The following is a 144179-nucleotide window of genomic DNA, read 5'->3' on the forward strand; positions in this document are numbered from 1 at the left end:
TGCGACATCAGACATGACCTGACATACAGTAAGAATTATTTTATTTAGCTAATTATCTTTCTCAATTAAGGCAATTTCAGTTTGACTGGATGCATTGATTTAGCTATTGATTCAGCTATTATTATTATTATTATTATTATTATTATTATTATTATTATTATTATTATTATTATTATTATTATTATTATTATTATTATTATTATTATTATTATTATTATTATTATTATTATTATTATTATTATTATTATTATTATTATTATTATTATTATTATTATTATTATTATAATTCATATAATATATATTGAACACTTGGCAACAACATTGAAAACCTTATACAGTACACTTTGAATAATAATAAATAGGATGCCGTACAAATCAGGGAACTTCAGAAACAGGACATCTCAATTTATTTATAGGCAAATCACACATTCCACAATTAAGTGCGGTAGAGCAATATTAACTTTGGGCAAGATGTTATGACTGAATAATTCCTAGGAAGGCTACTGTGATAGAGACCGTGTAAGAGAGAGTCAACTCCATAGTTAACACCTCCAGCTAAGCCTATGGCTACCGGGAGATGAACGATGGACTTACCTCAATATCCTGCTGAACCTCTTGGGACGTACTGCTGCCCGGTCTGATATTCGAGTGCTGCCTCCCTGGTCTACACGCTAATAAATCCTTCCTGGAATGCCAATGATTCTGCACTAAGCTCCGTCGCTCTCAGTCGCAGTGCCTGCCAAGCATGGGGGACTGCCTTTTTGTTTTTGGCTGAAACGGCAACTCCAGGCAAGGGGAGGGGAGAAAAAGTGGGGAAAGCTTCCCTGAGGTGATATCCATGTCGTTATCACTGTGGTAGCCATGTTGACAAACACGCATTTTGTTGTGGCTTTAGGTTCACAAATAATCTATACACAAACTCCCTCAGGAGATACATGGGGAATGTGCCACTAAATTTTATAATTCACACCATATTAATCTAAAGGCTAAGACAGTTTGTCAGTATTGTCAATATGGACAACCTTCCCACAACTAGAAATCAGAGAACAAAAACATCTCATATGTTAAAGAGATGTACAGCCCACAGCTGCTCCATAAGACACTGAGATGGAGACCGATTATGGGCTCAATGTTTACCTCCAATACCTTTTTATATCAGTTCCAAACAAAAGAAAGAAAAGTGCTCTGATCGTCACATAGTCATCCTGGATACTGTCTCTATCATCATTCCTGTCATAAAGAAGTATTACTATAGCCTACACATAGCAATGCACGACTGGGCAGGAACATTATGTGAGCTATGTACACTTATGTATACCACATACTGTAGATGCATGGATAAATACTGTCCATGCTAAATGTAATATTTATTAATATGGAATAAGCATAATGGGCTCTCAGCACAATATTGACTTTGAAACATGAAGAATAGAGACCTTTCATGGAATGTTTATAATTCCCATTTCTCCATGTTGTAAGAGACAACACTTGCTATGCACAAAACAACAGATGCTGTAATAGTAAGATGTACTAGTTTGGTGTCTTATTACTGGATCATGTAAACAAGTTGCTGTGGAACAGTACCATTATTCTCCAGTGTCTTACCTACTCTACCACTGCAAAGAAACTAAAGTGGTTAGGCATCCATGTTGGAAGAAAGACAACTACAAACTAATTATGTGCAAGGCCTCTATTAGTCTCTATTATGTGGCAACCAAGTATGCTCTTAATTACTTTAAAGATACGAATGGAAAAAAATATATTTTGTATAATTGATGGAGCAAAAAAAGATAAAATGTTTAATTTCATCTATGAGCAGGATGGGAGAGTATACCTGATTTCAGCTTTGTACCCACTGACTGCTCTGCCTATAATCCTATCTTGTTGTTGGGGTAAGGGGAAGAGGACTATAAGTGAAGCCACTGAACACCCTGCCACGTGATTTGTACTGCATCTGTGGTGTAACATTCCAGATTAAGGAGTGAGCTCAACTCAGCAGGACATTGCGTGACTGGATTATAACACATTCATAACCCCTGTACCAGCATTCATACCAGCACTGTAACACATATGAACACTGATTAAGTTTTACGGTCAGTTTTCTTTAACTGTTCATATAGTACTCAGCATAGCATTGAAATGATTGGTTGCGCATCGTAAGCCTAATGGAGCTTTCCTGTGTGCGTAGTGCTCATGCTGAAATAATTGTACCTGGTATATCTCTGCATAATATGCTAAAATGGCACATCCATGGTTCCTTGCACGAAACCTGGGGCCAGCAGGGTGGAAAAGCAAGATGCTTTGCCCATCATCATATAACTAGGTTTACAATGCGGAACCATTTATATTTCTTGCAGGCTTTACATCTTGCTTTGCCTATTGAACCTAGGCGAAGCAGTGCAGGGCCCTCATAAATGTACCCCCTGCTGTGCCAAACAAATGCCTAACTGTTCCAATGGGAGGCAGATAGGGTATGGCCAGAAACCAAAGTAGGTCAAATGATATCGTCATAGGCTGAAAAAACGTGCTCCCCTGTGCTGGGGGTGATGAAAGGAGAGACCATGAGTGCGAGAAGGTTACACATTTTTACGGGGGTCAAGGGAGGGGTCTCTGCTTTCCAATGTGTAAAAACACATGTTCCGTTAAGATAGAGCACACTTTAAAAAAAATTGGCCATATTATTTTTACAGTATGCTGAGATACACATGCATTGAAAGAGTGGAGCTTGGACCAGACTGGTTCAACAATAGAAACATTCTGGATCCACAAACTAAAAACACTGCAGCCCCATGGGGTGAACTTGGACTTTATATACTTTTTTGTACTGATTGATGATAGTGAGTAAGGATGACAGTTACTCATTTACTCATTTACTACAGTAGGCAACTTCCATAGGTTTTAAGCCAAATACAAAAATATATATAATAATAATGATACAAAATATTTCCCAGCCTGGCAGGTGTTTTTTGCCCATTGTGTGCACTTTTTGAGGAGAAACGCAATGGTGGTCTTAGTGTTTTCTGATGTGATCCCGGGAACACCACCTGGCAGCGTCTATGCCTTCTACAACGCTGTTCGGTTTCCGGGTTCCTCTGATTGGCCACTAAGCCCACGTGACCCTACGCTAGCACGCCCCCCTTATCGCCGCCAGTTATCGCGTACGCCTGCGCATGAGCCGCGACAAGCGCCTTCAATGACAGAGCTCTCATATTTGCGAATGCATAAACTATATCTTAAATTATGGCTATGTGTCTAATATGGCCGTCGCTTATCAATGACTTGTTTTGTTTACATCAGGGTGAACGCTGTTGCATTCGGAAATATGAGAGCCAGCAATACGCAGCTCCAGTTAACCTAATTTATACCGTAATGAATCATTAAAAAAATATACCGTTAACTGGAATATGTTGTTTCTTTACACATATGTTGGATTATGTAATTGGTTTGTCATGACAAACCAATAAAAAATCGCTACTTTACATCAGGGTGAACGCTGTTACGCTGCCACCACCCACTTCAATGACAGAGCTCTCATATTTGCGAATGTATAAACTATATCTTAAATTATGGCTATGTGTCTAATATGGCCGTCGCTTATCAATGACTAGTTTTGTTTACATCAGGGTGAGCGCTGTTGCATTCGCAAATATGAGAGCTCTGTCAATTGATAAGCGACGGCCATATTAGACACAGCCATAATTTAAGATATAGTTTATGCATTCGCAAATATGAGAGCTCTGTCATTGAAGTGGGTGGTGGCGCGCAACAGCGTTCACCCCGATGTCTCAAATGGCCCTGAAAGCAAATTTCTTGTCGTAAGTCCGTTGGAGAATGAGACCCAATGTGCCTAGAATGGAAGAAGGATATTCTTAGGGACGAAGGTGGGGTTAGGTCTTAGCCTGGCACCGCTGCTGTACCCGTTAATCACCAGGCACCCTGATTGGATGAATACGCTTTTAAGAGTTGTACTGAACTTGGTAAGTCTGCTTTTAGCTTCTGTGCTCCTGACACATACAACATACAACAAACCCTAAAACACAATATTTTGGTATCCTTTGGTCTGTTTAAATCGTACGGTTATGTATATAACCATAGTTATATGAGTATAGTGACGCTCAGCGTCATATTGCAATACTCTCCACTTCAGTACTTGCGCACTGAATAAAAACTCACAATGTACCTTTACATACCAACATCTGTCTGACCACACCCCCATCCGCTACCTACATAAGCAGGGGTGTGGCCATGCCCTCATCTCCTTCCCAATCTTTCACCACAAGGCAAGATCAAGGGGTCCTCAGGGGAGTCCTGACGCTGAGCGTCACTATACTCATATAACTATGGTTATATACATAACCGTACGTTATATTATCGTATAGCTCTGCTCAGCGTCATATTGCAACACAGGAGCTGAGCAGAGCTTAAGCTCGACAAATGTACCCCGCTGAGGCCCCCCACAACCATCAGAACCGGGGAGGACCCGAGCCCCCCCGACCCTCCCTAGTGGAGGACGGAAGGGAGACGGATCCGACTGCGCGAAGAGGAGCTTGAGCAACTCAACGCACAGGGTGAGCAGACCGTGGGGCGTACCCACGACTACACAAACGCACAACCCGCATGCCACTAGGGAACGAACGGAAAAAGGAACAAACCCCCGTTACCACCCCTAAAAACACGGGGTCAAGAGCAAAGCCCAACCCCGTGGCAAGGCCGTAGCAGCGGAGCGCGAAGGAGGACCCAGACCCAGAAGGGACAGGACCCCCCAGGAAAAAGGGGGGCCTGGAGAGGCCAATGATGCCACAGCATCGAGACCTCACCAGGCGGTCACTAGTGACACCGCCCCCCACATCACCAGCGTATTCGGACAGGGCCCATCCAAGAGCAGGCCCTTCCCCCCAATAGCACGCCGCCTGACTCACTGACCCTGGTATACTCAGGCAGTCACCCATCCAAGCACAACCCAGGCCTGAACATATACCGCCTCCGAAATCAAACGAGATCGGGCGTGTTCAGGGTGGCATGGCTACACCTACAGCGGGAGCAGGCAGCGCACCGGGGAGACGACCTCCAGAAGAGGTCGATCCCTCAATCCAGGCATCAGGCACTTGACCTGAGCCTGGAGCACTGCGGACTAGACAGGCGCCAAAGGGGTCTGCCGAAACAGCACCCCGGCGGAAGGGGCGTATGCTGGTATTGTTGCGCACCATGTCACAGCCGCCACAAAACCCCCCGACTCTCTAGAGGGGTCGAGGCAGAGAAGGCTGACACGATTGGCAGACGTCATGAAACGTGCGGGGGCACACTCAAGCGGTTAACCCGAGAGTTGACTCCGCTACCAACACACCAGGGAACCAACCACCAAACATGAGGCGGTTGTTCCTATAACCCCGCAAGAAAAAACTCCAAAACACAACTGTGGGTATACACTGGCTATACCGCAGTACAAGTGTTTCAGTTTTCAAACAGGGGTTATCCCAGGTGTACGGGTCGACGAAACAATTTCGGACCGGGCCCGGCGGACCGGAACGTACACAGGGATGCCAGAGGAGTCCCATAAGAATCACCTCAACAGCCCCCTCCCGGCCATGCATAATCAGGAGAAGAGAGGGGTGAAAAGAATGGAGAAGGACCAGGCCCCCTTAGCGCAGCGCAAGGTACAACACAACATGGACCAAGCAACAGTGAGGGGTAACACGTAGTAACACAACCACGAACATCTCCATAACGTCAAAACCCTGTGACACCCGGGCCGACCCGGCATTTTCCCCCCCGAAAAAAGCACAAGTCCCTCAGGGTACCAGAACAGCAGATCTGCGTCCCCGGCGGACAACGGGTTAACTGACCTGGACCGGCGCGACCAGAACCAGTCCCGTGCCCTAATCACGCTGACATCCCCAACACTAGGAGGGGCGTAGGTACGCGTGTCGATCCAAAACATTATAGAGGGCGCCACCCAGACGGTCCCTTATGTACCGCGCTCGGTGGCCCACCCCAAGGGCGTGAGACCCCTCTACCTATGCTTTGATCTATTCCGTTAACATCCCCCAGATATGAACGAGAATTCATTGAGACAACACTGGCGCTCGGAAGAGACAAACTCCATCCCAGTCGCCCCATAAAAACGCTGTTTTAATGATGAGCAACCAAGGCGCGCCAGCCCATGCCTGATTCTTATGAGAAGCACCCAGGGCCAGCACTATGTACACGTCGAGACCCAAAACACATCAATGGATAGACTAACAAGACACCAGACATTGTTCCTCCAAGCCGCCTGGGAGAACGACAAGAAGCCGTTGTTCTTTATTTCCTCTTTTCTATAAAAAAGAGAAAAAAGAAGACGGACATGTGACGCGGCTGAGGGAAAAAAACAATACCCTGTCAACCTACTCCACAAGGAGGGGACGGGAACCCCCAGAGAGACTTCCCACGTGAGCAACAACTTGAAAAGTCAATGTAACATTGAGCCATGTGACCAAAAGGCTCAAGTTACACATATATCGAGCGTAGCAGAACACCAAGTCCCTACGCTCCGCCACAACAACTTGACAATAACAGAGAACCACACATGGGGCCTGTAAAGAACTCACGGAAGTCAGCGACCAATAGAAACGTGCCCAGTGACGTATTCTATGACGGGGGAATCCCATGACTCAACCGACCGTGATAGGTGAGGAGTCAGGGAATTCCTCCCCCCCCCGTGCCTTACTGACCAATCAGCATGGCAGGACCGAATGAAAAGAGGGTCAAACCCCCCGACCAATCAGAAAAGAGGGAAGGAGGGGTTTATCCGGTTACCCCCTCGCGAACCCAACCCTCGTATACGACAATAATAAACAGCCACGATGATACCTTAAGTAGCCAGCATGCTAAATGAACAGCGTATATCCATAGGATGAGCTAACCCAACGCACGCTAGCCACAGACGACAACGTCTGTGAACAGGGTTTATAACAAAGCCAAGGTTTATGTGTGAACACGACACCCGTGTTTTATGTTTCAAGAAACACAGAAGATTGCTAGAGAGAGAGAGCGGTCTGAAAGACCATGGTACAACTACACACACACAAGCAATTCTGTAGGCCAACACCACAGTGTTGTGGCTCAATACCACTGTTTTAAAGTAACAGAACACACAACTAACCTCTACCTTTATAGGAATAACATAAGTCTCCAGGCCGAGGAAGAAAAAACCCTTTCAACTGAGTGTTAGCTACAGGCCTTGCTAAGCACACATATATATATGTAGCGACCAACCAAAGACTAAAAAAGTCTAGCTCTCCTATTAACCCCACACTAGGCGAGGATCTACACATCGTATCCTCATCATATGTAGTGAATAAACACACAGTTTGTAACAAAATACAGTCCCTGCTAGGAGGGACTTTTTATTATATAACAAAACATAGATGGGCCGGGGAAGGGAACAGGGGTAACAGGAGGGGAAGTCACATCAGCGGCGCCTGCCACGAGCCGCTCGTGGCTTGCCACCCCGGGGAGCTTTCGCCCCGGAGGGACGGTACTGGGGTGCCTGGTCTCGACGATCCCTACCGTCACCTCCGGGCGTGGGTGGGCCGGCTGCGGTGGTCGAGGCGCCCTCTCTCCTCCTGGCCTTCTTCACCGAAGGGCCAGCAGGGACGGTGGTAGTGGCGGTGGCATCGGTCGCGGGTCCCCGACGACGAGGTCTCCGTCTGACTCCACCGGCGACATCAGGCGGGGGGAAATGGGGCTGGAGCACTGCCCGCTCCTCCTCCATATCCCTGCAGGCTGCGGTCATGAGCTGCAATCGCCGACCCGAAGAGCCCAGCATCGGAGAGGGGTGCCGTAAGCAGCGGAAGCCTCTTCCTGTCCGGCACTCTCGCCTGCTCCAGCCAAAGATGGCGCTGGGATAGAGTGGCCAGGGTGCGTACCTTCCCGGCGGCTATGGCCTGCAGCTGGATCAGATGCAGGATGGCTCCAGCCGCCTGGGCGTGCTGAACATGTTGTTGTTCGGTCAGCATCGTACCGCCCGTCATCATCCCGGACATAAACCGCGCTAGCTGCGCAATGTTGGATGTAGCAGCCAGGGTTTGAGTTCCGGCGATGAGCGACTTTCATTCCAGTTGGCCAACCGCCTCGCCGATTTCCCGCTGGGAACCGGCTTCCGCAACGGCTCCCACACCACCTCAGGACAAAGGAGAGACGCCATCGGTCTATCAAGCCAAGGCACCCCTTCCTTTATCCCCTCGACCAGACCCACCACCCTCGTGACTTGCACGTAGGCGGGGGTGAGGCCAGTGATGTGGGAGACCACCTGTCCCTGACGTACGTAGGCCTCCATTGAGGGGAAAAATGGGCAGACAACACCCGTCTCCCTCACAGGACGACGTTGCCATAGATGACCTATTAAATCATCGGGGACAGGAGCAGGCAGTGGCTGCGGCAGCGGCACGCCGTTTGCGACTGCTGCTGCCGCCATGAGCTCCGGGAACAAGGCACGTAGTTCCCCATGCGCACCTTCCTCCACTGAGCCCGCGTCCCTCACATACGAGAGGCTACTGCCCATTGCAGAGCCACCATCCGATGTGGCTGATAGCAGGGCATCTCGTCGCTGAGTCGGAGGTTCTAACCCAACACCAGAATACGAGGAACCCCAAGGAGACATATCACCCCCTGCCACATCCTGAAAGGGAAAGTGATGTGTCTCCACCGGAGCGTCAAACAAGAATGCATCTGCCTCCACCATGTAATCCTCCGTTTCCATCGGCCACGGAGAAGCAGACGCACCCTCATCCGGCTCCAGCAGCTCACTGAAACCAGGCCGTTCGCCCCTGCAAGCTACCCTCCTACGATGGGAGCGAGCAGAAGCGAAAAGTTTGCATCTCAAATCCTCCGCCACGAGAGGAGCCGACTGCCCATCGGCAGACGGCCCCCCGGCGGCGGAAGAACCAGAGCAGGAACCAGGCCATCTCACAGGAGATGCCGCTGGTGCACCAGCTCCTTGGAGAGGCAAGCTACCCACCGGACGCTGATCGGGCGCGAGTGACTTCCACGACCGCGGAGTCAAACCCGCCCCAAGATGCACGATGGAGGAGGCAACGGAGAACCGCTGGTGAAGGGCGACGTTGCTAGCGCGACCCCCCGAGGTAAACATTATAACTTAGTTATTTTCTATTGAAAATTATGAGAGAAAGAAAATAACAAGAAATAATGTGAACGCTGTCTCAACTTTCTTCAGACCTTTAACAACCTAGCTCAAGTGTTTGGTATACAGGCACTTCCTTGTGGTGAAAGTGAAGAAGGAGATGAGGGCATGGCCACACCCCTGCTTATGTAGGTAGCTGATGGGGGTGTGGTCAGACAGATGTTGGTATGTAAAGGTACATTGTGAGTTTTTATTCAGTGCGCAAGTACTGAAGTGGAGAGTATTGCAATATGACGCTGAGCAGAGCTATACGATAATATAACCTTGATCACCAACCATTTTCACCATAATCTGTAATTGTTTTAATTCATTGTAAACATTTTATTATGATTGCACTTTTTGTATATTGTATTGTTTGTTTGTATTATTTATTATTATTATTATTATTATTATTATTATTATTATTATTATTATTATTATTATTATTATTATTATTATTATTATTATTATTATTATTATTATTATTATTATTATTATTATTATTATTATTATGGTTGTATGCTTGACGCCATTGGAAATGAGGTCAGGTAGGCCTGTGGATACCCCACATTATAACCCGAAAGGTTATTGTTGTAAAGCTCAAGGTTGCAAGTTCATTGTAATTGTATTTAAGATTTAACAACCACATGGCAATCTTTTGTGGTATTTATTAGCCCATGTGACTGGACATGCCATCAGATCTTTGTTGTTTAATACAGGCCTGGAAAAATGTTGTAATAAATATATAGGACATAAATAAGTTTATGGCTCATATTAGTTACAAGCATAGCACATGCTGCAACAACAGTGTTGTTATATCTTTTGTCATGGGGGATTGATTCCAGTTGAGGACAGGCATGTTGCAGTGAGCAACAATAGCACAAGGTATGGGTGGTGGTATAATCAAAAGCTGCATACATTAGACGGGCCTCATGTCATCCGCCCTGCTTGTGATGGCCACGCCTCTTTCTGTGTAAAACTACTTTAAGTAAACAGGGTTTAGGCAACGTATGCTCACAAACTCCAACTTTAGGACAAAACAAATAGATATTAATTATGCCGAAGACTATCAAGTCCCAGAAATAGTCCCTGAATGGGGAAATACCACAAAGAGAGACTGAAGGGGATTGCCTGAAAACAGATCAAAGGTAAATATCCTGCAGCTGGGTAAATACCATAGAGAAGACTGGAGGGGCATGCATGAAAACGGATCAAACCTTTTAAAATAGCATGAATGCTCAATGGCGGCTAATGGCGGAAAGCAATTGCTTGACTTAACTTGATGAACAAAACAAATTATTCAAACAAAGCAAGCGTTCTGCCAACAGTTTTTATACAGGCCAATTACAATAGCGATAGGAACTGTGTTTTCCACCTGGATGTTCCGGTCTGATGTATAACAATATTAAATAAATGCAGCCAGATACAAATGTAATGATGACTGTAGCACTGTGGGAAACATATAGTTCTTCAAAAGAAAACCTGCTTGATTAACTTTGTTAATCCAAATTATATTCTTTAAGACAACCCCCCCCCCCCCCCCCCTCCCCCCATATCGAGGAAGGGGAGGATCACATGGGGCACAGCGAAGTGGAAACACATGTAATGAGCCTTTGCAATCTGCTAGATGTGCATTTTCCTTTGCACTTCTGTAGCCTCTTTATTCCATTATTGATGGTCTGGCATTGTCCAGATGGGCCAGTTCTGTGCTCCATCCAGGTGTTGGTTAATCAAGCCACTTTCTGTGCAGCACTTCTGCAAATCCTGTCTAAATGAAAACACTGGAACAGGCATCATTTGTGATTTCTGACTGGCCTATTCCCAGCTATGGTGTTGTTTTGTTATCCAAACTGATAATTAACCAGAGACACTATATTGGACAATATCTAAGAAATTATAGAGGCAACTGTTAGACTCAGTTATATATATCTGCTCAAATATATTGGCAGTGGAAGGTGCTTATTTGGTAGAGCTACATGTCATAAAGAAATTACAATGATGGAGTTTCCTGAGGTGTTATTTGAAGTAGCAGTAGTAGGTGCAGTTGGTGTACATTGGCGCATGGACAACATCCTTGTTTGAGCCCAAGGTCTGCTGTGCATAATCACCCTTCTATCTTGCATCTTGTCTTGAATTCACTTCTGGAGATGAGTGGATCCATTTTCTGATGTATAGATACATAGTCTACAACCACATGCATGCACATGCCCTCCGTCAGTAGCATAAAGTACTACTCCCATTATTTGGGTTATACAGTATTCCAGTATGTGAAGATACAGTACGTATCATCATCATGTGCTCTCCTGTCCAGTACTGTCCCGACAGTTGCTAACTTGGTCCATTATTTACCCAGCGTAATACAGGCACAATGGGAATCACATTCCAATCTAGAACCAAAGTGATAGATGTACCTGTTCAAATGTGATTTATTGAGTGACAGGAACAAGCCATTGTATGCCGTGAGCTGTCCAAATAATGACAAAAATAACAGAGTCCTGATTCGGTATGGTCCAATTTGGTATTCATTCATTTTACCATTAGGTTGTCAACTTTGCAGACATGTAATCCTTCATGGTCGCTCAGGCACACAGCTCTTCCATTGCCCCACTTTATAGATCTTTATCTTGTTATATCGTGATATTTTTCTCATTATAACGAGATATTTTTCTCATTATAACGAGATATTTATTTCGTCATATTGAGATCTTGTCTCATTATAACGAGATATTTTCTCATCATATCGAGAAACCAGGCTGGATTTATTTTTACGAATAAGTGAAATATGCTTAAAGTTAATGCTACATTAAATATGTAATCTTCTGAAACTAGAGACATGAGGAATCTAGAGGTACCAACCTGACCTCGCTGGCTTCTCTCTACATTAGTGGTATCTCATTATGGGCTCTTGTGGTCTCTACATTAGTGCTACACTGCATAATAGATATCTGAAAGCTATGGGTGCCAGCCTTACATCCCTACCTTAGCGGGAAAGGAGATACATTTTACTCCAAATCTTAAGCCAAAAAAACCAACCGGTTGACATTATGGTCTTTCTGAGTCTGTTGCGGTCTCAAAGGTAATGCTATAGTGAAGATACAGACATCATCCGAACCTAAGGATATTGCGGAATGTAGAGATACTAGGCAGTCTATGCTAACTTACAGGGAAAGAAATTCATTTATTTTTCAGTTTTCATTATATTGTATTGTCGATCAGAGGGGTGTAGTCTGGAATCTCACCTAGGGCACCAAATATAACAGGGCCAGCCCTGCCTGAAATTTAAAACCATGACACATGGTTATTGTAGTCTTAGCCATGACACAGTTATGCTCAGTCTGAGCACGAATGACTGTGTGTTTGTGGATATTTCAGGCTATGCAATAAAAGCTGATGCTTGACACTGGAATTTCTACTGCAAACCGGCAAGGGAAGCTGATCTGAGAAGCTTGATGTTCTTGAAGGCATTTATTGCAAGGGTCAGCAAAGTCAAGAGCTATGAATATTGCCACGCCAAACAATACTGAACAAGTTGACAACACAACCGGATACTACTCTATACTTCTTACCTCGATTTGTTACAACCTCTACAATAGAGAGATACCAACAGGTTTTTAATTTGTCATATTGAAGTAGGAAATAGTTAACCTAATATAATATATAATATACAAGATTTTTTTCTTTACGTCTGTTATTACTGCAAAACAGGCACACTGGAAAGGAAGTACATTACATGCTTGTGAATGTCAAAGCCTAGTCCATAAATGTCACATAAAAGTCAAGATAGTGATAATATTAGTATTGCCTGAAACTTTACATGAGAAGATGGACAAATGTGTATAAGGTTGAACACGGTCATGCCCATGAATGTTCATATTTCTGAGGACAACAGCAGAGAGGGTAGGATCTTTTAACTGAATACTGTGTACATCATTTTGAAGTGTGTGACTAAATTGTGTTGTGGAAATTGTTTGTAATTAGTTTCACCCAGCTGACAGAAACTGGAGGTGTGGCCTTTGTGCATGTAGTTAAGTGGGCACTTGTGACAGTTTTTCTGCTTAAATACCAGCTTTTTCTCTGTTGGATTCATTCTGAGGACAACAGCAGAGAGGGTAGGATCTTTTAACTGAATACTGTGTACATCATTTTGAAGTGTGTGACTAAATTGTGTTGTGGAAATTGTTTGTAATTAGTTTCACCCAGCTGACAGAAACTGGAGGTGTGGCCTTTGTGCATGTAGTTAAGTGGGCACTTGTGACAGTTTTTCTGCTTAAATACCAGCTTTTTCTCTGTTGGATTCATTCTGAGGACAACAGCAGAGAGGGTAGGCTCTTTTAACTGAATACTGTGTACATCATTTTGAAGTGTGTGACTAAATTGTGTTGTGGAAATTGTTTGTAATTAGTTTCACCCAGCTGACAGAAACTGGAGGTGTGGCCTTTGTGCATGTAGTTAAGTGGGCACTTGTGACAGTTTTTCTGCTTAAATACCAGCTTTTTCTCTGTTGGATTCATTCTGAGGACAACAGCAGAGAGGGTAGGATCTTTTAACTGAATACTGTGTACATCATTTTGAAGTGTGTGACTAAATTGTGTTGTGGAAATTGTTTGTAATTAGTTTCACCCAGCTGACAGAAACTGGAGGTGTGGCCTTTTGCTGCAGGTGTCACTCATCAGTAATTAGTGATAGTGATTTAAAGACTTGCTGGCATAGCGTCAGCGAAGCGTCGAGAAACGAAGAGGGACAAAGAGGAGGAGTTTTCCTGGAGTTCACCGCAGAGGGATCCACCGATCCACCCAGTGCTAAGTACACCATAATCCCATATTCCTGTCCCACTCTGCTATTTCCCTACTATCTCGCTTCCTCCCTAGCCCCTTCAACCTCCTCCTACCACTCTTGACACCACAATGTGCCTCATACCTATATCCACAATCTGCTCCTCAAGAACAGAATCAACCCATCCATGCCAGTTTGCTAGCAACCCGGCTAATCTCTCCTACCCTCCTACAGCCACTAATACACCTGTCACAGTACAGGGAGGCTTATGGAATTGTCAATCAGCAGTCAAGAAAGCTGACTTCATTACTGCCTACGCCCATAGTCTAAATCTGCAGCTCCTGGCTCTAACTGAGACCTGGATAACCCCCAATAACTCGTCAACACCTGCAGCATTATCTACAAACTATAACTTCACTCACACACCTCGACCCTCCAGACGGGGTGGAGGCACTGGCCTCATGACATCTCCTTCATGGGCTACAAACCTAACGCAACTCCCAGAACTGTCACTCTCCTCCCTCGAATATCATGCAGTATCTGTCTCTAATCCTTTCAATCTCACCATTGTTACACTCTATCGCCCTCCAGGTCCCCTCGATCACTTCACAGATGAGCTGGACATGCTTCTAAGCTCCTTACCGGAAGATGGTACCCCGCTCCTTCTATTGGGCGACTTCAACCTGCCTGACTCATCTCAGTCGGTCCCAGTGGTCTCCCTCCTACAACAATTTGACCTGACTCCCACTGCCATGCCTCCCACCCACAAAGCAGGCAACTCCTTGGATCTCATATTTTCCCGTAACTCCAGCATCATTAACACCACGGTAACTCCCCTACATGTATCTGACCATTCCTTCATATCCTTCTCACTAACTCTCATGCTTAACCGAAAAGTCTTCACCCCAACTCAAACCGTCTCACTCAGACGCAACCTGCCCTCCCTATCCCCCTCCACCCTCTCCTCTGACATAATATCCGCTCTACCTTTGAGTGACACCTTCTCTGCTCTCCCCACAGAGATGGCAACCTCCACCCTCCTCTCAGCCCTTGCAACCTCCTTCGACAAGCTCTGTCCCCTCGTTGAGAAACCTGCCCGCCGTTCCCCACCCAGTCCATGGCTGACGGATGCAGTGAGAGAACAAAGACAGGTCCTGAGAGCGGCTGAGAGGAAGTATAGAAAGTCACGCCTCACTGCTGACATCGACACATATCACAACCTCTTGTTAACATTCTCCAAAACCATTACTAATGCCAAAGCTTCTTTCTTTCACCATAGGATCGAGGCCTCTGCCAAGAATCTTCGCAAACTGCATGCTACCATGTCCTCCCTCCTCACTCCCCCCCCACCTCCTCCTCCCTCATCTTTTTCTGCCGAAGACTTTGCGATCTTCTTTGAGGAAAAAGTGGAGAACATCCGCAGCTCCTTCTCCCAACCCCCACCCATTCCAAACGCTGAATCGAGAACCTCATCCTTCACTCTGTCATCTTTCTCTCCCATTACAGAAGCCGAGACCCTGACACTGGTAACGTCGAACCGTCCGACTACATGCCAGCTGGACCAGCTACCCTCCCCACTCCTCCAGACCATAGCACCGGACATCCTCCCATTCCTAACTGCAACCATCAACTCCTCACTCAACTCGGGGGTGGTCCCCACCTCCCTAAAACAAGCCAGAGTCACGCCCCTCATAAAAAAACCAACCCTGAACCCCACCGTCATAGCCAACTATCGCCCTGTCTCTCTTCTCTCCTTCCTTTCTAAAACACTTGAACGTGCTGTATCCAACCAACTTACTGCTTATCTCTTACAGAATGACCTCCTAGACCCCAATCAGTCTGGCTTCCGGACTGGCCACTCCACAGAAACGGCCCTCATTGCGGTCACAGAGGCACTTCACTTAGCAAAAGCGAAAGGCCTCTCCTCTGTCCTGATTCTCCTAGATCTATCTGCAGCCTTCGACACAGTCAACCATCAGATCCTCCTCGCGGCCCTCGCAGGAATGTGAGTGGCTGGATCTGCGCTGACATGGCTGACATCATACCTCAATGACCGCTCCTACCAAGTGTCATGGAGAGGGACTCTGTCGGCCACCCGCCCCCTCCGGACGGGTGTCCCCCAGGGCTCGGTCCTAGGACCCCTTCTCTTCTCCCTCTACACTAAATCACTGGGTAACATTATCACATCTCATGGCTTCTCATATCATTGTTATGCCGATGATACTCAACTCTTCCTCTCCTTCCCTCCCTCAGATATCCACGTCTCTGAGCGGATCTCGGCCTGTCTGTCCGACATCTCCGCCTGGATGACGACCAACCACCTCAAACTGAACCTAAGCAAAACAGAATTGCTCCACCTGCCGGCCAAATCCTCCCCCCTGACCGACCTCTCCATCACAGTCGAGAATGCAGCTGTGACCGCGTCGCCGAACGCCAAGAACCTTGGTGTTGTCCTCGACGACCAGTTGAACTTCTCTGCTCACATCGCAGCGACAACCAGAACCTGCAGATTCCTCCTGAGCAACGTCAGAAGGATACGCCCCTTCCTGACAAAAGAAGCCACCCAACTCCTCGTCCAATCAACAGTCATCTCCCGCCTCGACTACTGCAACGCACTGCTAGCTGGCCTCCCGGCCACTGCCACCAAGCCTCTTCAACTCATTCAAAATGCAGCGGCCCGCCTGATCTCAAACCTACCGAAGTCAGCCCATGTCACCCCACTTCTTAGGGACCTGCACTGGCTCCCCATTGCTGCACGTATCCGCTTCAAGGCCCTCGACCTAGCATACCGTGCGGCAAAGGGAACCGCTCCCGCCTACCTCCGGTCAATGGTCTCTAACTACACACCCTCAAGACCCCTACGCTCTGCGTCTTCTGGCCGCCTCAGATCTACTCCTATCCAAGCTCCCGGAGGGTCATCAAAGAGAAGCCGCCTATTCTCAGTCCTTGCCCCACAATGGTGGAATGAACTACCCATCCCAGTTAGGACAGCCGAATCCCGTCCAATCTTTCGCGGTCGACTAAAGACTCACTTCTTCAACCATTATCTGAAATGATAAAAAAAAAAAAAAAAAAAATCTAACCCCGACTAACCTTAATGTCATGCACTTGTCCTAATAAACTAACCTACACTGTAACACGCAACACTTTGATGAACATTGTTACTCAGCTGATAGAGTTATACCCTTCTTGCTGTCTTGTCGCACAGAACTTGTAAGTCGCTTTGGATAAAAGCGTCAGCTAAATGACTAAATGTAAATGTAAATGTAAATTTATGACTTTCCATTATTAACTTGCAATATCCCCTGAACAACTGCATGCTTGTAGTAAAGGAGAAATGTGAAGCCTTGTGACAGTTTCCTAAACGAGAGCAGAGGTGTGTGACCACAGTATGGTCTAGGCAGGCACTGGGAATACCTTAGAGGGTAGAATTACTGCACATAGCGAATTGAATGTGCTAGCATACTTTATTGTCAAACAGCTTAAATATAACCAAATATATTCCATAGTGTATTTGTAGTGATATTATTAGGCCAAGTTGCTGGGCAGGAATGGAGGATTAATTTTGAGATTAGGCCAACATACTGTACAGTAACTGCAGAAATAGAGCAGTATGTACAGTATGTAATGACATTGGAGTGTTTATTTGAATGATAAATTATTTACATTGTCTGACATGATAATTATAGACTGTTTCAAAGTGACAACAATAGCATTCTAAAAAGACCCAAGTGTATTTCCTGTTACAATGTTTGCTAATGCAATAACTGACAGGAAATACATTTGGGTCCAACCTGTTCCCTAGCAACATAATTCCACTGAAACCGTCAATGCAGTACACACTCACAAATACACTCTTGACTAAAAGCATATTGTTATTCAATTTCCCATCATTATAGTAATTGCAGTGAGATCAACTCATTTTCAATCCTATTCAAAAAACCATCAGAAACTAACAAAAGTAATCACAGCGCAGTCAAATTATCAATAAGACATGTGGATGCTAATTCAAAGATGTGGATATAAATTAAGATATGTGGATGCTAATTAAAAGATGTGGATATAAATTAAGAGCAAAATTGGGAAAGGCACATCACCAAGCTTGAATTGCAAATGCCCCTAATAGAGAACACCTATGCAATTTGTTCAGGTTTCAAAAATACAATAGATAAAAAAAGAAAAAAGAAAAAAGAATCTTTTAGTATCCTACTGGACAGACCAACTCACTTGTTAAGATCCTACTGTATATTGGATTTCCCCAAGGGGATCAATAAAGGAATAAAGAAATATCTTATCATTCAGATAAGTGCTTATCTGATAAGGGTTAAAGGGGAACTATTTGACTATTTCTTTCACTATTTGGGCACTTTTATACAATTCCTGTGAGTCTATGGAACACCACTGTAAGTTTTTTTTTTTTTTTAAATGCATTGTTTTGTATTTCTAATCAAGTACTCAAAAACAGCATTTTTCTACCTCAAGATCTTAAGCCGTTTTGAGGCTGGGCTCCAACCACTGTGTGGCCTGGTGCCAACTGCCACATCAACTGCCACATTATGCAGCTGAGAAATCTCTGACATCACAGATATGCACATTTTCAGATGACTCAGTTCAGTGAGGGTGAATATTGTGAGAGGAGAATTGGAAGAATGCGCCAATATGAGAATTAGAGACATAGATCCTATTAATATAAGTCCACATAGCTAGGAAACAATGCTAAACACTGAAAAAGGCCATTTATAAGATAGTTCCCCTTTAAGGGTTTTAGGAAAATCCTGTGGGACTTCTGATTCTTATTGGACTGTGCAATAGGATCCTAAAGGATACTGATTTAATACTGTGATTTTATATCATAATTTGGAGACAATCCAGTAGGATTTTCTTATTTGATTCACAAGTGACTTTTTGATAAGGGTACACACAGTACATCACACTTGAATGTACTGAAGTTGAACTGGTGTCTTTGAGAAGGCCCATACCACCACATCACTCTGAAAGAGAAAGAAAAAGAGGGAAAGGAAAGCTAAACATTTAGCTTACACAGAAACAACATGTAAACGCAACTTCATATGATTTACATTTTGAATAAATTTTGTTTAGATATCTTTGTCACACTGCATCAGACACTACACCAGTATTTTACCTTGAACAGTGAGTTTAGTCGTACACTCCACTCTGCCCAGAGCGCTATCGGCAATGACTGTGTAGTCCCCGTTATCCTTGGGTCCAACCTTCAGTATAACCATGGAGCAGACCCCACAGGTATTAGTGATGTAGTAGTTGGTGTTGGTGTTGAGGCTGATGTTGTTGCGGTACCAGGTAACATGGGGCTTTGGGTTTCCGGTCACGGCGCAGCTCATGTAGCACTCATAAGTCTCAGGAATGGAATGCATCTTCAGTGGAACTGAGAATGCTGGTGGTGAGTCAAAACTACAGCCTTTGGAGGTGGGTAAAATCAGCGAGAACTTTTCTGGATGGAGCAGAGAGAACGGAGAGAGAAGTCACAACCAGTGTATTTTTACTTGATATACTATGCCCTCCCTTTTGATTTCCCTCTCCGATGCTATGAATGCGTCCACTCAAATGTTCTCAGCATACGCGTTATGGGTATCTCAGCAAGCAGCATAAAAACTCAATATTTCCCCAGTGTTTCACAGTTATTAACACACTCAATGAACTGTTTAAACATGCCTTTCTTCCTGTTCACTTCCCACATTGGTGAGTCGGAGGCTTCGGAGACGCCCATGTCATTTTTGGCGTAGACCCGGAAGTTATACTGCCTTCCGGGCATGATATTTATGGCCGTGAACTTGTTGTTGAAGAGGCGGTCGCCCACAGTTTGCCAAGTGCGCTTTACAGAATCACGCCTGGCGACGACATAGTGCAGCCTGTCGTCTTTCTTTTCATCCGGGGAGGGAGTCCAGGCGACGGTCACGGTTCCAGGAACATTCTCCTCCAGTTCCACTGGGCCAGGGGGCTTAGGGTCATCTGGAAAAACAGGTAAAATCACATCCTGAAGGCTCAGTCTGTAGTCGTTGAATGCTCAACATTTAGAACGACGTGATGCGCGACAGGCTGCAACTCTCTTCTATTATGAAAAGATAGAGGCCATTTTGAGGCCTTATGGACATGGAGTTATTATGTGAACACCGAACATTATGGTCTTGTCAACGGTTTGGGTGTTAGTCGTATCACTGTACCGGTGACTCTTATCTCAACGCTGACGGTCTCCTGTCCAACAAGGTTTTTTACGATGATAGTGTAGATCCCAGTATCGGTACGCTCTGCCACAGGGATGAGGAGCTGTGACATTATATCTCCATTGCTCACAGTCACATGCTTGGCCACAGGCATTCCATCCTTTAGCCATGAAATGCTTGGCATCGGAGAGGCCTGCCAGAAAGGAGTATAGCAGTGGGGGGTGGGGGGGGGGGGGGGGGGGGGTGGGGTGTAATACATGTGTTTAAAGTGTGATATGTTATGTGGTTGTATATCCATCAGTTGCATGTGTGCTAATTAATTCATGAATAAATGCATTAAGTTGCCAGAATAAAGTAGAATTTGCATTGGTATTGCACTGCAGTTGTAACATTCCACTACCAGGCTATGGACTGCCCTGCCCTGCCCTGCCCCCCCCCTCTCTCTCTCTCTCTCTCTCTCTCTCTCTCTCTCTCTCTCTCTCTCTCTCTCTCTCTCTCTCTCTCTCTCTCTCTCTCTCTCTCTCTCTCCCCCCTGTTCCTGGTTTAGTCTGTAGTTATGTATTATGTTTCTCTTGTCTAGGTCTAGTATTTTAGTCCTTGTATTATTCTTGTTTGCCCCTGTGCTTTGTATTTGGCTCCTTAGCTGTATTTCCTTGTTTAGTGTCCTTTAGTTCTTTGTTGGTCTGTTTCCCCTCCCAGGTTTCTCCAGTTGTAATTAGTCCAGTTGTGTCTCGCTTGTAATTTGCTCCCCATGTATTTGAGTTCCTTGTTTCCTGTTCTCTGTGCTTGTCCATTGTGCGCTGTGACATATGTCTTTTGTGATAGCCACAGAGTTACTAATCTCCTGAGTTTGTTTGCTAAAGCTCTGCCAGTGTGTGCTTTTCTGAGCATACTTAATTCTGTATATTTTTTGTTCTCCTGTGTTTACGGTGTGTGTTTTTCTACTATTTCCTATTAAACAGGCTCAGACCCTTCTTCTGCCTCGTTCTGTCATCACCCCGCATTGTAACAGCAGTTCCACACATGCAGTGTAATACACTTGAATAGCTTAGAGTTGCAGAATTAGCCTTTTAAGATTGGACATTCCAATGAATACAATTATTAGGCAATATACATTCATGTTTCTGCATCATTTACATTTTACATTTAGCTGACACTTTTATCCAAAGTAACTGTTCTGTACAACAAGTTGGCAGGAAGGGTACAACTCTGGCAGCTAAGGGTAAGTGTCAAACTTGAGAGATACACTCTTGAGTGCATAGTAGTATAGACATAATAGGTAGTAATATAGGGGCAGTAGATTACTTAGTAACAAAGTGCATAATAGTACAATTGAATGTTGAATGTTTATTATACTGAACCTGAAAGTTGATGTTGACTCGTGCAGAGTTCCCGGCTCTCACTACTACGAAGCTCTTCATTTTGAGGTCAGTGAATTTTGGCCTCACTGTAAGAATATGGAATTTTGTTTACATTGATGACAAAAAAATTAAGTCATTCACCATACGATTCTTTTGATTGTTGACTGTAAAGCACTGATGATTTGTATTCACTGACCTGGAGGAGGCATTGCAATAATGTAGTTGTCCAACTCTTTGGGCTCACCATCTCCACCCTCATTGGTGGCAACTACTCTTACCCAGTACATGGACATAAACTTCAGCCCCATAATGGAATAGGAGTTCATAATGATATAAGTAGAGTTGCAACGACCCCACTCAGGGTCCTCTGCTGGTCTGAGCTCCACAAAGTATCCCTTGGCTTCATCTTGAACCCCTTCCTCCTCTGTGGGTTTGGACCAAGACAGAGACAAGGTGGTGTTGCTGGAGCCTGTCACCTTCAGGTCAATGACTTTACCAGGTGGCTCTAAGAGGGTAAACAAAACATGAAAGCATAGCCCAATGTGTGTAGGTTATAATATCTATTGTACAATGATCACATGGAGATATCTTAAAAGATATGATCTGTATTTAAAGGAAGGACTTACTCTTAGGATCTCTTGCAATGACAAATTCTGAGGGTGTGCTTGTCTCTCCGGCACCAGATATGTTGATACAGGCAACACGGAACTCATACTCTATTCCCTCAACAACATCTTTCACTGCATGGATTTTGGCTGTTGGCATGACAACAAAATGTAATTATAATATAAGGACAACTTTTTTCTTAGCTTTTCTGTAGTATAAGAAAGTACAAAGATAATATCTCAAGTAATTAAAGCGGTTTAATTTGCTTGTAGCATCCTATTTAATATGAGAATAGGGTATCATACCAAGTTGCACAATACACTAGATACTCAATAAAGACTCAATATTTAACCAATATCGCACCCCTTATTGGCTCCTCTGGTGGGTTGACCTGGCCCCACAGATTGCTGCCTTTCTTGCGCTTCTCCATGTTGTATCCCAGAATGTCAGTTCCTCCAGTATTAACGGGAGGAGTCCATTTCAGGTTGATGCAGTCTTTGAAGGCACTGACCACGACGAGTGCTGTTGGAGGTCCTGGGTACGCTAGAGGACAACAAAACAAAAACATATATATTTGTAAACCTCAATCTTATCTGTTGTGAGGAGGATGTGATAATCGGACATAACATTTACCAACGTGTTCTTTGTCTCAACAAAAACATTTATTTAAAGATTTTCTTTTATCTCGTTTAGTTTGGTTTTAGAGTGTATTGGAGATGTTTGATGAAGAAAGTCGTGGCAAGCCTTACCCTTTGTGCCAGCTTGAATATCATCTGTCTCCATCATTTCACTGATGCCTTCCTCCGTCTCGGCTCTGATATGGTAACAATACTTTCTGCCGTGATCCACATCAGTGTCTTTGTATATAGGCTCTGGACCCATCTTGCCCAGTTTCTTCCAGCTGTTTCGTCCAATTTGCTGGCGCTCCATAATGTAGTCGGTTATAGGAGAACCACCATTGTCTTTTGGAGGCCTCCACTTGAACTCGATGCACTTTGCAGAACTTTCAATGATTTCCACGGGGGACTGTGGAATTGTAGGTCTATCTGTGACCAAACACAGGAATCATTATGATGGGATACAGGTTCAGGTTGTGCTCTATAATTACTGTAAATTATACTTTGCTAACTTAATGAAAAATTAAGGTACCACTACCAGGACATGCTGTGGCAAATCATTTCACATACCTAATACAATTAGCTGGGTGCGGGCTTCAATAGTTCCATATTCATTTTTTATCTTAATTTTGATTTCTCCCGTGGCTTTGCGTGGTAACTTGGTGAGTCGCAGGCCGCTGTATGTGGAGGCCCTGTCAATCTTGGTGTGGGAGTCATCAAACAGCTCCTCCCCCTCATTGTACCATTGGATCTTCATGGGCTCCCGACCCACGAAGGGCAACTCGAAGGCAGCATTTTGCCCTACTTTTATTATGACAGGCTTTTCGAACTCGCTTAGTTCATCAGGGCTGAGTCTGGGTGGATCTGGAATAAACAAGCAGTATCTCATGTAACGTTTAATGTTTAATAGGCATATTCTAAAAGGTGACTTGTTTTTCCCCACAGTGGCTTCACTTCAGGTCTTGCTTGTGTGCTGTGAGCATCTGTACCTGTGTACCCCAACCTGTACCGGTGTACCCCAACCTGTACCTTTGTACCCCAACCTGTACCGGTGTACCCCAACCTGTACCTTTGTACCCCAACCTGTACCGGTGTACCCCAACCTGTACTGGTGTACCCCAACCTGTACCTGTGTACCCCAACCTGTACCGGTGTACCCCAACCTGTACCTGTGTACCCCAACCTGTACCGGTGTACCCCAACCTGTACCTGTGTAACCCAACCTGTACCGGTGTACCCCAACCTGTACCGGTGTACCCCAACTCAACCTTGATGTCATTACCTTCAACAGTCAATGTGGCTTCTGTTTTACGTCCGTCAGCTTCAAATTTGTACTTTCCAGTATCTTCCTCTTTACAGTTTTTGATCAATAGTTTGTGAAAGGTCCCGTCTTTAACAATAGAGATATCATCTGTTGCTTCTGCCTAAAAACACATACACATAAGCGCAAACACACACACACACACACACACACACACACACACACACACACACGCACACGCACACGCACACACACACACACACACACACACACACACACACACACACACACACACACATTTAAACCTCTTATTCAATTGCCATTTAATTACAATACACCATTTTTTTCTTTTTTAAACAATACACAATCAATACTATATTTTCTGCATTCTTCCTCACCTCTTCCCCATCTTTGTACCAGACTCCATCACATTCCCTGCTCAGCTTGCAGACAAGTTCCGCCGCAGTACCAATGACAGCATGGACATCTGACATTCCACAGGTAAAGTGCACTCCTGGATCTGAAGGTCACACAGCATGCATACTTGTTATTCGGGAACAGGACTTTCATAGCAGCACTTAACAACATTAATTTCCCATCTGCAATGTATCTCACCAACGACTGTTTCAGGAATCAGTGGGCCTGTTCTCACTCTTTTCTTCTTTTCTCCGGCAGGATCCTCCTCCCCCTCCGCCTCTGCGGTCTCCCCCAGTGGAGGTTCCTCAACTGGCTGTTCCCCATCCTCTGCAGCCTTAGGCTCTTCGGGTGTCGACTCTGGCGCTGCAGGCTCGGTTTCTGTCTCGGTTCCCGTCTCAGGCTCCACTGGCAGTGTGATACCGGCAGCGGCTGCGGCAGCGGCTGCAGCTGCGGCTGCTTCGGCTGCAGCTGCGGCCGCCTCGGCTGCAGCTTCTGCAGCGGCTGCAGCCATGAGTTCCGCATTCGCCTTTGCCCTTGCCATCATCTCATCTCTCTCCTGCTGTAGCTTAGCCGCCTGCTCCTGAGCTATCTTCATCAGGTCTGTACCACCGCCAGCTAGAGTCGTCTTGCGTTCTTTCTTCTTTCCACTTTTGTCAACTAGCAGGAAAATGCCATTTTAACACATTTTACATTTATATTTACAACATTTTATTTAGATGAATGATTCCATTATTAATTTTTTTTTTTTATTTCAACATACCTTCCACTAGAAGCCAGTTACTGCAGGATGTCATTCCAGCGACTGCTGTATAAATGCCTTTGTCCTGATTCTGCACGTCCTTGATCACCAGTGTATGAATGAGCATGTCCTCTGACACAGTGATGTCATATTTGTCCCCTTGCTCCAATGGTACAGTCTTCCCCTCCCACTTAATCTTGCTCATGGGGGCTGAGAGGCAACACTGAAAGGCAGCATCCTCTCTCTCCTCTGCCTTCACCTCTTGAATCTTGACCAAGAAATCCACCTTGGGAACTACATAAAAAAAGAGGTACAGTACATTTCCCTTCATCATCGCATTCGCTAGTGTATTTTAGTATTGTTTGCCGGAAATCAAAGTACACAATGATAAACTGGGATGTTGTCTTACGTTTGAAGTCAGTTGAGAAGATCTTGACTCCATCTACTTCAACACTGTACAATCCAGCATCATCTCCATCCACGCCATTGATGCTGAAAACAAACTTCTTTCCTATTTTCTTCAGTCCATGTTTCACATCTGTCTCAGGATCAAAAGCAACCATAATTCCATCCTGTTAAGAAATATAAGAAATATGCATGGTTATAGCCTACATCATACATATTGTAGGCAAAATGGTGTGTGTGTGTGTGTGTGTGTGTGTGTGTGTGTGTGTGTGTGTGTGTGTGTGTGTGTGTGTGTGTGTGTGTGTGTGTGTGTGTGTGTGTGTGTGTGTGTGTGTGTGTGTGTGTGTGTGTGTGTGTGTGTGTGTGTGTGTGTGTGTGTGTGTGTGTGTGTGTGTGTGTGTGTGTGTGTGTGTGTGTGTGTGTGTGTGTGCGCGTGCGTGCGTGTGCATGTGCGTGTGATGAATCACTGCCCCCATAACTGTAACACAACTTAGAATACTTGGGAATATGATTATTCACAGTCACCTCACCTTGTACAGGAAGACTTGGCTTGCAGGGTTTTTGAGTGACATATCAAGTTCAAACTCTGCAGCCCCGTTGGGTTTGAGTTCAATGGGTTTTAGGTTACATACTTTTTCAACAACCTAATTGGAATCAGAGTTTTTAAGGGAGAAAAAGTATAGTTCAGGTGACAAATTAGAAGTAGAAAAAACACTGCATGTTTGTTTTATATTTTCTATAATTTACTTTACACTGTGTTGGTGTTGAGTTGATAGCTGCAACAAACCTTTGCCGTCTCCTCCTCTCTTACTTTCTTCTTTTCATTAAGGTGCTTCAGCATCCAACGGAAATCTGTTACTCCAAATTGCGAACAGATGCTCTCATAGTCTTTCTTGTCTGCACTCATCAGGAGGTCCCAAAATCCTTCATCAATTTCTCCATCCTTTTTCGCTGCTTTAGCCTCAACTTCAACCCTATGAAACAGAGAAGCTATGGGATTATTTTGTACATAATTACAGTAAATTATGTATATTTACCCACAATGTTACTGTCTATTTTAGTTTATTTTGTTTGTTTGTTTGTTTGTTTGTTTGTTTGTTTGTTTGTTTGTTTGTTTGTAAGCTTACACTTTCAAGCCCTTTTTTAAATCCTCTGGAATCTCTCGAACAGCTATGATGACAACAACAACAACAACAACAACAACAACAACAACAACAGAGTGGCTATAATCTGCATTTCAATGACTGATTCAGACAGTACTATTGCAAGCTCAATGTAAGTTACATACCAGTCCTCGATTCTTGCATGGCCTTGCTCTTTTTAAAGCCAACTAAAAGGAAAAAGAAGGGCTTCAATATCAAATGTTAATGATTCTGAAACACTAACACATTAAAACATTAAAACATAATTTCATCACCTTCAATAATGTTGAGGGTAGCGGTGACAATAGCTTTTCCAAATTCATTTTCTGCATAGCATTTGTAGGTGTCAGCTTGATCCACACATACATCTGGCATCTATTGAAATATAAAGCAGTATCATTATGGTTTGGAAGACCAACCTTTCATTTGGTAATTTCATTTGATTTACTGTATTGGTCCCCCCCAGCTTTGATGAGTAAGAGACTCATTCTTGAAATGTGAAATGTATGGATGCATATGCAAATGGCCTCACCTGTAACTGGTATTCACCAGAAACTGGCTCAAATACGATTTTGTATCTCTCTGGATCTGTGGTTTCTCCATTGTTTCTTGCCCAAGTCACAGTTGGTGTTGGCTCTCCAGTAATTATTGATTTGAAAATAGCCAATTTCCCTATATAGAAGAATGTAAAAGTGTGCAATTGTGTTAATGATTAGCATTAGAACAATTTCAGCATTGTCACTTATCCTAATGTGTACACAAATTATAATAGAAAATAACAGTCATATTTCTTACGTATGCCTTTACAACTGAACCTACCCTCTTGAATAGTCAGAGCAATTGGTTTCCGGGTGAAATCTGGAGTGGTTTTTCCTTCAGGCATTTGTTCCACAAATTGGGTAATCATAACCCCAGGAATCTTTGACTTCTTCTTAATCCTCACTGTTGTGAAGTGAGAAAATGATGGCTGACACATTAGAAGTTGACATCATGTCATGTAAAGCAATATGGTATGTACTGTATGTTAGTTACAGCATAGGCTATTTTGAATAATGCATTTTTATATAATAAATAATGCATATTTAAAGTTTGAATGCCGTAATGATCTTCACTCACCCTGCCCCGGAGCAGTTGGCTCCTCATCCTTAGTTCTCCGAATCTTAAACATTTTGGTCTAGAAACAGAGGATCTGTTAATAAAAGAACATCATCATGTACACCTTCTGAAAAAACAACTGAGATCTTGTATTCATTATTAAATCTCAGTGAATGACCACTGTAAAGTATACAATTTGTTCATATGCAAGGAACTAAATGGGGTTGCCATTTTCTGGGGCCCCCTCTCCACATAGATACAAATTTACATATCATGTGGGGGCGTTCTTGCCAGTAAACTGTGGCAAAAGATTGGCTTCTTGTATAGTAATAGAGCCAGCTTCCCTATGATTAGCAGTAAAATAGTCGTTGACGCAGTTTTCTTGTCTGTGTTGGACCACAGAGATGTAATTTATATGTGGCGGCTTCCATTCTTAGGTCCTTAGACTCCGTATATCATTCAACTATTAGATTTATCACTGGTGATGGTTGTGGTTTTTTTCACCTTTGTGACCTGTCTAGTATAGAGTTTGATGGTCCTCCCGAGCAGAGAGGCGAGAGCTGCATTGGCATCTATTTCTATATAAAGCCATACTTGGAGATTGCCCAATTTATCTCACTTCTCTGTTGGAGTGGACATCTGGACCCTATGGTACATAATAATTAAATTGTCTTATGCTTAAAGCACCTAGAGTTTGTACTGAACTTGGAAAGTCTTCTTTTAGCTTCTGTGCTCCTGTTACGCAGAACATCATACAGTACAACAAACTCTAAAACTCAATACTTTGGTATCCTTTGGTCAGTTTAAATCCTTACTCACCAACCATTCCACCATAATCTGCAGTTGTTTTAATTGATTGTATAAACTCTATGATTGCATGTATTGTATAATGTATTGTGTATTGTATATTTATTGTATTTATCATGTAGTCATTAAGTTTGTATGCTTAACATCATTGAAAATGAAGGCTTGCCCGCAATCTTTATGTAATGGGGTGCTGCTGCTATTCGGGATTGCTTTTAGTAACCGGGAGAAACCCCATCTGTCTGCCCAAATCAGCCATCGGTGTCACTTACCCTTGCTCTAACCACTGGTTTTAGGCTATATGTCTCCCATTGGAATGTCATGTTGACAAATTTTGAGTAAACCCTGTTCTTAGTGAAGTCTTTATTATACTGTTTGAGGAATGGGTCCAAGAGATTCATTCATTATGTCCTGCTGTTTGACGTGGGAGTCCAAGTACCTAAAAGTATTTAAATAATGTCCAAGGGTTATACCATTATCTCTATGGTAGCCTACAAAACACTTTCTTAGATAGTATATCTATATAATATTGTTACACTTTTGGTCCTATTGTATTTACCATGACCAGAGCAAGATTCAGTATGTTTGTGCATCAATAATAATATAATAAAGTCTTGCTGCCTTTTTGGTTAAACAGATCAACTATAATTAAGGTCAGAACTGCTGACAAACAACACAAGGGATTATACATTTGAACCAAACTGCATTAGGGGATCAGCCCTTGTTTTTCCTTTTAAATATCAACTTTAACTGCAAGCGGCAAATGGTGTACACCGCTTGTCAGATCATGATATGTTCCCTGAGTTAGTAATACAAGCTGGATTGTAAATGTAAGAATTCCTGTGGTCACAGAATGCTTAGCATGCTCTAACTGGGTTGCAGCATGTGACCTGCCTCATTTTGCTTGCATAGGTCACATACCTCATAAAACTATGTATCATGAACCAAGAAGTGACGCAAGTGGCTGACGGCAAATGTGGCAGACCAGATGAGCTCACTTCCACTCATGGCCATTATCCTCATTTGTATGTAGCCCTGAGTTTATATGATGAAGAAATACAAGTCATCATTTGGTGCCACAGACAAAAATTTGGTTATCAATGTAAATTCTGTTTTGCTTCTAGAATTTACACAATTGTGTTACAATTAAAATCAACAGAATCTAAGAGGTACCGGTAATTTTGTGTATGATCACTTTGTCAACATGTTTATGAAGCAAGCCATCTTCAATGGCCAATTTCTCAAAATGACATAACATATCTTTTAAACAAGATTACCCCATGGGATGTCTTCTAATATTAGTATTATTATTTATTTTTTTATGTTTACTTCACTGGGAAAAATATGTTTAGTAAACATAAACATAAAATAAACATAAACATAAATGTTTTTTAGTAAACATAAAAAAGTGTTAAATTTTTATGCAGGCCTACTTGGAGCAGTACTACCATATTTGTCCGGGATGAAAAATAGCCATGCATAGCAACTGGGCACTTGGACTGATTTATGAATCAGGGTGTGTCAGGGCCACAGCAGGTCCTGAGACTCCCAGACATTCGTCTAGTGGCAGTGTGGTCGTACTCCCTCAGTATTAACATGACCACCCTGTATCTTCAACATTAGTGTACATGACTCCACTGGATGGGGACTGTGTGATTGTTTTGGATCAAATATGACACTTTCAATTGATGATTTAGACTAGTATGATTGCTCAACATCAATGTATCTTGCAGCTGTGCACTAATTAGCTTTAACATCCATCAATATTTATATATATATGTATATTACATTTTTTTTTTTTTTTTTTTTTTACAGATTCATGACCCCCTTTCAGCCTGCTCTATATTTTGCTAACCAGTACTGATTAAATATAACCATCAGTTACATCATTACTGTTCATAGTCAAATTAAATGGTAGAGAAAGAGGGACTACAGAGACCGTATAGTAAACACACACACACACACACACACACACACAGCACTTTTGAATCTTGCCCACTTGATGGAGCAGATGTTACCAGTATTTAAACCATTATGGTGTGGTCCCACAATGGACTCAATATCAGACCAGGTGTTCCTAAACAGCCTTGTGCCCCAATGCCCAGTGATTACACTTACTTGTTATCTGGGATACTGCTCTCCTCTCACCTCCTTCCAGCCAAGTTGCTGCTGATACTTGAGTGTGGGCTCTTCTTTTTGAGAGGCAATAAAAGCCTTTTTGAGATGCTCAGTGCAAGCTGGCCTTGCACCCTGTGGCTGCGAGGGATAGGTTTACTGTCATGCACTTTGGCCCTATACTAATAGGTTCTTGAAAAGGAGGTACTGAAGGCAATGAACTCCTCCCTCAAAACCAAGGTTCCAGCTTGAATATGTTGCTATGATTCTTTTGAAAAAAAGGAGTCATTGAAGTTCCATGGGCTGAACTACCTTGCCACCGATTTTGTTCTATAACGGAGACTAGAATAACGACATTCTACAAGTCAAGAGGTAAGCTTCAGTTAAATTCTGTCTCTTTTCGTTTTCTTGATTACAATAGTGTGTGAGAAAAACAAACGCCATTAATGTATTGACTAACAGTCTCACATGTTTGCAAGTGAATGTAAGATGTTTTTCATGAATGCTCACACTGAACACAATACTGTATTGGACAAAAAGCAACAAAAGTTACTACAATAGTCTGTCTTATAGGGGAAAATGGATTGATTTGAGCCACTCTTGCATTCTTGAGTTTTATTTGGGAGAGGGAAATGCTTCATTGTCACTATCAAAATTGTAGTTTACAATCGTGTTCATAGAAACACTATCATTTCCTGTGGATGCTGCCATTTCAAAATGATGAACAAACAGACATTGGTACTTTGGCAAAAATGTCCCCATGGTATGAGAAAGTTGAACCAGTGTTAAAAGTAAGTTGAGCCACCAGTATTGTAGGATGCCTTAAACACTTCATGCAATACTTGATCACTAAATTATATATTAATAGCAAGTCATAACTCATATCTCTCACAGTCTAGCAAATACTTACAAGGGGCATATTATGTGTCTTGTCAACAATTGTATACAACTTTGAATCTGTGGATTTGATTGTTAATTTGTTTTTAGTAAAGAAACTAGTCTAAATCTTATTTAAATTAATTTTCTTCTTCCCTTGTACTGAACATGCACACCACATTTAAAATGTATTATTTCATTCCCTGCCTGGATACTTGACAGGCTTGATTAATTCAAGCTATTCATTGCTTGTGGTCCCGTTGTGACATAACAAACAAGTATGATTCAGAACAGCTTGTTAAAGCGCCTAAATAATATTTAGCATAACTATGTCCCCTTTAACTTGCTCCACACCGAAAAAGTAAATTTTTCCAACAGACAATGATTTTGACAAATATATGTCACCAAAGGAATCCTATTTGGGTTTGAATTGTAGTTATTGTGTGGACCCAAACTACTGAAGCATGATGCAGTATATTAGGAATTGACATTTTCATTGCAGACCAGGACGATCACACTGAAGGACATTTTTGTTGACTTTAAAAACAAGATTCCTGTTATTCTACGTTTACTGATCCTCAGACTACTGCTGTGACTGTAGCTATAACTGCTTTAACTTGCAGTATATTTTATATACAAATATTTTATTTTGTATTTCAAATATCTAAAAACTGCTTCACCCCCCCCCCCCCCACGCCCAGGCCCAACATACCCCAGTCTCCCCTACATCTGTGAGAAGCATGTTTTTTTTCAGCTTTGTCTGTCAAATTGAACACTATAACTGTATAACTGTATTTAGTAGTGTTTAATTTAGCGTGAGTAATCAATACTCTTCATTGAAATTGAGAACTGTCATTCTGTCTTCTTCAGTGTCTCTAAACTTGGACTAATATCTGACCCCACAAAACAACCTCTAGAGGTAATACAAGCAGACTGAACATAAATCACACACATAAAGGTCCAATGGCTTCATATGCAGGTTCCACAATGAACATTAAAACTCCCACATCATTATGAGCTTGACATATTTATTTACACTAATCCTCATAACACTTTGTAAATGGTTACGTTTACTTTACATCACGATACAAATATCTACACTTTAAAACATAGATATGTTATGCTTGCTTTCTTGATTTTCAATTAGTAAAATGAATAGGTTATTTTGTAACATTCATTAAAAATTGGGGGGAGTAGGGGTGACAACCAGTACAACAAAACAATCACTATACATTAGAATAGATAGACTTGACCACTAGCTTCTTTTCTCATGTCAAACGAAAACCAGCTGATCAGCATAACTCAAAACCATAAACAGCAGGCAAAAACAAATTTTCCAAAGTACGCAATTAAAGAACCATAGCCACATATTTGCAATTCTGTCCTTTGAATGTTTATGCTGCTGAACATGCAAATTATTACACTTGGACGGCTTTCTTTCTAGTGTTAATTTTCAACATTGCACATGCCTAAGTCAAATTAACACCACTCGTCCCTTTATTGAGAATGCACTTTTGAAATCAAAACTCTTTCCTTCATTGTATGCATAAGACTATGTTAGTTAGAACAATTTCCTTCCCTCAAACCAAAAATAATTGATGCATCACATCGTAAACAATCAGAGCCTTAAAACGCAATGCATCACAACAGAATATTAAATCATATCACATCACATACAACTCCGGGAAGACTTGGCTTGAAAGATAATGCATTATTTGTGCATGAAATGAGGCAACTTGATCTCTATTGTTCTTTAAAAAGTGTGCAACCATCTTCATCGTGACATTGATTTAATCTGGGGGGGGGGGGGGGGGGGGAGAAGAAAGGTAAAAGCAGTGGTTAGTTTTAAATGATCCTTCATCACTCTGACATACAGTACAGTATATCATCTCCATTGATCCATGATTTACCTCTGACTATCAGTTTGGTGGAGCACTCTGCTCTGCCCAGACCGTTCTCTGCGACAATCTTGTACTCCCCCATGTCCTTGGGACCGACGTTCAGGATGAGCATGGAGCAGACTCCACAGGTGTTGGAGATGTAGTAGTTGGTGTTGGTGTTCAGGCTGATGTTGTTGCGGTACCAGGTAACATGTGGCGCCGGGTCCCCTCTTATAGCACAGCTCATGTAGCACTCATAGCCTTGTGGAGCGGTGTGCAGTTTCAGTGGGACAAGAAACCTGGGAGGGCGCTCCAGGTCGCAGGTTTTAGTCTCTGTCATTTTCAACACGAACTTCTCTGGAAAAAGTTAATTATACATGTTAGTTTCAAATTGTGTTTCATTTTCACCGTTGCAATCAGGTCTCCAGTTCCACATGCATCTTTGGTGTAGAAACATTAATGGTGCGACTGGGTGTTCTGCTACTATACTGTACATCATCAGGCTACCATTACTAGGGTTGTTTGTTTGTTTATTTCTTATTAAAATGTAATTAAGATAAGATATTACTTTATTGATCCCCTTGGGGGAAATTTGGGCATCACAGCAGCATGGGGGAGGGGAGGGGAGGTACATGTATGGGCAATAGCAGAAATACATAAAGAATAGATAATACAATGTTATCTGAATGTATAGAAATATATGAAAAAAACTAAACAAATAAATAAACAGTGTAAACAATATAATTAACTGAATATAAAAATATGAGAAAAGTAAACTCTAATCAGAGATGCAGATGAGGGTCTGTATGTCCTATCAGTTATATTATATGTTAAAATAAATATGGACAATAAATAATTAGAATCTGAATATATACTACAGTATGAACAAGAGTAACAGGTATAGGTACACAAGGTACCCTAACTGGCATGATATACGTCATAAGTTGTAGTCCGTGCAGGTTTGGTGGTTAAGAGTCAGACACACTTTAGTGGTGAGACATTCCCAGTGGTTCTCGAGTTTTCTGCTCTATTGATTTAAGTCATTGAAATGCATAGACCTTTACCGATGAGTACCTTTTTTGGCGGAGATGGACCACTTTGGTGATGCGGATGGTTTGGAGGCGCCCATGTCATTCTTGGCAAAGACACGGAATTGGTACTCTCTGCCTGGCATTATGTTGCAGGCTGTGAATTTGTTGTTGAAGATGTGGTCTGCTACTGTATGCCATTGTCTTTTGGTGGAGTCACGCTTGGTCACCACGTAGTACAGCCTGTCATCACGTTTCTCGTCTGGAGATGCTACCCATGAGATGGTCACCGTGCCGGGCACGTTTTCATCAATCTCCACGGGACCCGGTGGCTTGGGCTCGTCTAGAGTTCACAAAGGAAGAAACTAGTTAGGTTTCATGTAGCATTAACATTTGACAATTTGTCAACCCTACTAAGGAAAAATGCAGTGGTGGAACGTAAATACCGGTAAGCATTTTCACTCAAGTACTGTACTTAAGTATTTTGAGGTACTTGAGTGTTTTCATTTTAGGGAACTTTTACATTTCAAAGGAAATATTGTACTTTTTACTCCATTACATTTGTCTGAACCCATCAGTTACTATTTACTTTGAAGAAAACATGGCATAAATGTATGAAGATAATGTTTTTTCAAATCTGAAGCCTGCCAACTTCAAGAGGACGTAATCAGAGCAGCAGAATTGGACCACATACCACTTTAACACAACCATTAGAGGTCACAGGCCAGCAAGACCGATGGCTTCTCAGTTACAGTGGGTGACAATATTGTCACAAGGAAAGATGAAATTACATACCTGGGTTCCATCCTAGAGGCAAATCTTTCCTGTGACAAAATGGCATCCAATATAATAAAAAAAAAGTCAACCAACGAACCAGATTCTTGTACCAGATCTCCTCTCTGGTAAACAAGAATACCCTGAAGACTCTGGCAGGAGCACTCATTCAAGGGTACTACGGCTATGCTTGCACCTCATGGTACCAAAGCACCTCAAAGGCGCTAAAAACAATATTACAAACATCACAAAACACTACTACTTGACCTTACTCCTAAAACCCACCTCACCCCTGCCCACTTTGACTACCTAGGATGGCTTAGAGACAGTAGATGACAGAGTACAGCAACTTGCAATGGGCCTGGTCTACAAGATACACTACACCACACAGGTACCCATGTACATGTCGAAATACTTCCCAAAGGTCAGTGAATACCACGACCACAACACCAGAGGGAGTTCCACAAATCATGTGCAACCCAGATTCGGCACAAACAAGGGACTAAACACGTTTCGCAATTATGCCACAACAATGTGGAACGCCCTACCCAAAGCTGTAAAAAATCATTTGAATCCCTACCCACATTCAAAACCACTCTTAAAGAGCAATTAGAAACTGGCCACCGTAAATGTCCAAACCCCCCCTCCCCCACCCCCTCCTAATGTACAGTCTCCTCCCCATCATATGTATATATTTTCTGTTAGGATCTCTGGGTAACAGTACTGTATATTTGCAGATCGTATATGTCACAAATGTAACAGTACTATGTCATGTATGTTGTGTATGTCATAAATGTCACTATGAATTGAAAATGGGGGACCCTGATCTAAACAAGACAAACGTTTTTCTCTGGTCTGCATTCCCTTAACAATTGTGTGTATTGAGCCATACTGTATTGTACCCATTCTGCAATCTGTTAAATAAAGTTGTCATTCATTCATTCATTCATTCATTCATTCATTCATTCATTCATTCATTCATTCATTCATTCATTCATTCATTCATTCAATGGCTTGAGGATTGAATGATTCCAAGGACTTGCATACACAAAATCACGTAGAATGCACAATTTGACTTTAGATACATACATTCAATGTTGAATACTTCTCTACTTAACCCTTAAGTAGAATTTTGAATGGAGGACTTTTACTTTTACCAAGTACTATTTTATCTGGGTATTTCTACTTTTACTTAAGTAAAGGAACTTTGTATTTCTTCCACCCCTGGACAAATGCAGTAACCTGATATTTTGCCAAACATTTGTTATTGTCATGTTTTATCATCACAATAAATATTGCATCTCTTCTCTATTATGTTGTGATAGAAAAAACTAAAACTACAATAAAAATAGATTTTTCTCAGTTTCACCCTGAGCGGTTTCTACCTTTTTCCTTTCTACGGCATCATTGATAATTTGCACATTTGACTCATCTCACCTGTGACTCTAATCTCAATGCTGTATGTCTCCTGGCCCACAATGTTCTTGACAACAATTGTGTAGATTCCTGTATCTGAACGCTCTGAAGTGGGAAGCAAAAGTTGGGATGCAGTCTCAGCATTGCTGATAGTCACCCTTTTGGACACAGGCACTCCGTCTTTCAGCCAAATGACATCAGGCCAAGGGGACGCCTGCGGAGAATATGACAAACTATTAAGTCCATATAAATGTAAATGAAAAGGCATGTCCATAGTATCTGTTTTACTATAGGTATAGGCTTAATTCTTTTTCAAATTACCTCATAATTAATGTTGAATCGTGCAGAATTCCCCGCTCTCACCACCAATAAACTCTTGATTTTGATATCAGTGAAACGTGGCCTCACTGGATGAGGGGGAGAATGAGGGATGAAATGAATAATTAGCAGGAAAAGGCATGCAGGTACTGTATGTAGTTAGAACTTAAAGGTGCTGTAAGTGGCATGTTCCTTGTTAAAATAATGTGTTCATTTGAAGTCCCTCCTTTCTGCATTAAACACAAAATACATTTTATGATATCCCTTCCCACTTTATCCAATCAGGATTGAGAACCCTATATTTGTACTTATTTCAAGAAATCTTGCCAAGCAAAATTAGCTGGTAGATTATTTGAGTGTTTCAGGCACATATTTGCTTAGTTTTTATTTATTTTTTGGAGTTCTTTGGGAGCGGGATACCAGAACAATTATTTTATTTATTACTGTTAGAGAGAAGGGACTGGGAGACCCATGTTACTGACCAAAACACTATACTGTATATCAGTGATGGCTGTCGGAATGTAGAGCTATTGTTTCAACATGTAGACTACTTATTTTAACAAACAAACAAATACCACTTACAGCACCCTTAACCCTTTCACTACCACACTACCAAAGGGTTAACCCTTTCACTGCAACAATACATAATGTTAACCCTTTCACTGCCATATGACAAAGGGTTAACCCCTTCACTACCATCTGTAGTGTGGTAGTGAAAGGGTTAAATGTATCCAACACAGTTTTCTTGTAAGCAGCTCAGTATATTCACACTTCCACCCAAATAGACAGTTTTCTAGTGTTGTTTTACAGTCTACAAGCTGAATAGATTTCCTACCTTATAACCTTTGCTAAATACATTTTCACTGTCTTATTTGCTCTCGCAATGCATCCTTGTTAAGTTTCACTTTCGATTTTGGCAAAGTTGCAATGAGTCTGAACTCCTTTGATTGACAGATTTCGAAGAAGATCTTGTAAATGAATCAATTTGAAGCACAAGGGCATGTTTACATGATTCCAGTGCAAGCGTGTTTGTGGAATAACATGTAATACATTCCATTGGATACCTTTAATGGGGATCTTAGGCCTTGTACATGCTTGAACCTTTTTAAGGGTTTTGTTTTGAAAACGCTTTTGCTTAGAACAATAGAATGCTGATTATTGGAATTTTCATAATCCTGCCATTGGCAATAAAGCCATAGCAAAGTTGTCAATGAGGCAAACCTGAACTGAGAGTTGTCATCAATGTGACAACACAATTTCCTCACTCTTTACCAAATTGAAAACTTCACACACATTTCCTGAAATGTAGCAAAGTGATTCGACAGTATAGATAAATAAACTAAATTAGCCATATTAATTTATTTTGAGACTCTTACCAGGAGGAGGCATTGCTAGGACGTAGTTGTCCAATTCCTGTGGCTCTCCATGTCCTCCATCATTGGTGGCAACGACTCTCACCCAGTACATTGCCATGGACTTCATGCCTTTCACTGTGAACGTGTTCATGATGATAGCATTGGTGTTGCAACGACTCCACTCAGGGTCCTCTGCTGGTCTGATCTCCACAAAGTATCCCTTGGCTTCATCTTGAACCCCTTTTTCCTCCTTGGGTTTGGTCCAAGACAGAGACAAGGTGGTGTAGGTGGAATCTGTTGCCTTCAGGTCAATGACTTTACCTGGTGGCTCTGCAAAATATCGTTCATATTCAGACCTTGTATATTATCAATGTTGAAAGATGATCATTATCATAATGACATAAATCATGATAGATTAAAATGTGACCTACTTTTGGGGTCCCTGGCAAACACAAAATCAGACGGGGTACTGAATTCACCCGCGCCAGAGTCATTGACGGCTGACACACGGAATTCATACTCCATGCCCTCAACCACATCTTTGACACCATATTCTTTTAAGCAGGTAAAGTGAAACATAAGAAAAGAAGAGAAAATAAATCACAGGCCATAATAAGGAATGACATTAAAGAATAACTGCTCATTTGGAAACAGTGCTACACAAGTAACAACACAATCCCTGCGCAATGTTGCACTAGTAAGTAACTTGCGTTAATACTAATGGAAATGCTTGGCTACCCAAAATGATTGTGTTGTTTCCAAATCCGTAACTTTAACTAGAAATACTGTATCACTGTTGTATACTTCCAACAACCAGTAGCCAATGGGGGCATACGAGTAGGAGGAGGGGCAAACATAGACCAATGTAAGCAGATGACCTTGCAGAGTTCAACAGCACCACCCACGAGTCTCTATGACAAACTTCACGATATATGAAAAGGACAGGGCTTAAGTATAGTGGGTGGGGCAAACAGACTTGTGTAACTGGATGTCCCTGCTGAGTGTAATGACACCTCCCATACGTCTCTACGACACATTTTCCATGATATGTGAAAGGGGTGGGTCTTAAAGGGGAACTCCAACATTTTGGGAAATTAGCTTATTTAACATCTTCCCTGGAGTTAGACAAGAAGATACATACCTTTTTTGTCTCTGTGCGTGCATTTTAGCTTTGGGAATAGACGCTCCGTTAGCATAGCTTAGCTTCATCACTGGAAGTGAGGCAGGACAGTAGCCTTACAGTGCCTTACAGTGTATTGCAAGGTCTGACATTGACCAAACTTGATATGCATGACCTTGGTGGGCTCTAGGTCAACTCCTGAAAAGGGGGTCAATGTCAGACTTTGCAATCAAAAGTTAGGGGGCTAATAACCCTTGCCATAATTTCAGTGCGCCCCCTAACTTTTGATTGCAAGGTCTGACATTGACCCCCTTTTCAGGAGTTGACCTAGAGCCCACCAAGGTCATGCATATCAAATTTGGTCAATGTCAGACCTTGCAATACACTGTAAGGCACTGTAAGGCTACTGTCCTGCCTCACTTCCAGTGATGAAGCTAAGCTATGCTAACGGAGCGTCTATTCCCAAAGCTAAAATGCACGCACAGAGACAAAAAAGGTATGTATCTTCTTGTCTAACTCCAGGGAAGATGTTAAATAAGCTAATTTCCCAAAATGTTGGAGTTCCCCTTTAAGCATGGGGGTGTGGTTAACCAATGAAATGTTAGACCAATAGTAGTCTCTACTGAGTGGACGTTTGTGCCAAATTTGGATAAATTCCTTCAAGGTGTTCCTGAGATATCGCGTTCACAAGAGAATGGGACAGATGTGAGGTCACAGTGACCTGTCATCACCAAAATCGAATAATCCTTGAGTTCAAGTGGATGTTTGTGCCAAATTTGAAGAAATTCCCTCCAGGCATTCCTTTTTCTTTTATCCACTTTTTCTCCTCCTATTTTCTGTATTTTTTCTCCCATCCCAATTTAGTTGCTCATGCCAATTCCCCCCTCCCCTTCCTGGTCGTTGCGCACATGTGCCCCCCACTGGTCGGTCTAGGGAGCCCTGAAGTCTCACATGCTTCCTCCGATACATAGGAGACAGCCAGCAGCCTCTTTTCACCTGGCAGCGAGGACTCTCATTGGTGAAGTGTAACGCGTGGGAGGTCACACTACCTTCACCATTCCCCCCCCTCGCTGTGCAGGCGCCCTGACCGACCTGTAGGAGTCGCTGTTTACAACGACCAGATTACCACCCACCGGCTTCCCTCCCGCTGACACTGCCAATTGTGCCAGTATGACGACCGGCCAAGCCGGAGGCACCGCTGACAGCCGGATTCGATACCAGTGTCTCTGCGGTGGTAGACAGACGCTTAGTCCGCTGTGCTACCCGGCCGCCCTCCATCCAGGCATTCCTGATACATCACGTTTCACAAGGGAATGGGAAGGACATGAGGTCACAGTGACCTTGACCTTTGACCACCAAAATGTTTTCATTTCATCCCTGAGTCCATGTGGATGTTTGTGCCAAATTTGAAGAAATTCCCTCAAGGCGTTCCTGAGATATTGCGTTCATGAAAAAGGGGGGAGGACGGACAACAACACCTCCGGCCACAGCTGTGCCACGTGGATGCAGTGTATCATGATTTGAGGGAAATTGTCTTGAAGAAATGTTTAGCATAGAAACCTGATTTGACCAGATGTTCCATTGAGTTGACTAGTCCCCACAGATTGCTGCCCTTCCTGCGCTTCTCTATGAGGTATCCCATGATGTTGGTTCCTCCAGTCTTAGAAGGAGCAGCCCAAGTCAGATTGATGCAGTCTTTGAAGGCACTGCTCACCTTGGGAATAGGAGGGGGTCCGGGGTATGCTATGTAGACACACACACACACACACACCCACACACACACACACACACACACACACACACATACACACACACACACACACACACACACAAACACACACACACACACACACACACACACACACACACACACATACACACACACACACACACACACACACACACACACACACACACACACACACACACACACACACACACACACACACACACACACACACACACACACACACACAGATCAGTTTCTTCACGTTTTAATGGGTTTAGAAAAGCAATTGCATTTTCCCCCACATTTCATTTGCCTTGCTTTTTAAGAAGTATCTCTGTTATCTCTGTATTATTTGAATTATTTTATTTCCATTTTACATCATCCAAAGAATTTGCCATTACAGGGTGACTATACTTTATATGGCTGTGTGATTCTTAATCACATCAAGTCATATGAAACCATTTAGTTATGTTCATTTAATCTATTTCAACAGGAAAAAGCACCATACAAAGTCATTACAACATCTTTGGGCCCTACTCAGCAAAGAGCATGCTGCTTTTCAGAGGATTCCTGTCCTGCAGCAAAATAAAAAGCAGAGGAGGTTAAAGAAGAGGGCAATTAAAGTGATAGATATTTAGAAGAAGGAGATATGGAATTAAGAGGGGAGAGGAAAGGCAGAATAAGTAAACATATTATTATTATTAATTATTTTTTTGGTTATCTTTTTCCCCCTCCTTTTTACGATTTTTCTCCCATCCCACTGTTAGTCGTTATGCCAATTCCCAACCCCCTTCCTGGTTGTTGCGCACTTTCCCCTACTGTTGGTGCGAGAGGCCGGAGACTGTCACATGCTTTCCTCCGACGCATGTGCAGCCAGCCGGCAGCCAGCCTGGCCACGCAGATTCTCACCGGGAGAGTGTAACGTGTGGAAGGTCGCACTACCTCTCACCAGATCCTACCTTCGCTGAGCAGGCGCCCCGACCGAACTGTAGGGGTCGCTGTCCACAACGCCCAGGATCCACCCACGGCTCCCCTCCCCCTAACTCAGCCAAACGAGTTAGTATAGCGATCAGCCCGAGCCAAGGCAATGCTGACTCTCCGGGAGTCGAGACCGCAGCCTCTTGCATTGGTGACGAGCACAATCTCCGCTACGCTACCTGACCGCCCAAGTAAACATATTTAATTAGTTTGGCTCTTAGTCCTGTAGCAGCCCAAGTATTGCCTTATCATTTCAGTGACTGCAGACCTGCCCGCCCAATAGAAGGTTATTATTCATAAGTTTAAAGCCAACAAAAGATGAATTACTGTGGTAAGAGTAGGGAGATCTCATTCCACTGGGGTCTGGGCTATTTTCGAATTCTGACACCCCCCCTGTGTGGGGCCTTTCTCGGGATTTTAAATATATATATATATTTTTTTTACATACTGTAATATGAAAGTACAGGTTCATACCTTCAAAATAAGGCATCACTTGTACAAATCGAGCTGATACTTTTCAATCAATGTCCTATGAAACATGCTGCTAACACTCTAACCAAATCTGAGATTCAGGGCTTTGAAAGAATCAAAGACATTTCTCAGCCATTTGATGAAAGACTACATTCCCAGAAGGCAACACATTCCCTTTTTGTTAGTCAATTTCAAGTCAAAGTCAAGTACCGGCTCTCACCCCCCCCCCCCTCTCTCTAACACTATAAAAGAAAAATCTGTATCCATAGCTATTTTTTATATCTTGGCAGAGGATTTTCACAGTTAGTGATTCACGACTGTCTTGTAGTTGTAAACCTGGGAAGAAGAATACTTATGAGGGATGGTGTAAGATGGTTTTGAATATTGATGTGACAGAATTCACCATATAATTATATATTCTTGAGCCATATGATTAGGGGTAGTCTACTCTATAAACACACTTAAAGAGTTGTGGGTGAGGGAGAAAATGTGTGACATGTGTTCATCAAGGAGGTGTATGAAGAGAAGGGCATTACAAGGGTTAGGTTTCGGAGATAACAGCTGCGGTCATTTAGACCAGACACACTCTTTACACTGAGAAAGGAATTTCAATGACATTTTGGTATTGTGATTTATCTAGGTCTCACCTCGACCATTTCTATGAGGGCAATTAATTCCACATGCATATAAGATGAAATTGGTGAATACGGGGGTAGTCACATAACAAAGGTTCTTAAACTTTAATTCTGGTGGTTATGGTTAGACAAACCTAGCAAGGGATTAGCAGCTGGGTGGGGGTGGGGATACATTGGGGTCTCTGGCCATGACCCTCTATGGTCAGTTTTATGGACGTGCAGTAGGAGGGGCAAGACGAACTCATAAAACTTAAAGCTGGTTCAGAACTAGGGAGACGAGATGACCATGGTATGTGGGGCCAGGTCATATCGGGTGAAACTTTGTCAAATAGGCCACGTAATAGTGAATTGGGTATCAATTAATTCAGTATCTCAATACAATAATTCTCTTGTCATCATATTTAAAACTACAGTACGTGTCAATAATCATTCATTTGTTGGTGTTATATGATAACGTAATAACATTATTATTGTAACATTTTCATAAAATATGAAATTATTCAAATGGAATTTCAATATGATAATTGAAAGAAGTAGTTTGTGTAATCTATTTTATACGCAATAAATCTGATCATATATTTTCATTGAAGTACATTTTAAAGAAATGTCCATCTTTTCTTTTAGTTTTGACTCATTGATGCTTCTAGCACCTTAGCAAAGGTTGATCGGTGGTCATCCTGCATTATCTACATTGGTGCTATACAAATAAAGTTTATTATTATTATTATTATTATTATTATTATTATTATTATTATTATTATTATTATTATTATTATTATTATTATTATTATTATTATTATTATTATTATTATTATTATTGTTTATGCATTCTAGCAGCCTCTATACCCCTCTGTTTCAGTCCTGTTCTCAACTGGCTGTTTCTGTGCCTGTAATGAGCGAGATGCTTTTATCGTATACATTTTTTGTCAAAAACATATTGGCTCAACTTTAGGTAGAAAAGATAAGATTTACGAGTGAGCCGCCTTGTTATTAACTAAGACGATTGTGGCTGCATTTCTGAATGGCACATTTCAAGAGGGAGGGATCTTGTCACAGCTGAACTACAGAAAAGCCACAATGCACATATTGCACATTTTCTCAATGATAGGACAACCCCTCATTCTGTAAAAAAGTTCACAATATGACCCCTTTAAAATAAGTAAAACTTAACGCAATGGCTCTTTAGAGTGCATGGCAGTTGTGTGAGCAATATGATAAACTGACACAGATCTTGTAGGGTATCATAAGTATCATTAGTTGTCAAACACCAAATTGGTAAGCAGTATGAGATGTTTGAAAGTATGATTTTGATACATGTGGGCAAGATTCTGAGAGATATGGACACATTCCTTTGGTAGACAAATCATCTTTGTTTAATTTGTTTTCATATGAATGTTCCACTAAGGGCTCATTGTTTATTTGTTTAGGTTGATATAGACTGGTAACCTTTTCTGTGGGAAATTACCAGAGGCTGAAGCCATAAAAGCAGGTTAGATGGAGGAGAGGTCATGGCCATTGTACCCATGCAATGCAGCAGCACAGCACTACTCCACCAGGGCAGTACTTGTTGCATTGTGCATGTGTCATACACCAATCCCCCCATTGGTTTACTCAGCCCCCAATCTATTAGCGAAGTACAGACTATACACACTGTGTAAATACTGAGCATATTGGATTTATGTCAACTGAATATGAAATAGTTTAAATAGTAGAGGGGAAGTTTGAATTAGCAACATACTGTACATTTTGGTGGATCTGAAATGATAGAGATGAGCAAAATATATCAATAACACATATGCGTAAGCCATTAAACAATGATAAATGTTCACCTTTTGTACCAGCTTGAACATCCTCGGTCTCCATCAACTCACTGATACCCATTTCGGTCTCAACCTTAATGCGATAGCAGTATTTTCTGCCATGGTCCACATTAGTGTCCCTGTACTTGGCCTCCGGACCGATTGGACCCAGCTTGTTCCAGGTGTTGCGGCCCACTTGTTGACGTTCAAGGACGTAATTGTCTATCTTGCAGCCACCGCTATCCTTTGATGGCCTCCACTTGATTTCAATTGCAGAGGAGGTAGCCTCGACTATCTCTAGGGGTCCCAGAGGAGGAGTGGGCTTATCTGTATATATATATATATATATATATATATATATATAGAGAGAGAGAGAGAGAGAGAGAGAGAGAGAGAGAGAGAGAGAGAGAGAGAGAGAGAGAGAGAGAGAGAGAGAGAGAGAGAGAGAGAGAAAATATATAAAATCATATTACTCCGTGCTGAAAACACAAGACATGATCATTTGGAAAGTTTATACATTTGTGAATTTATACTAAAGATAAAAAAGTCCTAGTTTGAGAAGGTTTCACTTTTTCATGGAGTATTGATACATACCAAGTACATTTAGCTGAGTAATGAGCTCCTTAGTACCAAACTCGTTTTTGATTTTGATCTTGATTTCACCAGTGTCCTTGCGCTGTAGCTTGTTGAACAGCAGACGACTGTATCCCTCCGAGCGCTCTATCTTGATCTTATCGTCATCTGAAAGCTCTTCACCGTCAAGGTACCACTGAATCTTGATAGGTTCCCGTCCAATAAAAGCCATTGTGAAGGTGGCTTTCTGACCCTTTTTCACCGTTACTGGAACTATAAATGCATCCAGCTCCTCTTTGTCAAATCTAGGCGGATCTATAAAGAAAGTAACACATTTATTTTTATTTTCTACTTGACATAATTATAGCTACTCTACTTGTGTTGAGGATACATTTTTATAATGATATGATATAGAATGCTGTATGAAGAAGACTCTCAGGGGCTCATACAGAACCAAGAATTTCACTGTAAAGTACATGTATTTTTATATGTGACAAATAATAAACAAACTTGAAAACTTGAAACTTGATATAGTGCAGCTTCACTTATTACTAAAAGTCAGACATTTTTATCATAATGCATTATTCTATGAAATAATTTCCATTACCTATAGTTTATAGGAAAGTTATATCTATAGTACCTTCAACCGAGATATCAGCCTCTGTCTTGCGGCCATCTGCCTCAAAGCGATATGTCCCAGCACATTCTTCTGTGACTTTGTGGATTTTCAGTCTGTGGAAAGTTCCATCTTTAGTGATGGTTATGCCATCAGATGTCTTAATCTATAAAGAGAGACATACACACACAGTATGTCAATATAACACAATAAATATAATATCAATTGTAGATTAAGACAGATCAAACACTGCAACATACAGTGTACATCACAAATGGAAAAAAACTCTCAACAATAAAAGTCCCAGGCCTAAATTCCAAATGAAGATTAAACTAAGCACATTGCACACTCACCTCTTCCCCATCCTTGTACCAGAGTCCTTCACAATCCTCCCTGCTCAGTTTACACTCTATCTGTGATTCTTCTCCCATAATAGCTTTGCAGTCGGAAAGGCCAGCATGAAAGTGAACACCTGGGTCTGAGGAATGAAGTAGCCAAAGTCAGTTGATGCACACTTACAGTACAGTACGCCTGTACAGTCTGTCACTTTGTTTTCAAATGGCTGTCCTTTTTTACACTGTAATTGTGATAGCACAATTGCACTAAGTCAGTGTGTGAACGTACGTCGAAAGATGGCATACATGCATTTGTGTAATGCCAGTGTACAAACTTACCTCATGCATTGATCCTGACAAACATCACTATTTACATTTAGTCATTGATCTCATGTATTTTATTGTAGCATTTCAACATAAAATACATGTTTATTGTGGCATTTCAATATAAAATACATGCTCAAATGTAAACTGTGATGTTTGAATGCAGTGTTAAAGAGATAGGCTTGATTTAAAGGAATGTGCAAAATTGATGTGTGTGACATCATGTGCAAACTAAATCAGCATTGTTTTTTGGTGAAGTGCCTCTTTAAAGCTGAATTAACTGCTTTTGAAATGAGGACCATGTAGACGCAACCGCACACACATTGTTCAATAAGAAGAATGTCATTTATTTTTGTTGGTCCAGCAAAGTGAGGACCATTTAGACTCAACCGTTGAATTACGGTCTTGTTGAATATAATTTGTATGTGGTTGAGTCTATTGTCCTCATTTCAAAAGCAGACCAGCTCAAACATCTCACCTCAAAAACGTCCTTGAAACACCTCCTGTCGCACTTAATTGGTTGTTTTTTCTTGACTTTTATGGTTAAATGAACATTATGGGTTAGTTTTATAAAAAAATTTAGGTTCTCCCATTCTCTCCCAATTTAGTCGATCTACCAATTCCTCATGTGTATCATGATCCTGGTCGTTGCATACCCTCTGTTGATCTGGGGAGGGTATAGACTCCTCCGATACATGTGGAGTCCCTAGCCGCTTCTTGTTACCTCATCATATCTCCCCAGATCCCCTCCCAGAGTTCCCGCTGAACAGGCTAGTAGGAGTCGCTAATGCAATGCAATGAGCAGGACTCATATCCTCACCGGCTTCCCATCCACAAACACTGCCAATAGGGAGGTGTAGTGGTTACGTCATTGCTGTTTCCCGCGCGGTCCACCCCTCTTGAAATCGCAATGTAAATCCAATGGACGCATTTCTAAATTGTCTCGTTTAAAACAAATAAAGCATGAACATTGGCATGGTGTACCTTTCTGTGTGTATTCATCTACAATCTATAGCTCAACATGAACAAATTTGCAATTAATCGTAAAGGTAGCAAAATAACAACGTTTATGTTTTCATTCACTGAGGAACTACACAATGGCCGTGACTTGTATTAGGCGACATGGACCGCGGAACCGGTATGGCCAGTAGGGCCGTGGCCCTACCAACTTTTGGGGTGTAACAATTTTTTTTTTTTTTTTTTTTTTTTTTTTTTTTGCTCTGTGCAGTTTTGGCGCCCTCCTCTACAGTTTTGGCGCCCTCCTCTATATCTGCAACCATTATTTTTACATAAAAAAAATTCTAACATAAGGGAAAATTAGCCAAAAATCTAAAACGGTCGGTCGGTCTGAGCCTCAGCTTTAGGTGTTCACAGTCTTTCTTTCTTCTTAATTTTCTTTGAAAGCAAATTTGCACATTCTTTTATTGTTTGTTATTGTTGTTATTATTATTATTATTATTATTATTATTATTATTATTATTATTATTATTATTATTATTATTATTATTATTATTATTATTATTATTATTATTATTATTATTATTATTATTATTATTTAATAATAATAATAATAATAATAATAATAATAATAATAATAATAATAATAATTATTATTATTATTATTATTATTATTATTATTATTATTATTATTATTATTATTATTATTATTATTATTATTATTATTATTATTATTATTATTATTATTATTATTATTATTATTATTATTATTATTATTGTTAGAATTTTTTTTATGTACAAATAATGGTTGCAGATATAGAGGAGGGTGCCAAAACTGCGCAGAGCACAAATAATTTTTTTTTTTTACACCCCAAAAGTTGGCCCTACCTATTCCAAATGCGTTCCGCGGTCCATGTTAGGCGACACCACTGAACAACAGGCGTTCTGCTGGTAAGTGTAGTTCTTTTTTAATGACAAATTAAACAACCTTATAACTAACTTTATTTCAACCAAAAATGCTTAAACAATAATGTTAGTGATAGAAGGGAACTCATTTTGTGCAAAAATGAAAAGCTTGACAATGTTCATGAGGCAGAATTATTACAATAGCCGATAATACATTTCCCCAATGATAAATCCCTATACGGGTGGACCGCGTGGGAAACTAAAGTGACGTCAGACTACACCTCCCTATTGTGCTTGTGGGAACGTCTAACCAAACCGGAAGTACCACTGCCAGGGACTGAACTCGGTCTCTGCGTTTTTTTTTTTACCTCGACACTACCCAGACGACTGTATATCCAGTGTCATCCACCAAAGGCAGCTTGAATTGTTCCATCTTCATGTTACACAAGCATACAAGAGGTCTTCTCATAAGGCGTTCTTGTAGATTTCTGTCATCTTATATGCATTTCTTTCTTCAGTCATCTTCAAAGGCTTACGTCATCTTCACACATCAAATACAAGTGTCGTCTTAGGTTTATCAGGAACGTGGAGCAGCTCTTCAGTTGGTTTTTTTATTCATTCAAATGCAACAAGATTAGAAGAAATAAACAAACAACATCAAGCAACATCAAGCAGGCATGTTAAGACAAGGCACTTGTAACAAGGCACATACAGTAGCACATAATTCTATTAATTTCTATTCTAGTCATCGGTTGGTCTGCTTGAGCCATCCAGAGAGGTGTATGGTAAATAAGGCACAAGATAAACACAAGAGTGCCAAGTGATTGCAGAATCCATAGTGGTGGAGGATGGTGATTTTGTGTTAGAAATAAGCAAACCTTTAGCCTGCATGTTGTGGTGTGTAAAACCTTTTGGTTTTGTGACTCTGTTTGCTTTTAGCTCATCACTCGGAACCCAGACAGAACTCCCACCATGGGACTATCCATTTATGTACAATATATCTGGCTGTAAATGCTATTTAGAGCATTAGGGTTTAATGTGTAATGTATTTTTTTAAATACAGCATGATAATGGTACAATAAAATAATGCATTTTTAAAACATCTCTCAGATGAATGCATTAATCTAAGGACTTGAAGATAAAACTACAAGCTGGACAAAAATAATCCCTAAAAGCTCTTGTTAGCCACTTAGAGGATCAAATGTAATGTTAGCGTTTGTCTGAGTGGTCACAGGCTTGTTCTTTGAAGCCTCAAGCCACTGGAAAAGTAATCTGTTCATCAGCAGTTGTCTATGTTATTGGTTAAGTCCTTTAACCACCAGAGGGCATAAACCCCACCATGAATTAATCACGGCATACTGAAGATGATGACGTAAAGACAAACATGTCCGTAAACAAAAAGGCATGCATGTTGTATAAAGCACACATATAGAGCATATTTATATTTGAAAAGGTAAAGGAATACCATTATATAAAATATACATGTCTAGATTATTTACTTAGATTTTAGAGGTTATGGCAATACCTTTAAAGTTCTATTGCAGGTTTGTGAAAACTACACTGTGCTACTCCTGTCATAAAATGACTGACCAGAAGGTGGCCTTACAACTCCTTTAGTTCAGCTAATCTGTCTCTACCAACTGCTATGATATTTAAATGCAGTAGAAACAGGTTGGTATGATTTTTCTTTCAACCACATGATTGAAATTCCCTTTCAACATGTTTTATTATCCCCAGCAATGTTGCCTTTAATATAGCTTCAAAATAGAATGCATTTACCATGGCCATATTTGTATACCCATATTACTATTTTGTATATGCATGATACACATTATATCCTTTAACTTCAGTCTTTGCTGTTCGAGTCTGCTGTTCCAGAGTGATACTCACTGCCCGTATCTGCAGTTCAACTGGACTAGGTGGAAATGTAAGCTGATGTCTATGTTAGGATTACTTAATAGTTAATAGTTAATACATTTCTACAGCGTAATCTATGAAAAGTGGCGGGAAGTAATGTTTTTCCCCAGACAGAAAAACATGTCCACATGCAGAAATCCAATCTTTGCGATCTCTTACCAACAACGATCGCTTCCTCGACCAGTGCACCTTCCTTCTTCCGACGCCTTTCCTTTTTATCAGATTCTCCACCTTCAATCAGATCTCCACCTTCAATCAGATCTCCACCTTCAATCAGATCTCCACCTTCAATCAGATCTCCACCTTCTTTTTTATCATCACCTATTGATGACCATCAATACCAAATTTATTCCAAACGATATTCAAAGAGTGTACTGCACTTTGTCAGTGACCCAACAGATGTGCAGTACCACTATGTTGAGTATTATCTCAGCATAATTGTACAGTCGTGAAAATAATGCTCTTCTCCCTACTTCTGTTAATGCCAAAAAATTTGTAATTTCAAGATTCAAGATTCAAGATTCAAGAATGAACAACAGCGATAATAACAATAAAAATAGATTGAAAACACATGTAGCCTGAAGCAACAAAAAACAGCAACACACAAATCAACACGGAAGCAATTCTTGTAGTTTTCTAGTGATACGAAGAAGATGTGTTGTTTTGTTCATTAAGAAAAAGTAAAGTATTTATTCACTATTATCTAAAGAGGAATCACAAGGAATCTGGACTGACCGCCCATCATTTGATACTGGTCAAAAGTCACAGTGGAATGAGAGAGGTTGCTAAACACTATGCCATGTGGGACTTGAGTTGGTGTAGCTTAGATTAGATGACACTTTGATCAATCCAAAATTGCAGCTTTGAATTCCAATAAAATTACACTTAAACCCCCCAAAAAAGATGGACCCTTTTTTGGCTAATGTTATCTTGTAGGCATAAATTTGCCTCCGAAACCCAAGAGTGATCTTTTTGGGAAGAGACCCCAGGGATTGGAAGCGTGGTTTGATTTCGGAAGCAGAGTTTCGACTACATACGTCATCATTAAAGAATCCATGTTAGTCACTGAAATCCTATTTTCTTGTCCACGGAAAGCAACAGTTGTGATTGGAGGATTAGGAAAAGAGGGCATAGTTTTGAGATAGGTCAATAGGATTGATATCTGACATGAAAATAATATAAAACATATGCCATGGTGATCTCAGCCACTAGATCACCCGCCTGGAGTGGCAGCACCATCGACAAGATCATGGATTTTCTCTGAGAAAAGAGATGTCACATTTATTGAGAAAAGAGATGTCACATCCCACATCCCTCCAATAGGATTTCAGACACTTCCAGATAGTGTCTCTTTCTTACTTCTTTACCGTGGACTGTGTGAAGAAGTAGGCAACTCTCACTAGCCTTTTCAAACCAGTCAGACCCTAGCAGGCCAAAGTCATTTTGGAGAATCAATAGATGGATGTAGGTCATGGATTATCAAAGGACACAGCCAAAGACCCTAGAAGTAACATTATGAAGCAGGGAGAATGATGCATTGTACTGAAACAGCATGGCTACTTTGTGGGATATTAGGGGGGGGGGGGGGGGGAGAAAGGTATTTGCACACGTTTTTTATTGCCATAATTCTCTGTGTAGTGTTGCTGAATGAAGGGGGGAATGCAACACCCACAAATAGATACACTGTATGCTGGCAAGTGGTTTAAAATTAATGCATACGTTTTAGTGTCTAAATATTTTTGGCATATTAATGTGAGCCCCACAGCTAGTGGGCATTTGTGATGTGTGGTGAAATTATTACGGCCATTGTAAGTCTGATTGTTGTGGGAATAATAGTGCATGTGTAGCCTAGGCACCATTGTTACATCAGAAGATGCAACAATATATTTATATTGGTGTGCTGCACATAGTGTTGTTTATTATGACAGTCTTGTTTAGTTTCAGCAGCACCTGTGTTGTCTGTGCGCTTGGCACTAAGGTTTTGATTTTATCTTTCCCCCTTACCTGCCGGACCGGGACCTCCTGGTTTACAAATTAAACACTGGCCACTCAATTCCACACAATGTTTAGTGGGAATCAAGTGAATGACCTAGGATGAGTAATGTGTTTTTGAGAAATCCTACTGTAAATTACCATATAAGAACCCTATTTTATGTTTCATATTTATGACAATGGCAGGATATACATGACAGAGTAACAGCACGTTTCAAAATGATTGGACAAGCTGTTGAGTAGTTAACTCTTTTTGTGGGAATAGTGCCACCATTTTGTGAAATTTATTAAAACTGCACAGGCCTTCTTGGTGTCATAGGACAGACAGCCTTTTTGTCAAGTGAGGTGCAAATTGGACAAAGTAATTTTATTGAATCATATGGAGTAGTTCACATTTTTAGTTTTTTGAGAATAGCTCCACCATAAAGCCAAATGACTCAAACTTGACAGGCCTCCTCACTATTGTAGGACAAACTTATTTTTTCAAATCGGACAAGAGTACACTTCCTATTTGCCATGTGTTTTTCTGGCATTTATTTGGCCAAATTATATATATTTTTAAAACCTATATTTGAAGACATTGGTCTTCTCAGCAAATTTGCAAATATTTGAATAAAAACTATTCCAGTCATCACAATTACATCAAGGATCTGCAGTGGGCGCAGTAGCAGTCGGGGTGAATCCATAATCTCGTTTTGGGGAAATAATCTTGAGTCTAATGGTCCTCACTTGAATATGAGAAGTTCAAATGAGTGATTGTGAATGACTTTGTGTTGTTAACTATTTCTTCTGGGGAATCTACAAATGGAATTTGGGGAATTTTAGCCAGTAGTGGGCCATTTCAATAACAGCTGTCATGGATAACATCATTTTTGGTGGCAATCCATACGACCTGTACACCCCCCCCCCCCACCCCACCCACCCAACCACCTCTAATGTACAGTCCCCCCCCCCCCCCACCGCACCTACCCAACCCACCCCACCTACCCAACCTCCTCCAATGTACAGTTTCTACGTGAAATGTATATACTCTCTTTTTAGACGCTTTTTTGTATCACAAACAGTACTGTATTTGTAAATCTGGTATGTCATAAATGTATAGAGCATAACAATAAAGAAACATACCAAAACAGTAGCAGTACTGTCTATCTGTATGTCATGTATGTCATATATGTTATGATGAATTGAAAATGGGGGACCCTGATGTAAACAAGATGAAAGTCTTTCTCTGGTCTGCATCCCCTTAACAATTGTGTGTATTGAGCTGTACTGTATTGTACCCATTCTGCAATCTGTTAATAACATTTTCAATCAATCAATCAATCAATATGTGACAGAAATTCTCAAGGTCCAACATTGCTTAAATTTTCCTTTGAAGATAAATGATTACTACACCCTAATAAACATCCAGATGTTCCCATTCTTACTACTGGAACAGAAGTCATCCTGAATTTTGGAAGAAATGTTGTCATGTCAAATTTATCAAGATAATGATGAATGAACTTCTCACCTATCACGGTGTCTGGCACAAGTGGTCCATCTCTTGCACGTTTCTTTCGCTTTACTCCATCCTCTCCTACTTCTTCGTCGTCTCCATCTCCTCCACCACCATCTCCTCCATCTCCTCCGTCACCACCTCCCCCATCTCCGCCTCCAGCTCCGCCTCCTGCCCCAGCTCCGCTTCCAGCACCATCTACCCCTCCATCCTCTCCTCCGGCTCCACCTCCAGCCCCTCCTCCGGCTCCACCTCCAGCCCCTCCAGCCTCTCCTCCAACTCCATCTCCAGCCCCTCCTCCAGCTCCACCACCAGCACCACCATCAGCTGTATCAGCATCTACAGCACCGGCTCCTCTACCTCTAGCCTTCGCCTTAGCAGCGGCCCTGGCTGCAGCTTTGGCTTTAGCTGCTTCTGATGCTCCTGCCATTAACTCAGCCAGAGCTGCCTCCTCAGCAGCCTCTCTCTCAGCCTCATGCTTCTTGGCAAGGTCGTTCTTCTCTATCATTTCTTTTATATATCTATCCTGCTGTTCTTTAGCTATTTTTGCTAGCTCCTCATCAGAACTCCCCCCCCCAGCCATTGTAGTTTTGCGAGCTCCCTTCTTCCCCTTTTTTGCAGGATCAGTCTCAACTAGAGGAGATCAAGAAGAGAAAAACATGACAGGTATTATTAGGTTGGTTTAATATTCAGAATTAAATCCCCAACCTGTATTTTTTGTATCATATAAATGTGGGTTATATACATTCACATACATTCTTGAAGAATTTGATCTGTAAATGGAAATTAAGCTTTTAGGAATTTCCCTAAGGCATCATTCATCCGAATATAGATCTATTTTACTCCAATGTTTACAAACATTAGTAAGGTAGTGTAAACAAACATTTTACAGCCACAGAATACAGCAAATAGAATTTAAACTGTTTTCTTTAGCAATTAGAAAGTATCTGATTATAAAAAAAAATTGCTCTGGAAATAATTTAAAGGAACTAGCTGAATATATTGTATGAAATTTATGATTTTTGGCAATCGACGAGATGAAAGCATAGTATTGTACGTAGATGGAGTTGATATTGAGAGAGTTACTGAATTAATTTGTCTTGGTGTAATCTCACATAGCACATGTTAAAAAAAAGACGTCCAAGAGTATTTTTGTTATGAATAAAGTAAAGGATGTGTTAGAGAGTATGAGGCAATGAGAACACTCTACTGTTCACACTCATCTCACCTTATCTTAGTTATTGTGTTGAAGTATGGGGGAATACTTATGGGACTAATATAAAACCATTATATATACTACAGAAGAGGACTGCAAGAATCACACATAAAGTGAATTATCGAGAACACAAACATTATTTATCAAATCTAGAATAATTAAACTTGAAGACATGGTTAAGTTTCAAACAGTGTTAATTATGTTTAGGGCAAGAAATAAGATACTGCCAGAAAAGTTACAAAATATTTTTCATTTAGAAAGTGAGTTTAAACGGCTAAGTGGCGCAGTGGGCAAGGCGCTCGCCACTAACGCAGGAGATGCTGGGTTCGAGCCCAGCTCTCGGCGTTGCTTCCGGCTTGGCTGGTCGTTCATACTAATACAATTGGCAGTATTAGGGGGTGGGAAAGCCGGTGGGTGGGGATCGGACGTTGTGGACAGCGACTCCTACAGGTCGGTTGGTGCGCCTGTACAGCAGAATCAGGAAGTATCGGGGGCAGCATGAGCCTCCCACACGTTACTCCTCGCCACTGAGAGATCGCGCTGTACAGGTGAAAAGATGCGACGGCTGCCTCCTCGTGTACCGGAGGGGACACGTGATGCAAGGCTTCGTCCACATTGCAGCCGACCAGTGGGAGGCATGGTCTAACAACGTTTGAGACAGGGGAGGGTAGAATTGGATAATACGAAATTGGGATTAAAAAAAATAAATAAATGAGTTTAGTAGGAGGAAATTACATTTTAGTTGGGCATGTACCACACTTAAACAGATGTGTCCTTCAGTTATTGGTGTACAGTTGTGGAATTCTCTCCATAGTGAGCTTAAGGGAAGTACCGGTAATAGTGTTTGTCAATTCAAAAATAATTATAAAAAAAAATTATTTTAGTCAGTATGAGATTCAAATGTGAATCTGAATATTTATATATTTTCTCTTCTTCTTTATTATTATTTTAGTTTAATCGTGGATTGTTTGTTTCTTTGTATATGGTATGAATTATTATTTTGTGTAAATTAGGTTGTACGCCAACCACCAAGTGATACTTGTTTAGTTTAGGAATAGGGGGCAGGTAATCATAAGATTTATTCTTCTTCCTGCTCCTTTTGCCCTGTATGATAGTATTGCTTCCATGTGGCAAATAAAACTCTGAATCTGAATCTCCATTGCTATATTTTATTTGTGGTGGTGGGGCCACCCATTTGTTAAATTTGTTTGGATTACAGTATTGGGCCTTTAAACAATCATACAGATCGAAACATGCGTTAGATGTGTTGCATTCATCATTACAATCCTGCAAGATGTCAAAACAAATGAGAATGTATAAATAAATCTCACCTTCTACCACAAGCCAGGCATTGCTGGTTTTGATTCCTGCCACAGCTGCATAGATCCCAGCATCCAAAGGCATGCAGTCTCTCACAATCAATTTGTGGATGAGCTTATCGTCAGATACGCTGATTTCATGTTTGTCACTATGTGTCAGTGGAGCATTCTTGCAATGCCATTTGATCTCATTCATAGGTGCAGTTAAGACACATTGAAAGAGGGCATCCTCTCTTTCCTCTGCCTTAACTTCCATAATTTTTACAGCAAAATCCACTGGAGGCACTGCAAGGTGGAGAGAGAGAGAGACAGAGAGAGAGAAAGAGAAAGACAGTTAACTACTGTTGTATCTATGTAATTTAACAATTAACAAGTTTGTAATTGTAAGTAAATAAGTAGAGCAATGAAACAGTAATAGCTAATTACAATACCTACTGTACATAGAGTTAATGGTAGATATGAATGTATCTTGAGCTATAGCGCAGAGCTTCCCCAGCCATTTACTCTACTCCAAATTGTATACAATGAGTGGCACAGAAATATTTGTTATAATCTCACACCCCAAGGGTATATAATGCCACATATTACCAACCATCTTTGGTTCACTTCTTTCAGCAAACACAAATATGCTAGCACTGTGGGTATCTAGTGCAATGAAGTAAAGTCCGAAAGAGTACACCCAGCTGAATCTAATCATATGCCACACAAGCGGTGGGCTGGGCAAGACTCGATCTGCTTAACAGAAATAAGTTCCCTAACAAAACCCCATCCGGTCCCTGCAGTGAGTACAGACCATAATTGCTCCCTAGGGACCTCACTTCCCCCTAGATGACACGTTCTGTAGGGAAAACCATGATGTCGTCTCGACACTCATCCCCGCGTTCAGTGCCACTGACTCAGAGGTCACTCGAGTCGAATAAGGTCTGAAAGACTGCGGAGAGGTTAGACCCACACTGGAATAAGCCTGACGAATGGCATCTGAACTCCAGCATGCTAGCCTCTGTTTTGAGACAGTGAGAATGTCTTGGCTGGCTCCCCTGTAACAGAACAGCAGCTTATCCATCTTGCGAACACTCCACGCGCGTTGCACGTAGCAAAAATGTGCTTGGACCGGATGTAGCGAACGCATCCTTCTATCCTCCTCATTCTGACAAGAAGGATATCGTGGACAATAACCCTGTAAGAACTGTTGATGTTCTTGGGCCTCAAAGGCCGGGATGGGTTCAACTTTCAACACCACGCCGCTTGCTTAAGACATCCCTGATAACGGTACCAGCAGCGGATACTGATATCATGCATAAGTCATTCACTCTCATAGCCGAAATAATGACTAGGAGAAGCACTAACTTCAAAGATAGTACTAAAAACACTTCTTCAATCAATATCTGAATTAATATACTGTCTTTTACTACTATGTACTATGCTACTAGTACTATACCATACTACTACCTACTATGCTAATATCTAATATGTCTATACTACTTACATAGGGTGAAGATACCCTCTCCTTAAGTTTGACTCTTGTTCATATTTCTCTGCATATCTTTTTCTGTATATGTATTCCCTTTATGTGCCCTGGGGTATGTCACTTTAAAAGCAGTGTGTATGACGTCACTTGCCTTCGACCCACCTGGGACTGATGACAAAAACAGAAGACAAAACAGCTGTTTGAATGTTGCAACAACAGGCTTTAGCCAGCATCCCGTTATGGGCTGGTTCCTAGGTTAGCAAATCAGTTTGTAACATGCTATGCACTCAGTGTAGCACTCAAGTTCGACACTGCTAGACGAACAATACCACTTACCCTTAGCCGCCAGAGGTGTGCCCCTCCTGCTGACTTGTTGTAAGTGGCTTTTGATAAAAAGCGCAGCTAAATGACTAAATGTAAACAGCGCCTTTAGGGGTATTTCCTCTAGTCTACAGGTTCAATGAGAGCTCCTTTCAGCACTCCTGCCTGGCAGGATGACAAAACCCTCGTCGCCGGAGCTGCTCTTCAATAGATGCATCTTTCTTGGGGGCAGAAGTCAGCTCAGGAACCTTGACCATCACCACGGAAGAAGCACATCTCTTCATCTGCGTACAGTAGTGTACAGTAGCACCGCAGGATGTTGTAGCGGATGGCTTTCATCTGCTATAACAGCTTGGCACAGTCCTCGCAGGGGTTGGGATCTTCATGGCAGGTGCACATACATTATCCACGTGTTGAAGCGTAGACATTGGGGCGTCAGTGAAAAAGGTTTCCTCCGGGCAACATGCCGAAGTGCTCTTGAGCAAAACACTAAACCCCTAACTGCTTCCCATGGGCAGGTTGGCACCTTGCATCGTTGCCTCTGCCATCGGTGCGTGGATGTGTGAGTGGATGGGTGAATGTGAGGCATAAGTTGTAAAGTGTTTCAGATAAAAGTTATATAAATGGAGTCCATTTACAATTTACATTGTTTCACTTTGCTGAACAAAGATGAACTAGCGAGGGTTGGTAATTGTGGGACTGCCAGAAGTGCAGGATGAGCTGGATTTTCACCTGGGCACAGCTAGCAATGTGTTGAATCCCTTGAGTAATATAACCAAAATACACTTACAGTTGGAAGAAATACAGTACTGGTGGCTTACCTTGGAAATCAGTTGAGAATACATTGACACCCTCAACATCCACAGAGTAGAGTCCAGCATCTTCTGGACTGAGACCCTTAATAGTGAATACAAATTTCTTGCCAACTCTTTTCAAGCTGTGCTTCAAGCTGTCCCCCAGTTCTTTGGTGTATGGAACCATGACACCATCCTGCAGAAGTTATGATGAAACAATGTCAGGATTTATACATGTAAAGACATTGCAATAATTACAGTATGTCACAAAGTATAAAAGTAAAACAGAGCAAAAATTTACTCTGGTAAAACCTCACCTTGAAGAGGAAAATTCGACTATTGGGATCATTAAGGTCCATGTCAAGCTCAATTGTTGCTTCATCTTCAGCACTGACCGTAATAGGTTTCAACTCATGGATTTTGGAAATAAACTAGCACAAGTGGAGGGAAAGGAGACAGGTATTATCAACAGTGTACAACAATGAGCAATTATGCCGGTGTATCATATAACACCAGCAAGTGGCATATCACTGACAAAAATGCGTTTGAAACAATGCCACAAGACACTAGTAGATATACCCACATACCTGTGCAACCTCTTTCTCTCTCTCTATTTTCATTTCTTGGAGTTTCTTAAGCATTCCACGGAAATCTGTGATCCCATACTCAGCACAGATGCGCTCATAGTCTTTCTTTTCCGCACTAAGCAGAAGCTCCCAGACTTTCTCCTGAGGCTCCATTAGCTTGTCTTCACGTGTTCCATCAGGGTTACTGCATTCATTAATTCATTGAATCTTTATTTAGACTCAAAATTACATTGAAGGGCAGCCCCCCTCATTTTCAATGTCGTTGCGTATTTACAATCACATAATCATCATCAATACATTTTACAAAGTACAAATAAATAGCACTGTACTAATACATTGAACAATAGAATCCTTTAAAACACTCAAACACTAATTTAAAAACAATTATTGTGGTGAACTGCTTGGTCACCAGTGCTCTAAATTGACCCATGGACCTAATTTCAATGTACTGTACCACAATTCAGGAGCACAGAAGCAGAAGAAGGCAGATATACCAAGTTCAGTATAGTCTCTATATGCACTTTAAGTGTAAGCCAATCATTTGTTTGTGTACCATGCATTCATTATTATCATGCAAAAATCTGAAAATTGTTACGGTGTATGTTGGTAATGTTTTTCTTACCGTTTTTTAAGAAGGGTTTTGTACTCTATGGGTTCACCTTTAAGAAAAATATGAAATGTGAGAATGTGAGTAAATGATATGTCCTAACTCACAGTGTCTTGATTTTATTTCAGCATTGACAGTGGATAACTAATTGTAACACTTTCTAATCTTAATAGGGCTGGGTGTCAAAAGAAATATGAACTTACACTTTAGTGTTTGTAGTTTGGGTTTTGTTGCACATTAATAAAAAGCTATGTATTAAGTCTTAATAAAGGAGAATAGCTATTATTGTGGTAGTACCATCTTATAAGGCCCATACTGAGCAAAGCATACTAAGGGCTAAATCCACAAAGAATGGATTGCACGGAGCAAGTTGCACCCTTACTTCAAATTCATTATGAATTGAAAATGGGGGACCCTGATGTAAACAAGACGAAAGTCTTTCTCTGGTCTGCATCCCCTTAACAATTGTGTGTATTGAGCCATACTGTATTGTACCCATTCTGCAATCGGTTAATAAAATGTTCAATCAATCTGCACAGTGATTGATTGAATGAAAATTGTAGAATATGGTAATGCAAAAATTTGGTTATAATAAGTGCTTTTGAATGACTAATAAAAAAAACAATATACTACTAATATACATGGTAATAAGCAACACGTTAATCAATTAAAATAAAGTGCAACTGATTCATATTTGTTTCATTGCTTTTGAAGTTTATAATCAAGTGAAACATGTAAGAATGTAAGAAATGTATATAGAGGTGAAGTGCCTACCCTTCTGCTGTCCCCCATGGGACATTATTTCAGAAAGAATATGCGTGGTAGTCAACGGTGAGAGTCAAATATTTTTTTGATTCCGTTTTAATTGTGCCATGCATTACATATGATGTTTGTCAATTTAAAGGTGTAATTGTCAGCTAGCTACAGTACCATTATGTTATTAATTGATTGGTCAAAACATAATGTTTAGAACTGTACCTTCATCGACTTGTGACTTCTGAAGTTCCTTCTGACTATGGAATCCAACTGTAAGGGGGATTTTTTTTTTCATAATCATTACATATTCATACAGGCAATGTAATAAAATGGACAAAATTGGCAAAACTAAGGTGATATAATGTCATATTGGCTCATTTAATGGAATCGTTCAGATTTTTACAACCCTAGCCCTATTCACTACTTACCAATGATTGGTAGAGTCCTTTCTCAGCATAATCCATGATTATTATTATGATTATTCTCAGCACAAGCTCCTGCCTGTACAACTGAAGACTGAAATCTACTTTGTGTGCACTATGGAGTAGATTTCAGTTGTCTTCAGTCAGCTTGTACAGTCAGGGAAAGCATGAATTATGCTGTGAAAGGACTCTACCGATCAACAACATCATTGTTTAGTAGCAAATAGGGCTAGGGTTCCAACAATCTGAACTATCCCTTTAAGTGTTTACAAAGACAGAGAGTGTGATTGAAAGAGTGATTAGTGCCCTACCCGCAATGACGTTCAAGACGACTGTGCAAATAGCCCTTCCATATTCATTTGTTGCAAAAATTTTGTAGGTATCTGCATCTTCTGGAGAAATCTTAGGGAACTAAGCATATTGAAAGAAATACTTCAGGGCAGTGTTAATTATATTAAAACACATTTTAAAGCATTAGGGCCATTTGGCAAATTTTCAACCAAAATAATACATAACGTGAATCCTGTTATCGTTTCATCCTGTTCCCACCTCGGGGAACTACGCACTTTTTACTCTGGGTGAAAGATCTATTGGTGTAGATTTAGGAATAAAAGGTTCTCCATTTAGAATCCACCCGGTTTTGCGCAATTATAATTTTAAAGTCGGGACTAGATCTTTCCTCGCAAACGGATACTTGGTCATTGCGCAGTTATATTTGGTGTAATTGGTGCAAGTTCTGTCACGTGTCTTGCATTCGACCAATAGCAGCCTCTGTAGTTGCCAGGATACGGTCCTCGGACGACAACAAATATGACATCCACGGAGTAACGTTACATCTCGACGAGTACAGAAGAGGACGAAAATGGACAAAAAACACCTTCTAAAGTTCGCAAAAACATTTCTAAACAATGTTTTATGCATCTCACGTCCGTTCAGAAAGAACGCGTACAAGATTTTACACAGAAACTCAAATGTTTTCAGTTGGCTAAGACTTTTCTCAGTTAAGGCAACGCAAATATGTTCTGTTACTGTGACTTACAGTTCTCAGTTAAGGCAACTCAAATATGTTCAGTTACTGTGACTTACAGTTCTCAGTTAAAGCAACTCAAATATGTTCGGTTACTGTGACTTACAGTTCTCAGTTAAGGCAACTCAAATGTGAGACAGGAAGATGTTCCTGTGTGTCTGCAAAACTGCCATGTACAGATATTTGTCAATGCCAAAACTATGCAAATGTTTCTAAGGAAACTGAGGATAGGGCTACATGGGATGATGACTCAGATGATAGTGGTGAGGATGATTAACATCAGTGTTGCCTGGGAAGTGTGGTGGTGGATGAGGGTGTGGACTGGGGTTGGGATGTATAGGATGAGGGGATTAGGGTTATACAGTAGGTAGTGTGATTTGTTTGTATTTTTGTACCTGCATTCTATGTTGTTTTTAAATGGAAATTAAAAGGTTAACACATTGGGCGCCAGCCATTACCCTTATCCTTGTAGCTAATGCGCCAGGTTTCCATAGCCTACTTCCACTGTGCGTCACTATGTTTGGAGAGCTATATCTATATTCTATATTATAGCTATGGAGACAATACTATGGTCATTTGACAGGCACTTTCTTCCGTCGAACATGCAAAAAAGAGATAATCTTTTCATGTATACGTCCGCGCGGTATCCCGTGGTGAATATTATATAGTTTAGGAGTGATCCGGGTTAATTCCTGAAAAGTTATAGTAATCTTTATTCTAGTCATCTTATTTTATTCTAAGCTAAAATTATCGTATTGCACTGCACACTTTTTAGAACTGTATATAGTAATCTTTAATTTAGTCATCTTATTTTTTTCTATGCTAAATTTATTGTATTTTATTATTGGAAGCTGCTATGGTCGAGGGACCACAATAAATAGATTTCCACTCTTCTTTCTGTAAAGTACTAAAAGTGATAATAAAGGGATCTGAATCAGACATTTTTACCAGCAGCTTTAATATTGCAGGGAATCACAAGGTAAAGTGTTTTTGATACAAATTTGGCAAACTAGTTGCTAGTTATGTAAACTATAAAAACACAGCTAAACTGTCTCTCAGCACAGCATAACATAGTGTACCCACATCTTGAGCTGCAGAACATTGTGGCCTGTTTCTCAGCTGTATCCAGGCGCTTTTTGTTGATAAAACGCAAGTAGCGTGAAAACCAGCATCTCCAGGAATATTGGCCAAATCGATCTCTAAACAATGTTTGTATGTCTCCGCAATGGTATGGTTCTCGCCTGGTAGGTTAAGCCACCGTTCAACACAGTTTCTATATCTATCCCACCGTGTCTGTGTAAAATCTTGTACACGTTCTTTCTGAACGGACGTGAGATGCATATAACATTGTTTAGAAACCTTTTTGCAAACTTTAGAAGGTGTTTTTTGTCCATTTTCATCCTCTTCTGTACTCGTCGAGATGTAACGCTACTCCGTGGAAGTCATATTTGCTGTCGTCAGACTGCCGTATCCTGGCAACACAGAGGCTGCTATTGGTTGAGCGCAAGACACGTGACAGAACTCGCACCAATTACAACAAATATAACTGCGCGATGACCAAATATCCGTTCGCGAGGAAAGATCTAGTCCCAACTTTAAAATTATAATTGTGCAAAACCGGGTGGATTCTAAATGGAGAACTTTTTATTCCTAAATCTACACCAATAGATCTTTCATCCAGAATGAAAATTGTGTAGTCCCCCGAGGTGGGAACGAGACTAATTTTCTAGCCACTTCTCAGGCTTCTGTGAGTCTCCATTGATTTCCTTGTTGAGCCGCCTGGCGTGATTCCTTTGATGATGCTCTCCCAACAGGGCTTTCAAATGTGTTCTCAGTGTAGCGTTTCCAGATCGGTAAGCATTGCCAACAAACGCCTAATTGTTCTCTTGGTTATGACTTGCATAATGATGGTTTCGCTCATAATTTTAAGTACCTGGTAAGATACTTTAACATTTCCCATCTGGGCAGGCATGAGTATATTGCAGGTAGTACAAATGGCAGTTTCAACATGGAACAGTTTCAACACAGACCAGTTTCACGTTTTCAACATTTAAATGATAACATGTTTCGGGTATTGTTTTACTGTAAGTTGTGATTAGCTAAAACACAATTAAAGAAATTTACTGGAATGGTGATTAGCAGGCGTTTAGGTAATCAAGGTGATGATCAAGATGAGGCAAAGACTTTATAACACTGGTGTTGTCCTTCAATGTTGTTAAAAAGTAAGTAATAATTGCCTTTTTAACCCTGTATTCCTTTCAGTCCTATTACTTACCTCAAGCCTATGTTCATGAGAGTCTGGATCATACTTTTGCTCACATGTTGCAGGGTGAAAAAGGATTTCTCCACTTGCTCTGCTCCATGTCACAGTAGGCGCTGGAGTGCCCACCAGTATGGCTTTAAAGACACCAAATTTACCTGAAATGGGATAGAATAGGAATTCCTGCATGAGTGGCATTCATCTTTCATTGGTTTGATTTAAAGATGTTATGTGTATACTGTAAATATGTTGCAAACATGATTGCAAGATAGTTACAGAATACAGGAGAGTTGTATTGCAAGAGAGTGATTGATTGATTGACAATCTTGGCAGCAAACTAGCAAAACAGAATAGAACCACCTTCTGTGATGATCAGCAAAAAGAGGGTAATTGAAGCAGTTTTTCTATCTGTCTTGGATTATGGATATGTGATTCATACACATGCTGCTTCCACTCTTAAGCCCTTGGATTCTGTATACTCGTTTATGTATCACTGGTGATAGTTATAGTACTCACTACTCACCATTGTATCCTGTACAATAAGGTAGGGTGGTCCTTACATGATTTGCACTGGCATCTATTTCTATATAAAGCCATTGTTGGAGATATTCCCCCTTATATCATGCGATTATTGGACTGGACCTTATCATACTCACTCCAATGATTGGCTTACACTTCAAACCCCCAGAGTTTGCACTGAACATGGGAAATCTGGTTTTAGCTTCTGTGTCCTCGACACGTGGAATGTCTCACAATGTAAATTAAAATGCAATACATTAGTATCCTTTTAATCATGACCAATCATTTCACCTTAGCCTGCAATTGTTTTTGTTTTATTGTTGACTTTATTGTTTTTATTTTATATTTATTGTGCTGTATTTTTATCTACATCATTGTAAATGCAAGTTTACTCTCAATGATCCTTCGAGAATAAATATAGATTGAAGTTGAATGAATGAATTGTAATACTTTACAATAAGGATGTATTCATTAATCTTAGTTAACTCATTCAACGCCAGACCCGATGATAGTTGCGTTAACTCGCCGACCATTCAGCACCAATCACGAGTATAGTCTGGTTTTAATTAGGGATGCTCGATATTGGCTTTTTTACCGATACCGATATTCCGATATTGTCCAACTCTTAATTTCCGATACCGATATCAACCGATATCAACCGATACCGATATATGCAGGGTTTCCCCGTCCAAAAAACTGAATAATTTCATGTAACTAATAATTTCACTGGATATATATATAACAAATATTGTTATTGTTTTTTTTTGTTTTTAAACCGATACCGATATTTTCCGATATCACATTTTACTGCCGATATCGGCCGATAATATCGGTCGGCCGATAATATCGGACATCCCTAGTTTTAATCGCTATTTCTTTTATTAGCGATATCCATTCATTTTCATCCATCCAGCCTGATGTTATCATTGGGAATGGGTCTGAGCTCGCAAAAGGGCAAATACCGCCGCCTACGCCTTCCAGCTTGTATTGCATTCCATTGGGAATGGTGTAGTTTCTTTTCTGGGACGATCCGAGCCGTGCGGGCGGGGTTTAAATACTCAGGCAAGGTAGGCCTCAACAACGATGGCATGGAACAGTAACCCCGCCCGCCCGTTCATATGTAACGGTCGGTAATGTGGGACGGACCTCCGCGACCAGTATTTGGAATGGCGATCAGATAATTGGATTATTTCTTTTGCATTACATCAGATACAAGGTAAGAACACTATATATCCATTTGATCGTTGATCTGATATTTATTTCTACCCCGATCGATGCTGTCTCTGTGTGTGTGTGTGGCTGTGTGCTGTTGGGTGCAGGAGGGGGGCGCCGCAGTCTAGTGTTGATTTCAGGAAGATTCGATAATCAGGCGAAAAATGACAACGTGTTTAGTGTATTCCACTAAAGGGCTATTATCGCGTCTTTTCCTGGAATTACTAAGAATCACCAAAACTATACTCATATTCAAAACGGTATAAAACGGAAATGTACAGATGGAAAACAATCCGTTTTGTACATGTTGACTGGAAGCAACTCTCTGATAATCGATCATTGGAAAGCCACACTCATTGGCTACAACCCTGTGCAAATATTTTCAAGATCGCCAAATGATTGACGGAGCTAGAGCCCTGGGAGTCGGGGGTGGTAATGTGTACTTTTGCGTACTTTGGGGCACGCCTCACATATCGGCGTATGACTCGAGAACCGCTGAACGGATTTTGTCACCTGAAAGGGAAATCGACAGGCAACAAATATCTATATATTGTATTAAAAGAAATGCACAATGCACACCCGAGCCACTCGAGGTCGGCAAAGTGGCATTAGCCAAGAGTAAAGACCATAACCCTATCAAAAACAGTAGTCAAAATGTATATTTTCATTTGTACTGATGTTTTATACGATTTATCGGAAATACGAATTTATCGAGAACATGCAAATTATCGTAAAACCGCAAGGAAATGACTAAATCCAGATTCAACCCTGCCATTGGAAAGAGGAGCATTTTCCCTATCCATAGATGTATGATTTAGCCATAATAAGGTCAAGGTCAAGTTCAAGGTCAAATATGAATTCATAATTATCGATTATCATTTATTACTGTATCTACAAATCCTTCTGTTTAATCATCTTCCCTTTATTCATTTGCTTCAATCCTTTTTACACTTGATCTTGAAGAAACAAAATATGATGGTAAAAAACTATGGAGTACTCTGAATCAAATCATGGGTAGAGACAAAATGGGTAAAATACCATCATTTATTGAATCGGGGGATGGTTTCATCACTAAGCCCTTGGATATTGCAAATTATTGCAATGACTATTTCACAAATAAAGTAAATACTATAAGAGACAACATGCCACCTGTAAAGGGTAATTTATCAGATTAAATTATAAAAAGTCAGATCATGAAGGACAAAGAATGTGAATTTGAATTTTTGGTCACAAATCTTTCAGAAATTGAAAAGTTATTGTCTGAATTGAAATGTGACAAACCCTCTGGTCACGACAATCTGGACAGTAGACTTGTGAAGCTATCAGCTGGAAGTATTGCTGGTCCGATATGTCATATATTCAATTTGAGTCTTAAGGAAGGAATTTATCCGCAAATATGGAAGGTAGCTAAGGTCACTCCTCTACCAAAAAATAGAAAAGAATCATTCACTGGACCAAATAGTAGGCCAATCAGTATTTTACCTGTTTTAGGTATACTTATGGAAAGAATTGCATTCAAACAAATTCAAAATTACTTCTCCCTTAATAACATACATTCTGACTTTCAACATGCTTACAAACCAGGCTATTCAACATGCACAGCACTTACACAATTGGCTGATGATTGGCTAAGAAATATTGACTGTAAATTATTAGTTGGTACAGTACTGTTAGATTTTAGCGCAGCTTTTGATCTCATTGATCATGAACTGCTGCTTACAAAACTAGCTGATTATGGTTTCAAACACTCAGCTACTAACTGGATGAAAAGTTATTTATTCATGAGACAACAATGTGTCCTGTTTAATGGGACTTTATCAAGCTTTAAAACGCTACAATGTGGCATTCCTCAAGGAAGTTGCCTTGGACCATTATTATATTCAATATTTGTAAATTATATGCCACAAAGTTTAAGAAATGCAAGCAGTTCCATTTATGCAGATGACACTACAATATATGCTTCGGCAAGCAATGCCAAATACCTTGATTGATTGATTGAAAACTTTATTAACAGATTGCAGAATGGGTACAATACAGTACAGCTCAATACACACAATTGTTAAGGGGATGCAGACCAGAGAAAGACTTTCGTCTTGTTTACATCAGGGTCCCCCATTTTCAATTCATCAGGACATATATGACATACATGACATACAGATAGTCAGTACTGCTACATCTATACATTTATGACATACCAGATTTGCAAATACAGTACTGTTTGTGATACAGAAGGAGTCAAGAAAAGGGAGTATATACATTTGACGTAGAAACTGTACATTGGAGGAGGTTGGGTGGGGGGGGTTGGGTCTTCTTCAAAGCGAGTTAATGCAGATTTCTGAATGGGTCACGGTAAATAAGCTGAAACTAAATGCATCCAAAACAAAATGTCTAATTATTTGTTCAAAGCATGCTCAGAGAGAGAATCACAGATTAAATATTTATTTGCAGGGTGCAGATATTGAGCAAGTTAAGGAGGCCAGATTGCTTGGAGTTATAATAGATGAAACACTCTCTTGGTCAACTCACATTAACAATATTGTAACAAAAATGAGCAGAAGTATTTCAATTATTAGACGGAATGCCTATTTTTTAACAGACACAGCTACCAAGCAAGTCATACAATCACTAGTTTTGTCACATCTGGACTACTGTCCAGCAATCTGGTCAAATGCATCCAAACAAAATTTAAATAAAATACAGCTTACTCAAAATAGAGCTGCAAGACTTGCATTGCATAGCTCAATTAGAAACAGTGTTGAGAAAATGCACAAGGAATTGTCATGGATGAGAGTCAATGAGAGACTAGTGTGTAGTCTTATTTTGTTTATGAGAAATATTTATACTTTGCATAAACCTGTGTGCCTCTTTTTGCAGCTGGTGCTTATTAGTGATGGTCATGGCTATGGCACTAGACAAGCCTTGAAGGGTCCGTTTGCCCTGCCGAGACCCAGAACTGCAGCCTTAAAGAAAACTGTAATGTACAGGGCAATGTCCTACTGGAATAGACTTCCACAATATTTGGTTTCAATTACCAGTAAGGTGGGATTCAAGAGGAGACTACGAGTGGCTGTAATGCAGAAAGAGGTTGATTTTGGTTGGGTCTAATCTGTGTCTAATGAATGGGTTCTTGTGTTGGGTTATGTGTTGTTTTGGAATGTGTTTGTCTAGTGGTTATGAAGAGTATTAGAGTATGAGTGTATGGAATGTTGTGCTGTTTTTGAGCACATTTTAGTTTGCTCTGAGATGTCTTTGTTGTTTTATTGATATTTGTTGTTTTATTGATATTTGTTATTGTTGTCTTTGTTGTATTGATATTTGTTGTTTTATTGATATTTGTTTTTGTTCTATATTAGAAAATTTGGCATACATATTTGGTTGTATGTCTGATTTTAATTGGTTTAATGTTCTATAATTGTTTGTATATTTTATTGGTGTTTTATTGACATTTGTTTTGTTTTTATGTTGTTTATTGATTATTCTTGTTTAATTGTATATGTTTGGATCCAGACCCCAGGAAGAATAGTTGCTGCTGAGGCAGTGACTAATGGGGATCTGAAATAAAGAAATAAAGAAATCTCAATAAGGTGGTGAATGAGCTCAGTGAGCGGCCTCGGTTACGGCACAATTGTAACATGGTGTTATTCACCGGCACAGATGCAAAAATAAATCATAATTTATATTCTCCTTTTCTTCATTACAATTTACTCAAGCCTAGTAACAGACACAATATTTCTGACACTGGAAATAAATACCCCCAGGTCCCTAGATGTTCCTAGATACCAAGAACATGCTAATTGACCTTGCAGAAGTGGAGCAATCTACCATTTACTTAGGCATGTACCTTTAGGCGAAATAGGGCTACAGCTTAAACGGTTAAGATATATTTTAAGCACTCGCAAATCTCACAGTCCCCCCATTGATTAAAGCGGTGGTGTTCTAGCGCCCTCTCGCGCATTAAGTGATGGCGCAGAATGAGTTAATGCATTCATTAATGGCGAAAAAATACTTAACTAAGGCATAAATAAATATCTTCATGTTAACTAAGTACTTACTTCATTCACATCTTACATGTTATGTGTGCATGTTTATATGTTAATAAAATTGCATTTATCTATAGTCCTAATACTGTCTGTTGTGAAGGATCAGATTAAACCGAATATATATATTTATTTATGGATATATATTTAATAGTATTTGTATATCGTTTGATATCCCTTGTATATTCCTTGTACATATACACTGAATATCCCTTTAGTCTACTAACAGCCCATAATAGTTTCATTCTCTCATTGGACAAGAACTTGGCGCCAGCAGCCAAGCCCCTTGGTTCAAGTTCAATCGTGCCGACGAACATGTCGTTACTAGCCCCGGTTCCGCATAGGAATACGTCTGCCGAAATACGAATGGTACTATTTGTTCACAGCGCATATATATATGGCGCAAGTAAAGTAGAACTTTCTTTTAGTCCCTTAGCCCTTAGTTCTTTACCCTCCAACCTAGTGGCAAGACGTTAAGCCTCACCCACGATACATGTGTGGTGCAGTATGGTCAACTTGGCCTCAGAATGGCATTGAGACATCGTGTGGATTAATAGTTGAATTGTCATAGTTTGGCACTATACCGTCGAGTGGGACGTATTTCTATTAAGTTAATAATAGTCTATTATGTATGGTGCATCGTTCGGTTAGAGTTATAAAGTGAGCAGTACCCCCATCGTTCCTGGCGTTATCTAGAGTCTTAACCAGGCTGGGCAGACCACGTGTGGTGCTTTCATCCGAGGAGTTCTGGGCCAGGACGAGTGGACCTGCACATTGGATTACCTTACCCGGACGACGGCGAGCCCTACACGGCTTGGATTATCTACTTGCTTTGGGTGCTTTGATTTATGCCATGGATAACAGCCAACACTGCTGAGTGTTGGAACTACCCCCCGAGAGGAGTCCAGGTGAGACAGCGCTCTACCCCGAGTGAGGTCGCCTCACGTCTCTTCGTTGTGGACCGGCAGCTACCGTCTACAAGAGGGCCCAGCTGTATTCATCTGTGGACCGAGGTTCTGTGGGCACCGTGTTCAGCACTCTGAATTCTCCCAAGAAATCGTTGGCCAGATGGGATATCGCCAGCGGCTCTCCTAACCCCCCCCCCCCCCCTACTGACTTACAACCAGCGGGACCCCCTTTTAGTGTATCCAGCTATAATCATTTAAGTACCATCGCTATAGTTCCCTAAAGAACCAGGTTGTACACTTGCTTCCTGCGTAACCAGAGATTGGACATTCAATGTTGATTTGCCTACGAATACTCATTTGCCTTACAAGTGCATTCAAATCATAAATGTCATTAAGTGAACGTTGTATATACCCTTTGCTATATAAAATATTCGATTTATACATTTGTGTGGACTTCGTTTCATGGTGGGAAAGTGTTCATCATATCTATATCATGTACTGTGTGGCCAGTAGTTAAAGTACATAATCGGTAGTGATTTAATGATACCATACTTATCAATACAGTCAGGGAATTGTACCCCTCAGTTACAATTGGTCCTTCGAGCCGGAGGGTAACTAGTGTAATATTAATATAGTGTTATTAATATTGAAATGGCCTATGATGAACACTCCACGAAACGGTCCTCCTAACGTAGAACGCCCGCGGCGCAGACGACAGACACCTCAGTACTTAGAGGATTACGCTGTCAGTCAACTACCTAGCCTTCGACAAACGGTAAACGCGGTAAAAGTAGAAAGTAAAATTATGTCTGACCTTAACGACCAGGTTACCCCGACCACAGAGGCCCTAGTGGGTTCTAATGTAACTGACCAAGCTCACGGTGGGGACCAGGAGGGAGCTGACATGCCTTTACCCCCCGCCAATACCGAAGAAGTAGTCCCCGACCAGCCCCGGGAGGAAGACAACCCTACAGAGAGAGAACTCTGCACGGAAGAAGAAGAGGAGAGCGCCGAGGAGATAGAGCTCCAGGACTCCCCAACGAGTACAGCCAGGAGCGGCTCACCTCTACAACCGTCTTCCCCCAGCGAAGCGGAGAGGATGCTATCACAGGCGTTCCTCGTCAGCCTGACAGCCTCTACCGAACGCGATCGACTCCAAGGTGAACGCGATCGACTTCAGGGTGAACGCGATCGACTCCAGACACAGCAACGGAGCGAAGAAGAGCGCATACGCCTGGAGATGAGACGCCTTCAGACGGAAGAGAATATGGCAAGAGACCGAGCAGACACCCAGCGTGCCGCTGCCGGTGCCCAAAGAGAAACAGAGCGCGACCTCGCTCTCATCCAGCGCGAAACCGAGCGCGACAGACTACAGGGCGAGCGCGACAGACTACAAGCCGAGCGCGACAAGTTACAAGCGCAGCTAATGGAGCAGCTGATCCTCAAGGCAACACCCTCTCCCTCCGCCAGGGGTTCAAGGAACTCGTCGAGACAACAGTCAAGGGCAGCGTCTCCTAACCGAGCAAGCGACCCTGAACTTGACCAACAGACCAAGCCTATACCCCCCGCAGACCCCCTTCCCAGACCGGTCCAAGCGAGACCCAGCTACAAGGAAGGAGCGGCATACACTGCGGAGAAGCTAAATAAACGACTACAGGATCTAGAGGACCTGATAGAAGAAGAAGAGGGAGAGGAGGAGAACCAAGCCCGACGACAGCACAGTACTCCACTGGACCAGGAGGTCCAGTACAGCCCAGGCTATACCCCCGCGGCGCTGCGCTACAGACCCCCGACCCTATTCACGGGTGAGCACGACGCACGACCAGCCCCGAGGAATAGCACCTGGACCAGCGGGCCATGGTACCCTGCCGGTACCAGCCCACAGAGAGGCGCAAGAGGAGACTCGCCTAGGAGGTCTCTCCCCCAACGCTCGCCGATGTATCAGCCATCCACGGCGTCATACATTGCCACACCGACGTTTCCAGACTTCACCTATGAGAATCGAGCACAGTACACGGAGCTCCGGATGTGCTTAGAGACAATGATGGTGGATGTCGCTGATGAACGCCACAAGTATGCAATATTACTGAAGCACCTGAAAGTACCGCGAGCGCACAATATAGCGCTAGCCTATGCCACCTCTACGACCCCATACACCGCGGCTCTAGCAGCGCTGGACCAGAGATATGGACGTATATGGGATTACGTAATCCAAGAGATAAGGCATATTGACCGCCTACCCCCAGCAACAGACAATCGCTCATTAGACGACCTGTCTATAAAAGTGCAGTCCCTGGTAGGGATGCTGGGAGCGCAACGGGAAAAGGGTATGCACGAGCTATACGCCAACTCTAACGTCGAGAGGATTTTAGAGAAGCTGCCACCCGCCAGACAAGAGCGCTTCAGGCGGCAGAGAGACCACCGTGATCCTAACGGTCCCGAACCATCCCTCCTCGATCTAGCCGACTTCCTGGCGAGAGAAGTCAGCAGCTTACGACTGGATACGTTCGTGCGGAGCACACCAAGCTCCAGAGAGGGACCCAGGAGAATAAACGATGGAAGAAGATCGGTGACTGTCATGCACCAATCAGAATCAGTACCGAGCAGTAAGAACCACAGTACCCCCTCGAGAAAAGAGAAGTGGAAGATGGTGTGCCCGTACTGCGAGAAGGAACACTGGCTGTCGCAATGTGACCTGTTCACAAAGATGAATGCAGAAGAAGTGAGTCAATGGATAAAGTCCAACAGGCGCTGTTACCGATGTGCGCGCAGTCACATGGCAGCCGAGTGCCGCCTAAAGAAGAGGTGCAGTCGGTGTGACGGAGCACACCTAGATGTCCTACACGACAGTAACAGAAGAAAGCCTGCACCTGCACCATCGAGCAGCACCAAGGCAAGTGTCATGTACATTGACCCCGCCAGCAGCAGCGGCGCCCAAGTGCTCTTAAAGGTAGTCCGTGTAACATTGAGCTACCAAGATAAAGTCATGGACACTTACGCCGTCCTTGATGACGGGTCAGAGAAGACCCTTCAGCTCGCGTCCGCTGCGGCCCAGCTGGGACTGCGGGGGAGCGAGAACCAAATAACGACGGTATAGGATTACAAATGCTTTCACCAGCCAAGAAATAGGACTATCACAGTACACCTACCCCATCGCCAAGCTGATGGATAAATATGTGCACCTGCGTCAACTACCTATCCCGCTCATAGACGGCGCCACCCCGACCCTGCTGATAGGCTCCGACCATGCAGACCTCATAGTCCCGATAGACCGGGTCCATACAGGACCCTGAGGCTGTCCTGCAGCAGTCGAGACCCGCCTAGGATGGACACTACAAGGCCCCCTCGCTAAATCTCTCAACCGAACAGCAGCCACTAGCTGCCTCCACTCCAGAGCGACAGAAGAAGACACCACTCTCCTGCAGCATGTCGAGAGGCTATGGACACTAGAGACAATGCCCTTTAAGAACGAAAAGAAAGACATTCGTTCTAAAGAAGACATTTACGCCATAAACCTCCTCGAGCAAGGGACAAGGAGAGTCACAGTCGGCGGAGTGATGAGATACGCAACTCCACTCCTGAGGCGAGAGGGAATGCCCACCTTTCACGCAAAGAAAGACGCTACGGAGCGGTATCTATTGAACACAGAGCGGCGCCTAGCCAAAGACCCCGCTCAAGAGAGTGTGTACCGCGCTGAGATTGAGAAGCTAATCACAGCGGGACACGTAAAGAAGATTGACTGGCGACGCCGTGCGCTGCTCCGCGCCTCTCTGATCAAAGGCGGCTTTGATCTCAGGCAGTGGGCCAGCAGCGACCTGCACGTATTGCGCAGCCTCTCCCCCGCGGACAAGGCTGCCAGCAGCGAGACCTGGATGGCGACAATCCCAGGAGAAGCCCAAGAAATGACACTAGGACTAGTCTGGCACTTCAAAACAGACTCGCTCCACTATAGACACAAACCCCTGACCACGGAGCAGGGAAGGTCGACGGCGATACCGACCACCAGACGGAGTGTGTACAGAACACTCGCCAGACAATATGACCCGTTGGGATGTATTCTACCTTACACCACCAGGGCAAAGATGATTGTACGAGCACTATGGGACAAGGACCAGGGCTGGGACGACCCAATACCCGCACACCTTGCCTCCACATGGAGAGAGTGGGAGACGGAGCTCCGCTCACTCCCAGGCGTCAATATACGCCGCAGCTACTTCCCACCCACAGTGAGGCCAGAGACATGCAAGATGGATCTACACGTCTTCAGTGACGCCTCCGAAGTAGCCTATGGATCGGTGGCCTACTTGCGTGCCCAAGAGAAGGGAGGAGAGATACACACTGCTTTCATCCTGGCTCGCTCAAGAATAGCCCCACGAAAGCAACAATCTATCCCGCGTCTAGAGCTCTGCGCAGCCCTAGCAGGAGCGCATCTAGCCACGTTAATCCAACGTGAACTCACCATTCCGGTGCACAGAACAATCTTGTGGTCAGATTCCACGACAGTACTCACATGGATCAAGTCTGATTCATGCAGATACAAAGTCTTCGTGGGAGTCAGAGTCACCGAGATTCAAGAGTTAACAGAAGCAGCGAGCTGGCGGTATGTGGACACCAAACACAACCCAGCTGACGTCATCACCCGGGGAATGTCCCTAGATGACCTCACCCGTCGCAACATCTACAGTGACGGACCAGAGTTCCTCAAGCTCCCGGAAGAAGAGTGGCCTACGCCCACCCCACGGGAAGCGAGTAAAGAGGAGGCTGAGAACAAGAAACCTATGTTCTGTGGACTGAGCACAGTCGCCTCCACAGACCCCAACATAGATGATTGCATTACCCTACAGAGTGCGCAGCTAAAGACATTCCTGTGGCACCACCCAGAGATTCAGTCCACTGCCGACATTTCAGCAGCTGACTACGAAGAAGTAGAACTTCTTCTACTACAACGAGCCCAGAGAGACTCGTTCCCCGATGAGCTAGACTGTTTACAGGGAGGAAAGCCCGTCCCATCAGACAGCAGATTGCTCCACCTGGCACCCGAGAGCGACGCCCATAATCTCATCAGAGTGGGTGGTCGTCTGCGGAGAGCCCCCGATCTACCGGATGACGTTAAGTACCCGATAGTCTTGAACAGCCGACACAAGGTCACAGAGCTGATCATAAAGAAATACGACGAGGATGTACACCACGCAGGAGCAGAGAGAGTCTTCGCGGAGATCAGACGTCGCTATTGGATACTTCAAGGAAGAGAAGCAGTGCGACGCTTCCAGCGAACCTGTCTAGACTGCCGAAAGTGGCGCGCGCAGCCCAGCATACCCCGGATGGCTGACCTACCTCCCTGTCGCCTCCGACTCGGCGACAAGCCATTCCACTCCACAGGCATGGACTGTTTTGGCCCGTTGTATATAAAGAAAGGAAGAGGAACCGAGAAGCGGTGGGGTATTGTATTCAAATGCATGACCACCAGAGCGATACATATCGAACTCCTTCCGACCATGAGCACAGACTCATTCCTTATGGCCTTCCGAAGATTCACATCGCGGAAAGGAAAACCGTCTACATTGTTGTCTGATCACGGGACAAACTTCAAAGGCGGAGAAAGAGAGCTGAGAGAGAGCTTCCAAGCTATGGGCCCAGAACTTAAGACCCACCTCGCTCCATCCCAGATTGACTTCCAGTTTAATCCCCCGAACGCACCCCACTTCGGTGGAACCTGGGAACGAGAAGTACGTTCTATAAAGACAGCCCTGTACGCCGTGCTTGGGGCCCAGACTGTAGCGGAAGAAGTCCTAATGACAGTCCTCACGGAGATCGAGGGAGTATTGAACTCAAAGCCCCTCGGTTACGTCTCAAGTGATGTAGCAGATGTCGACCCAGTCACCCCCAACACACTCTTGATGGGGCGGCTGGACCCCGCGCTAACCCAGACAATGTACAGGCCTGAAGAAGCGAACGGCCGAAGAATGTGGAGGTACAGTCAAGTACTAGCTGACAAGTTTTGGAACAGCTTTCTACTCCACTACCTACCGTCTCTACAGACCCGCCAGAAGTGGGTAAAAGAGAGAGACAATTTGACAGAAGGAACAGTCGTCATGATTATCGACCAGTCACTACCCAGAGCTATGTGGCCGGCTGGCCGCGTAAGCAAAGTGATCACCGGCGCCGATGGCAAGGTCCGAGCAGCTGAGGTGCTCGTCCAAGGGTGAACTTACACACGACCCGTGGCGAGGCTAATAGAACTGCCCAGACTCCCAGACACTATCGATGACGACCATGACCCCATGACTTTGTGAGTTGACTGACCCTTACAGCGGACCTTGAGTGGTAGACAGTGCGGTTAATCTGTCTCTGCTTAGCTAATTAGGTGGGACTAATTAGGGGGCGGCTGTTGTGAAGGATCAGATTAAACCGAATATATATATTTATTTATGGATATATATTTAATAGTATTTGTATATCGTTTGATATCCCTTGTATATTCCTTGTACATATACACTGAATATCCCTTTAGTCTACTAACAGCCCATAATAGTTTCATTCTCTCATTGGACAAGAACTTGGCGCCAGCAGCCAAGCCCCTTGGTTCAAGTTCAATCGTGCCGACGAACATGTCGTTACTAGCCCCGGTTCCGCGTAGGAATACGTCTGCCGAAATACGAATGGTACTATTTGTTCACAGCGCATATATATATGGCGCAAGTAAAGTAGAACTTTCTTTTAGTCCCTTAGCCCTTAGTTCTTTACCCTCCAACCTAGTGGCAAGACGTTAAGCCTCACCCACGATACACGTGTGGTGCAGTATGGTCAACTTGGCCTCAGAATGGCATTGAGACATCGTGTGGATTAATAGTTGAATTGTCATAGTTTGGCACTATACCGTCGAGTGGGACGTATATCTATTAAGTTAATAATAGTCTATTATGTATGGTGCATCGTTCGGTTAGAGTTATAAAGGGAGCAGTACCCCCATCGTTTCTGGCGTTATCTAGAGTCTTAACCAGGCTGGGCAGACCACGTGTGGTGCTTTCATCCGAGGAGTTCTGGGCCAGGACGAGTGGACCTGCACATTGGATTACCTTACCCGGACGACGGCGAGCCCTACACGGCTTGGATTATCTACTTGCTTTGGGTGCTTTGATTTATGCCATGGATAACAGCCAACACTGCTGAGTGTTGGAACTACCCCCCGAGAGGAGTCCAGGTGAGACGGCGCTCTACCCCGAGTGAGGTCGCCTCACGTCTCTTCGTTGTGGACCGGCAGCTACCGTCTACAAGAGGGCCCAGCTGTATTCATCTGTGGACCGAGGTTCTGTGGGCACCGTGTTCAGCACTCTGAATTCTCCCAAGAAATCGTTGGCCAGATGGGATATCGCCAGCGGCTCTCCTAACCCCCCCCCCCCTACTGACTTACAACCAGCGGGACCCCCTTTTAGTGTATCCAGCTATAATCATTTAAGTACCATCGCTATAGTTCCCTAAAGAACCAGGTTGTACACTTGCTTCCTGCGTAACCAGAGATTGGACATTCAATGTTGATTTGCCTATGAATACTCATTTGCCTTACAAGTGCATTCAAATCATAAATGTCATTAAGTGAACGTTGTATATACCCTTTGCTATATAAAATATTCGATTTATACATTTGTGTGGACTTCGTTTCATGGTGGGAAAGTGTTCATCATATCTATATCATGTACTGTGTGGCCAGTAGTTAAAGTACATAATCGGTAGTGGTTTAATGATACCATACTTATCAATACAGTCAGGGAATTGTACCCCTCAGTTACACTGTCACTGTTTGATGTCACAAAAAAGGGTGGGTCCGAAAGCTGTCTACATTTGTAACAGGTGATGAAAAAGTCAACAAATAATTAAACTGTATTAGACATTTGTTAATGATGAATAGTCTTCACTTTAGGGCACGCAATAGCATCTGCAAAGGATTTATAGATGTTTTATGAATGTCTAACAAATCATTTGTTAAACATGAAAAGACAAGTCTGGTAATTGCTTCATGTGTATTCATAACAGTCCAAAAATAATAAACAAACTATTAGACATGTGTTAATGATGAATAGTCTTCACTTTAGATTAGGGCACACAATCATATCTGCAAATGCTTTATAGATCTTTTAAAAATGTTTTACAAATGATTTGTTGAACATGAACAAATAAATGGAGGTATAGTCGTTTTTTCATATCCATTTTTCAAAGGATCGACACATGTGTTACTACACATTAAATCACATTATTTAATGATGAACAAATCAAGTACAAACAATGTTGATAATGAGTTATAAATCATGTATAACTAATCTGTAAATGTTATACAAATATAGTCATAAATGATTTAATAATCATTTACGAATGTATATAAATGGTTTGTTCATGATTAGTTCATTATATACAAATACCTTATAAATGTCTTATAACTGAGTGTTATTATAAAGTGTTACCCAATTGGGTAATACAGTGGGAAGTTCTGGAAGTAAAACAACTATGGCATGACCACAATGTAATTAACAACAACATTTGCATACGTTACTAAGAGTACTTAGTAACATGAAGAAATGATCCAGCCTCTGATCAGCAGGTGGTTTTGCACATTGTGTGTACTTTTCAACAAGGAACACGATGGTTGTGTTTTCCGATGCTTCAACTTTCAGATTCGGATTGCAGATTGTTGCGTCATTGACATGTAAATAGGTGAACCAGGCACTGGGAGAGATTCTAGCATACTGATGACTCACACACGAGTGTCATTGTCTTTGCTAAATAGGGGAATATTCATATATAAATAGGACAGCCAGGCAGGAGTCAATCGTCTGTCCCCCTATGAGTGTGTGTGTGTGTGTGTGTGTGTGTGTGTGTGTGTGTGTGTGTGTGTGTGTGTGTGTGTGTGTGTGCGTGTGCGTGTGCGTGTGCGTGTGTGTGTGTGTGTGTGTGTGTGTGTGTGTGTGAGAGAGCGATGTGTTCACTCTTCAATACACAACTAAGCTGTCGGGTCTTCTGACCTGTTCCCGGCAGGAATTAGTGGCATTTTCTCCATGACTGTGCTAGTGTTAAAGTATAGGAATACATGGCAGTGTTTGCAGGGCTATAACTATATTATATATTATAGCTATCGACATATATAATTGACGCACAGCCCAAGACACAGAGTTTCAAAGGGTGCTCGATACCACCGCCTGGTAGGATGCGGCCGGTATTGCACTTTTGGGATCTCAGACTCATTCCCTATGATAACATCAGGCTCCTTGGATGGATAATGAATGGAAATATCGAATAAAAGAAATAATGATGAAAACCCAACTTTTCTCGGGTTTGGCGCTCAAGCGGCGGCGAGTTAACCCGAGATATCTCAGGGTTTGGCCCTGAATGTGTTAAGGTGAACATTATGACGATTTGCCGTGTTGCAGCTTGGACAAAAACTGACGACCCCCAATATATAGCTATCTACTCAGTTCTCTGTTTACGATTTCACATTCATGAGGTGTAACTTTCAACCTCCATTATACTTTGGTTCTGCCCTCTGAGCTATCAATCAAAACAGAGCTATCAATCAAAACAGAGCCAAGGGAGCTGTTGATGTGGATTTTAAATCAAACTCAAACTTCAGCTTGAAGAGGACTCTTAATGGTACAGTGAGTTTTAGCCAATGTTTACACTAATTTAATTACCAGTATTTATTAATTTAGTCTCTATTGCATTTCAAACTTGACAACATAACATTTCTAAACGGGCCACGTTTATTTCCTGTTGCAGTGTTTTCTAATATCAATAGTTGACAGGAAATAATATTGGGCCCAAGCTGTAACACTCAAAAGTAAGATGCAGTACACTAACAATTTATAAACAATTACAAAAAATATATATTTTTCTTTAGTTGGGAGACTTACCCTCTTGAATTGTTAAAGCGATGGGTTTGCGGGTGAAATCAGGAGTTGTCATTCCCTCTGGAAGCTCCTCCATGAACTGTGTGATCATCACACCAGGGACTTTTGACTTCTTCTTAATGCCTAATCAAATTAATAAAAGACATAAGGAGACACGTCATTCCAGTTGGGTGGTTCAGAAAATGTAAATGGTATTACTTACCATCATCTACAGTACCAAGGAGAAATCTAACGCATGTATAAAAAACATACTTGCATCCATATACAATACTGTATATCTTCACTGCAACATAAACATGGCAATGACCGAAAGAGTTACAAGAAACAACTACTGTATGTTTATATAGCATACATTTATATCGCAGGATGAATAAATACATCTTAAGCAGAGCAATTTCACTTCCCCAGTATCTGATAGTAACACTTACACATTTAGATTGTGTGCATATTCAGCAAGGAAAGGACTTATCTGACCTGATAATGTAAGACTTGACCACGTCGCATTTAACTTGAGATGAATGCAAAAGACAAATAATTAAACTAACCACCCACACCAAGCAAGAAAAAAAAGTATAATACATACAATACATTGACATTACACCATGTGATAGACAAAGACAAAAACAATACTCACACATTCCGTTTTTAGGCTTTTACAAAGAAATGACGCTGAAAATAGTGTATGATTTTAACTCTTTAACAATGTAAGGTTTGCCATTTTTTGTTGTTCTTTTTTTATAAAAACACATGTTATTGCCTAAATCTATTTTGTAATCATGTTAATTTCTAAATGGAAGTTACTGATGCACAAACTGGAGTTGTTCTGATACATTACGTGGATTGTTTGAGCTTGTACAAAAGATGATAACCTAAGATGTATTTTAGTAGTGCTGTCAGTTAAAGGTCATGTAATCACTATAAACACTTTAAAGGATGTCAAAGGCTTTGCCAGTTGGGCATCTCTATTTTTTGATCGCAACTCAGTAGTGACAGAAAAATAAATCATTCTATGGGTTAAGAGACATTGCTGCATCTGTGGCGTGTCCAGGTCCCTGCTGTATTGGGGGGGGGGGGGGACTGTGGATGCTGTGAATGACAGGTGATCACAATGTGCTAGCCGCAACAGCATCCCAGCTTTTATATATCTGGCCAGCAGAAAATGTCATACAGTTTCCCTATGTATTTTCTCAAACTTCTCAAACATGCAATCACACATTGATTGTTCTAATATTATATATATATATAATATTACTATATATGGATATTACAGTAATCACATAGGGGCACATGGTGTGTGATGGCACGTTGCGAGTTTGAGATTATACAATACTATACTAATACAATATGAGCAAACTCTATGCTAGTAAGCTGGGACGCTGTTGCGCCAAATAATGTGCATGATCTATGTGGAAAAACTTGTTTGGAACTTTTTAAACATCAATAAATCACTGTCATATTCGTTTAGAATGCTTACTGTAATTAGCTGACTGTATAAGAATAGTTGAGCTACTATGTTTATTTAATGAGTTGAAGCAAGTCTCTGGGTCCCTAGAGTCTATGGAAACTACAGTGGAAGTGCGCCTCCAGATTCATGTTTTCCTTTAAAGGTCCCATGCATTATAAATGGCCTTTTCCAGTGTTTAGCATTGTTTCCTAGCAATGGGGGATTATATCAATGTGGTCTGTGTCTCTAATTATCATATTGACTCATCAGTCTAGTCTTGAGTTCACGAGATCTTCCCTCACTCAACTAAGCCGTTCTGATTTGACGTTATTGCTGACGTGAATAAGGTACTGATTGAGCTGATTGTGATCTAATTGGCTCTGTGGTTGTAGTCACCGCCCACAATTCGCTCAGAGCGACTCAAACAGGGTGCCGAGTCTGACAGACAGCAGAGAACGAGCGAGCGAGAGAGGGAGAGAGAGAGAGAGATAGAGAGGGAGAGAGAGGGAGAGAGAAAGATAGAGAGGGAGAGAGAGAGAGAGAGGGGCTGCGTGCAGGAGTGTGTGTAAAAATGTGTGTGTGCCGTGGCGATGGGTCTTCTCTCACACACACACGGAGCATTTACACACAACCTACCGCGTGGGGCAGGAGCTTCTCTCTCATGCGTGTGTGTGAGAGAAGCTCCTGCCCCGGCGCGGTCGGGAGGTTGTGTGTAAATGCGTGTCTCTCTCTCTCTCTCTCTCTCTCTCTCTCTCTCTCTCTCTCTCTCTCTCTCTCTCTCTCTCTCTCTCTCTCTCTCTCTCTCTCCTCGCAGTCGGGAGCACTCCCACGCGCACGCCCGTATTCTGATCCGTGCAATAATATTCACAGAGGTATATATTGTCATTTGAAACAAGTTACCAATGCATTGTCCCGTGGGATTATGCCCCCCCGCGGCGAAATTAATTAGTATCCTCAATCTCTCTATATCTCTCTCTGTCTGCCACTCGCAGACTGTGCTCAAAGAAAAATTATGCTTTTGAGTACTTGATTAGAAATATAAAACAATGCATTTTTTGGAAAAAAAAACTTACAGATGTGTTCCATAGACATAGGAATTGTGTAAAGTTGCCCAAATAATGCAAGGAATAGCCATGCATGTCCCCTTTAATATCCCTATGGTGTTCACTTGCAAGTCAAGTGAAGAAGAAAGATGACAGATAAAACCTACTTTGTTTTCCCATGATTTATGTATGTTATTTTGTAATTAATTAAGCAGCTTGAAAAACATTAAAACAATCCAACAAAATCCCCACCAAATTATACCTGGAGACACAAATCTACCAATACTAGCAGTCTGCAGATACAGTGCAGTGAAGTGAGGTTCACATCTTTGTATGGTAATTTTCTAAAGTAACTTGACAGTGATATTGATGTTAAAATTCTACATGTAGCTGCTTTAATCATGTGTTTACAGTTTCTGGTCATCATAATATGTCTCCAATAGGCATAATATGTGATATGTGAGGGAAAATGATGAGGGTCCGGACCTTTTGCATTCTAAATGTATGCCATAATGGCCCTAAATTGCCTTATTTGTTATTATTGTTACAGCAGTCACACCAGCAGCGTTTCCCCTACTTGCCTGTCTGCTCCGCTGCTCTTTTATAATCACAGGTAGATATCTTTATCATGGGTAAAAAATCAAGAGCATTGGTAACTATTGGACATTTGAAATCCATGATTTTAAACCATGGCGCATGGTCTGAACAGTAATCTGTTAACAAGGGCGCTGAAACTGGCTGCTGTTCCCGGTGCTTCAAGGTGCATCGGGGCGCTTCTGCTGGCATTATGTTTGTGTGGGTGACACAGGCTGTTTGTGTTTTCCTTCGGTCGTGGCGTGCTTTGTCAGGTGGGGGGGGGATGTCTTGGATGAGGATAGGGATGTCCCAATACCGATACTGTATTTGCTGTACTCGTACTTGCCCGATACCTCTGGTGACAGCCGGCCGATACCACTTTACGGCCACTTGCCGTGTGCAACGTAACGTTATAACGCAGATTTGCAATGCTGACCAGAGCAAAGCAGACTGAAAACATGCTCTGCTAAAGTGTCAAGAGGAGGGGTGAAAAAGAGCTCATTTAACACAAGTAATTTGATCAAACATCTGAAGAGCAAACATGAGGCTGAGTACAAGGAGTTTGCTAACGCTAGCAGCAGCAGCAGCATAAGTATGCAATCGCCAGGCGTTTTATGCAAAATGTGGGGTAAGCTTAAGGGGTTAATTACTCGGTATCGATATTTGGTATCGGCAAGTACCCAAATGTCAGTACTCATACTCGTACTCGGTCAGCAAAAAAGTGGTATCGGGACATCCTTAGATGAGGATGTGGTGGGGATTGATGTGTGGGGTGTTTGGGGGACTGGCAGTTCCGGGGGGTTCACATGCTTTCCAGCAACACTGTACTTGTTGTGCTTGTTTTGTGCCTATTCTTATGTCTGCACTTTCTACACTGCACTACTTGTATTGTCCTTTGTGCCTGTTCTTATGTCTGCACTTTATGCATTGCTTTTGTTCTGTCGGTTGTATACTGATTTCATGCCTATGTTCATGTTATGCTATTTTCTGTGGAGCACTTGAGCTGCGGCCCATATGAAAGGTGCTATATAAATACAATTATTATTAACTTAGCAAAAGTAAAACTGGTGAATTCTCAGTTTCTCTGGCTATATGTGAAGGTGAAGCCTGGAATGCAACCACATCCATCCCATAGTGAACATTCTTATGCATTGGAAAAGCTCTTTCAGTATACCAGCACCTTAGCAACGGCCTAGTCAAGTCAAGTCAAGAGAGTAATGTTCTAGTATCGTAACAGCTATCCGCAGGCAAGCGTTATGATATATTAGCATACTGGCACTAACTCATGTGTGACAGTATACAGTACTGTTTTCGAATATAGCTAGCTATCCATTTCATTGTCACCAAATACAATAACTCATTGCATGCCAAATTGCACATTTATCAGATCATGTCTCCATGATCACAGAAGGGAAACAGTGGGATGGTCAATCAGCGTTCAGGCTCATACCACATCCTGGAAGCGACCCTGCATTGCAAGTTTACCAATACAGATTGAACCGTGCTAAGGCATAATAATAATATAATCACCATTAGAATGCAAGAGCTTAAATGCAGTGGTATGTCCCATTAAAATACAAGATAGAGTACCTCAGGGCAAGCAACCACAGTGCGATCAGCATTTGTGACTACTATCTTGTTTCAAAGTTGTTCCGGATGTCACAACTAAATGCATCCATTGTGACATTGAAAGTCGACATTCAATTATGAATGGCACCTTTGAAAGAGTGATAAGTATATCATACATGCAACTCATCAGTCATCAAGGTGAAATGGAATCATGCATTTATAAATAATGTAAAATGATTGTGGAAGTAGGTGTTGATACCTTTTTCCTGGGGCAGCGCTTCAGCACCTCCGACTTAACACGCAACATGACGGCAGGAGAAGAGACAAGACAGGAAAACATTAATCCTGACAAAAGCACCATGGGAGCTTAGGAACCTCGACAGGATTATGGACATGTACACAGAAACAAACAGGTATTTAACACAGTGACAGGAGATACAAAACAGACAACGTGGGTCGAAGGAAACATTCAAAGAGGCATCAGAAACTGACGTAAACAGGGATTAGACAGTAGACAAGAAGTCATGTGAACCACGTGTGAAATGGGAATGGTGTTGCTGTGCAGCAACAAATTCATCCATCATCATTGGCATTCATCATCCCTTGCACTTTGTCCATGGGGTCATCTGTAAGGAGTCATATCTGTAATGAGGTTTGCAAGTAGTTTGTTGAAAGTCAACTTGTGGAAGATGTATTACAGGTAATTCTTACTTCCATCTTCCCTAAAATAAAGGACTCCGTTTTCTGCTCCATCTTCCCTGCCAGCAGTACACTCAGATGCTCTTCATCTTCAGTGTTAATCTTGCTTTTGGTGATGATCCATCTTCTTCTGAAGAGAGGGTCACATTCAGTAATGATTTAACGGTTCTTCTGTTTATTTATCTATTGCACACTAAAGGTTTTCGGCCGTCCGGCTTTCATCAGTGTGCAGAAGTGAAGAGATCCATTCTATATTTGAAGGTAGACGGTATATTTGATTTGATGGTGGAGGTGATGATCCTCTTCAAATGTATTTAAGCACTGATTGTATTCACTAAAACAGTTTGACACAAATTTTCTTGTGTGTCTTGAGGGAAGATGTTCCTCTTGATATTGTAAGGACTTTGTACTTCTCTGCTTCTGACTGAAACATTCTGATTCTATGTCGCTCTTCATCAACAGCAGTCAACCTTTCAAGGCATTATCACATCCTTTGGTTACAGCTAAACGTTGAAATTCCGGTGGGATGATCCTTCATTTGGCCGACTTCTTCATAATCATAGACAAGTTGATGCATGATATGGTTAAAGGTAAACTGTTGCATTCAGCTGCTTTTCCGCTTTCATGTAAATCTCATCCGGCTTGTGTCTTCAACCATGGCCTTTTCTTCGCCGCCATGTTTTCTTGAGGTTATTTAAGTATAGGTGATATCTTGTAGATGCTGTGAAATGCTATAAAGCTATGGAATTTTCATATTTGCAGGTGGCATACTGAATGCTCCTCTTCAGTTCTCTCTCAACAGCAGCATGCAATAGGAGATTACCAGTATGCAGAGGTTGTGTGTATTCAGATAAAAAGAAAACTTGTTTACAGTATAAAAGACTGACTGACTGAAAAATATTGCACATTTTCCGTTGTCCAGGTGTTCCCTTGCATGTTATTGTGTCTTGATGCTCAAAACGCCCATACCCATGTTTCAAAGGTTGTCTTGTGCAGTAATTGATATTAATCTAGGTGATTATCAGTGATTGGGAATGATAACAAGTGTATGGCTGATTATAATTAATATAACCAGAGAGGACCTTGGTCATTCTGCACTTACCCGCCTGCCCAGAGGCAGTCTCATCTGTCACTTTTGACTTCTTCCACATCTTGGTATCCTCTTGAGCTCTGCTGACTCAGAAGGCTCTGTATAAAAAAAACAGAATAAAAAACAAACATAAAACATACTGTAGATGCACACTTACTCCAAAGGAAATCAGAGATTTTGTTAGGCAGTCTTAGTTGTTAATTGTTCTTTTTTCTATTTGGTGTTGGCATTGCTAATGTTTTGGATTACAGCTAAAATAATTTACATGAAATTATTGAAAGTTGAACAATAGATTATTACAGCAGTTACTTTCCTGCTTCTCATGGGGGGGGGGGGGGGGGGGCATGTAGTTACCTGCCTTGTGAGAGGCAGCAACAAGTGTCTTTCATCTGTCTATCTCAGGAATGTGACGCTGACATGCTTTGATTGAGCCATGGACTTGTTGAGGTCACTACTAAAAGAACAGTGAAAGTTCTTTTAGTGAAGGTTGCAATATATCATACAAAGTGACAGCATTATACTTTTCCTAATGTTCCTGCTTGGCCTTGAGGCATAACTGCACAGCATTCCAATACAATATCATTTCAGTGGTTCTATTTTTATTTGCTGCGACCAGCAGCTCTATAGGTCACTCTGTCGGCCAGTCCACAAAAATATCCCCACCCTCTAACGGCCGCAGGTTTCTATGACATACGCGTCTAGCCGCTGTCCTCCGAGGACGGCAGAAGCACGGTTGGCTTGCTGTATGTGTATTATAAGCTGATAAATCTAGTGATCTATGTACAAAAGTGATTGTTTTTTCCCAGCAAATCTCTTAATTACAACAAGATTCTGTAAGCTAAGCAGGCAAAGTATTTAGAATGTTGGCCAAATGAGATGGCCGGTCTGGGTTAACATTGGAACGATACAGAGAATTAGTAACATTAGAAGAATCACAGAGCATATAGAATAGTCTTAAGTTTGTAAGTATTAAATAAGACATTGCAAGACTACAAGTCATTCAAGTACTGTATTTAGTAGCATGAAGAGCATCCTGCAGTTCACCCAGCTAAGGACAGCCTGTGTTTTAATTTGACAGAGCAGTCAAGCTGAAGCCGTGCGGTCACATCAATAAAGTATTTGAGCACTTTTTATGATATAATTAGGTTTTTCGTTTATTTTCTAGGTGAAGAAATGTTTTTGGTAAAAGTTTGCTCTCCAATCTTCTGATTTTTTTTTAAACAATATATTTATTGGTATTTATTTTCATTTAATCATTTTACAGCATCAGTGTACACAGTCAGTGATCAAACATCATTCACTCCCCTTCACCCCAAGGTTTCATTAAGACTTACAGGTAAATCAAAATAAACCACCCTCTCCCCTCTCTAACCCCCCCCCCCTGACAAAAATAAATTAATAATAATAATAAAAAAAAAAAAAAAAAACTCAAGACCAGACCCCTCTCCCCCAGACTAGGACCTCAACAAAGTCAAACTTTATCACATCATGAGTACTTAGTAAGCCCAGCTACACCTGTCTGAGCAGGTGCCCATACTTCTATACCAAACAAATACATATACGGTACATCTTTTCTCTTCACAGAGCAAATAATGACATTTACAGTTTCATTGATTGCAATATATACCCATCAGAAAGACAAAAGCGAGCATCATTAATAACATACATCGTCAACCTACTATGTAGGCTAATATGTCCTAAGTACGGATGTCCGATATTATCGGCCTACCGATATTGGCATTAAAATGTAATATCGGAAATTATCGGTATCGGTTTAAAAAAGAAAATCTTCTTTTATTATTATTTATTTTTTTACATTTATTTAACCTTTATTTACCCAGGCAAGCAAGTAAGAACAAATTATTATTTTATTTATTGTCAAAAGTATGCATAATGTTTATTAGTAATAGTGTTAATTCCACGACACGAGATCCTGAAATTATTCAGTTTTTGGGGGGGGGGGGAAACCCTGCATATATCGGTATCGGTTGATATCGGTATCAGAAATTAAGAGTTGGACAATATCGGTATATCGGATATCGGTAAAAAAGCCAATAACGAACATCCCTAGTCCTAAGTATTGCCTAAACCCAGACCAGCATTTATCGAAGATAAATTAGTAGTTGGAAGGTGGAAGGTGCTGCGTAACTGTTCAAAGGACATAAGCAGGGGCGTAACTATGGAGGGGTCCCGGGAAATTTCCCCCGCATGGTTTCAGAATGGAGTTATTGTCCCCCCCACGTTTTTACCGTCCAAAAACAATGTTACATGATAATAAACGGTGACGCGACGCGGAAGTTGGACCACATCGGCTGCTTGTTCCATCTCTGAGCTCAGGTCTTCATCATATCTATGTCTGTCACTATAGCCAATTGAAATGCTAGAAATGGTCACATGGACTGGGAGAACCAATGGAATTTCACTTTCACTTCCGCGTTTGGGATGCGATCATGCAAGCGAACGTTTGCAAAAATGTGTTAAAAAAAACAAAACAAACGTCTTTGGAATGGGGAAATACCAACTGATGAGCCAGAAGAGGAGACTACGACCTATAAAGCTTCTTTTAATAAACAGGAGTCATACTTAAGTTCAAGTTCTTTAGACAAGACAAGATAGTATGCTAGACAAGATAGTATCAAATAACATAATAACATAATATAGCATGAATTTAGAAGAAGAAAATGAGGTCACAGTTGTTCGGTATAGACATATGTATACGGGTTTATAGCAACAGGTAACTCTCGCGTGTTGACATGGCAACACGAGGCAATGACGCAACTGTGTTCAAGTTGCAGAAGATCAAGTAGTTGCATTCAACGCAAGTGGACATTTGACATGTTTCAAAGTTGGGATTTTGGAGGACTGAAACAATAATAATCTGCATTATGGTGAGTTGTGTTATAATAATAATAATACATTCGATTTATAATACACCCGCCGAGGTGCTGCAAATCAAATGCCCACCCTACTGATCTGTTCATGTGTTATAATAATAATACATTCGATTTATAATACATCCGCCGAGGTGCTGCAAATAAAATGCCCACCCTACTGATCTGTTCATGTTATAATAATAATAATACATTCGATTTATAATACACCCGCCGAGGTGCTGCAAATCAAATGCCCACCCTACTGATCTGTTCATGTGTTATAATAATAATAATAATAATAATAATAATAATAATAATACATTCGATTTATAATGCAAGCACCTGCATTAAAATCAAATGACTGATCTGTTCATGTGTTATGCACCAGAGAGGCACTTTATAATAGAAAAAAGACAGTGCAAACATGTATATGTCGCTTACAGTTTATTATGCCTATGCAGCTCGTTTATTTTGACAGAGTTAAAAAAATTTCACTATCATTATATTAAATTAGCGGACGTGGAGCTGGACAAGCCCTGGCTCCACGATGACCACCTCTTACAAGAGGCGCCACCGCCTGGGAAAATGCGTATTGCACACCTGGTATTAGAAAAGAAATATTAGGTAGGTCAGTGCGACGTCACTGACCACGCCCCCTAATCTGTCCCCCGCACCACTAGCAACAGAGTTACGCCACTGGACATAAGTATGTTATTATCATAGAGGTCCCCAAAAGAGTGTACCACTTCTTGGTGATGCCATCTCTAAGTGATTCTGGTAAAGCTGGGTTGTTATGGAAGGGAGTATTCCTGTGAAATGCAATAAAGCTACCAAGATGTGTCTGAATCTCAAACCATGTTCTTGCTGTGTGTATAATAAATGGGTTATCTGAGCTATTCTTCAGGGTGTGGTACGACCGGATAAAAGGAATTCCGGCCAGTGGTACGTCCTTCTCCACTTTTTTAAGTAGTGGGTCATGATTTAGTAAGAACATTTTATCTATTTGGCTATATGTTACAAATTGTGAGTTTCACTGAAAGGGGAAATTGGACCTTGGAATTTTTTCAGCTAGTGAGTTAAGGGGCATGACCATGCTTTTTTGTACATTAACCTTGTAGCCTGAGATTACATTATACTTTGACAGTAGTTCCGTAAGGGCAGGCATGGATGAGTCAAGATTGGTAAGAAACAGGACTATGTCGTCCGCATATAAAGAGATGACATGGCTCTCAAGACCCACTTTGATCCCACTGATACAGTTATGTGACCTTATTGCGATAGCCAGGGGTTCGATTACCAGCGCAAAAAGTGTAGGGGAAAGAGGACAACCCTGCCGAGTACCACGCCTTAGAGGGAAAGAAGGTGAAATCTCGGAGTTGGCTATAGGGTTAAGGTACAGCATATGGATCATTCTTGGCATATTTGGGCCAAAGTAAAAAAAATATTAGAACTGCGAAGAGAAAGTGCCACTCTACGCGGTCAAACACCTTCTCTGTGTCCAACGAGATAGCTATGACCGGGTTTTCTATGTATTTGGCACAGTGCGTCAAGTTAAGAAATCTTCTCACGTTGTCTATTAATGAGCGATTCTGTATGAAACCGGTCTGGTCTGTATTAATAAGTGAGGAGGTTACTGGCTATGATTTTAGTAAACATTTTATATTAGTTGGAGAGAATCGAAATTGGTCTGTATGAACCGCATAAGGTAGGGTCCTTCCCTGGTTTTGGTAGGACTATAATAAGAGCCTGCTCCAGGGTTCCAGGTAGTTGGTTATTCTCAATGGAGTAGTTGAAAATGTCTAGGACAGGGTCTTTCAGTTTGTTAATAAATGCCTTGTAGAAGTCTATAGAGAAGCCGTCCGGCCCAGGAGCTTTCCCTGATGTCAGTCTTGATAAGGTGTCTAGTATTTCTTGTTTAGTTATCTCCCTGTCAAGGTCCCCCATCGTACCTTCTGTTAACTTAGGTATATCTAGGTTGTCTAATAATTCACATATCTCATGTTTCTTCTCCCCCTGCGAGGAATAGAGAGACTTGTAGAAGTCTGAGAAGGCCTGATTTATGAGCAGTGGGTTATGGATCAACTACCCTTTGTCACTTTCCCAGTATACACCTTGCGGCATCCTCCCTTCTTATTTGCCATGCTAGTAGTTTCCCTTCTTTGTCACCCTGTTCGTAGTAGCGATGTTTCAACCTTGACATAGCGTTTTCTACCTCTTGCGAGGTGATAGTGTTATATTCTGCCTTTTTTGCCGTTATCTGATCCAATAAGGTCCGTGATTGTAATAGGGAATGTTGATTTTCAAGCGCTTTTATATCAGTCTCTAGTGAGCGTAATTTAGGTCCAGACTCAGGCTGGTGGGATGGAGTAGCCTGAAGGAGACATTATTCTCATGTAGCTTCTTCTTCAGCGGCATGAAGGCCTTTCTCTTTTTGTAGAGGACCGTGGACATATCCCTGAAGATCTTGATAGTATGAGTTACCGTATGCAAGTGATTTGCAGATTAGTCCTAATTCTGTCACTGTTTGATGTCACAAAGAAGGGTGTATCCGAAAGCTGTCTACAACAGGTGATGAAAAAGTAAACAAATAATTAACTGTATTAGACATTTGTTAATGATGAATAGGCTTCACTTCAGATTAGGGCACACAATAGCATTTGCAAATGATTTATAGATGTTTTATGAATGTCTTAACAAATCATTTGTTAAACATGAAAAGACAAGTCTGGTAATTGCTTTGTGTGTATTCATAAAAGTCCACAAATAAACAAACTTAGACATTTGTTAATGATGAATAGGCTTCACTTTAGATTAGGGCACAGAATAGCATCTGCAAATGATGTATAGATGTTTTATGAATGTCTTAACAAATCATTTGTTAAACATGAAAAGACAAGTCTGGTAATTGCTTTGTGTGTATTCATAAAAGTCCACAAATAAACAAACTTAGACATTTGTTAATGATGAATAGGCTTCACTTTAGATTAGGGCACAGAATAGCATCTGCAAATGATGTATAGATGTTTTATGAATGTCTTAACAAATCATTTGTTGAACATGAACAAATAAATGGAGGTACAGTATAGTAGTTTTTTCATATACATTTTTCAAAGCATCTACAAATGTGGTACTACACATTAAACAACATTATTTAATGATGAACAAATCAAGTACAAACAATGATGATAATGATTACAAATATAGTTATAAATGATTTAATAATAATTTACGAATGTATATAAATGTTTTGTTCATGATTAGTTCATTATCTACAAATACCTTATAAATGTCTTATAACTGAGTGTTATTATAAAAAATATCAAAAAAAAAGGAAAAACTACCAAAACCCGAGATATCTCGGGTCTGGCAGCCAACACATGGCGAGTTAACCCGAGATATCCCGGGTCTGGCAATTAAAGAGTTAATAAGCGTGAGTTGACATATACTTAACCTGTTAATCTGTAGACCGTTTTCGCCTAAAGGTACATGGAAGATTGCTCCACTTCTGCAAGGTCAATTTGCATGTTCTTGGTATATAGGAACATCTAGGGACCTGGGGGTATGTATTTCCAGTGTCAGAAATATTGTGTCTGTTACTAGGCTGAGTAAATTGTAATGAATACATTTATTATGATTAATTATGATTTATGATTTTGATGATGATCAAAAATTGAAAACATTTTCTGAAAATTGCTCACTGAGCTCATTCACCACCTTATTGAGATCATGTGTACAAAAAATCTAAGCAAATGAACCGCGGGAAGATGATTAAACAGAAGGATTTGTAGATACAGTAATTAATGATAATCGACTTTAATTATTTACATTTACATTTACATTTAGTCATTTAGCTGACGCTTTTATCCAAAGCGACTTACAAGTTCTGTACGACAAGCCATCAGGAAGGGCACAACTCTATCAGCTGAGCAACAATGTTCATCAAAGTGTTGAGTGCTACAGTGTAGGTTAGTTTATTAGGACAAGTGCATGACAGTACGGTTAGTTAGGGTTCGATTTTTTTTTATTGTTTTTTTTTTAATTCAGATAATGGTTGAAGAAGTGCGTCTTTAGTCGACGGCGAAAGATTGGACGTGATTCGGCTGTCCTAACTGGGGTGGGTAGTTCATTCCACCATTGTGGGGCAAGGACTGAGAATAGGCGACTTCTCTTTGATGACCCTCCCGGAGCTTGGATAGGAGTAGGTCTGAGGCGGCCAGAAGATGCAGAGCGTAGGGGTCTTGAGGGTGTGTAGTTAGAGACCATTGACCGGAGGTAGGCGGGAGCGGTTCCCTTTGCCGCACGGTATGCTAGGTCGAGGGCCTTGAAGCGGATTCGTGCAGCAATGGGGAGCCAGTGCAGGTCCCTAAGAAGTGGGGTGACATGGGCCGACTTCGGTAGGTTTGAGATCAGGCGGGCCGCTGCGTTCTGAATGAGTTGAAGAGGCTTAGTGGCAGTGGCCGGGAGGCCAGCGAGCAGTGCATTGCAGTAGTCGAGGCGGGAGATGACTGTTGATTGGACGAGGAGTTGGGTGGCTTCTTTTGTCAGGAAGGGGCGGATCCTTCTGACGTTGCTCAGGAGGAATCGGCAGGTTCTGGTCGTCGCTGCGATGTGAGCAGAGAAGTTCAACTGGTCGTCGAGGACAACACCAAGGTTCTTGGCGGTCGGGGACGCAGTCACAGCTGCATTCTCGACTGTGATTGAAAGGTCGGTTAGGGGGGAGGATTTGGCCGGCAGGTGGAGCAATTCTGTTTTGCTTAGGTTCAGTTTGAGGTGGTTGGACGTCATCCAGGCTGAGATGTCGGACAGACAGGCCGAGATCCGCTCAGAGACGTGGATATCTGAGGGAGGGAAGGAGAGGAAGAGTTGAGTATCGTCGGCATAACAATGGTAGGAGAAGCCATGAGACGTGATAATGTTACCCAGTGATTTAGTGTAGAGGGAGAAGAGAAGGGGTCCTAAAACCGAGCCCTGGGGGACACCCGTCCGCAGGGGGCGGGTGGCCGACAGGGTCCCTCTCCATGACACTTGGTAGGAGCGGTCATTGAGGTATGATGACAGCCATGTCAGCGCAGAGCCAGCCACTCCCATTCCTGCGAGGGCCGCAAGGAGGATCTGGTGGTTGACTGTGTCGAAGGCTGCAGATAGATCTAGGAGAATCAGGACAGAGGAGAGGCCTTTCGCTTTTGCTAAGTGAAGTGCCTCTGTGACCGCAATGAGGGCTGTCTCTGTGGAGTGACCAGTCCTGAAGCCTGACTGATTAGGGTCTAGGAGGTCATTCTGTAAGAGATAAGCAGTAAGTTGGTTGGATACAGCACGTTCAAGTGTTTTAGAAAGGAAGGAGAGAAGAGAGACAGGACGGTAGTTGCCTATGACGGTAGGGTTCAGGGTTGGTTTTTTTATGAGCGGCGTGACTCTGGCTTGTTTTAGGGAGGTGGGGACCTCATTTTTTTCATATTTGACCTTGAACTTGACCTTGACCTTATTATGGCCAAATCATACATCTATGGATAGGGAAAATGCTCCTCTTTCCAATGGCAGGGTTGAATCTGGATTTAGTAATTTCTTGCGGTTTTTACGATAATTAGCATTTTCCGATACATTTGTATTTCCGATAAAACATATAAAACATCGGTAAAAATGAAAATATACACTTTGACTACTGTTTTTGATAGGGTTATGGTATTTACTCTTGGCTAAATTTAATTTAATTTTTTTTAAACATTAACCTCTTAACATCCAAGGGCCCACATGTGCACTATTCTTTGCCGACCTCTAGTGGCTCGGGTGTGCATTTCTTTTAATACAATATATAGGTATTGGAATTAAAGCCCTATTTGTTGCCTGTCGATTGCTCTTTCAGGTGACAAAATCCGTTCAGCGGTTCTCGAGTTACATGCCGATATGTGAGGCGTGCCCCAAAGTACGCAAAAGTACACATTACCACCCCAGACTCCCGGGGCTCTAGCTCCGTCAATCATTTGGCGATCTCGAAGATCTTTGCACAGGGTTGTAGCCAATGAGTGTGGCTTTCCAATGATACCCCATGATATGATAATTGGGGATCTAATATATCGATTTATGATAAAGGAAAGAAAAGTCCCCTATACATGCAAATTGACCTTGCAGAAGTGGAGCAATCTTCCATGTACCTTAAGGCTTAACAGGTTAAGTTAAGCAGATACATCAGGTTTTTGTGTAGGAGCCCGTTCCACTACGTCCTTCCTCTATGCCGCCATCTTTGAACCTCTAATCTTCTCACATTGCATATTATTTTAATTAGACATTAAACATGTAGCCTATTATTATTATTATTATTATTATTATTATTATTATTATTATTATTATTATTATTATTATTATTATTATTATTATTATTATTATTATTATTATTATTATTATTATTATTATTATTATTATTATTATTATTATTATTATTATTATTATTATTATTATTATTATTATTATTTGTATTATTATATCATGTGGTCAGCATTTGTTCTATTCATGCAACAAATGAGAGTTAGGCTAAGCAATATTCCCCCAGGTTGATCGTTTTAGCATTTTCTAACATTGCATATTATTTTAACTAGACATTAACCATCTAAGCTGGTGTTGCGCCCACACAACACTAGACATGTTTTGCAAAACATTAAATATCTTTGGAACCGTTTGGAATAAAGGCTTGCTCTTGACAGAGCATATCTGATGCTGCGTGGTTACTCAATAGGCAGCGCATTCTGAAATAGGTCTCCAAACTTCATTCATCTGTAGTGCCGAATTGTTCCGTTCTCCGCTTGATATAATGAATCAAATGTCCAATCTAACTAATTGTATTTGCTCATAATAGCCTGCTGCTGAATAAAGGGACAAACAATTATGTTTCCATGATTTAATTAAAACTCAACACAAACTGCCTATAAATTATTATCTCCGCAAATTACAGGATGATGCCAGTCTACTCTATTTATAATCGATCTGTTTATGAAGTGGGCTTTTAGAATATTTTGATTTTATCATCAAATTCAGATGATAAATAAAACACTTAGATAGATTCATGATAACACGCGGAACAACTTTTCAAGGCAGTTTCTCCCCTCCTCCATTTTCAATTAATATATTTATATCTAGGGTTTGTGAAATAATATTTCATGATAATCTTGTATCTTTGTTTGGGAAATATTAGTAATAGTTTTTGAAAAGTTGTGCTTTGATCAGCGATTTATCTCGGCTGCTCCCCTACATTTTCAAAAGCCTAGAAAATTGTTGTTTTAACTTCATCATCATAAGTTATGAATGTCAAATTGATTTGAAATATTTTTTGGGGGGGGGGGTCTGTATTTTTCACCCATCCCAATTGTGTCATTATGCCAATTCCCTTCCTGGACGTTGCACGCATTGCCCCACTGTTGGCCTGGGGAGTGTGTAGAACTACCACATGCATCCTCCGATACATGTGGAGTCGCCAGCCAGTTCTTTTCACCTGGCAGCGAGGAGTTTCACTGGGGAAACGTAACGTGTGCTGAGGTTCACGCTATTTCCCCCAGATCCCCTCCCTGCTGAACAGGCAGGCCAGTAGGGACGACTGACCAAGCCGGAGGTACCGCTGACAGCTGGATTCGATCCCAGAGTCTCTGCAGTGGTAGGCGAGTGCTTAGTCCACTGCGCTACCCAGCCGCACCTGTGTGCTATTGCTTTTGAGACCTATTTCTGAAGCGCTGTGGCTATCGTATCAATGCTGTAAATCGGGATTCACAGAATTCTGTCAAGCTTTGCACCTCCTGGTGGCATATAACAGAACAGCAATCAACCGCAAGATCAACCGCGTCGGTGCTGCATATTGCTGGCGGTAGAATAGTAGACAGACCTGTCTGCCGCATCTATATGACTGTAGACTATATCCTGCATATTTAACCTGCAGTAGGTAACTTCTTGTTTGATTTTGTTTGTAAAAAAGTTTGTCACCGATAAGTTGAATAATGTGAGTGAATGTCTGTAACATCCATAGCGCCAATACTGAGTAATGCATTCTGAATATTGTTGTATCGCTCTGGCTTCCAGCCAATCAGGGAAGCTTGCAAGGAATGAGCCATGCCTCATTGGTCGCTGCAGCTTTCAATCACACCCATACAAGAGGGTAAGACAGAGATACAATGGTGGGGAAATAATGCAGATCAGCAACAATAAGGTAAGATAATAGCTTATTTAGCAATTTAAAAATATTTTATTCACAGAAATGTACTAGACTGAGAATTTCAGTGTTAACACATCCACCGCCGGAAACGGCTTACGACGTGTTTCAAGTTCATGCGAATTCTGCCATTCCACGGCGTACAACGTTATTGAGATCATATTTAATTTTTTCGCCATGTTATTCAGAATTCCCTCACAGAGCCTGGTCTGATGCAGTGGGAGCCTGCACAACTCTGCAACGCTTCAATACTGCCGTCTGGTGGATGATCGGCGAGTTGCAACCGGAAATGGATCTCTTGTGATCTCGGTGCACCGGGGAAATGCGTCCGGCACTCACATATTGTTGCGGGACATGTATATGGATCGCTGCCATAACTCAATAATCGAGATGATTTGGACGTTTATTATTATTATACAAACCGGAAATGGATCGAGTAGATCACCGTCAAATAAGATCCAGTCTCATCGGCGAACGGTAAGAGGACGCTAATGTCATTTTCAGCGTGAGTGTTTATTATTAATAATGCAAACTGCTCTGATCAATATATCACCCATACTACATAAAGCATTTACTGACGATCACGGAATTATAAACGACCCCCCCCCCCGTTCATCCGCGCATGATCAGTCATAACGTTTAGGATCATGTACAGTTGACATTTTTTATATAACGTGTATCGGCAACAAACGGCAGTTGATAATCTATATATGCGTTTATGCCTATAAATCACGTTCTAGGAATTACTGCAGAAAACGATTAAAACATATTTATATTCTAGACGGTATTTTCGTATGAATCTATGAAATTATAACGTTCCTACATCCTGAACGATAGATAAGCGATGTTGAATGGGCCATAGTAATGTCAATTTAGCAATACAATTTAAAAAGTTATAGCCCTGCAAAGGAGGGGAACTTCTCCATAGACAAATAGAGCTGGCAGAGAAGGGTATAATGATGTACATAAGCCTGGCGAAGAAAGTGTTAATATTAGGTTATGTGTGGCGTTCTGGAAAACAATTAATGTTTACGTTTAGGCACCCCTGTGATCGTCACACTTTTTTTCTGTTACAAACTGACCCCGGCCCCCGCCAGAGAAGGGAAAAGTTATGTGGCCCTCACTGGAAAAAGTTTGGGGACCCCTGTCGTAGAGCATCATTAGCCCTCTGAACGTCGCCATTAGCTTGTTTTTCCGTCATCATATGTGTCTATGCACAGCGGTTTGTGCCACATGTCTACATTTTTATTTTCCAGATTATTCCAGATTGCGAAAGTACAGCATGTAAGCTTTCAAATCATGTCATATTTAGAAATCTGAGAATGTTTTGAAGATGATTTTGATCATTTAAATCTTGTAAAGCAGTCTGTTTTCTAGAACACTAAAGGGAGAAATCGCCATTCAAATATTTCACACAACAATACCCCCCAGCAACGCCCCCTCACCTGAATAGCATTAACATAATTAAGTGCTGTCATGACTGAAATAGCTGTTAAACACAGTTACATAGTGGTGAGAGCACTAACTATAATCATAGTGAGATACTGGTGAGAGCACTAACTATAATCGCAGTTGCATAGTGGTGAGAGCACTAACTATAATCATAGTTACATGGTGGTGAGAGCACTAACTATAATCACAGTTACATAGTGGTGAGAGCACTAACTATACTCATAGTGAGATACTGGTGAGAGCACTAACTATAATAATAATAATAATAATAATAATAATAATAATAATAATAATAATAATAATAATAATAATAATAATAATAATAATAATAATAATAATAATAATAATAATGCAGGACCTCTTTAGAGGTCTTTATTCGGCATGCAACAAACTGGGACATGCAATAGGAGCGGCACACACACACTGGAATACACACACACACACACATGCATTGTCTTTTTTCTCAGTCGCCGATGCGATTGAGCTCTGTGCTTAACCCATCCCGTCATCCTTCCCAGGGCCGGATTAACGACCTGGCCGTTTGGGCCGCGGCCCGTGGGCCTCTAGTGACGAGGGGCCTCCAAAAAAATATATATATATTATTATTATTATTATTATTATTATTATTATTATTATTATTATACATTTTTTACTTTTTATTTTTATTATTTTTATAATTTTGGAGATCGATGTCATACTGTGACACTGAAATGAAAAAATATTTCATCAACTAAAATATTTAGTCAACAAAAATATTTCATCAACGTCACACCCCGTGCCTCTCCCTGCCGTCTGCAAGTGGCTAATCTTGAGTTTCCGACCCCCCAGTAAGCTAACCATGGATAAATCCAAAAAAAGGAAAGTCTGAGGAAAATAGAGGGTTTAATTCAGCGTGGACAGATTAATTTGCTTTCACGACTAACAATGCAGGTTTACCTGTAGCCTATGCCTGATATGTGGTGCGAAATTTGCGAACAACGATTACTGTCATTTTGATTACTGTAGTTTGCCTGGTATGTAGCCTTGGTTAGTGGCTGCCCCACCAATGTTTTACATATAAAAACGCCACTGTGCGTGCGTGCGTGCACGTGTGTGTGGGGGCCTCCACAAGAGTCTGGCCCAGAGGCCTCTGAAATCTTAATCTGGCCTTGGTCCTTCCCCCCAAGGGCAGCCGGGAGCAGACAGGGCGTCGGCGAGGTACCGCGCCTGGGGACCAATCCAAGTGCTCCTGCCCGTCTTCGTCAAGGACGCAACACTGTCAGCGATCTGTTGTGTGCATGTTTTTCCATTGGGTTTTATTTTATCGGGGGGGAAACCCTTGCGAGCACGGGGAGAACATGCAAACTCCACACAGAAAGGCCTGGGAGATCCCCCACCTGGGTGCCTGTATCAGTTCCGCAACCGTTCCTATTTCGGGGTAGGCCTGATTGGCCCCGACAGGCACGTGACCCGCCGCGGCCTGGCCCCGCGGCAGCCCCAGGACGCGGCAACGAGGCTGCTGTGGTTCACCGCCGCTTTCCGCCTTCAACGCCGCCCGCAGCAGCAAATTTGCGCGAGCGCAGGATTATTTCAGTGTGTATCATGCAATCATTTATCATTTAACATTTGAAAGGCATACATTGTTGTATGAAATAAAATAGTATAGAGACATATGTACAGCGTTCGATGCAGAATAGAAGTAACTGAGTTACCATACAATATACAATACGCTATAGTGCAAAGCAGAAATGGGATGAGGTACAATTTACAGTAAGGTGTATGCGTTGCAGTGCAAATGCTTCTTACTGTTGCGCTCCAGAGACCGTTACTGTACCATACAATATACAATATACAATACGCTATAGTGCAATGCACGTTAAATTTTCGAACTTGTCACAAACGGACCATAGGATCCACAGCCAAGCAGCATTACCAATTGAGCTAGTTGTCGATGCTAAAAAAGGGGGGATTACTGCTACATAATGCTGCCGCGACGGAGCTCCGACGCGACAATATTATTAAACAGCGGCTCTGTCATTGAAGTGGGAAAAGTGAGCCGTATTGTATATTAGTACATTGCATAGTATATTGTATAGCGTATGGTAACTCTGCGGCGTTGAAGGCGGAAAGCGGCGGTGAACCACAGCAGCCTCGTTGCCAGGGGGGCTGGGGGCATGGGGCTGCCGCGGGGCGTCGCCGCGGCGGGTCACGTGCCTGTCGGGGCCAATCAGGCCTACCCCGGAAATAGGAACGGTTGCGGAACTGATACAGGCCACCTGGGTACCTGGCAACACGGAAACCTGGTCCTCAAGCGGGAATCGAACCCTGGACCTTCTTGCTGTGGGGCGACAGTGTTAACCACTACACCACCGTGCCGCCTAACTATAATCATAGTTACATAGTGATGAGAGCACTAACTATAATCACAGTTACATAGTGGTGAGAGCACTAACTATAATCACAGTTACATAGTGGTGAGAGCACTAACTATAATCACAGTTACATAGTGGTGAGAGCACTAACTAATCACAGTTACATAGTGGTGAGAGCACTAACTATAATCATAGTGAGATACTGGTGAGAGCACTAACTAATCACAGTTACATAGTGGTGAAAATGTTAGCAAGTACTGTAGCCTTCATGCATTGTCTTTATTACGCATAATCCCTCCCCAGTTACATTTCTGAAAAATAATATTATTTATACAAATACAAAATGTGCATAGTGCACTTTATAAATTAGAATTTTTTTATCAGGCTTTTATGCCATTTTCACAGTACATAATTCCATCCCAGAGATTTTATAACATTGAGAAAGCCGAACAGCTGGCCTACATACGGGTGTGTCACCATATTACTGTATGAAGCACAGCTCCTATTTCCTACTGAGACCTATTTCCTTTTATGCAACCTGCAGCAGTTATCGGTGAAGATCACTGGGAAAGCAACCAGAACGGATACTTAGGATCTATTGACAGTTCATTTGTCAGCAGAGCTCCACAGTGGTTGTTCATTTAATGGCATTCTTCTGAGTGGCTGTGCCATGCAGCCTTTAAACTGTGAATGTAATAGACCAATCACTTTTCCTCTACACTGCATGGGAGGGGAGGGGATGTTCCCTTTAACCCGATGGGCCAGACATCTCCTGTTGCAGCCCGTTTTCCTCTTACCATATGTGTTGTGTAGTTCATTTTCAAGACCCTGCATGGGGCACTGCTAGACCCCAGTTCTTTTCAGGGCATGTGTGCAACTAAAAATAAAACAATTTCCAAAATGGTCTTGGTTTGTCCACTTGGAGGACATACAGTACATACTGTATTTATATTTAAGCAGTATTCACCAAAAAGTACAAGTTAGTAGACGTGCAACTTTCTGTCTTATCTTGTTATGCTCTGTATTTCTGAGTTTGCAATCAGTTTGAGATTGCAACTGATGTAAAGTTCTGTTATAAAGCTAAATAATGGTGGTGTCTTTTAAGTGACAGATTAACCTTCCAGCAAATAGACAGTTGTACTTTGTTGGTTATCAAACAGCTATTACTTAATGATAATTAAAATAATATCTGAACTTATTGGAGATGAAAGGGACTCTGGAAAACCGAGGTACTGTATCATGAGTGGTTCCTTGACATGTTTATTTGCCTATTCTGTTAATATTTGCACTGTTGTATAATTGTATATTTTTTGCTTCACCTTTGCTTTGTATTATATATTTGTTCATCTTAATCTGCTTCAACAACAAGTTAATTTCCCCACAGGGACATTAACAACTTATCATATCTTATGTTATGTTATCGTATCCTGTCTTATGTTATCTTATTTCCCAAAACTGTCCATAAGCCAAGTGGTAAACGTTAAAATAAATCACATCATACACTACTTTTCAGAGCTTTATCTCGTAAATAATCAAGCAGAGACAGTTTAGATGATAAAAACAAATTCAAACCATCAGTTTTGGTAAAAAAAATTATAAAAAAAAAGTTATATCTTTAGAACTGAATTAAACAAGTCTCCCAAGAGGAAAACTGGATTCCTGGACCACTGTCTGAAGCTAGACATTATCTGTTTGACAGTGGTGTCCTACCCTCCCACCACATTTACAACACAATAATGCAGTTAGCAAGGCCCTCGCGATTATTAAGGACCCCAGTAACCCCAACCACAAACTGTTTCAGCTGTTGCCATCAGGAAAACGGTACACAGCCTCAAGGCCAAGATCAGCAGACCACCTTTTTTGTACTATTTTGTGTTGATGCGGCTGATAGGCCAAGGAGACAAGAACAAGAATTCCACTCATGTATGCTGTAACAGAATAGGGAGTGTGACAATAAAGCTGATTCTGATTCTGAAGACAATACAAAGAAGCATCTTCTAAGGTTCATGTTGGTCAACATGGTTTCTAATGGTCTAAATGTGATTTGTTTGTTCTAAGCATTTGTAAGTAATGATTCTAGAGGTATTTTCTTTCTTTCTTTCTTTCTTTCTTCACTGCATAATGGGTTTAATGTTTGTTAATGAACACTTTGTGTGTTGCCAATACCTCTGCCAAGGCGGAAAAAACATTGTGATTGTAGGTCAAACCTTCTATTTTGAAATGAGCGTATCTCCTGACTCGTTACTCATGCAACCTTTCCTTTCTTTCTTTTCCTCTGGTAAAAACAATGTTTTGTTTTGTTCTGTTTTATTGTGTATGTTATGTATGTGTCTCTTCTCTTGTGCTGTTTTGTGGCTAGTCATAACTACTAGTGGGAGACTGACAGTAGATCTATTCATTATTAATATAATTATCATTGTTATTGTTGTTGTGATTTTCTTTTGAAATTGGGTGGGTATGAGGGGGTCTGGAAGGGTATTGGTATGGGGGAGTCTGGGAGGATACTGGGTGGGTATGAGGGGGATCTGGGAGGGTATGAGGGGACCTGGGAGGGTATGAGGGGATCTGGGAGGATACTGGGTGGGTATGAGGGGATCTGGGAGGATACTGGGTGGGTATGAGGGGATCTGGGTTTTTGGTCAAACGTATGTGTGATTTAGTGTGGATGGTTCCTGGATGTTATGTTAATATTGTGGGACCCCACGAAGAATAGTTGCTACTTTGGTTGCTTGGTTGCTACCATTATCTGAAATAATGAAAAAAATAATAATAATCTAACCCTAACTAACCTTACTGTCATGCACTTGTCCTAATAAACTAACCTACACTGTAACACGCAACACTTTGATGAACATTGTTACTCAGCTGATAGAGTTATACCCTTCCTGATGACTTGTCGTACAGAACTTGTAAGTCGCTTTGGATAAAAGCGTCAGCTAAATGACTAAATGTAATGGGGATCTGGATAAATGAATAAACCAAAACATTTTCTATGAATAAACATGGCCCCTAGAGGAAAGCTGGATTCCTCTGGATTCCACCAAACTAGACATTATCTGTTTGGCAGTGGTGTCATACCCTCCCAACACATTTACAACGCATACAATAATGTAAACCTGTTGATTTTGCTGACTCCCTGACCTTTCCTCTAGCATCGCCATATGGATTTGTAGTCTGGGTCGCTTGAGACTGACAACATCAGCAACCTTTGTTTCTGTCATGTCTACCCAGTAAAATGTTGCATGTGAAACAGTGGGGAGATTGTTATGAATGTTGATCTTCATTTCATTACACTTAGTTCACTACATAACGTGAAAGTGCATCAATTAGACATATTTTAAATTGCTATGGAATGTGTTACCCTCCTGATGGTTGTTTATACTGATTTTGCCTGTGTGTTGTTACCAGTTTTCAGAGATTTAAACTGCAATCAGTCGGTGCAATTGAACACTATGGGCACATTGATTTTACAATGAACACTGGGCACGGCAGCCATGAATGTTACACCAAGATGACTTGTCACCAGAGGTGATGAAAAAATAACAGTGTGAATCAGTTGGCTTTACGCTTCTACAAGGGATTGTGTAAATGACCTGAGGTGCTGCACAACAAACAAACTGCTCCCTAAAGCCCCATTAGTGTTCGGCATGTCTCAAGTAGAACCAGGCTTCCACCTCACATGACTAGCGTGTACAGGCTTCTTGAAATGGCATCTGGTGGGTTCTCAGATTTCCCTCAGTGCAATTCTTCAGATGTCACTGACTGCAGCTGAGTGTAAGACAGTATGCGTCTTAAGCCGTATAAGCACAGTGGCAAAACATGAGTCTTAACAAATGCGTCCCAAGAGCCCTGTTTAAGCAGCCAAGTTGATTTGTCCATTTGTTTCAAATAGAAACACAGGCCGAGTTGTATGAATGATATTACATTTTGTTTGCACTGTTATAATTAGTGATTGTATTTTGAATTATTTCATCATGTATTCTTTCAGATCCAATACTATAGCATCAGCATGCACACACACTGTTTTATTTGAACCCATCATTTAAATATTGCATACGATTCAACTATTTCAGAGGTTCAACATGGTTTAACGACAAAGATACAAAGTCACACATACACTAGCTAGATAAGGAACACAATATCTCAAATACTGTCCCAACACTTGACATGTAACCCTTTCAAAAACAAGCCATGGAAGAGCTCTAGATCTTGGGCCAGATTTTGATTTGACACCCCCATCTATAGTTAGCCATCACCCCGCAACCTCCCAGCTCCTGAGATTCCAAACTGAGAACCTTGCATGCCCAAGTAAAATTATTATATGTGCCACCACCAAATCAAGTCTCCTACAGTGTGTAACATTACCCCATACTCAATGTTTAACACATCCAAGTTAATCAAATACTTAACATGGTAGCTTGTAACTTGAGTAACTGAAATGAGAGTGCATTTGCACCTTACAGTCCACAAAACAGAGTTTCAATATGTAGGCACCTTCAAACAATGTTGAAAACAAGGTTTGAAGCGACTTCAAACCTTTTTAGAGGTGGAAGAGAGAAACATCCAGGATATGCAAATTCTACGATACCTGTCAATAGCCCTGTTTGGTGCCTTTACTATTTGAGCAGCTGCTCTCAGACAACTGCCTTTCCAAAAATAGTGACAATATACACAATACACAATGTGTTGATCCTCCAAACTCTTAACAAGTAGATTGTTGTAATTGTTGTAATTCAGCTTTCCTCTTTGCATAGTCCCATCTCTCATCCCACCTCCATTCTGAAACAGAGGAAGGAAGGACAACCTACCTCTCCACAGTCCTCAGTGCTCTCAGCTCTACTCCTTTCAAGCAGCAGTCTGCTCACTCTGAGACTCTGAGTGCCTACTCCCAATGTCTGCGAGGTAATAAATCCGTTCGTGTGAGTCCCTGTTTGATGCTCCTCTGGTGCTCAGGCCCAGTGACTGCCAAAAACAGTTTGCTCTTTTTTGTATTTGTGGTTTAGGAGTTACTCCAAAGACATTGGTTGGTAGTGGGCGGTGAGGGGAGGTAATCCAGTTCTTGGAAGTGATTATCATCACATGGAAGTGATTAATGTGATGATGCAAATTAAGAGAAAGTACTGTATGTAATTTAGAGGTAAGTATTACACCATGTAGCCACATAGTACGTACTTCATGTGGCAATAATCAGCATTCATCTAATGCTGATTTAATAATCGAATGCTGATTATTGCCACATGAAGTACTTACTATGTGGATACACAGTGTATATATATGTGTGTGTGATTTTAAGGTTAGCAATTTCTATGGTTTGAATACTGCTTCTACAATTTAACATTTGTTGTTTAAAAGTATGTGTACAGTGCATTGTGGTTACAAATCTTAATTGCTATTCATTAAAATAAAAGATATGATGCAATGAATTAAATCTTGCAGGGTTGATGTTTCTTTCTTTCTTTTTCAATTAGAAGGCATGTAAAAACATTACATTTGCACTGAAAACAACATGAATTAGAATGCTAACCAATAAGCCAATGTACAGTACTAAATCAGCTCCCAAGCCATAAAACATAATTAATATTATATCTCACTTGCTGATTACAAACCACCTGAGAGGGAAAGTGCATTAATATCAGAAGAAAACAAGTGGGTGACATGTTTCCACCAAAATCAACATATGTGTGTGTGTGTGTGTGTGTGTGTGTGTGTGTGTGTGTGTGTGTGTGTGTGTGTGTGTGTGTGTGTGTGTGTGTGTGTGTGTGTGTGTGTGTGTGTGTGTGTGTGTGCGTGTGTGTGCGTGTACACTTCAGTGGTGTTGAAAAGCTAGCCATGGCACTCATAAATCTAAACCCTGACTTTGTCCCATTATTTTTAGTGGAGCACATAAATTCCTGACAAGTGCAAGGGACAGAGGGGCATTAATTACCATCTTGTTAACTATAATTAATGACACAATGAGTTTCAAGGTCAATATTTCATGCAACAGATTGCCACAGATGGAGTGTAAATATGTTTCCTAATATTTATTGGATTCAATTAAATGAATTAGTTCTGGGCAAGTAATATTCTACCGGGCAGACCTACAACATGTACATTTTAGGCTTTCTTAGCTATCTCCTTATAGTGTTCTTTTATCATTGACCCTTGCATTCCAGTCGCAAGCAGTAGTTTAAGATAGTAAAGTTGTGTTATTTTAAGACATACAATGAATGCTAAAGGCAACTCTCCATGACAGCTGAACCAGGGAGGTTGTGGTGTGTAACAGTGTCTCCTTCCATTTGGTGTCGAGCCGCACGCAGGTCACCTGATTAGAGATTTTCTTGTCCCTATGAAAAACCAAACCACCAAGAGGATTAAGATGTGTTAATGACTTCTCTCCCAACCACATACCAAGTACCCACGCCATGCTGTTCATGGTCACCCCTCAACGTAATAATGTACGGAGACACTGCTGAAGTAAATATTATGAATACTAATGCTGATCTGTTGATTCTGAGGATCGTACAGTGTCTGTAGAATCACTTAGCAACAGCCTCAGAGGTAAGACATAGAATAAACATTCTCTGACTTAGATACTGTTCTGTGTGCTTTTGAATTCTAAATTTTAATTAATTGATTTCAAGGTGTTGACTTTAAGCTTCATATCCTGCCAATTAATGTATCAGATATACCTGAACTGAACATCATACTGCACATAATTCAACAAAATTCATAATTCCAATTGTCACCCTTTCAATAAATAACCATTTGTAGGTATGAGGCAACAGTATGTCAATAGTATGGATATGATGTAGAGAATCTGGGGTGATGTCTGGAAATATTCATGAAATGGTCAGAGAGGTGCAACAGACTGAAGACCACCTGCTTGAAAATGATACCTAAAAGCTTATAAGTATGGCAGCTTTATGATGTGAAGTTTGTGAACAGCAAAGTTCAACAGTTTTACTGCCGGGGCAGGGAGGGTACGGTCGGCATGGAGATTGGCACCAGTCAAAAATCACAACTCAGGAAGGCCTATCATTCCTGTCTCTTCAAGGTCCAATGTTGCTCCCTATGTCTGCGTTGTGGTCATGTGGTACCATGTGTGTTCGTTTGCTTTGCCCAGTCATAAACACAGACACATAATATTTACAGGCTATGTGCAGGTGTCAGAAGTGAGTTCTCAATATAAACTCAGTAACCAAGCACATCAAATTGGATTGCAGACAGCAGTATTATGTTTGAATGTTTCATTGGCTGTTCATGTCGTTGGCAGTTTACATGTTCATTGATATGTCATGAAATTGTAAATGGGGTGCTTTATGCATGGACATGGAGTATGACATACCCATGTCAAACAAGCTTGGCAACTTCAGTTACTGGCTACTGGTTCACTTTAAATATAAATATAACTTTTATATAGTAAATTTATAGAGGAGACATGTTTTGCTGACAGGAGTCAGTAACCCAGTCAGGGTAGAGGTGTATGCGGTATATGGAGGCACAGTATGGTGAGGATATTACCATATATCAAGAATAGTTAGCAAAACATTGCACAGTGCTTTAAATATTTACAGCCTATATGTAATAATGTAGATGTCATGCCATGAAAAGAAAATTGTTTTGGAATTGTTGCTGAATTACTTGGTTAAAACGTATGTAATCAATAAAAAGGTTTCATGCCAAATATGTCTAAAAGCTTCTTTTTTTTGCAACAGAACTGTTTTCCATCACACATATTACAATAGGTTAGGCAATTAGTTATTGCTTGAAGATTCTGGCACATTGTTTCTAAGATATAGATATTTTGCCTACCTAAATAGTGTGTATATATATATATATATATATATATATATATATATATATATATATATATATATATATATATATATATATATATATATATATATATATATATATATATATATATATATATATATTATAATATTAATTATATTATTATAAAACATTTTTTAATGTTTTTAAGTGGAACATCACCCAAATGATCAATTCCAATATGTGATTTCCATGGCCCATGGATGTTCAGTCAATATTTCTGAACATGAGATACTGTCTCCCAAAGCCAGAAACCAGAGAAGCAAGAATCAAACTTGTGATATCATCAGGTATAAGGTCTGGAGCTGCTCCATAGACAATTAATAGGAGACTGTTGTGGGCCCACATAATCTTTGTTTGTATTCAAATGATCTTGGTTGTATTTTCACTTCTGAAACATTCTGTATACATATCCTCCTGGGTGTTCGCAGTGTCACCTTTACCATCTTACCCAATTAATTGTTTGATTTTGAGTTTTAACACTCGTCTTTGGATTAGCGAGAGAGTTGTTTGTTCTCACTAATATATTTGGACGGTCTTAGACAATAGGAATAACATGTATGCATTCTTAAATTGGGTGTTCTTAAATTTGTTCTCTTTTAAAGTGTGCTTTCAGTATCAGAAGTGTGCTTTTTACCTGTACTTATGGTACGTATATTAACCACTTATGCATCCGGCACATTTAGCATAAAATGCCTGACGATTGCATACCCAAAGTAATTAGCGATTTATTCTTGAACCATAGCACATGCATGAGTCTGGTCTATTTTGAAAGGAAACATTCTGAACATTCTTCCACAACAGGAAGAATCACTCTGAGTGATAATGTAAGAGTTACAGAGGTTTTAACACACTGAAATAAAGGTTTTGTTTACTCACGTCTTTGTTTACTTGTTACCTGTTTTTGAGTTCCAGCTGAGGTAAATCTGGAAAACATAGTTCCATAGCCTGAAGTCGTATCTAGTACAGGTCCAAAGTTGATAACAATCCCACGGAAAATGTGTGTTTTACAGATGTTTTTGTAATGTTCATATCGGTAATAATTTGTCCAAAATGGCGACCATTTGGACAGGCGAGTGAGGAAGATTTTTTTTTTATCCGCTTTTTCTCCTCCTGTTTTTCTGTGTTTATCTCCCATCCCAATTTAGTCGTTATGCCAATTCCCCAATCCCCTTCCTGGTCGTTGCTCGCATGTGCAGGAGTCCTGAAGTCTATCAGATGCTTCCTCCGAGACATAGGAGACAGCCAGCAACCTCTTTTCACCTGCCAGCGCGGACTCTCATTGGTGAGGTGTAACGCGTGGGAGGTCACACTACCCTCACCATATCCTTCCCTTGCTGTGCAGGCGCCCTGACCGACCTGTAGGAGTCGCTGTTTACAACGACCAGAATACCACCCCACCGGCTTCCCTCCCGCTGAATCTGCCAATTGAGCCAGTATGACGGCCGGCCAAGCCGGAGGCAACGCTGACAGCCGGATTCGTGTCTTTTGCGTTGTTAGCGCCTAGACCGCTGCGCCACCCAGCCGCCTCGAGTGAGGAATTCTCAAAACAAAAAATGTCCCTGTCTTCTTCTGTCCCTTTACCCTAGGAATCAGCCCTTGTGTAAGGTACCGTTAGCTCCAGAATTTCATTGGCTACAAAAAAGGTCAATCATTTTCACCTTCAGAGGTGACTGGTCCATTCAGGGCCAGCCGAAACCGGACGTGGTCACTTGTCCAAAGTCGACGCTCGTTGGTTGTTCGGCCTTGTAACCCTAGATTAGAAGCACGTAATAGGTCGACTAGGATGTCAATCGAACGGCGGCCATTTTAGCTTTCCAACTATGTGTAGGTTGATCACCAAAAATACAGCGCTAGGCTGACAGACGAGGGCAAAGTGGGGCACTTTTTTGAAATACATATAAGTGGTATGCAATGCATAATATACTATAGATGCACCTATAGTACACTTTCATGTCATTACATTAACACTTTGAGTGCCAGCCACGGCATAATTCGTTATTTCATGCCAACCGTTGAGTGCCAGGAACGAGATATGCAATTTTTTAATAGTTATTTTTTTTATTAGCGATTTCCATTCATATTTCATCAATCTAGCCTCACGTTACCAGTGGGGATCTGTCTGAACTCGAACAGGGAAAATACCGCCCCCTATCGTCTCTCTGGATGGTACTGCACCCCTTTGGATTGGATTGAATGAAACGCATGGAGAAAAAAAAGTCCTGCTTCCACATTTTACTTGTCAGACAAGTAACCGGAGACGATCGAAGTCATTGCCCACCACCAGAACAGCGGAGAATGTGTGTTTCCAGTACCCAGCGTTGGATCAATAAATGTGATCGATATTTGGAATGGCGATCAGGAATTGGAATAATCTTTTTGGAGAACATCTGATCTGAGGTAAGGAATCCATTTTACCAGTCTTGGGATAATCAGAGCTATTTTCACCTATATATCAGCATGTGCCATATAGGTGTATGTGTGTGTGCGATCAGGAAATAAGATAATAGATTTTTCAGCCCGCTTCTATAGCGTGCATAAGTACACATATACTATCGATAATCTAGCGTTTATTTGAAAACGATTCATAAATAGGCAGAAAAACAACGTGTTTTGTGTATTCCAGTGTATTCCAGTAAAGGGGCGTTTATCACAGAATCTGAATTTTTTTCTGAAACTTTCAAAAAACGAGCGTTTTTTTAAAATGGTATAAAACGGAAATTAACCGATTAAAAAACAATCCGTTTCGACAATGTTGACTGCAAAATTGATAAGCGACGGCCATATTAGACACATAGCCATAATTTAAGATATAGTTTATGCGTTCGCAAATATGAGAGCTCTGTCATTGAAGTGGGTGGTGGCATTCAACAGGGTAAATAGGACACGGAGGCCGGCACTCAAAGTGTTAAGAGTATAGTTTTACCACTGTGGCGTTGGGGAAACGTCGTTGGGGCAACACAACACAGACACTGTATTTATGGGTCAAAACAACATGTTTATTGTCCATAGGGAGAGAGAGGAGTGTTAGAGGGGGTTGCCTGGCCCGTGGTGAACCCCAAGGTATTCCGTGAGGGAAAGTGGGGGCGCAGTCGGTCCAGGCATGTTGTCCCAGCGGTCGTCACACTGTTGGCAGCCGTCAGTCTTCTCCGTCTTCTCCATCTTCTCCATCTGGGGCAAAAAGGACATGTGAGCTCTCGGTTGAGGTGAGTCAGACTAACCTCCCCATGTGCTGTCAGAAGCCTCCTTTTGTGTGGATGCTGACGAGGCCTGATGAGTTCCTGGTGTGGGTGATTCACCAGCTGTGGGTGCTGATTGCCATGCTGCCTGTTCTCCCAGCTCTCTGCTGTGGGGCGCTATGGCTTGGTGAATCAAGATTCAAGATTCAAAAGTTTTATTTGTCACGGCATACAAGTATACAATGAAATGCGGGTGGTCTTGCCCGCAACAATGTGCAATACAGTGGTACAACATATAATAGAATCCAATAAAAACAACATTGTGCAATAACAGGTAACAGGTAACATGGTGTGACATCTCGGTATCTGTACATTATTTACAGAGCATATAGGACATGCTAGGTAGCTTTGGTAGTGCAATACACTGTTTCTGTTGCTATACTAATTTAAAGTGGCCTTTCCTTTTGGCCATAAGTGTGGTTGTGTGCGGCATGAGTGTGTGCCCGCTCATGTTAAAGTGTTAAAGTGTTAAAGTCCCTCATCACACCACCCATAAGTACTGTGATAACGTAATTTGAAATGATTTAAATACTCTTGCAATAGCATTGTAAATTGTATGCAAATACACTATAGCCTATTCAATAATGTCACATGGATTTAGACCAATTCAAAGTACAAATACATGTTGATAATAATAATAATTATACGTTATAATAATAATGACATAAATAAATCACAATCAATCAATTGTAAAACATAATTAAATTCAGTGGCATGTAAAAGGACATACAGATGGGGACATAAGAGAAGAATTAGTACAGACTGAAAACTACCAAGTTCAAGTTTCTTTATTAGTTGTCATACAGAAGTACAGAATACTTTTATACAAAATGCTTCTTTCTGTTACGCTCCAGGGACTGTGCTAGTCAAAAATAGATAAGTATAAAATAAGTATAGCAGTATAAAATAGAAGTCAAGTACGTAGACAAAAGTGTTCAGTATATACATATATAAAATGTACAATGCAGAGTAGAAGTAACTGAGTTACAATACAATATACTATACAGTACAAAGCAGAAATGGGAATCAAACCTTGTGTAGCTACTGAGGGATTTCAGACACAACCATTATTATGTCCTCAATGTTACTACACTGCAGGGGAATAGTACTTCTTGTCTTCCTGTAACAACTAACATGATGTATGGCTGCATATAAAAGGATCCATTTCAAAGGTTTAAAAAAGCTACCATTCCTATGTCCTCGGTTACTCTGTGATCCAGAAAAAAATATTTCTCCATATTTTAAGGCCATTCCAAAGACACACAGAGGAAGCCTGAGGTTTCCTCGCTTGTCTCCTCCAATGAAGGATACATATGCAGAATGGTTTTTCCAAGATCTCTGACATAGGCTGTTAAATATATAAAGCTAAAAGTTAAATGTATAAAAAGCTGTATTTATGTCTTCTTCTTATAATATATTTCTGTCAGACTAGATGGGGGAATTACCTGATTTTGTGGAAATATAAAGGGAAAAATAAATAAATAAAACCCATACACTTATATTTCATTTCATTTCAAACCTTTATTTAAACTGGGGGGCGGCTGAGTGGCGCAGTGGGCAAGGCGCTCGCCACTAACGCAGGAGATGCTGGTATCGAGCCCAGCTCTCTGCGTTGCTACCGACTTGGCAGTGTTAGAGGGTGGGAAAGCCGGTGGGTGGGGATTGGACGTTGTGGACAGCGACTCCTACAGGTCGGTTGGGTGACGCCGGTGCGGCGGAAACAGGAAGTATCGGGGGCAGCGTGAGCCTCCCATGCATTACTCCTCGCCACTGAGAGTTCGAGCTGCTGCGGTGAAAAGATGCGACAGGCTGCCTCCTTGTGTACCGGAGGGGACACGTGATGCAAGGCTTCTATCCTCACTACAGCTGACCAGTGGGAGGCATAGTCTAGCAACGTTCAAGACAGGGGCGGGAAGAATTGGAAATACGAAATTGGGATGGGAGAAAAATAGAAAAATGGATAAAAAAATAATAATACTTTATTTAAACTTGAAAGTGTACGTCACGTCAAGTGTACATAAAGAAATATGCCAAAAAAAGCATATAAAATCATAACAATAAGACAACAAGACGAGTCAAAAAGCAAGGGTAACAAATCAATTAAAACACATACAACTTGATTGACAAAGGTTGGAGATCAAGGTTTTAAACTCTGAGATAGAGGGGAAAACGTCAAGCTTTAAGGACTGTTGAAGTTCATTCCATGAGCTATGGGCATCGTAGCAAAATGCAGATTTACCCTATTCCGAGCAAACCCGTGGGACCTTAACTAATTGGATGCCAGATCCGAGGATAGACAGGTTATCTCGCCAGCGGTTGAGCGCCATACCCGAGTATAGTCAGGTTTTCATCGTTATTTCTTTTATTCAATTTTTTTTATTCATTTCAGGCACACAGACCTCAGGGTTACCATAGGAAATCATTGCAATACTGGCCGCATCCTGCTAGGTGGCAGTATCGCCCACCCTTTGAAACCTTTTTTCACACCGGGTGTTAGATTTAATTCCCTCCAGGCGCAGTATTTTGGGTCAGGCAAGTCTAGCAGTTCACCCAATCACATTGAAACGCATCCAATGCCCCTCGATGCATGTGTTGTGCCAGATTATGTTGGGGACACGATGGACACCAATACTGGAAATCACGATCAGACAATTGGAATATTCTTTTTGGGATACCTTCTAGTAAAGGTAAGGACTATATGACATCAATTCTACTTTGATCCAACCATGATTTCACATCGATCGCAACGATCATATGTAACGTAATCCAAAACGTATGCCGTTGGTGACGATCAAAGCATCAAAAAACGACACCCGCCCCCTTTCATGCATTCATGATGAAACATAATACGATGGATAGTTGATGTTAAATGAGCCATAGTATTGTCTCCATAGCTATAATATAGAATATAGATATAGCCCTGCAAACACTGCCACGCATCCCTATCTCTTAGAGCATATTATCTACCTTTGATTTCGGAGTATTTGGGGGTTCAGGGAATCAACCAGAACGATTCGGGCTTATTGCACATAATGCGTTTTATCTCGCGATCTATGAAAAAAGACTGGATTATCTTGGAAATGTGCGATGTTTAGCATGTAATAAACTACAAACTACAGTGTGTAGAAACAAAAAAAATTTCCATGTTGCACTACAAGTAATTTCTGTCAAATGAGCCACACCATTGTCTCCACAGCTATAATACAGAACACACACACAGCTTTGCAAATATAGTGAAACACAGCAGAAACGACTATCAAGCTGGCCATCTAGCGGTAGAGATAACCGCTAAGCATGGCGCTCAAAGTGTTAAGGACCAGCCAGTCACTAAAATGGCGGCTGATACAAGATTGGTGTTACATGCATTACATTGTCAAATGTGATGATACAGATGTACTGGTTTTGCTTGTGTACTATTCAAGCAAAGGGATGTTTGGATCCTCAACAGTGTTCATGCACTCTGGACATGGCCCAAAGGAAAGATTTGTCCCAGTCTTTTCCATCGCTCAGAAGCTTGGAGCAGCACTTTGTGAGTGTTTACCTGCATGCCATGCCCTCACAGGTTGCGATACCACAAGCAGCTTGTACAGAATTGGGAAGACCACTGCCTTCACAAGACTGAAGACCCATCTGAGTGAGTTAAAAGAAATTGCCAATTTTGGACCGTCTGAAAGCCTAGAGGAGGCTTTTCCTGTGGCAAGAAAGTATTCCCTCCTCCTGTATGGCCAAAAGAAAATGGAGAATGGACGTCCTTGCACCAACCTGGATGAGCTGAGGTACACACTAGCATCTACCACAGATTCATCAGCTGAAAATCTACCCCCAACAGAAGATGCCTTCCAGCAACATGTGTTGAGGGCCTTGTGTTGGATTCTGATCAATCAGCCAGTATCACGCCTTCGTCTGTTTGGCTTGTGTTATCATCTCTCCATCCATTGACCCTGCGTTGTGTTTTATCTCTCCGACGTCTCATATACTGGCTGTACAATCCTTATCATTCCCCGTTAATGCAATCCGCAGGCATAAGTATTCACCACCTTCGTAAGAATTCGACACCTTGACAGCATAATACCTTTCTTGAAAGAGCGTTATTTATTAAATAAACAGAAGCCTCAGCTCAGATGTTATCAGATTGTATTGTCATTGCTATCGCCTCTTCTGCTATTCAGTCCAATAGTGGCTCAGGCCTTGTCGTGAGCCAGAACCCTTCCCCCGTTAGCCGAAGCTAATGATGATGTGGCATTCCCCCCCTCCCCACCGGCGACGGTGAGAGGGATGAGCATCTGTGATGGTTCTTCTCTCCCGTGGGATTCGTTTCTCAGTCGTTCTTAGTCTCAGTCTTGGTCTGGCTTACACCCGGAAACACTGTTAGATTTATAGGATCTTTGTCATAGCAACGACGGCCTCGCCCCTCTCCTGGTTGTCATGTGCCGCTGCCATGACAACCACGTTTAACCTTTAAACACACATTTTAAACGTCTGTTTCATTAATGTCCAACCCTCTCCCTCGCTCCTGTGCCTGCTGCGGTTCTTATCAGCTTGTTGATGTTCTGATGGAATGTAAACACCCTGCTCGCTCAGTGTGCTGCTCACACTGACTCCTGCTCGCTCTGAACCACCTCCCCCACTGTCAGCATGCACATTTCGACCTCTCTGACCCGGCCCCTCCAGCTGCTGTCATCTCCCCCAATATACATTACATACATTGAAAACACCGATATCTTTCACTTGTGTGGCGTCACAGCCATCTGGCCAAGCCTCTTCTCTGGAACCCAGTTGGTAGAGGGTGGAGGCTCAGAGAAGATGGATCCATTGAACCTGTGATGTTCCAAAAAGCACCGGCACCTAAGGAAGTTCGAGACATCACCCACCTGTACTGTAAAGATGGAAACTGCAATGATGCCAGCAAATGCCAATGGGTCTCATTCTCCAACGGACTTACGACAAGAAATTTGCTCTCAGGGCCATTTGAGACATCTTAGGGCCGTTTGTGGGATTCCCCAACCGTCCCTAAGCTTGGATTCGGCCGTAGCTGAGAGCAGGATTTAGGAGTGCTGAGGAGCACACTTAACTTGACAGACTGGTGTGCTCCGTGTTCTTAAGGGCTTTATTTGGGAGGAATCATAGTGATTCCTTCATGTCAACCCTACAGGCCTCCTTGGAATTAATTAATTAATCATGATTAAAATAAATATGACAATATTTGTACGATAAAAAATTACACATTTGATGTCGGAAAAATAAATAGTATGGATTCATCTGATCACAGGGCAGCTGGATTAACCATATCTGAACCAGCTATTTTGGACAAATCTATAATTACTTAATTACTCAGATATTCAAACACAATTATGCAATTATTGTGAAATGAAAATAATAATTATTTAATGCCTTCTGTGGAATTTGTATTCCTTATTTGTTAAATATCTGTTTTATTGATTAATTACACATTTGAAATAATGCAGGTTATAGCCAACATGCAATATATCCCATTGATTGGTACAATGGGAGGGACAGACATTTGTTTTATATAGCTATAACCTGCATTCTTTCAAATATATCATTAATCAATAAAACAGATATTGGAATACACTATGTAGCCTACGTGTCTAATGAATGAACAGTAGGCTTATATTATTCTAATTACTTGTTTAATTAGGATTTAGTAGATTTAGTAGACTATATATATGCTCTGCCCTATACGTACAGTAAGTACAGTACACATATTAACACTTTCAGTGCCGGCCGTGTTTTCCTTTTTACCGCCTTGAATGGTGCCACCCACTTCAATGATAGCGTTAACAACACATAATCTATGTTTTAAATTATGGCTATGTGTCTAATCTGCCCGGCGCTTATCAATGACTTGCTTGCAGTCAACATTGTCAAAACGGATTGTTTTTTAATCGGTTCATATCCTTTTTATAGCATTTCGAAAACATTTGGAAAATAGAAAGAATCCGTCATAAACGGCATTTATTGGAATATTCTCGAATACACTAGACACGTTGTCATTTGTCGGCCTATTTATGAATCGTTTTCAAATAAACGCTAGATTATCGATAGTATATGTGTACTTATGCACGCTATAGAAGCGAGCTGAGAAATCGATTCTCTTATTTCCTCAACAGCACACACACACACACACATATATACATACGGGATACGCTGTTATCTCAGTGAAAACATCTCTGATTATCCTAAAACTGGTAACATAGACTCCTTACCTTAGATCAGATGTTCTCCAAAAAGATTATTCCAATTCCTGATCGCCATTCCAAATATCGATTGCATTTATTGATTGATTATTGGCTGCTGTAAATATATATTCCAGGCTGCTTTCCATCTCGCGATCACTTCCCTCTTCATCAGATCCCTCACCAGCAGGCCCGGACTGGCCATCGGGAGCACCGGGAGTTTTCCCGGTGGCCTGGCCTGCACAGATAAAAAAAAAAAATGTATTTCCTTTTTTTTTTTTTTATTATTATAATTATTTTTTTTGCCAGGCCATTGTTTCTAGTTGTGGCGGCGGCGCGGCGCGATAGTTAGATAACCTAGGTGGGTGGGGAACAACCAGGATTTCACTGTCTGCGAACTATCTGACTCTCTCCCTCACGCGGATCACACACACAATGGAGCCGTGCTGCCGCTTGTGATTGGTGGAGGCGGGACCAGGCGATACAACTGATTGACAGCGGAGGCGGCGAATGGAATGGCAGACGGCACTCAGATGCAGAATAACAGCCAGGCAGTGAGCCAGGTAGTGAGGGACTCGGGAGAGATACAGTAGAGCGAAAGTCAATTAACGTTGATGTCAAGATGGACAGTGGAACAAAGAGAAAGGGTGGAGGAGAGAGGGATAAAACAAAGAAAAAGAAAGGCCCTTACAGGAGAGAGTGGTTAACTGTATTATAATAGTAAATAGAAAAATATCTTGTGCTCTTGCTTTTTTCTTTTTGAAGGTGGAGAGAGTAGCATTGCTAGTGCCACAACAGTTTTATTTGAGGTCCATAACAGTACATTGTACTAAGCAATTGTTGGCTCATTAGTTTGTGATTCACATGCACTAAAATTCACCAGAATGCAGGAAATTAAGTCTTTGTAACAAAAAATGTCCTGGTAGGGGACCCCCAGACCCCCCGCTTAAAAAGTGGCCTGATTGGGGCTATATTTCGCGCTATATCTCCCGGTATGAATTATTTCCCCATTCCGGCCCTGCTCACCAGCATAGTGGAGCCAGTAGGCTCCCCCCCACAGATCCACCAGTGTAATCGAATGGCCTGCAGTTACACAGGGATAGACGATAGGGGGCGGTATTTCCCCATCGGAACTCCTAGAGGGGCTGCTGTACCAACGGGAGACTCGGTTGATGAAATATGAATTCAGATCGCTAATAAAAAAAACAAATGACAATTGCCGTCGTCAGCACTCAACAGGGGGCATGAAATAACGGCATAACACGTCGCTGGCACTCAAAGTTTTAAGGCCGCCAGAGTCGGGCAGCGGACTGGTGGACTGTACTGTATCTGTGAGTTCCTAATAAAACAAGTCATTAGAATAATATAAGCCTACTGCGTTCATTCATTACGCACGTAGACTATACAGTACTGCAAGCGTGTGTGTGGGTTTGTGTGTGTGTTTGCGCGCGCGCTGCGGCAGGTGGCCACGAGCTGTAGTAGCCTGTATATAATGATGACAATACATTAATCTAATCTCATTTTGATCAGTGGCGGCTCTACCACTAGGGGCGCTAGGGCGCCGACCCACCTGCTGGCCAGCTGCTGTTAAATCAGAGAAGAAGACAATAAAACTTTTTCGTTTTTGTGTTTTATAGCCCTATAAATAATATAAACATGTTTAAAATTAATAATATTTACTCATTTTAAGTATGTTTGTATTTCCAATGCACAATATAACGTTATTATCTAAATTAAAAAAACATCGTTTTCCAGAGCAGGAAGTGACATCACGTTTTTTTTATTTTTTTTATTTTTTTGTATTTCTCGGCCCGGGCTATACGCGATAGCGCTCTGAGTGCGCGTCACAGTTTGATCGCTGTCTCCGTCACAGCCAATCAGTGCATACGGCGTTGTGCGTTGAAATATGACTATTATGTAGGTATCCGAGCGCGATTTGAAGCGGTCTAGCCAGCAGCGTGAACTTCCGTGAAGAATTTCCATAGCCGCATTTCGCGGAGACGCTCTCTGATTGGCCGACGCCAGTATTTTTTTCCATGGCAGAATTTCACAGAGACGATCTCTGATTGGCCGAATCCAATTTCTAATGTTCCAATTCTAGCTTCTAGCTTGGTTCCTAGGTTGGTCTAGGACTGTTGTTTGTCTTAGAGCGTGCCGTGCCGTGACTGCAAGTTCTTTAGACTGTTAAGCTTAGGCACTCTTTCAAAGTTGGTTAAGGTTAGAGTTTGTCTTAGAGCATGGCGATAGAACGCCAGGTAGTTTGCAGTCTGTTCGAGCGGAAATGGACAAAGGAATGTACTTGTTGAGTGTGGTGCTAACGAGCTCAGCTGAGCTAACACTTGGCTAACAAGCTATATGGCGGATTATACACGTTTATCAAGCTCTCCTGCCCTGGACGTTTCAACTAAACAGTGAGTCTCTCTCTCTCTCTCTCTCTCTCTCTCTCTCTCTCTCTCTCTCTCTCTCTCTCTCTCTCTCTCTCTCTCTCTCTCTCTCTCTCTCTCTCTCTCTCTCTCTCTGTGCTTAACGTTAACGTTTGTAAATAGTTTTTTTTAGGAGCAGTACTGTTAGGCTACTGCTGTGCTGGCCATTCATGAAGCGAGACATTGCTGATTGTTTATTTATTTTATAACACAAGACTATGACTACCAACTGCCTAGCCAGCCGTGTATCAATCTTGGATGCAATAATAACGTTACTTACCACACTGACTATGTCGATGGCTCATTGATTTAACTACTGCAGCTCTCTCGGATTGAAAATACGTGGATTATGGCTTGTTCAATATCGTCTATGTTTGAATGAATGAATGAATGAGAACTTTATTAACAGATTGCAGAATGGGTACAATACAGTACGGCTCAATACACACAATTGTTAAGGGGATGCAGACCAGAGAAAGACGTTTGTCTTGTTTACATCAGGGTCCCAGATTTTCGATTCATATCGATAGTTTAATAGCTAGCCTTGGCTCGTTTAACAATATGCAAAATATGTGTACAGCCCTGTACTCATACTGAAGTTATTCTTGGTATATAATAGGTCTGATTGTGTAACGAATCGATTCCACGTCGCGCTGTGTGTGAGAGAGAGAAGGAGAGAGGGAGAGATCTGCCTGTGTTTGGAGACGGCGAGTTTTGTTTCTAACTTTTCTATTTATATTGTGTTTCAAGTTGTGAATTAGAGTCTAGACTATACTTTATTTGACTGGTTGTGTGTTGTTGTAGTAACAGCTGAGCGACTCGTTCATAAGAGCCGATTCATTGCCGTGAGCGTGAGTCGAATCGCTCACGTCTTGCCATGAGTCTTGCGTGGTACAGTACTGTACTGTACAAAATATTTGGTATAGCGCCCCTAGTGGCGAAGTACCCAGTGGCCGCCACTGATTTTGATCAGTCGCAAAGCGCTTCCGCCACCATTTGTACACGGCTGCATTGCAGTTGCATTTAACGCATTGGTTGCCAGCCGGATATGGCGATTTATCGCTTGGATGCCACCACGTTAATGAATGGGAGAACGAGCACATTTGCGAACGCATAAACTATATCTTAAATTATGGCTATGTGTCTAAGGGCGCTTTCACATAATAGTTTTGGTGGACTCGGTGCGATTCTGGGGGTGAAGTTGCAACATTGTTGCATTCTTCATTTGGTTCGTCTGCATTCACATTGCAATTTGTCAAGTGCACAGCTCTGGTGTGAAAGCACCCTAATACACCTGTTGCTTATCAATGACTTGCTTGCAGTCAACATGTACGAAATGGATTGTTTTTTCATCAGTACATTTCCGTTTTTTACCGTATTGAATACGAGTATAGTTTTGGAGAGTTCTAGTAATTTCAGAGATATTCCGCGAAAATAGCCATTTACTGGAATACACAAAACACGTTGTCATTTTCCGGCTGATTTATGAATCGTTTTCAAATAAACGCTAGATTATCGAGAGTATTTGTCTTCTTATGCATGATACAAAAGCGGGCTGAAAAATCATTTATTCGTGCCGCGCTCAGCGCCTAACGCCACACACACACACACACACACATTGTGCAATCTGTGAAAAACAACTCTGATTAACCCAAAACTGGTAACATAGATTCCTTACCTCAGATCAGATGTTCTGCAAAAAGATGAATCCAATTCCTGATCGCCATTCCAAATATTGATCGCGTTTATTTATCCAATGTTATAGTCCGAAACACATGATCCAAGCTGCTTCCAGCTTTGCCAGTGACTCTGGTAACACGACACTGCTTGCCAGAGGTGGGGAAACCCTGGGGTGGAGTTTTTCTCTGATGCACTTTTTCACTCAATCCAATCCAATGATGTGCATTACCATCCGGGAGACGATAGGGGGCGGTATTTGCCCTTTTCGAGCTCAGAGCCATTCCCAATGATAATGTCAGGCTGGACGGATGAAAAATGTATGGATATCGCTAATAAAAGAAATAACGATTAAATAACGAGAAATCTCGTTATTGAGATTTCTCGTTGGCAACCAATGCGTTAATAAGCTGGACAGGTGTGTCTAAACTCTTGACTTTTTGCGATTTCATTTGCACACTGCCCTATTGGCTGCCTTATAAGGAGCTTCGGAGGCGTGGTTTGTATGCAAATGACCTAGACAGGGACGCGCGTTCATGTTTCTGAATGGTGACATTCCTCATCGCCGGAATTCCCAGCTGTGATCGTTTGAGCCACTTAAGACATCTTCCCCACACGTTGGGGAATCAGAGTGAATAATAATTCCAACGGCCAGTGTCATAGACGGAAATGCTGTTCTGTATCGTAATGGCTCCCGCTCTGCGTCACTTCCGCACTGTACCTCGCTTGTGCACGCGCACTGAATAAAAATTCCACAATGTACCTTTACATCCCAATATTCGTCTGACCACACCCCTATCAGCTTACCTTCATAAGCAGGTGTGTGGCCACCTACTCGCCTCCTTCTTCGCTTTCACCACAAGGAAGTGCCTTCGGTAGATCCCCACTTGACGAGGTTGTTAGTAGGAGAAAGTTGGAAAACAAGGGATACGTTGACATCATATCTTTATTTTCTCTCTCACAATTTTTCGAGAAAATACGGCGATATTGTCTTCGTTACTGGAGTCTAGAAGATGATGATCATTCTACACCTCCACCGGTTTTTTCGTATTAGGAGTTCACGCCGCTGACATGCCTCCCAACTGCAGTCCTCCTTGCTGCGGCTGGTTGGGGTAAAACCCTCCAGCAACACAGCTGGACTGTAGGACGCACCGACTGTTGTGAGAAGCGGTGGGTTCAAGGTTTGGTGAGTAATGTTTGCTTGCGAGCACCACTTGTCTGTTAGTGCTATGGGGGCTAGCTGACAATGTTTACGAAAACCGGCCCCAGATTAGGGTCCTTTGTTCAGCTTTTTTAGGCGACGGCGGAGGATCTTGGTTTGAAGCCCATTATAGCAACTAGTGGGCTACGACCAGTAACTGGTGATCCCAGGATTCTCTGGACGAGTGGATGCTTCTCTGTCACCGTATAGGCCCCATCTTTCATATACAAATGAGAGTATACCCTAAACGAGGAAATGTGGGCATGGATGTTCGTTATCGGAAGATCCATGTTCAAGTCGGCTACAGCCCAGATGGGACTGTAAACTGTGTTGACATCTCGTTTCTCTTCTCTCTTAAAAGGTGAGGAGGGTTTCAGAACGGCGGCCTGTCTGAGTGTGGCTTGTTATATCGTTGTGTACAAGTTCAGGTGATAGCTGCGTAGCTTGCGTGCTAGTTGTGGCCTACCTGTTAGCCAGTCAGCTGTTAGCCGCGGCGCTAGCCCGTTGTGTCACTAGGCTAGGAAACGTTAGCTTGCTGCTATCGGCCGAGAGCGGCTGTTAGCTTGATGCTACACTGTGGAACATTGCTATGACTATAACATGCCTTGAAACACTCTGACTACGACGTCATCTTTGACAGAGGATGTTAGTCGAACCTACCCGAGAGCCGGCCGGCGAGGACTGCGTCAACAAGGAGAACCGTAGCGGCGGGATGGAGCAGCGACGCTGCCCGTGTCGTCAACACAGATGCTGTGTTTACTATCGGTGCCTTGTTAGAGACTGCAGTTCGCTTGATCTGCGCTCACGGTAGGAAAGGTCCTGACCAGACCTTGAACACTTCTTCTTTCTTTCCCTTCTAAATGTTTTGTAAATAACGATGTTTCCAAAACGAGTGTTGCTGCACTACATTTAGGATACGACGCGAGTTATGAGTGAATTGTCTTGTCACTGGTATTGGCTTCTCCATGCAAATCGGGTTGTTTGTTACAGATGTGAAAATGATCTGGTTTGTTGTGTTGAGAAACATCATATGTGTTCATGTACCGTGTACTCACAACTAAGGGGGTTAAACTAACCTATAAAGCTATGCTTAGTGACATATGAGTGAAGAATGAATTATTTTCTCAGCCTGTAATGACAATGAACAGTGTGTTCACATATTAACAGGTTTACCTGTTCAACTGGCCGTATTAAGGGTAAGGTGGGAGGGGTGTTTTCCCCCCGGTTCCCTGGGGACTTCCTCACCCTCCTCTCAGACATGTTGTTACAATATATTGTGTCACTGTGTGGTGGGATACGATGTAACCCATAGCTTGATTGCTGGGGTTGTGCTAAAACTGCTTGAGGAACTGTATTTTCCTGAAAGAAAAGATTGTTTGGTCACTTTTCGTGTGTGCTTAGCAAGGCCTGTGGCCGATACTAATCGAGAATTGTGTATTCTCTCATTATGGAAAAATGGCGTTCCTCTGTAGAGTGTATTGCCTTTTTTTTTTTTTTTTTTTGTAAATGGTTGTGTGTATCTTGTGATCTACAACTGGGTTGGGTTGGCCACAGAAGCACATGTGTAAGTCTGGTACCGGGGCTCTTAAGGGGGCCCTCTCTATTCTGTGTTTTTTCCTTAGTAAAAATCTGATCGCAGGTTAGCACATGAGCTGTGTGAAGCTGTTAAAAAGACACTTCATGTAGCAGAATATGACTGTGTCATGCTCTATTTGTCATTACATCGTATCATGGGTGTGGGGTCGTAAAGGGGTGAACTGGTAATCCTTCCCTCCCCTTCTTTGATGGGCAGGGGTTAAGACCTCCTGTCCTTCAAGGTTCCTGTCACGTTGCTGTTCGGCACGTTACAGGGTAAGAGGGGGGGGGGGGGGGGGAGTTTCCTGGTCCCACGCCCTGGAATATTGGGCGTGTGCACCGCAGAAATTCCCCCGCCATAGAGTACGTCACTGTGCGCGTCTCTGTTGGTAGGACTTCCGTGAGCTGTTCGGGTCCATATGGTGGATCTGTTTCGGGGAGTGGTCAGGGCTCCTCCTCACGAAGCTCCTATTCGGGCCTTCTGTGAGTTAGGACTCTCCTTCCATGTGAGGGAGCCTCCTCAGAGTGCAGAGCCTCCTCCTCAGATTGTCAAGGTGAGTAGAACTTCAAAAAGGAGTCCTGCTCTATTGTGTGGGTATTCGATTCAATTCGATTATTGAGTGTGTATGGGTTCAGTGCCTCCTCCCCGGAGAGCCCTAAAACCAAAATTTTACATGGCTCAAGGTTGCAATATATTCTTTTCAATCTGTACAGCTCGCGTGGGAAGTCTCTCTGGGGATTTCCGTCTCCTCCCTATGGGAGGGTGGTGGGATGTAAAAATGTAAACAATTTTTACCCCCGGCTGTGTAGACTGGGATACATGCTGTTGGTGCTTCCTTCTTTTTTATTGAAAAGAGTTGGAGTTAGGAAGCACGGGACTGGTTCTGGTCACGCTGGTCCGGATCAGTTAAACCCGTTGTCCGCCGGGGATGCAGATCTGCTGTTCTGGTACCCTGAGGGACTTGGGCTTTTTTCAGGGGAAAAAATGCCAGGTCGGTCCGGGTGTCACAGGGTTAGGCGCTATGGAGACCCTTGTTGGGTACATTTTGTCCTCTGCACTGTCGTAATGGCTTACGGCCATGCCAACCTGTACACGCCCGATCTCGTCAGATCTCGACCGCTACGCAGGTTGGTCCTGGTTAGTACTTGGTTGGGAGACCGCCTGGGAATACCAAGTACGGGGTGCTTGGGGCTGGTTCTCCATTATTTTCGCTCTTCTCTTACGCATGGCGAAGAGGGGCCTGTTGGGGTGGTCTTTGACCTCCTCGGGGGACCCTGTGCTTCCCGTATCGCCGGGCCCGGTCCGAAGTAATGTTTCGTTGACCCGTAGGCCTGGGATAACCCTGTTGGAAACTGAAACACTTGTCCTGCGGTAGTATGCCCGCAGGTACGTTTTGGAGTTTTTCTTGAGGGGTTATGGGACCAACCACCGCATAGGGTAACGACAGGGTGGTTGGTTCTCTGGTGTGTTGGAGCAGAGTCAACTCCCGGGTTACCCGGTTGAGTGTGCCCCTGCACGTTCATGACGTCTGCCAATCGTGTCAGCCTTTGCTGCCTCATACCCGCTGGGGGGGGGGGGGGGTTTAAGGGAGGCTTTGTCATGGTGATCAACAACGCCAGCATACGCCCCTTCCGCCGGGGCGGCTGTTTTCAGCTGATCCCTCTGGCGCCTGTCTCGTCCGCAGTGCTCCAGGCTCGGGTTACAGCCTGTTGCCTGGTTTCCCCGGTGCGCTGCCTGCTTCCATTGGTAAGCCTTTTTTGGGGCTTACGGCCATGCTGACTGCCTGTGCTGCAGGGTCAGTGTGCCAGGCGGTGTGCTATCGGGGGGAAAGGGCCCGCTCTTGAGAGGGGACTAATCCGAATACGCTGGCGATGTGGGGGGCGGTGTCACTATGTCACTCTCCGGGCCCCCGTTTCCAGGGGATCCAGTCCCTTTGGTGGGTCTGGGTCTTCCTTCGCGCTCCGCTGCTACGGCCTTGCCACGGGGTTGGGTTTGCTCTTGACCCCGTGATTTCTGGGGGCAGTAACGAGGTTGTTCCTTCCGTTCGTTCCCGGGTGGCATGCGGGTTGTGCGTGTGTGTAGTCGTGGGGTCAGGCCACGGTCTGCTCACCCTGTGCGTTGAGTTGCTTGAGTGCCTCTTCGCACGGTCGGGTCCGTCGCCCTCCCGGGAACCTCCAATAGGGGGGGTGCCCTCCATTAGGGGGGGTCGGGGGGGCTCGGTCCTCCCTGATCTGATGGTTGTGGGGGGCCTCAGCTGGGTGTATTTGTCGGCCGATGGCTCCCGCTCGGCCTCCCTTGTGCGGAAGTGACGCCGAGCGGGAGCCATTACGATACAGAACGATAGGTTATGACTATAACCAAGTTCTGTTAGTAATGGTGACGCTCGGCGTCCGACACCGCTGCAGCCCTTGATCTCACCTTGTGGTGAAAGCTTGGGAAGGAGGCGAGTAGGTGGCCACACACCTGCTTATGATGGGTGTGGTCAGACGAATATTGGGATGTAAAGGTACATTGTGGAATTTTTATTCAGTGCGCGTGCACAAGCGAGGTACAGTGCGGAAGTGACGCCGACCGTCACCATTACTAACAGAACTTGGTTATAGTCATAACCTATCGTTGTCAATGAGCCCCTCCACACGGCGCTGCTGCCCAACCAGCCGGCTACCTCCGCCGACACCTCCACTCAATCTGCTACACCTGAAAATGCAGACGCTACCCCTATGGCTTCTCACCATAGAAACCTGGCCATCTACGACGTGGGATGCATCCATGGACAGCCAGAAATCCTACTCATCGGAGATTCCATCACCAGGTTTTTGAAAATACATCATGGCATTGCCTATTGTTTTTCCGTTTTAAAGGTTACTGACTTACTAGAGTGTACTCCTGAAATCATCGACAGATATCCCTCCGCCCACACCGTCATCATTCATATCGGAGCAAATGACGTAATGGCTAGACAATCCGCTAAACTCCAATCTGACTTTGAATCACTCATTCTCACTGTTGCGAATATGTATTGTGTCCGGCCCCATTCCATCTAGGGTGACCAGATCCCAATAAACCAAATGTGGGACAAAGGGTATGTTTGCGAGGGACAATGTGGGACACCCCCCCCCCCCCCAGTGCAGCCCCCTCCCCTTTTTTTGGTGGACTGTCCCTGTCGCGTCTATGCTTTTACCAACGCGTTCGTGTTTCCGGGTTCCCGTTTTGCGCTCTGATTGGCCACTGACCTACGCTAGTACGCCCCCCTCCTAGCTGCTAGGGTGAAGGGACTTGGCTTGGCTGGGAGGCTGGTGGTGGAGGGAGAGGGAGGAGGCGTGGGGTGGGCTGTCATCTTTCAAATATATTTCCGCCATGATAATAATAATAATAACAATGAGCGCAGAGCTCGGTCTGAAGCGCTTGAAATGCTGAGGACACAGACCGAGCTCTGCGCTCATTGTTCTCTCTGCCATGATAATAATAATAATAACAATGAGCGCAGAGCTTGGTCTGTGTCCTCAGCGTTTCAAGTGCTTCAAGCGCTTCAGACCGAGCTCTGCGCTCATTGTTCTCTCCGCCATGATAATAATAATAACAATGAGCGCAGAGCTCGGTCTGAAGCGCTTGAAGCGCTTGAAACGCTGAGGACAGAGACCGAGCTCTGCGCTCATTGTTATTATTATTATTATCATGGCGGAGAGAACAATGAGCGCAGAGCTCGGTCTGTGTCCTCAGCGTTTCAAGCGCTTCAGACCGAGCTCTGCGCTCATTGTTCTCTCCGCCATGATAATAATAATAATAACAATGAGCGCAGAGCTCGGTCTGTGTCCTCAGCGTTTCAAGCGCTTCAAGCGCTTCAGACCGAGCTCTGCGCTCATTGTTATTATTATTATTATCATGGCGGAGAGAACAAAACGAAGACAACGCACGTTGCCACAAGTGCAATAAAACATTTGCAAGTATGGGTGGCAATACAAGCTATTTGTCAAAACATCTGTTGTCAAAACATAACATTAGTCTCCAGAAATGCGCCGTTGGGACTTAATAATAATAATAATGGATTGGATTTATATAGCGCTCTTCTCTGACTGACTGTTGCTCTGACTCAGAGCGCTTCACAGAGTCCATTATTCGTTCATACACAGTCATACCGGTGGTGGTAAGCTACAATTGCAGCCAGAGCTGCCCTGAGGCAGACTCACGGAAGCGTGGCGAATAATCAACGCCTACGGCCCCTCCGACCACCACCAACATTCATTCACATGCATACACATTCATACTTCAGACTTGTCATGTCGCCTGGGCTGGATGCCCAGGATGCGGTGTCACTCGCGGTCAGATACTAGTAGTAACGTTACGCGACGCATAGAGGTTCTTTCACATTGGCTGGGGGGGGGGGGGGGGGGGGGGGGGGGGCGTTAGTGCGGATGACAACCAATCATGCGGGACATGGTCTCAATATGCGTGACGCGTGAAAGGAGACAGGAATGCTGTACAATCACGCGCAATGCGTGACGTCTGGTCACCCTAATTCCATCCATGGACCATAGGTCGTGGATCTGAACGATTTAGCCATCTGTTCTGGTTGCACCAGTGGCTACAGACCTATTGTACTGCTACAGAACTTGGTTATATAAATAACTTTGATCTGCTCTGGTCCAGGAAAGACCATTACAGACCCGATGGCATCCATCCAAATATATCAGGGGTAAATGTGCTAATACATAACGTCATGCAATGTGTAGCATCACTGGCCTGACAACTAGGCCTATCTGGCTCTGTAGACCATCTACAGAAGCAGCCTAAGCTACAAAGAAACACGTTGAGTGTCATCCCGGTTCTGACCACCAGAAGATCAATCAATCACAATTACTATTTATCACGTCCCATAATGTAAATCGAACCTCATCAATGTCAGTGTTTAACCACAGACTGTCTCACGCCCCACTACAGAACCTGTACAGCTAAAACTAGCACTGTTCAACGTTAGAGCGCTGAAACAAAAATAATTTCTGATAAATGAACTCATAGTAAAAAAAAAATTGTACATTGTATGTTTTTAGTAGAGACATGGCTATACAACATCACTGGTGTAGCAACACTGATTGAGACCTGCCCTTCCAATTTTAAATTATATCAATCAAGCAGACAGAGTGGGAGGGGAGGAGGAATAGCAGCCATCATCTCCACTCAGTTTGTGTGCAGTGATATTGATCTGGGGACATTTTCATCATTTGAATACCTTGCTATTGTATTGAAAACAGAACTGCCAGTAGTGTGTGTGACATTGTATCGACCACCAAAGTACTCACCGCTCTTCATACAGGAATTTTCAGAACTAATATCGATCTGCATTACCAGGTATGATCGAATCATTCTTAATGGAGATCTAAACATTCATATCAACAAAAAGGATGACCCCAGGGGTTGCGAGTTTCTGAACCTACTGGACAGTTTTAGACTGATGCAACATGTTCACGAGGCCACCCACCAACATGGCAACACTCTGGACCTACTAATAACAACAGGGCTAAACATTGAGAATATATCAGTACAACAAATTCCAATATCTGCCCATTATTGTGTGTTCTATCGTACAAGTCTAATCTTACATAGGACCAGAAGCAAATTCCAGTTCACAGAAGGCTTCTGGACGCTAGCGCTGAAGCATAATTCTCTAGTATGATGAAATCGTATGACCAATGCAGTGAATCCTAAATAGTGCAAAACTTCCACAGCACCTTGTCAACAGTGTTAGATAATGTCGCCCCTCTGAAGGTTAAGAAGGTAAAAACTGATAGAATCTCTCCATGGCTAAATAACACCAATGTTAAAGATAACAAGAGAAAATGTAGGATAGCCGAGCGAAAATGGAGGAAATTCAAACTCACAGCTGACTGTAATTTATACAAAGACGCCATGGGCGCATACAATAAGGCAATACAACTTGCGAGTAGGGATGGGTATCGTTAGGATTTTATCGATACTACTACTCTTATCGATACTGCTTAACGGTTCGGTACTTTATCGATACTCTTATCGGTTCTTTTAGATTATTATTTAAATATATTTAAATTTAAAAAAAAATTATAAATTATTATTTGAACGGCTTAAGGCTATATCTGTACTTGATATTTGTTTGTTGTGTTGCATATTTGAAATAAACTTCAATCAAATCAAACCCCCGGCCCCCTCTTAAAAAACAAAAACCTGTGTTTAACCTGGCCATCTATAAAACATCATGCTAAAACTGTGAAACAAATGTCCTACTCCCCTAAAGAAAGAAATACATAGCAAACATGACTCAGTTATGCAATAGTGCTGCTGCTTTTTATTTTGTTAAAATCTTTTAGTTAATAAGACTACAAAATGACTACAACGATTTCACGACGTTTTCCTGTCCACGCCGGAAGTGCATCGGATACCTACCTTAACGTTACATTTTCAACAACGGAACAGATTGTTGCTAATTAAACACTTCATGGAAACGGAGTAACGTTAACGCTATGTCAAGTTCATACGTGTAGTGTAGTATGAACTCGGCGAGTCGGCATAACGTTAACGTTAGTCAGTTTCAGTGTTGCTGGATGGTATACTCTATTAGCTCCGTAGCTAACGTAGCTAGCCACGTTAACGTTAAATGTTCAACAACAGAACAGATTGCTGCTAATTAAACACTTCATGGAAACGGATTAACGTTATCGCTATGTCGAGTTCATAAGTGTAGTGTAGTATGAACTCGGCATAACGTTAACGTTAGAGTGTACCATCCAGCAACACTGAAACTGACTACTAGCTCCGTAGCTAACGTAGCTAGCCACGGACAGGCACCTCCAGTCCCTACCCGTGTATGTGTGAGTGGCTCGCGACAAGTGTGTGTAATGGCTTGCTATAGTATCGATAGCAGTACCGAGGACGTCGGAGCTTATAAATACTCCGGTATTTTCTAATATAGTACCGGTTCCCGTTCAAAACCGGGGTCCGGGGGGCATCCCTACTTGCGAGAAAGGATTATTTTTCCAAAATGATCTCAGAAAATATGGGTAACTCCAGGGTACTTTTCTCCACCATCGACCGGCTGATTAACATGCCACACCCCCATATACCGCAGCAGTCAGCCACAACGTGTGAAGAGCTCACAGTTCTGTATCGTTAGTGGCTTAGCTTGGCATCGCCTTCTGCACTATCTCGCGTACGTGCACGCGTACTGAATAAACCACAAATGTACCTCTAATACCAGTATTAGTCTGACCACACCCCTCATCAGCTTACCTTCATAAGCAGGTGTGTGGTCACCTGCTCTCCTCCTTCTCGCTTTCACCACAAGGAAGAGGTGCCTCGGTAGATCCCCACACTTGACACCATGATGGAAGAAATTGGATTAGGAACAGCTTGGGAAACAAGGATACGTTGACATCATATCTTTATTTTCTCTCTCACTATTTTCGAGAAAATACGGCGATATTGTCTTCGTACTGGAGTGTCTAGAAGATGATGATCATTCTACAAACCCTCCACCGGTTTTCGTATTGGGAGCACGCCGCTGCATGCTTCTCAACTGCAGTTCCTTGCTGTGTTTGTTGGGGTGAAACCTGTCAGGCCACAGCTGAACTGTCGGACATGCCGCTGTTGTGAGGAGCGGTGCGTTCCAGGTTGGGTGAGTAGTGTTTGCTGGCGGGCTCCACTTGTCTGTTAGTGCTATGGGGGCTACTTGACAAAGTTTATGGAAACCGGCCCCAGGCTAGGGTCCTTTGTTTAGCCGTCTAGGCGACAGAAGGCCTTGGTCTGGCGACCATTATAGTTTTAACTAGTGGGCCGCGACCATTGACACTGGTGATCCCTGTGTGTTCTGGACGAGTGGATTCTCTCTGTCACCGTGTTAAGACCCCATCTTTCATATCCAAATGAGAGTATTCCTTCACGAGGGGATATGTGCATGTAATGTGCGATAGCGGCAGATTCATGTTCAAAGTCAGCTATACAGGCCAGTTGGTACTGTGCTGATTCCGCCGGACGTGTTAATGTCACCGTTGTGAAGCGGTGTTGACGTCTTGTTTTCTCTTTTCTCTTAAAAAGTGAGGAGGGTTCAGAACGGCGGCCTGTCTGGGTGAGTGTTATGTCATTGTTTACATGTTCATAGCTTACGGTTAGCCGGTCGGTGGCCTGGCGCGGGGTAGCTTGGCTTCTCGCGCGCCGCCGGGAGCTCGCTCCTGATCGCGTGCGTCGTAGATCGGCGTCTCGCGAGCGGAAGCAATAGCACCCGAACGGTTGGAGCAGCCGTTAGCTTGATGCTATTCTGTTGAACGTGCTTTGATTTTTAACATGTTTTACACTCTTGACCACGACGTCATCCTTGACAGGGGATGTTCGTCGACCCTGCCTGAGCCTAGACGGGGATTGCGTCAACAAAGAGGACTGTAGCGACTGGTGGAGCGGCGACGCTGCCCGGATCGAACAACACGGGACGGCTGTGTTCTACGGTGGCTTGTGACTGCACTTCGCTGATCTGCGTTCCGGGCAGGTACGGGGTTGGCCAGACCTCATAACACGTCTTCTGGTTTTACCTTGCTAAATGTATTGTGAATAACGGTGTTTTTTCCCAAAGCGTGTGTTGTTGCAATGCATTTGAGATACGTTGCGGGTTGTGTGTGAGCTGTTTTTGTCACTGGCAGTTAGCTTCTCCGTGCAGGTCGTGATGTGTTGATCTGGTTGTTGTGTGAGAAACATCATGGTGTTTATGTGTACCGTGTACTCACTACTAAGGCAACTAACCTATGAAGCTATGCTTGGTGACGAGTGAGTAAAAGAATGTTCTTTCTCAGACTGTAATGACAATGAACAGTGAGTTCACACATTAACAGGTTTTCCTGTTTTAACTGGCCGTATTGAGGGTAAAATAGGAGGATTGTGTTTCCCCCCCCGGTTCCCTGGGGACTTTATCACCTCCTATCAGACATGTTGTGCATTAATTGTGTCTTTTGTGTGGTAGGGATACGATGTAACTCTCAGCTTGATTGCTGAGGTTGTGCTAAATCTGCTGGAGAAACTTATTTCCTAAAGGGAAATTGGTTTGGTTGCTGTCATGTGTGCTTAGCAAGGCCTGTGGTCGATACTAATCAAGAATGATGTATTCTCTCATTGTGAAAAAAACGGCGTTCCTCTGTTGAGTGTTTTTGCCATTTTTTGTAGGTGATGATGGGTTGTGTGTGTCATGTGACCTACAACTGGGTTGTACTGGCCGCAGAAGCACATGTGTATGTTGGACCGGGGTTCTTAGAGCCCTCTCTATTCTGTGTTTTTCCTTAGTAAAAATCAGATAGCAGGTTAGCTCGTGCGCTGTGTGGAGCTGTGAAACGCTTCATAGAGCTGACTATGACTGTGTCATATTCTCTTTTTGTCGTTACGTCGTATCATGGGTGTGGGGTCGTAAAGGGGTGAACTGGTAACCTTTCCTCTCCCCATTGTTCTGTCGGTCAGGGGTACACCCCCTGTCCTTCAAGGTTCCCGTCACGTGGCGGTTCGGCACGTTACGGGGGGGGGGGGGGGGGGGGGGGAGGGAGTTCCTGGTCCCACGGCCTGGTATATTGGGCGTGTGCACCGCAGGAATTCCCCCGCCATAGAGTACGTCACCGTGCGCGTCTCTGTTGGTAGGACTTCCGTGTGCTGTTCAGGTCCATGTGATGGATCTGTTTTCAGGGGGGGTGGTCAGGGCTCCTCCTCACCAAGCGCCTACTCAGGCCTTCTGTGAGTTCGGACTCCTTCTTCCATGTGAGGAAGCCTCCATCAGAGTACAGAGCCTTCCTCCTCAGATTGTCAAAGTGAGTGGACCCTCTAGAAGGGTCCTTTTCTATTGTATGTATATTCGATTCAATTCGTTTATTGAGTGTGTATGGGTTCGGTGCCTCTTCCCCGGAGGCCCTAAAACCAGTTTTTTACATGGCTCAAGGTGCAATATATTCTTTTCAATCTGTACAGCTCGCGTGGGAAGTCTCTCTGGGGATCCCCGTCTCTTTCCTATGGGAGGGTGGTGGGATGTAAAAATGTGAACATTTTTTACCCCGGCTGTGTAGACTGGGATACATACTGTTGATGCTTCCTTCTTTCTATTCCAGAAGTGTTGGAGTTAGGGAGTGTCACACCCCTCTTGTCGTTCCCCTGGGCGCCTTGGGGATTCAATGACAGGTCTAAATAGCCTGTTCATTGATGGGGGTGTGTCCCGACGCACGTATAGTGCTAGCTCGCTGTAAACAGGCGATTGACTGGCACGCCTTAGTTGCTTGTGGTTGAAACAGCGTTTTTATAAAGCAACTGAGATGGGGGTTTTTCCTCTTCCGGCGACCACATCCCATGACCTGGGTGGGTTGTCGACGGATTCTCGTTCATGTCTGGGGGATGATGACGGGATGGATCTGAACATATGTAGTGGGGTCTCACGCCCTTGGGGTGGGCCACCAGGCGCGGTTCGTCCCGACGTCTGGGTGGCGCCTTCTTTTCATGTTAAGATCAACACGCATATCTGCCCTTCTCCTGGAGTAGGCATGTCGGCGTGGTTAGGGCACGGGACTGGTTCTGGTCACGCTGGTCCAGATCAGTTGAACCCGTTGTCCGCCGGGGATGCAGATCTGCTGTTCTGGTACCCTGAGGGACTTGGGCTTTTTTCAGGGGGAAAAATGCCAGGTCGGTCTGGGTGTCACAGGGTTAAGCGCTATGGAGACCCTGGTTGGGTATGTTTTTACTCAGCACTGTCGTCATGGCTTACAGCCATGCCATTCTGTACGCGCTCGATCTCGTCGGATCTCGGCCGCTACACAGGTTGGTCCTGGTTAGTACTTGGTTGGGAGACCGCCGGGGAATACCAGGTACGGTGTGCTTAGGGGCTGGTTCTCCATTATTTTTCGCTCCTCTCTCACGCATGGCGAAGAGGGGCCTGTGGGGGTGGTTTTTTGACCTCCTCTGGTGACCCTGTGCTTCCCGTACCGCCAGGCCCGGTCCGAAGTGATGTTTGCGACCCGTAGGCCTGGGTTAACCCTTTTTGGAAACTGAAACACTTGTACTGCGGTATAGCCGGTGTATACCCGCAGGTGTGTTTTGGAGTTTTTTCTTGAGGGGTTATAGGAACAACCACCGCATTGGGTAACACCGAGGTGGTTGATTCCCTGGTGTGTTGGAGCAGTGTCAACTCCCGGGTTCACCGTTTGAGGGTGCCCCTGCACGTTCATGACGTCTGCCAATCGTGTCAGCCTTCTCTGCCTCGACCCCTCTGGGTGGGGGTTGTTAAATGGAGGCTTGGTCATGCAACACCGCCAGCTTACGCTCCTTCCGCCGGGGCGGCTGTGTTCAGCTGTCCCCTCTGGCGCCTGTCTCGTCCGCAGTCTCCAGGCTAGGGTTAACAGCCTGTTGCCTGGTTTTTCCCCGGTGCGCTGCCTGCTTCCGTTGGTTAACCTTTTTTGTGTGCTTACGGCCATGCTGACTGCCTATTCTGCAGGGTCAGTGTGCCAGGCGGTGTACTATTGGGGGGACGGGGCCCGCTCGGCTTACGGCCATACCGACCTGAACACGCCCGGTCTCGTCCGATCTCGGAAGCTGGGCAGGTTCTGGCCTGGTTGGTTCCGCCTGGGAATACCAGGTGCAGTAACTGAGGGGCCTTTGTCCGAATACGCTGGCGATGTGGGGGGCGGGGCACTACGTGCCCACCTGGTGGGGTCTTGATGCTGGCATCATGGACTTCTCCGGGCCCCCATTCCAGGGAGTCCAGTCCTTTTGGTGGGTCTGGGTCTTCCTTCGTGCTCCGCTGCTACGGCCTTGCCACGGGGTTGGGTTTGCCCTTGACCCCGTGATTCTGGGGGCAGTAACGAGGTTGTTCCTCCGTTCGTTCCCGGGTGGCATGCGGGTTGTGCGTGTGTGTAGTCGTGGGGTCAAGCCACGGTCTGCTCACCCTGTGCGTTGAGTTGCTTGAGTGCCTCTTCGCACGGTCGGGTCCGTCGCCCTCCCGTGACGTCCCTAATAGGGGGGCTACCCTCCATTAGGGGGGGTCGGGGGGGCTCGGCCCTCCCTGTTCTGATGGTTTTGGGGGGCTGTCAGCGGGGTGTATTTGTCAGCCAAGTGGCTCCGCTTGGCCTCCCTTGTGCAGAAGGCGATGCCAAGCTAAGCCACTAACGATACAGAACGTTAGGTTATGACTATAACCAAGTTCTGTTAGTTAGGGGCGATGCTTGGCATCGGACGCCGCTGCAGCCCTTGTCCTCACCTTGTGGTGAAAGCTTGGGAAGGAGGAGAGCAGGTGACCACACACCTGCTTATGAAGGTAAGCTGATGAGGGGTGTGGTCAGACTAATACTGGTATTAGAGGTACATTTGTGGTTTATTCAGTACGCGTGCACGTACGCGAGATAGTGCAGAAGGCGATGCCAAGCATCGCCCCTAACTAACAGAACTTGGTTATAGTCATAACCTAACGTTTTCTTTAATGACAAGATATCTTTGATTAGAGCAAGCATTGTCTCTGATATAGATCTGGCCGAGAGTGGCAACCCACCTAACTATGGGGGAATTCACATGTATTATACAACGGCATGCACATTTCTCGATTCTGATTGGCTGAAACAGTCAAGTTACATGTGGGTATTTGTTATTACCCCACGCTCTTGGTCCCAGGACCCGCCCACAACCGCATTACTATCACTCCGCCATGCGAGTTTTTAGAAGTGAAACAGTAAACATTACGAAAGGATATGAATGAAAAACGATTCTGTCACGGCGAATGTGTTAGTTTCTTAAACAATGTTGGATGATGTAATTGATGGGTCATGAGTCATTGTGGAACAAAATAAAAATCGCACGAATTGATTGATTGATTGATTAATTGCAAATTCTATTACTGTCCGCCTTGTTTCCAACTGGTTAAGTTTAGGCACTCTTTCGAAGTCGCTCTCTTTCGAAGTTGGTTAAGGTTAGAGTTTGGTTTAGAGCAGGGCGATAGACCACCAGCCCTGATTCCAAACTCTAACCTTAACCAACTTCGAAAGAGAGCGACTTCGAAAGAGTGCCTAAACTTAACCAGTTGGAAACAGAACATTTTATTACTGTCTGCCTTGTTTCCAACTGGTTAAGTTTAGGCACTCTTTCGAAGTCGCTCTCTTTCGAAGTTGGTTAAGGTTAGAGTTTGGTTTAGAGCAGGGCGATAGACCACCAGCCCTGATTCCAAACTCTAACCTTAACCAACTTCGAAAGAGAGCGACTTCGAAAGAGTGCCTAAACTTAACCAGTTGGAAACAGAACATTTTATTACTGTCTGCCTTGTTTCCAACTGGTTAAGTTTAGGCACTCTTTCGAAGTCGCTCTCTTTCGAAGTTGGTTAAGGTTAGAGTTTGTCTTTAGAGCAGGGCGATAGACCACCAGCCCTGATTCCAAACTCTAACCATAACCAACTTCGAAAGAGAGCGACTTCGAAAGAGTGCCTAAACTTAACCAGTTGGAAACAAGGCGGACAGTAATAAAATTAGCAATCAATCAATCAATCAATCAATTCAATAATCCACGCTCACTTAAAACAGCACACCTCCCAGCTGCTTCTATAGAAAGTAGGTTTAAAAAATAAAATAAAAACCTCTTATAGGGAAAAGAAAACGTCCCCCCCCCCCCGCTATATAGGGCAAAGAAAACCTTTTTTTTCCCTATAGGGCAAAGACAACTTTTTTGTTGTTGTTTTACTTACTTTCTATAGAAGCATCTAAGAATGAAGTTCTATAGAAAGTAGGTTAAAAAAGAAAAGTTGGATGTGTTAGTTTGTTGGATGTCTAGTTGAAAGACAGTTGGATGTCTTAGTTTGTTGGATGTCTAGTTGAAAGACAGTTGGATGTCTTAGTTTCTTGGATGCCTAGTTGAAAGACAGTTGGATGTCTTAGTTTGTTGGATGTCTTAGTTGAGAGACAGTTGGATGTCTTAGTTTATTGGATGTCTTACTGAGAACAGTTGGATGCACTTCCGAGCTTCTTCCACATGGAGGCAACTTCTCTTTTAATTTTTTTGGGCACTACTTTTTCTGGCGGATGTTTTTTCAATAAATATTCAATTAATGTGTGTTTATTGTATAGCAATAAGGTTGGATGAATGCCCCAGTTGTATAAAAGCCATTACACCACGTGCAGTCGTGGGTTGTGAGAATTAGACCATGCCTAGGGGGGTCTAACGACCACCCCTAGGCATGGTCTAATTCTCACAACCCACTCCTGTGCGTGATGTAATGCTTAATTACATTACCTGACCTTTGTAAGATTGTCTCTTAGTGTAATTCCGCCACCTCCTGCCTTGATCCTATACCAACAGCATTTCTCAAGCGGGTGTTCGATAGTGTCTCAAATCATGTCCTTGAAATCATAAATATGTCGCTTCGAACTTTTCCAAAAAAAACGGCTGTAGTAAAACCACTACTAAAGAAAACAAACGTAGATGTAAACGAACTAAAAAGCTATAGGCCAATATCGAACCTTCAATTTATCAGCAAGATATTAGAAAAGATAGTCTCAGTACAAATAAACTCCTTTCTCAAAGATAATAACATCATGGAGGAATTACAATCAGGCTTCAGAACAAATCACAGCACTGAAACTGCCCTTACTAAAATAGTTAGCGACCTCAGGCTAAACGCCGATGCTGGCAAAGTCTCAATTCTTGTCCTATTGGACCTTAGTGCAGCGTTCGATACGATTGAGCATAATATCCTGATCAGTCGTCTTGAAAGTCTGGTTGGTTTTTCCGGTCATGTACTGAATTGGCTCAGAACATACATTAAGGGGAGAAAGTTCTATGTTAAGCTTGGAGACAATGTATCCGAGAAACATGACAGCAACTTTGGAGTTGCACAAGGAAGCTGCCTTGGTCCATTACTCTTCTCGCTATATATGCTGCCCCTCGGGGACATCATTAGAGACCACAATGTATGCTTCCATAGTTATGCTGATGATACACAACTATATATCTCCGCAGAACCAAATAACACTACAGCCATACAGTCCATTACAAACTGTATTTTAGCAATAAATAAGTGGATGAACAATAAAAAGCAAGACCGAAATCCTATTGATCAGCCCAAAAGAGAAAAGGGAAGTGCTGTGTGGAAACCTGGGGAGTATGTCATCCTATGTAAAGACTGAGGTTACAAGCCTAGGTGTCATTTTGGACTCAGACCTGACCTTTAAGTCCCATATTAAAACGCTTAGGAGTCTGAGCTATAGAGCTCCTCCTCCTCAGAATTTCTTTTTTTTCATACCTTCAAAATAAGCCATCAATTGTAAAATTCGAGCCGATAGTTTTCAATCAATGTCCTATCAAACATTCTGGTAAAATCCTAACTACATTCCAGCACAGGAGTTTGAAAGGATTCAAGTGAATTCAGCTATCTGATGAAAAAACTACACTCCCAGAATTCAATGTGATCAATGTCACTAGACCAATTCACACCTGGAACACCTGAACAAAGTCTGTCGTTCCTTGTTATTCCATGACTGGACCCAGTAGGAGGCCTAGCCCTAGAGTGACACACTAGCTAGATAGCATATTATATGACCATGCCTAAAACCTATAGGACATTTAACTTTAAAATGTACACAAAAAAAGTTATGGGGGCATGCCCCCGACCCCCTAGAGGGGCCGAGGTTCACCCACCACAGTCTCACAAAAATCCTGTGGGAAACACTGTTACTATTATTAGGGCTATTATTAAGAGAGAGAGAGAGAGAGAGAGAGAGAGAGAGAGAGAGAGAGAGAGAGAGAGAGAGAGGAGAGAGAGAGAGAGAGAGAGAGAGAGAGAGAGAGAGAGAGAGAGGGAGAGAGAGAGATCCTCCTGATTAGCTGATGTCATGTATACAATTTTATATGTAGTTATATCACTATATATAAAAATTTAAAAAACACAACTGGAATAGAATATCACACAATTTTATTAAAAAAACATAGATATAATAAATCAACAAGAAACATCACCTGTATCATTGTATTGTACAATGAACAACCTATATAGGATATATATATATATATATATATATATATATATATATATATATATATATAGAGAGAGAGAGAGAGAGAGAGAGAGAGAGAGAGAGAGAGAGAGAGAGAGAGAGAGAGAGAGAGAGAGAGAGAGAGAGAGAGAGAGAGAGAGAGAGAGAGAGAGAGAGAGAGAGAGAGGGGGGGGGGGTTCGGGGGGTTCGGGAAAACAGCTATTATTCAAAATTATATTGATTGCCTTTGATTTGCGGTGTTGCCAGAGAGGGAAATCGGCAGAGAGGGAATTTCTTCAGGATTCTAGCGACATATTTTAGAAGCTTGAATCCGTACGGACGCGCGTTTCCTTGCATCGCAGACAATATTACACACACAGACTGAAGTATATTGGTATTCCATATTGATATAGTAAACTTGGAATACCAGAAAATAGATCTTGTATGATTTGTTGGAGAAATATGCAGCCCCAGGCCGAGATAGCCTCGCGAGTCGAGAGAGCTTTTCAGAGAGCAGTGAGTTCAGCGACAGACAGGCAGCCAATGTGAGAAACAAACTATCCCTCCCCCCTCTCACTCTGAATGATATGCATATTGGTATCACTCAGTGATTTAACACCTATCAACGCACACGCCGCTGTTTGTGTGTGTGCGCGTGCATGTACGTGACGCGTTGTAGTTACCATGAATACAGGGATAATTTAGAACTATACAATTTAACAAGAATTAAACATATTTACAAGTCGTATTAAGTTTAGCAAGTAAGGAGACATATATATATATCATCTCAAAGCACTCGAAAATGTAATTTTTCAATTTTTACCGATTTCTGAAAAGAGGTACTTTTTGAGCATTTGGGAGAAATTATAAATCCTTTTGTTCTCCGCCGACGGGTTCAAACAGGCCCTTGGACTACCAAGGGTTAATAAGGCCATGAAAACGTCATTCTTTCACCTAATAAACACAGCGAAAGTACGACAATTCGTAAATAAAAAGGATGCCGAGACACTGATTCATCTCACCGGCTTGACTATTGTAATGCACTGTTCACTGGTCTTCCCAAAGCAACCATTGGGAAGCTTCAGCTTATCCAAAACTCTGCAGCTCGATTACTAACTCGTACAAAGAGAAGAGAACATATCACTCCAGTCCTAGCCACTCTGCACTGGCAGCCAATAACTCATAGAATTGATTTTAAGGTCCTTTTCCTGACATATAAAGCTCTTAATGAGCAAGGCCCAAAAT

The 144179-nt window shown here is 42.4% G+C and overlaps 2 protein-coding genes across 2 annotated transcripts; both read right to left on the reverse strand.

Moving 5' to 3' along the window:
• Positions 1 to 18919: 18919 nt before the first annotated feature.
• On the reverse strand, positions 18920 to 27849 carry igfn1.3 (immunoglobulin like and fibronectin type III domain containing 1, tandem duplicate 3; the record flags this gene model as incomplete). Its single annotated transcript, XM_084315701.1, has 22 exons — positions 18920 to 18924; positions 19077 to 19403; positions 19625 to 19921; positions 20134 to 20326; positions 21495 to 21580; positions 21691 to 21999; positions 22121 to 22249; positions 22464 to 22643; positions 22850 to 23146; positions 23288 to 23581; positions 24000 to 24141; positions 24377 to 24498; positions 24594 to 25052; positions 25156 to 25428; positions 25544 to 25706; positions 26070 to 26183; positions 26327 to 26513; positions 26824 to 26869; positions 26957 to 27056; positions 27214 to 27353; positions 27501 to 27623; positions 27798 to 27849. The coding sequence occupies 22 exons, from the start codon at positions 27847 to 27849 to the stop codon at positions 18920 to 18922; spliced, it is 4038 nt and encodes a 1345-aa protein (XP_084171827.1).
• A 2852-nt stretch (positions 27850 to 30701) lies between these two features.
• igfn1.1 (immunoglobulin like and fibronectin type III domain containing 1, tandem duplicate 1) lies at positions 30702 to 88020 on the reverse strand (the record flags this gene model as incomplete). The annotated part of the gene is made up of 19 exons (XM_084315702.1): positions 30702 to 30772; positions 33482 to 33808; positions 34526 to 34822; positions 36691 to 36883; positions 36991 to 37076; positions 38364 to 38672; positions 38774 to 38896; positions 41023 to 41205; positions 45105 to 45401; positions 45669 to 45962; positions 46288 to 46429; positions 46614 to 46741; positions 54205 to 54822; positions 56737 to 57009; positions 59335 to 59503; positions 59625 to 59738; positions 59895 to 60055; positions 81542 to 81661; positions 87972 to 88020. The coding sequence occupies 19 exons, from the start codon at positions 88018 to 88020 to the stop codon at positions 30702 to 30704; spliced, it is 3954 nt and encodes a 1317-aa protein (XP_084171828.1).
• Positions 88021 to 144179: the final 56159 nt, after the last annotated feature.

This window comes from Notolepis coatsorum, assembly GCF_963971535.1.
Source record: "Notolepis coatsorum genome assembly, chromosome: 6".
Lineage (NCBI taxonomy): Eukaryota > Metazoa > Chordata > Actinopteri > Aulopiformes > Paralepididae > Notolepis > Notolepis coatsorum.